Below are 132,121 nucleotides of genomic sequence, written 5' to 3'. Positions count from 1 at the left end.
GACAGCCGGAAGCGAGGCGAGAAGCAGAGAGGAGCGAGCACGGCGCCGCCGAGTCGCAGGCGCCATCTATCGGCCGCTCGTCGAGGCTCGCCTCCCCTCCCCCGCCCGCGCAACCTGTTGAGCGCGGTACACGGCAGCTCAGGCCGTTTTGTTCTGCCTAAGCCTGTCCACGAACGGGAGCAGCGTTCTCAGAGCACCGACGCCGCGGTCGAGGTCGAGGGCCTGCACTCAATTCTCACCGGGAAAATGTCGCTCGCGGGTTTTGATAAGCGCGGAAGTGCTTTCTACTGGTCGCGCCGGCGCTACTCCGCGCCGGCGGCCGCGACCAAGAGTAGCGCCGGCGATACCCCGTGCCGACAGACAGCGTCGCGGACCACGGCCGGCAGGGCGTCTCGCCAGTTCGTTAGTGTCCACGTGCAAAACGACGTCATGACGCACGCCGGTGGCGAACGGACGCTGTCGGCGTCGCATTCACGCAGCAGTCAACCCAAGGCGAAAGTGGCGTCCAAGCGAATCGAATCCAAAAGTCAAGTTTGTCGGAGGGGAGGGGGGGGGGGCTCGTCCTCGTCTAAGGCGGGGTCGCGGAGTCGCAAAAAGGGACACAATTTGCAGCCCCAGCCACTACTCGGGTAGTCCTGTCCGCGGCCCGACCGGACTAGAGCCGGACGTGCTGGAGTTCGGTCGGTGCCAGGGACGCGGCAGGGACGCGGCAGGGACGCGGCAGAGACGTGGCAGGGCCGCCAAATTGACGGCCAGAGGGGGTAAAACACGCTGCTGGCCGCGGGGCGATAAAAAGGCACACAAGGCACGACCGCGCTGGGCCTCGGGCCGGCCTCGGGCTGGGCTGTCCGGATAGCGCCAGCCGCACAAATGGGGCGGACTATCTCCGTGGCGCAGTCCACGGCCACGGCCGGCGCGAGGCGCGGCCAGCGACGCCAAGCACAGAGGCACTTAGTGGCCGCGGGGGATTTGGATTTCACACCCCCGTGGACACGACGACGAGGCGACGCGACGCGACGCGCCCTGCCCTTTCTACTATACCGATTCGCGCTCGCGGCGTAGCGGCCACCGGGAGCGCTACCCCCTCCAGTGGCACCCGCCGCACCCGCCGCCCTCAGCCCGCTCGCAAACAACGACAACTGTTTGCGCGAGGGGATCTACAGATTTCGATGATGCAATAACCGATGTATTCTATTTTTATTTCTTTTCAGTGTGCGCCGCGGCGAAACGCACCCCCGGCCACCGGCAGCCAGGCCGGGCCTCTCAGCGGGGCTGCGAGGACAGGGAGAGCGTGGAGACCGTGGACCCCGTGGACGCCGAGGACGCACGCAGGGCCAAATTTGATTCCAACAAGAACCTAACCAAGCGTGAGCACAAAGCGGATGCCGCGCCAAGAAGTGGGACAGGGAGGATGGACGAGAAGAACCAGGCTCGGCCCAGCCCGGCCCGCACCGGCCCGCACAGCGCGTAGCGCGCGTAGCATTCCGCTGCTTGGAATATCACAGCTTTGTTGCGCTTTCCTTTCCTCTCCTCAAGGACTCCCAGTGCCTCCACTCCGTCGGCTCACTTCCTCTGAAAGGATTATTGGTGCCCCGGCCCGCCGCGGCCCCGTCCCCCTTTTCGGAGATTGAAATGCCGCCCGGAGCCGCGGCCAAATCCGGTGGATGGAAATAATCCCTTTTCTATTTTAATATCGAACGCGGCGACAGCGGCGATGGAGACGGCGGCGGCCTCCACGCCACGGCGGCGGCCTTTACGCAGCGCTTGGCCTCGGCCTCAGTGAGCCTCGGCTTCGGCCGCGACGCCGCGACCCGCAAACGGGAAGGAAGGGTAAGGCGGCGGCGAGGCCCGGACCCACAGATTCACAGATTCGCAGATTACGCACGTCTACGACGGCAGGACGTCTGTTTGCCCAGTCCATGCTTTCCGATTCAGGACAGGCGAGGCACGTGGCCGAGGCCCTGCGAGGCCTGCGAGCCGGTCCCCGGGGTCTTGCGCTCGAGGCCGTGGCGCGCCGTTGCGGTGGCGGGCTGTGGCAGAGACCCGCGACCCCTTTCTTGCGGCGGCTGTGTCCGCCCTGACGGTGATGAAGCAAGTGGCGTCGGGTCCGCACACCGGCCGCAACCGCAACCACCCCCGATATTGAAAATGTATGGCACCATTCCGAGAGGCAGCCCCGCCAGCCCCACCCCGGCGCGCGACAAGAAAGGTGGAGCGGGGGCGGCACCTCGGGGAGGTCACAGAGTCGGCGGTGGCACCGTGGTCGCGGCCGGCTTGGAGGCGCCGGGAGCGCCCTGGCCGGGAGCGCCCGCTGGCCGCCTGGCCCGTGGCCTGGCCCGTGGCCTGGCGCATGGCCTCGCCCGCCCTGGCCGCCATCCCCCTCTTTTTACTCGCCCTGTCGTCCCCCGGCTGGTCCGTCTGGCCACGTCAGGTTTGCATCGCTGGCTCCGGATGGAACTTCCGTCCCGGCTAAGCCCCACCCCCGCCCGACGGCCCCGCGACGGCCCTAGGAAGGGCGGGGGATTAGGAGATGAGCCCTGCGCGTTATCTGGCCGGCAGGGAGGGAAAGAAAACTTGGTCACATAAAACTTTCGCCTGCCCGTTCTACAAATGGGGCGGATCAGGCAGGCCGGCCGGCCGACCGACCGGTGACCCTGCCGCCGCCAACGCCCCCACGCCCGTGCACGCCACGCCGCGGCGCCGCGCCCGTCAAAATCAACGCCCCTTCGGACCTTCGACCGCCGCCACGTGCGCCCCCGTGAGCCAAACAAGGTCTGTCTGTGGGAACGACAGAACGACACCGGACTCGCCCTCGCCGCGCCGTCCTGCGCCCGGCCTCATTCCGTTTGCCCCGGAGACTCGGAGGCTCGGCCGCAGCGCGCGCGGCCTGACGGCCTGACCGGGCCGGGCCGGCCTCGGTCGTCGCATTATCCGTGTGGCGGTACGGGCCGTACGGCCTGCCGCTGCCATGGCAACCGCCTCAATGGCGACGTCCTGCCCCCTCCCCCTCCCCCGCCTGCGCCCCTTTTTCCATCCCTCGTGTGCCCCGCGACGCCCCGCGACGCCCCGGCCCCGGCCGGCCCCGGCACGCCCCTGCGACTGTCGCACGGCGGCCCCGCGCGGCCTCGTGGCGGGGTGGAGGGAGGGAGGGAGGGTGGCGCGATGCTTCGCAAACTTTTTCCCGCTGCACTTGTACGCCCGGATGCGCCGCGCCGCCAACCAGATCGTCTTCGTCTTCGTCGTCATCGTTGTGTCGTGATGCTCCTCCTCGGACCGTCGCTTGTGACTGCCGCCAACGCGGTCCACGTCTAAACCGTATGCCCGAGAGAGACACTGTCACTGCGCTGTGTGCGCTGCGCCGTACTCCGTCCGAGTGCGATGGGCAGCCTACCTGCCGGGGGGCTGGCGCTCCCGAGATAAGACACACCGCACCGCCGGCGGGCCAGTGAGGTGGGCAAGGTGGGCGGGGTCTCTTTCATTAACCCGCGATACAATGGATAGCCCACCCCCTGGCTGGCCCCCGGCTGGCCAGAGCAAAGGCTGGCATGTGAAGGGGCTGCGGAGTGGAGGCGGCGCCTCGCCCTGTCTGCCGAGAGAAGGGCCAGAGGCAGCCAGTTTCCCAACAATGTGACACCCTTCCGCCATCACCGTCGGCCCCGTCGGCGCAGCGCATTGCAACGCGGTGCCAACCAAAAACCCAAAAACCCAATACCTCCTGCCAATACTGTAGGCGCGCTGCTCGGCTCTCGGAATGAGGCAGTCCGCCCGGGGCCCCAGGGCGGGGGCGGGGCGATTGAATACTCGCTGGATAATTTCCGCATGCAATCAGGAAGGGCGAGTAATTGATCGGCGATTGGACTCGTGCTGCCGGATGCCTGGAGATCTAGGCCGGGGTGCGGCGCTGGAGCCAGCGGCCGGGCTGGAGGGCGGCGACACCGAGGCGACACCGAGGCGACACCGAGGCGACACCGAGGCGACATCGAGGCGACACCGAGGCGACACCGAGGCGACACCGAGGCGACACCGAGGCGACACCGAGGCGACACCGAGGCGAGACCGAGGCGACACCGAGGCGACACCGAGGCGACACCGAGGCGACACCGAGGCGACACCGTGCACGGAGTGGGCTGGAGAAACGAGAGGAGCTGGGCGAAGACGCGACGAACGCAATGACGCCAGCTTTGAAAAACGATCCCGGTAAGGAGAAAGGAGGGGCGTGGCGGCGTGGCAGCGGTAGTGCGGGCACTGCGGCGCCGTAAAGAAAGGCGAGATTTGGCGTTTCGACCTCGCCTGGCCGCCTGGCTCACGTCCAGGCAGAGGTGCTATGGAGGCTGGCGGGGCTGGCGGGGCTGGCGGGGCTCGCTGCGGAGGACAGCCGTGTTGAGCCTGATGAATATCGCGGACGCACGCACGGGCAAGAAGGCCGTGCTTCGGGACCGCGGCGTGCGGGGCGTGGCGGGGCGGGGCGGGGCAGAGCGGGGCGCGCTACCACCGCAGTCAAGTCAAGGGGTTTCGCTTTTTGTCCCCTGCTGATTGCCTCCCTCTGCCACGGCGAACCATTCCCCACCCCGCCACACCCCGCCACACCCCGCCACACCCCGCCACACCACACCTAAGACCCACGCGCTGCTCCGCGCCCCTTTCACAGAGCAGAAGCCATCAGCAGGCTCGCGTCGTCGCCTCGCCAGGCCCCGCCAAACTGGCGAGAAGACTATTGTAAGGCGAGCCCCTTCAAAGCACCAGCAAGGCGCCAGCAGCACACTGTAAAAAGCAGAGCCGGCAGGGCCCGGGGCGATGGGTGCACGACGCTGCAGCAGGCCGTCCACTGTGTCGCCGTGACGTCATCGCCGGCGACCCGGCGTCATTTGTGAGAACTCCCCGAGGCCCCGAGGGTGGAGTTAGGGCTCGGGCGGATTAGCCAATTCCCTTATGAACATACCACTAGCTGATGACAAACAAGGGGGCGGCCGGGCGGTTGGGGCGGCCCACCCACATCGCGTGTGCCCCTAACCCCTTCGACGTCATCGCGGCCGTCAGCCAGGCCAGCCCAAAGCGTGTGGCCAAATTGGACATGTGAGCAGCAGGGAGGGTCCCGCAGGAAGAAAGTGGGGCGAGGACGCGCAGGATAGCCTTCGGGACCTTCGGGGCGCCATGGCCAGAGCCGCAGCGCCACACGCGGCGCCACAGCCTTGGCGGCAGTAGCCGTGCCGGCGGGGAATCAACAAGGCCGGAACCGGAAACTACAAGGACGTCTCTTTCCGGAAACACTTGGCCCGCCAACTTCTTCCCCACAGGGCTGCCTCGCTGCTTCCCGGTGCGCGGTGGCTTCCTGCCGGTCCGTCCGTCCGTCCGCCCGCCCGTCTGTTCGCCCATCACACATAGTGCCTGTTTGCCGTGCTGTCATGTCGTTGCGCGAGTTACAGGAGGCCGTTCCACTGGAACTGCCCCTTTTACTACGTGCTCTTGCCGGCAATCATCCGCCGGTCCCACGGCCTACAGGGAGGCCCACGGGGTGGCCCACGGGGTGGCCCACGGGGTGGCCCACGGGGTGGCCCACGGGGTGGCCCACGGGGAGGCCCCAGCGAGCTCACCGGGTTGCACACTCAACCTGGCGATCAAGACGCAAAATAGCCGTGGCGTCCGCGAAACCCCGGTAGCGACTGTACATTAACGACTCTTGATTCGCGTCGCAGGGACACCGGCACCACCAGTGGTCCACCACCACTCCCTGGCCACAGCGCGCCGCGCGCACCCGTCACGAACACAGGCCGGTGACTCACTCAGGGCAATCGACGACAGAAAAGAAAAGAATGAAGATATGATTGAGGGTGACAGCGCGTCGTGGCCCGCCAGCCCGCTGTGCTTGGCAAGCTAATCCCCAATCCCCAAGTTGGCCCAGATCAGAATATGGGCGAGTTAGAAGTTGGCGGTGCGGGTCAGAGTCGAGCTCAATGGCCAATGGCGGGGAAAAGGGGAGGGGAAGGGAGGGGCGGTTTGAGGGGGCGACCGCAAATCGTTGGAGCCGACTACCGCCTCACGTCTGCCGCCTCTTCCGCGAGTTTGTCGCACTGTCACACACTATCTCGCCCGAGTCCCCGAGACGCACCCAGCACCGCAGCACCAGATGGAGAACCGAGGGTCCAGGCTCGACGTGCCGCGGCGTGCCGAGGCTTCATTTGGCCCGGAGACAAGCTCACGCATATCAAGAACCCGAACTCAGAACCGGGCAAGCTAAGCGAACCGAACCGGGTCACATGAGCACTGTGTGTGTGTGTTATTATTGTAGGACCAGGCCCCCGCCGCGCTAGCGGCCCGCGCCCCGTCAGACCTCTCCCGCCCGCTCCCGCCTCAAGCCAGCTCGAACCAGAGGAGTTTGTTTGAACTAACGCACTGCCTAATTTACGAGGCTGCTGTGCATGAGCAGTATTAATTCCCACCCTCCCCTCTTCTCTTCTCTTCCGGCTCGCGCGCAGTGGTAGTTAGTTGTGCGTTCACCCGATCCGGCTCTCGCCGCGTCGCTCGCCCAGCGCCACCCGAAACCGCGCCCCGCGCCCCGCGCCACACAGATCCTCCTCGTGGCCGCGCCACCCGAGCCACCCGAGCCACCCTGCGGGCCAGCGGGCCGGCCGGACCCGGACCGGGCCCCTCCCCGCGGCGCGTCGCCCCGCTGGCGCTGGCCCGCTGGCTCGCTCGGCCGGACAACTTGAGCAGATAATCAGTTCGCCCCGTCGACCCGTCGGCCCGGCCCGGCCGGCCAAAAGCGAAAACAGGACAGACTCGTTGACTCGTTACTCTCGGCGAGTGCGGGCCGGGCGGGCTTTGCGTCGCTTTGCGTCGCTTTGCGTCGCTTTGCGTCGCTTTGCGTCGCTTTGCGTCGCTTTGCGTCGCTTTGCGTCGCTTTGCGTCGCTTTGCGTCGCTTTGCGTCGCTTTGCGTCGCTTTGCGTCGCTTTGCGTCGCTTTGCGTCGCTTTGCGTCGCTTTGCGTCGCTTTGCGTCGCTTTGCGTCGCTTTGCGTCGCTTTGCGTCGCTTTGCGTCGCTTTGCGTCGCTTTGCGTCGCTTTGCGTCGCTTTGCGTCGCTTTGCGTCGCTTTGCGTCGCTTTGCGTCGCTTTGCGTCGCTTCGCGTCGCTTTGCGTTCCATCCGACAGTGTAGGGGCCCTCGCTGGGTTCTAATGGAGACCTCTTCATCCCGACCGCTAACAGATTCCTGCGGGAACCCCTGCCCTGCACCGCCAATGCTCCGCACAGCGCCGCACTGCTCCGCTCCCCACAGAGTTGGACTGCTGAAGGGCAGTGCTGGAAGGCTGCCGAAACCGAGGCGGAGCCGAGGCGGAGCGGCATACCGTAACTCTCCAGTCGGAGTTAGGCCGCTAGAGGCTCGCTGAGAGCCCCCGGGAAGCCCCCTGGAAGCCCTGGAAGCCGGGCCATCGGTTCGAGGAGGGTACAGGGCGCGCTGAGGGCCAGGGGCGGCCGGGCAGCCAGGGGGTAGTCTGCAGCGGAGCGGTCTGCCCAAAGACAATCAAGCCTGCCTGCCTGCCCACCCCTTCCCCGGGTCCACGGACCGTCCACAACGCGGCGCGGCGCCGCCAGCAAGAGCCCCTTTCCTTTCTTATGAAACCAAGGCTGTGCAAACGCTCGCCTTCCCCGCCGTGCTCCACGAGGTGACCCGCAGCCTGATGCCCAGCGCCTTCGTCGTTTCATCTCTCTCGCACCCTACGGCACGCCGCGGCACGCCCATGGGGGAGATAGAGACAGAGCGACGAAGGGCTGTTGGGATTCGGCGTGCTGCCCCCGGCGGCCGCGCCGCTGACCCACAGCCAGCGGGCTCGGCGACGTCCGCTCCTCGCTCGCCCGGAAATCCGATTGCAGACCGAAGACGGATTCTCCGGGGAAGGCAGGGAGGGCGTACAACGCACGGGCGGCACGGCACGGCACGGCACGGCACGGCTGGCGGCAGCGCGGCGCCGTCAGCGATTTGGCCCCTCGATCCGCGGGGCCGCGGGGGAGCGGGGGAGCGGGCGGAGCGAAGCCCCGCCTACATCGAGTGAAGCGCCGGGCCGGACGCTATCTCCGAGGGAATTACAGGCACAAGTGACACGGAGGCGCCGCGCCGTCCTGCCACTCCGTCCCGTCCCACAGTGGGCCACAAGACCGGTGGAGGCAGTCAAAACTCTGGACGCGTTTTGAGATCCAGAGTCGCTAGACAGGACTCGAATCGAACGTGTGACCCCACCAATGGATTGCTCTCCGAACGAGGAATCCATCGGTGGGGTCACACGTTCGGTTCGAGTCTCCTTTCTTGGAGTAATACTGATAGGGAGTCCTAACTAGAGCTGCACCTTTCTGTTTGCCAACGCCCTGAAGGCTTGATTTTCAACTTAGAGACTTTCCCAATAGCTCATCTTGTCACAAAAAGAGTGGGGATTTACGGGATGCAAACAGATTGGGGCTAACCCATACCGTTCCGGAGTTCAGGGCGTTTCTGTGTGTGGCACTAGGTGTCCGGCGAATCGTAGAGAGAGAAAGAGATAGTTTCCGAACTTTGCCACCATATAGCTCCTGACTGGGGCAACTTAGAAGGTTCTGGTTTTGAAAAATGGATTTAGAAGGCGAAGAAGATGGACGGGATGTAATCACCATCGATGAATTCGGTCGGTTTCATGGGGTGCATTTCCGACCGGGTGGTTTTCTCTCTAGCATTCGTCAGGACAGCTCGGCCCACCGCCGCGCCAGTTAGGACTCCCCACTGTATTACTCCAAGCTCCTTTAGCGACTCTGTAGCTCAAAACGCGTCTAGAATTCTGGCCGCCTCCACCGGTCCTCTGGCCTGGCCGGGCCTGGCCGGGCCTGGCCCACCGTGCCTTCCGCCCAGGCCACACAGGCCACGCCGTCAGGTCTCGCCCGGGCCGCCTCGGCCACGGCCACGGCGATGCAGGCGTCTTATCGGGGACCTCGTCATCGCGGTGCGCGGTGCGGGCACGTCGGGCACGACGACGGGCACCACGCCACGCCAGGTGGAATGTGATAAGCGCCACGCGGCGCACCGAAAAGCCGATGTGTCAGAGTGACGCCACAGCGTTACAAGAGCGAGCGAGAGAGAGAGGGGGGGGAGGGGCGAAAACAGAAAACAGAACGGCTGTCCCTGTCCCGGACAGGACTGCCACGTCGTTGTCGTTTTCGACTGACTGCTGGCCTGCTGGCTGCTGGCACAGCGTGTCGCCGCACTCTCCTTTTTTCGCAGCTGCGCTTCTCGCTTGGACATTTTCAACAAATACGAGCCGTATCCCCCCCTGCACTCAAACAGCAAGGGCCCGCATGAGAGCCAACAGGATAACAGGAGGCGCCGGGCCCGGCCGGGCCGCGGCCCGACAGCTACATGAACGCACTCTCCTCTCCGTGTTGTTAGTACTCCGGGCCCGATAACCTCCAACAACTTATTGGCTTCCAACTTGGCCGGTGCCCTGCCACAGGGAGAAAAGGAACATAAAACAAAAGAAAAGACGACTTTACAAAATCTTGGACGTCCCACATTCTTGTTTAACCAAAAGATTTCATTTCAGCGCGAAATGTTTGCAGTCAGTGATCAAATGTCGGCAGTTTGGGACCAAATTTTGGCTCTATGGGAGCAAATGTCTTTTTCTTTTCTCTTCTTTTCTTTTCTTTTCTTTTCTTTTCTTTTCTTTTCTTTTCTTTTCTTTTCTTTTCTTTTCTTTTCTTTTCTTTTCTTTTCTTTTCTTTTCTCTTCTCTTCTCTTCTCTTCCATTCTTTTCCATTCTTTTCCTTTCTTTTCCTTTCTTTTCTTTTCTTTTCCTTTCTTTTCTTTTCTTTTCTTTTCTTTTCTTTTCTTTTCTTTTCTTTTCTTTTCTTTTTTCTTTTTCTTTTTTCTTTTTTCTTTTATTTTTCTTTTTTCTTTTCTTTTTCTTTTTTTTAGCCGGCGCAGCCTGAATATACAGTGTACCGGGGGCACGAGAGAAACGAACGAACAGCCCAGCGGAAACAGATCGGTGTGCCAGAGGAGAAACGGCACGTCATTGAGGTCGTTAGAGCGCGCAAGGTAGAGAGGGAGGCGGTATTGGCGTAAACAAATACAGCAACCCCCGGCGGCGCGGCGGTGCGCGGCGCGGGCGTGCCTTTGCCGCCAACGGCCTTCTCGACACACGCTCCCGTCTGACGGCCAAGCGGTATGCGGCTACGCTTGGCTATGCGCGCCGAAATGCAGGAATGCCACTCTGACGTCCGACTCGTGTTTCAACTCGTGTTTCAACTCGGGCCGATCCGACAACAAACTTTGGCGAATCTGCCAAAGCAGGGCCAAGCAGGGCCAAGCAGGGCCAGAGCCGCAACCGACTCGCAGCAAATATCCGCCGCCACCAGGCCGCCAGGCCGCCACCGCTGCGCCCGATGTGCCCTATCGCAACTATTTGTGCGCGACGGGACGGGGCGGGGACGGGGCGGCACAGACGCGACGCCCAAAAGCCAAAAGCGGCTTTGGCGTGGCGACCTTCAAAGTCCCTCTCGGGGCGGGCCGGGCGGGCCGGGCGGGCCGGGCGGGCCAGCCAGCGGCACGGGGTGCTTCGAGTCGCGCAGCACGCGGCAGCTCGCCGCCCTCGACCCGACGCCGTGACAGTGACGAGCCAACGACGCCTGAGTGACAGAAAGACGCTCGACGCGGCCCGCTCCTCCCGCCTCCAGCGCCTCCAGCGCCTCCAGCAGGCAAACGAGCCCTTGTTATTCATTGTCAGAGCCAGCAGCCTGCAGACTGATTCCGAGAGTCGCTCCCGTCGCTCTGTCTCGCTCGCACCTTTACGGGAGGACGCATGAGGGCGAGCGAGACAGAGCGACGAAAAGGACTCCCAGTCTGCAGCCTGCAGGGTTCTTGCTCTCGCCCAGAACGCGGGCAGCCGAATTAATTTGCAGCGGCATTTGTCGAGAGCCGAGACCGACGTCGAGAGCCGAGAGCGAGAGCCGAGCGAGCGCGGCGGCCGGCCCGCGGCACGGTCAGCCCCCTTCAAGACGGGGCTAGGCAACCCGCCCGCTGCGCGTGTCTCGCTGCTCGACGCCTGCCTACCTCGCCGGCGCTCCGCCCCGCTGGCCGAGCCGACAACGTTCTCGCCTTGCCTCGAGAGGCGCGGGTTCGAACCACGACCGCGGCCAAAACGACAGCCTAGCTCGGTCCCTTCGTATTCCGCGCACGCGCCTGCATCTGCATACGCGGGCTGTGTTGGCGGTGTGGGCACGCCGCACGCCGGAGCGGCTGGGGGCCCCGCGCAGGCTGTTAGTGGCAGGGCGCCCCTCCAGCCTCCCGCGCCGCTAATGGCAGCACGGCGCCGACACAAACCGACACAGCCCCCCGCCGGCTCAGACTCCCTCTCCGTCGCGCTCGTGGGGGGGCTCGGAGTCTCGGAGGGGTGCGAAGCAGTGCGGAGGAGACAGAGCGATGAACCACTGTTTTGGAATGGGCTGCCGGCGCTGCCTCGCGGCCTGGCGCGGACCGCACTGGGCGCGGCGCACGGCGCACAGCGCGGCGGCCGAGGCGGCACACTGCTAATATGATGGGATCCGCTCCCCGGGGAGTGCGTGGAGGGGCGGAGGGGCTGTGCGACACCCCGCCTCGAGTCGCCTCGGTTACCGCCCCGCCCGCCCCGCCCGCCCCGCCCGCCCCGCGCCGTGTCAGTCGCGCGATCGAGAGCACGCACGCACACACGTGCGCGCGCACACACACACACTAAGCCTCCGGCGCCATAATGGATGGATATCCGTTGGCGCGGTCACACAAGTAACGGCCGCGCCCCGAGCCAGCCGCGCACCACGACCCCCGACCACCACCAGAGGCAAAAGTTTTCCCGATTTCGCCATGGACGGAAGCGGCAAGCGGCGCGACACTGTGAAATGAAAGAGCGAGCCCACCACTCAGCCTCTGGTGGCGCTGATTGCAGCTGCACTCGAATTAAAATTAATGGCAAGTCCTCGTACAAAAGAGGCTGCGGCGCGGCAGGGCTGCGCAGAGTAGAACCGCCAGCCCACCAGCACGCCGTCATACTTCATGACGGACAGCAACGCGGCATGGCGGTGTAAATGCAAATATGGAGCTCGCCCTCATCAATTTCGCCATCCGTCCATCAATTACGGTGTCCAGCCGTCTGATTCCGAAGGACCGTTACGTCTCTCTGTCTCTCTCGCACTCACGGGGCCCGCACGGGGCGCTCCATGAGTGCGAGAGAGACAGAGCGACGCCCTCGGACCTGCGGCACCAGCGCTGCGGCGCTGCGCCACTCGAACGCACACAGAAAGAAGCAGCACAAAAAAGAATTCCCAGGACAGCTTAATCAAAACGAGTCGCCATTGTCAGAGGGTGGACGCAGTGAGCTCTGACGTCATCGGCATATTGCGCTGTGGCAGGCATGGATTGAAAATTAATCAATCTTCATTTATACAGGAGAACGCCGTAGTTTCGTTGGGCGTGCTTCGCCAAAACCGTTGGTTTGTGCGCGCGTGTTTGGGCCGGCCGGACCAAGACCGCTTGGCTACCCCGTCGTCAAATCAAAGTCCCTGCTAGAACGCCACCCACGACCCGCAATGATCCTGGGGCGGGGCGGGGCGGGGCGGGGCGGGGCGGGCGGGGCGCGCCGCTTGCGGCGTACCTGTGCCATGGGCCGTGGCTGCCGAGGCAGGCGCGCCTGGCTCTGGAGCGGCTCTAGCCAAGGCCTGGGGGTACTTGGGGGACTCTACTCGCTTTACCGGCGCTGGCGCGGCGCGCGCGGCTGCTGCTAGGCTGGCTCAAAGGCTATAGCGGTGCTCGGCTGACAGCGCGTCGCCCGGCCCAGCCGTTAACTTTTATAGTGGCCGCGGTGCTCTACGGGGTGTCCTGCCGTCTTGCTACCACGGCGCGGTCCTGGACCGGGTCGCTGCTAGGGTAACCCCGTCCTATCTAGCTAGCGGCCACGTCCGGGACTATATATACGCCCGCGGACGGCGGGGCGGGGCGGGGCGGCCGGACGGTGGGCGGGAACGGGAACCAATCAGCCCCTTGATCCCACGGGGAGACGGACCCTAAGGCCCTGACTGACGTCATACGAGCCGCCGGACGAAAGCGGTCCAAAGGGCGGGCGGGGGGCGTGGCGGGAAGACTCCGCCGCGGAGTGTCATCTCGAAACATGCTTCCGCCACTGTTCCCGGTTCCCGCTGGAGGCGAAGCAGGCCAAGCAGGCGAAGGCAAACCTCCAACTCCGGGCTCTTCTTGTTCGCCTCTGCATTGTCAGATTCGCGCCGCACGTGACGGGAATGGCGGGCGGGCCGAGGGCCGTGGCGGCGAACGAGGGCCCCAGTCTGGTCAGCGGCCAAGCCCAGGCTAGCCCAGGGCCCAGGCTAGCCCAGGGCCCAGGCTAGCCCAGGGCCCAGGCTAGCCCAGGCAAGCTCAGGGAGCCGAGCGCTGACATGCGCCGCGTGGCGCCGCGGCGGCACGCTCATTCCGAGACGGAAGTCTCTCTCTGTCTCTCTCGTGCTCACGGAGCATCCCGTTTGGGGGCGGCTAGGGGCGCTAATGCAAGGGTTGCGCTGCCACTGCTGCTGCCCTGTTGCTGTGGCTGATGCTCCAAGCCGCCGACTTGGCCCCGCCCGCTACACTGCAAAGGCCACCAGCGCGACAGACTTGGCCCCGGAGTCTTGGCATTTCCACACATGCACACTTTCATCGCAGGTCGCGCGATTGCCAAATTTGTCATGCTCCGGTCTCTTTGAAACTAACTTCAACTTGCTGCGCAGACGCGCCAACTTTAGATGGAAGCAGCACGGGAATGGCGCGGCCCTTTGCGACACGTCGACTCGTCCCAGGACGGCAGGCACCACCGGACTCATTCCGAGAGTCGTTTTCGTTGCTCTGTCTCTCTCGCACCTATAAAGGACGCCCCATGAGTGTGAGGGAGACAGAGCGACGAAAACGACTCTCGGAATCGTTCTGCAGGCACGAACAGATCGCAAAAAGCAAGTTTGTTGCGGCGTGTGGGCGTGGGCGTGTGCCGTGGCGTGTACCGCGGGCTGCGTTCGCGCACCGCGCAACGGCCCCGGTCGCGTCGCCTGCACTTCATTTTCGAGCATGTGGCTTCCGCCATGCTTGCGCCATGCTTGCGCGCTTGCAGCTTCGTCGTCTCGACCGGTCTCGACCCGCACCTCGGGCCGCCGCCAAGCCACATCCCACAAACTTAGCCTGTTGTCTCGGCTCCGAAAAAAGGGGCTAGATAAACCCAACCCGGCGCCGCCAGGTTGCAGTAGCAGCAGCCCGATAACCACAACACGGCCCATTTGACTGGCTCGGCCCACCGCAAGGCTACGCAAGGCAAGGTGAGGGCCATCGAGTAATCCGCCACCTGCCATCCTCGCTCTGTCTCTGTCGCACCCCTACCGAACACCTCGTGAGTGCGAGAGAGACAGAGCGCAGGCTGCCGCGCGGCGTGGCGCGAGGGAGAGCCCAACGCCGTGCTTGGGTTTGCCGCGGCGAGGAGTTTGGCGGGGGAAGGAAAGGGAATGCCAGGCAGGCCAAAGGCAGGCAGCCCCAGCAGCGCCGGCACTTGTGGCTCACCGTCACGCCGCGGGCCCCAGGGGTGGCGGCACGGCACAGCACGGCGCAGGGAGGACAAACATCCGTGACACTGATGGAGCAGCGGCATGATTGCTCCCCAGGGCCCGGGGGCTGGGCGGCGCACTGCTCCAGGCCCAGTGCTCCAGGCCCAGGCCGTCACCACCGTGACCCGGTGGCCTTGTCTCTCTCTGTCTGGCGCGGTGGCGGCGAAGTGAATGCTGACGTACCTGCGCGAGGCGCTGCTGCGCGCTGCTGGGCACTCAGACGGCGGCGTCCCAGGGCCCTCCCGTTGACGGTCAACACCTATCAACACCTATCGACACGCGGCGTCCGAACGCGAAGCGCGACAGCGCGACTCGAGGGGGGCAGGAGGGCCCAACCGCGACACCGCGCCGGCACGTCGCTTCGCGGCTTGGCGGCTTGGCGCGGCTTGGCGGCTTGGCGGCGGCGGTTCCAAGGACTGCGGCGCCGGCGACGCGACGAGCACTCAACACCAACTGGCGGGGCGCGGTGGCCGGGCGAGGGGCGAGGCGAAGGCGAGTCGCGCGGGGCCCGGGCCGATCGGGACGGGACGGGACCGCCCGGGACGGGACCGCCACGAGGGCCACGAGGCGAGCGCAGCCGAGGCCAGGGAAGGGGGCCGAGCCGAGCCGCCCCATTCACGCAACAAACGTGTTTCCTCACGGCAATTTTTGTGCCGCCTGCCTGCTAGATAGTGCGCAGTGAATGCACTAGCGAATGTGATTAAAATGTTGCAGCCTTCACTGAATTGAAGATGAAGCCAGCTGTGTCTGTGTGAACTATTGGGGCTTCTTTGACAAATTTCGGTGCTCCAGTTTGGGGTGTTCAAAAAGAAGAGCACAGTTTCATGTAATAAATCCATTTCAATCCATCATTTATTTTGCTCTGTTTCTTGTACAATATATCCGAGCCATCAACGTATCTGCTGTCATCACTAATTTGTGGAAAGACATTTGACTTAGCATTTTGTCTAGCAAATTTTTAGTTAAACAGAAGTAAAATGTAATTGGAAATAATTTGAAAGCAGGAAGCCCTTCAAGCTAGCTAATACACAAAAATGTCTCTTGCATAACAAGAAAGGAAAAGAAGGGTTCCTGCATGGTAACATTTCTGAGTTTCACACAGCATTGCCCCATGAACATGCACTAAGCACATGCAGACATCCCTCAGAATCAAGAAATAGTCTCTCTCTCTTTTGAATGTGAACTGATATTTACTAATATCTTTTGTATCATGTCTAACACATACCTTTTAAAGGAAAAGAACATGCACAAGAGAGAAATTTGAACATGTAGAACCAAACCATTTACACAATAAACAACAAAAAATTTAACAGAATGATATGCTCAGTCAAACCTTACACAATTATTTAAAAGAAAAACAAATTTGCAACAAGAAACAAATGACATGACCTGAACTGATCTATACTAACTTATTGAGCTTTAACATATCGCAGCAAATACAGGTCATGTGCTTGCTGCTCACATGTACGGAAACACACTCACACTCATTCATAAGGCAAGAAAAAATCCGTAACATTGCAGAATTAATTCATGTCCAAAGCAAATATGCCTTGTCATCACACTTACCCTGGACTTATTCATGCATTTATTAACTTACGTTTACAATGTACCATTTATTTTTTTTATACATTTTGTTTCGCAGACATCAGGAAAGCAGAAATTATTGAACAAAAAAAAAAGCATTTATTTAACAGTAATAATAATTATAATAGTAATAATAATAATTAATAGCAAATGATGATAAGTGGTAATTTATATATGATCAACTTCATGCACAGGTACAGGCAAAAGTTTCCTGGAGAACAGCGAGTGTTGCTGCAACACAAACAGGACTCTTTTACCTGTCTCTGAACCAGCCTTGGTCAATGATCCATAGCAGTTGTCTGTTATTAAGTTTCCGGCCCGGGACACAACCATTGCCGATTGAAGCCTTGTATTTTTATTTGTTTTTGTATTTTTTTTTCATATATATCATATACCATATATTTAGAGAGATTTTCTCACCCCTTCTAAATGTCATTTAAGGGAACATAAATCACTTCAAACAATCAGGAGAAGATATGTAAGGCTTAATGCTTTTAAAGCAAAGTTGCTATTACGTACCTTCCTAATAAGATTAAAAAAAAGAAAAAAAAAACCACAAGTCCACAACCAAGTTAAATTGACAATGCTGTAGTACGCTTTATCCACAACTTCCATTCATTCATTCTTTTGGCAATCATGGCAGCAGACTCCAAATATTGAAAGGGAAGTCAGATGTGTGGAGCCATCACAGTCACAGTCCCTGGAATTACAATGTAACAGTCACAATGCGCAATTGCAGTACAGTGCGGGGCATTAGTACATGAAAATGGAGGAAGCACTAACTGGATTGGACACATGTCTCACTAAACCAGAGCATAACAGACTAGAGTTCACTTCATCAAAAGGGAGACAGGGAAAAGTTCAAAACATTTCAAAATTTACACTTTTAGCAACATAATAAATCCTTAAAAAAACTGTCAACACGAACGCCTTTCAATAAACTAAGAATTATGCCAAGAGGAGGAAAGACACCAAATTCACCATTTACCATTAAAACTGGTAAGTATTACCGATTTGCTGTGAGCTAATCATCAGTACTTTATCACAACCTTAGTAAGCAACTAGAAATATAAGGGGGAGCTCAAAGAGAATGAAACCGCTTGGGACAAAGGCTCCAAGATCAAAATTTCTTTCAAGGGGAATAAAAACATTAAGCAGTGATGAACAATCCTAAAGGTCAAAATTGGATAACAAAATATTTGTGATGCTTGTTGCACAATTGCACTTCAAAAATTTCAAATATAAACAAAATGTCACAATCCAAAGGGGAAATATTTTTTAAAAATTTGCAAAACGGAATGTGGAAACTACTAATTACATAAATATTGCTACAAAATGTTTTTAAAGGAGTGGCCAACAAAAGGAACGTCTAAAAAATAACAACAAAACAATCAATTTTGTCAATGGGGTGAGTATGTTCATTCTTCTCATCTTAGATTACTTATAGCTTCCTGGGGGCATTAAGTACCATGTACTTAGAGTATTTAGGAAGTACGACAGCAGTCTCAAGTGGAGTCTTCAATGAGCCCTAATTAGTACCATCATTGGAGGTCATAGTCTTTGAGCCTACCAGATTGCAGACAACTGCTAATGCTTGAATTAGAAGGATTTTTGAAAGTCAGTTTTGATTCTTTTCCTAACAAGAGACATCAGATACTACAAAAATTTGAGGATTTAATTACTGCTAGGCTTTGCTAAAAGCTACCAATTTTATTTTATGCCCCTACAACTTTCCCAACAAAATACTGTAATATTTCTTGGTCAATATCTTATGACCCAGCATACGCTTATACAGGTATTGGAAGTGCAGGTCGTTGCCAGCAGCCTTGAAATTAAACTATGTCGTAAAGACTAGGCCCTTAAAAAAATATACGTGACAATAATTAGCTGCCATATATATGTATATATATTAACAGCTACTGATCCCTTTTTTTAACTTTTTGCTTGAGATTCTCAAGATATGGCCAGCCAAGCACACCACAGGTGTTACAACCAATACTTACAGCAACCTGATCAGTCATTTACATCCAGTTTTAGAAATGTTTAATACAACAAAATTATCATCAAACCAAAGACAGAAACCCAGCATACTTCATCTACTTATGCACAGATGATCTGTTGCAAAAAAACAATCACAATCTGCATAAATAGGCTTCATTGGTATGAAAAATACTTATAAAATGATCTTTTTTCTTTTCCTAATCTTTACAGTCAAGTGCTTTCCCTAGTTTTTAATATTGTATATATATGGAGTCTGGACATAAGGCGCTTTGTGGGAAGGGTTTCATAGAAGACTATGATGCCCACCAATGCATTGGAAGACAGTGCAGCACCCCACACACAAAGAAAACCTAAAATACTGACCAGAAAAATAAAGAAGAGGCATCCTGTTCAAAATGATTGACATCATAAAAGACCTGAGCATACTAGTAACATCCAAGGCACACTGCAAATTTTATGTAATTTAAAACCTTTTCAAAGTCAGCTAATTTGACCGTCAATTTGGCACAAATACTGTTGTGATCTGGCTTGTAACTCATATTGATGCAGAGTATATAAATCCTGAGCAAACACCACACACAAACAGACAACAGAAAGGAATGCCATTCATACATTGCAAGGATTCAAGTTAACAATAACAACAACAACAATATTGGTCCACATCTATGACCAAGAACTTCATCACTATGAAGAGCTCCAAATAATCACATGACTTTTAAATTAGTCATTTGAATGCTGCAGCTCTTCAAACATTCTGAATCCTTCAAAAACAAACTAACAAGTGATAGCTCCAAATGATTTATATACATGAGTGCCAAACAAAACAGAGTCAGATATAAATATTAGAGATGAGTGCATTTCTATACTATCAGAATAAAAGGAGCATGGTGCAGCGTACAATTACTTACAATTTGGGCGTCCAGCAAAACATATAGAGCACTGTCTGTAATTCGTTTAGACAATATTTGGATAAGATATAGAAACACTTTTTTTTTGGTCCTCTGCAATTAGTATTTGCATGTATTCCATAAGAGCGATTTGGGCCATCAAGATTGAGAACTGCACCAGCAACATTGCCAAGCAAAGAGTACAGCTGCCATTAAATGTTCTGAAAAGAATAAATTACATTGTGCCACTAATATATAAAAGAATTTGCAAATACAAATCAGTCAAATTTACGTAAGTATCAGAAATGGGACAATGCAAACAGTTTTCCTCGCAGTCTTTCATTACTTTAAGTACCTACAGACTATCCTGAGATAACACACAATGCTGGATTTTCTAGATGGAAAATTCCTTCAATTACATGGAAAAGCTAATGTGAACACAAACATAAACATACAGAAAAATTTGAGTTATAAGCCCTAAATCAATCATCACGCACACACACACACAATTAGCAACTGTATATGAAACTGATAAAGTATGTGTTTATGGCAAAGTTAACTAACTGAATGTTCGTAGGGCATACGAAGCTATCACATATGATTGATATTTGAGGATGCATGCGCACAGCCCCAAACCTGAAAACTCGATTTGTTCATTATGCATTGAGCAGGCAAAGTAACCAGATTCTTTACAATCAAAGAATTAAATGACTGAAAACTGTTGGTGAATACTACATGAGAAAGCACAACTTTATACTGAACATATTGTGAGGATGATATTTATTATTTTCGAATGGAGCTACAAAACAATAAAATAAAAGAGTTTAAGAGTTCAAAGATTATTACTGCCAAACAGTTAATTTCAATTGATCACTGAGAAATAAATAAGAAACAAGAGAGATGAAATTGCTTACGAAACACAGACATTTCAGATTCAAATAATGAAATAAATACCTTAATGAAACCATCACCGAAATAAAAATTTGATAATGCTTCGTGTCATGAAGTTAAAACGCAATGTCACACAAAATTCACCCTCAGAACATGTTATTCTTTAAAAACGCTGGTTTCATAAGCAATCTAATAAAATTTTGCCCTTCTTAACTTTCAAATATTCTGAGGTAAATAGTTAAAAACATCTGCAATTCATCCTCACAATAATGGATTGACATTGGTTTGGCATTTTCCTTAAAGACATAAGCAAAGCGCGGCTGCATGGGTTTACATTTCATTGCTCAAAGGGAGCTAAGTTTCAGTACATATCGCCAAAAGAAATCACACAGGACGACTGTCCATATATATAGCAGAAGATTAGTCATGGAATTGAACTTTACAAAATGCACTAGCCTCCCATAACAAATTTTATCACAACATGATCAGTATTAAGTATACTCTAAACAAAACATTTCCTAAATTAAAAGGATCTAGATTCCACCACTTTTGAATTCCACCAAGACTGTGGCCAGAAGAGAAAATCTTAAAATTACTGATGGTTCAAATCATAACAATAATAAAGTCTAGCTTCTGTACCTTACTTAGTAATGGCACAGAAAATGCAGCAGGGTTTCATACATAATAGAAATAGAGAAGTTTACAAAGACAGAATTTTCACATGAAACTATTAAAAATATCTACGTAACAGACTACTTAAAGAGGAAGATGATGAAATGTTTGTATAAACTCTGAGCATCAGCAATATCAATAATTCAGATAAATAGGCAAACAAGATACTGAAAGAGGAACCACAACATGCACTAAAGTTGACAATAATATTTAAGTTAATATGATAGAGACAGAAGTTCAATTTGTTATGAGGTATTACATTTTAATAATAGAAATTCACTAGTCAGAGGGAATACAAAAGTGGTAAGCTGGTAGTAGCACAGTTAAAGATCCAACAAGTCAGTCACACGTCAGTTGGTCAGAAATGATGGCAGATGTATCAATAATTATGAACTAGGCGGGAGCACTGATGGCAGGTGTATCATGGGTATTACTGGCCAGGCACCGCATCAAAATCATTCCACTGGTGACAGCAGGTTGTGCGCAAACATATACAGTCGTTTCCAAGCAATAACAGATTGTACTCAAAAATCACTTTGACTTGCAATTCTATTTATGGCTTTTACCCTTTACAGAATCCTGAAACTTAAGAAGTAAATACACTGATTCTCTGGAATTGAAAGAGCCACACTATAGGTCATTGTGCCCAATGTCAGCTGTCAGCATTTCCCTTGTGAATCGATGTATCATACTCTTGCACTAGCTTCTTGATATGGGATAACTTCTCATGCAAATACTGAAACCGTATCTTGCTTTTGTTCAGTTTTGCATCTTTTTTGTTGGCAAAATATTCCTGAACAATTTGATCCTTGATCCTCTGAAAATGTTTCAAACAATGTGGCAATTAGACAACTGGACCATCAAGCGAGGAGAAGAAAAATTGAATTATTATTACCTTATAAGCTTCACTTCCTTCTTTTTCTTGACGAAGTCTTTTTTCTAACTGTTCAAAGTGTTGCGATACTCTTTCTACCATCTGATGAAGTGTCTGATACTCTCGATAATCTTTGTTGAAGTCTGCTTTGTACTGCCGCCTTTGCTCACCACTTTCTATTTTTGTGTATTCTCTGTAAATGAAGCAAATAAAACATTAAGCAATTGTCTTCAAGCACAAAATACAATTGAGTATAAGATAGAGAGAAAGAAAACTCACTTAAGGAACTCTGGATATGTGTTATGGCTAGCATTACTTTGCCGGTCCTGTCCAGCACTCAATCTTGGGTGGGCAGAAGACTGACTAGTATCTAAACTGTCATGGTGGGCAATTTGAGCCCGGCTGGTAGACATCTGGCTCAGAACACGGTCCCTGCTCTCTCTTCCATCATGATTCTCTTCTCCAGAACGACGAGGTATTGATGAATTTCGTGTATCACCACTTGAAGGCTGCTTGCTATTTGTTCTTGAGTCGACAGAAGAATCTGAGCCAGTGAAACCATCCCTTGCCACATTCCTTGGGCGAGGCAATGGTGACAGTCTGTCTTTAGAAGAAAGCATAGATGAAGCAGATAGGCGGTCCCTGTCTGATGAATTGTTTGCGCTGCGACTCCGATCAGATGCAGAGGTCAGCCCATTCACTTTAGAATCACCCATTCGCAGTGAACTGTCAGAGTTAACAGACTCACTTTTCTGAGCAAATAATTTTTCTTTTGCACTATTATCACTAATCCTTTTGTCTGTCTTGTATTGAAATTGAATATTCTCCTGATCACAAGAATCATAAGGTCTCCTTTCTCTGTTATAATCTGATCTTTCATTCCAGTCTTTTCGTTCATTTCTGTCAAATCTCTCCGGTCGATCCGAGCGATATCCTCGATCATTTCTTTCAGTACGGTCGCCTCGATCGTTCCAGTCATTTCTTTCACTCCAATCAATTTGATTAGGTCGATCTGATCTATCACCTTGGTCTCTTTCTTGTCTGTCTAACCTATCAGACCAATCAGGGCGATCTGGCCAATCCGTCCGGTCTGGCCTTGGCACTCGCTCAGCACGAGATGGAGAGTTAGAAGACCTAGTGGGGCAGTCGGAATCCAAATCCAGATTGGGTAAGCCTGAACTAAATAGACTCGATGAATCTGCAAAGAAGTAAAGGATTAATGACAAAAATAGTGAGGTTTAAAGCCAGATAGTAGAATAGATGGGAAGTCAATGTTCATGTTAAGGGGATTAATACTTACTGCCTTGAGGGGGTTCGGACGGTTTAACATAATGGGAGATTCGCTGCCGTTTTGTTTGGAAACCATCAGCAGTTTCATAATAGCCAGGACGTTTGTTACTCATGCCCGAAATCATGGAGGGAGGAGAACCTGGGTGAGTAGATGTAGGGGATTGGCCGCTGCTCACGGAGCTGCCACCATCACTGTTCCCAGGAGGAGTAAGATTTTGAGGTTTCTTCCTGCAAAATCATTTGAAAAATTTGTGAATTTTGATCAAAATGGAACCATCAAACTACGTAATGATTCACTTGATTTATGAGCTATGTGGAACAAACCTCTTCAAGAGAGTGCGGTCTTGCTCAGAATAGAACGGCCACTCCTCCTGCACATCTGCCCACATTTCTCGTTTAAGTTGATACGTATTTGTCTTAAATGTTGCCACAGAATTGACTGTCATCCAAAATTGTGGGCTGTTATTTCCTTTGTAGCCCTCTACAATAACATTTGAAATATTAATACAAACAATTTTTCTATTTAACAGCTAAAGGGGTGTAGATAGCAAAATAATGTATACCTCTGACAGCACGGTCATATAACTCTGGCTTCTTATATGGCCGTAAGGCAAGCATATGAATCAGTTTTTCCCTTTAAAAAATTTAATAAACAACAATTAAAACATAGCCCACACAACGTCAAACCACTTGACTTGAGAGAAATGTGCACTTATTCTACTAACTTGAGCGGTCGTTTTGCAATATCAGGGTTGACTTGGGGTTTATTGTGGAGGCTGCTGCGCTGGTAGCTGTTGTTCGGTGAAGATGATTTGGATAGTCCTAGTAAGTTGTTTTCACGCGGGACAGACGCGGGCGGCCGAGTGCGTGAGTACTCTCGACGCCCGCCAGGTCCATTCTGGGCAGCATTCTGGGCTGCTGCTATTCGTTCATTGCGATGCTCTTCCCATTTCGTTGATCGCTTTATCTTCTTTCCAAGATCTGACTGCTTAATAACTTGAGTGCTAAAATTTAAAAAAAAAAAGCAATGATTTACAAAAATAGTGGGTACAAGACTACGAATAATATAGGGATCAGGCGGACTAACCAATTTTTCTTTGATTGCTCCTCGGCTGCCGCTACCCTGTGCCTCGTTGCTTCATACACATCGTCCTTTGCCTGAATACGCATTGTACATGCGAGAGCTCCGAGTGCTGCCAAGGACCTGCCAACATTTGAGTACACACACGTTAAGAGCATATTCGAGTGAGCTTTAGGTTATTTCAACAAAAACATTCACTGATCAATCTGCTAATCAAACTCCAACAAACTCACCGTTGTCCGGTCGTCTTGACGCACTCGAAGCTCCCCTGTGTGTCTTCATTGCTGGAGAGGCTGAAGTTAAACCTAGCTTGACCTCCGGGGAGTTCATTGGATGGAATAGTCAGATGCTGAAACAGACAAGCAGACACATTCGTTAATTCACTCGACACACGGGTAGAAGCACGAAGCATCGTCACCCACTTAGGACGGCCAGGCTAATCACAGCTTTCAGTTCAATTCATTGGGGCGCAAAGGAGGCCCTGTCACGCTAGGGGAGGGCGAGGGGGAGAGGGATCTAGCCCCGCGCTTGCGCGACGCGACGCCTGAATGGCAGCCGGCAGCCGTCTTCCGACGCAGCCGACGACGACGACGGCGGCGCGCAGCAAGTGCACCCGGCCCGGCACGGCCCGGCACGGGGCGTTAGAAAGGTACCCGCCGTGGCGCTGCCTGCGCCTGCACGGTGCGGTGCGGCGCGGTGCGGTGCGCGGTTCGCGCTCAAGGCCAGCCCAGGCATAACAATACGACCAAGGAAATCCCCGCCAAGCGCGTCCCGCCAAGCGCGTCACGACACGGGCCGTCGAGGCAAAGGGGGCCAGGCGGCCAGGCCCAACTCCATGGAGCATTGCCGTGCCGTCGTCCTGGCCCTCCCTGGAGTACGCTGGAGTGTCCGGCCGGCCGGCCGAACGGATGGAAGTAAGAACCCCGCGCTCAGCGGGCTGGGTGGACGTTCAAGCGCGAGGGAGGCAGGGCAGGTCAGCCAGCCGCGATGAAGGAAATAAAGAACCAATCCGCGACCATCACCCCGCGCGCCCCGCCGACGCCCCCCGCCGCGCCCCGCGAGGGACAGAGAGACACCGACAGAGACGGAGTGACAGCCAGAGCCCGTGTTGCCAGATCGCCGGCGCGCTGCCCCCCTCCCCCCCCCCCTCGCGGCCCCTCCACGCCCCTTTCTCCCCCTGTCTCCTCTCTTTCGGATTGGAGCCTGTCCATGTCCCACACGGTCCCACACCGACCAGCCAACAACACCTGCCGAGCCGAGCCGAGCCGAGCAGTGCTACGCTGCTACGCTGCTGCGTGCGCCAAGCAAGGCGAAGCAAGGCGCCGTCGTTCCGCGGCTCCGCGGCGCAGAGTTCCGTGAGCGCCGCAGTGGCCCAGATTACCGCGACGAGCGCCGCGACGTGCTGGCGGCTCTTTACGCCCAGCCCCGCACCCAGCGGCACGGCACGGCACGGCACGGCATTGCACCCAAACGGCCCCGCTTGTCCGAGGCCGCGGGCGCGCGGGGGAGAGGGACTTCCCTACCGAGGCTGGGCTTGCTGCGCTCGCTGCGCTTGCGCCCTTTGGAAGTGCGTGCCGCGTCTGACCGAGGAGACGGAGAGGGAGGGGGAAGGGAGGGGGTGGCGCGCCGCGGTACCGCGACGCCGCTACCGCCGTCGACGACGTCGGCGTCGTCGAGGCTCGAGGCGCAGTGCCAAGGGCGAAAGCGATCGGCTCGACGTCGGCGGCGTCGCAGAGCGTGCGCGCCACGGCGCAACACCGTCCAAAAGCCGCAAGGCCGGCAAGGCTACCTGCACGGCGGCCGGCGAGGGCGCGGGGCGGCGCGGGGCGGCGCGGGGCCGGGAGGGGGAAGCGGGCACCCGCCGCCATTATAATGCTTCAGGATCGCAATGAAAAAGGGGGCGGGGCGGGGCGCGGCGGGCACCCTCCCCGTCGGCCGGTCGGCGGCGCACTCGCCCCGCGGCCAGTAATGCCTAATGCGACGCGCGACTGTCCGTCGACTGCCCCGGCTCCACCCACCCATTAACATTAACGCGCGGCGTCGCGGCGACGCGGTCGTCGATCGATCCGTCGATAGGATAAGGCTGGCAGGGGTGAGCGAGAAAACGACTCGGTAAACTTTCCATTTCGATGCAACTTGACGACAAGACAAGGGGCCGTGCCTGGCGGCCTGGCGGCCAGGCCCCACAGCCCGGCCGTCACGCCCGGCCCGGCCCCGCGATACATCTAACCAGGAACAAGGCATACCGCAAGAGAAAGTCACTTCACACGGCAACTCGGCCTCCACCGGCCGGGCCATGGGCCGGGCCATGGGCCGGGCCTCTACCCGGCTTGGCTTGGCTCCGCCACTGCTCTGCGCCGCTCTGCGCCGCTCTGCGCCGGCCGGTCGGGCCGGACCGTGAGCCGGACAAGCCCGTGACGTAACACGTGCACGGAGTGTCCACCCGCGGGCCGCACGGGGCCGCACGGGGCCGCACGGGGCCGCAGCATCCCCTCGGCCAGGCCTCCGCGTTTCTCTCGGCCTATCGGCGATACGGTTCCATGTAGGCGCGCGGCACGCCAAGCCGCCCACTCCCCCTCCCCCCTCCACCGCTATTTCTAGCCACCCCGCCACCCGCCCGCCCGCAGGGTCGCCCGCACCTCGTCCCTTCCCTTACACCGCGGCCAGTGTCACAGCGACACCCAGCGACACGCCGCCGCGGCGTTGGCCCGCCGGCCCGGCGCTCCGGTTCCTCTCAAACAAGAGAGCGCGCCAGTGTGAGTGAGTGAGTGTGTGACTGTGTGTGACCCGTTTAGACGGCGTGAATCACACCGCAGCGCAGCGCGACGCAGCGCGGCCGGCTAGACCAAGCAGGCGAGGCAGTCGCAGTGTCCTCAAGGGGCACGGCCGGCACGGGCACGGCGCGCCTCTCCCACCGCGCGCACAGGGCCGAGGCGCCGAAGCGCCGGCTTGGGTTCGAACGGCCCAGTAGGCTGATTCCGAGAGTCGCTTTCGTCGCTGCCTCCTTCCCAACTACACGGAGTGCGAGACAGCGACACACACGACTCTTGGAATCAGTCTGTAGGGCCCAGCCCGGCCCAGCCCCCCAATTCCCAGCGACCGCACCACGCGGAGCGTCACCGCCGCGGCCAACCAACCCCAGGGCGCCGTCAGTGAGCCTCAGGCCACCGCCGCCACCACCTAAGACCGCGGCGACAAGTCATTTGTGGACGCGCCCCGGCTGCACGTCGGCGGGCGGGGCGGCGGGCGGGGCGGCGGGCGGGGCGGCGGGCGGGGCGGCGGGCGGGGCGGCGGGCGGGGCGGCGGGCGGGGCGGTCGGCCGAGTCCCACGTAACGGATCCACCCATTAGCGCCCCGCCCGCCGCCCCGCCACAGATGTTTCCCCTTCGCCGCACTGGGCCACCCTCAGTGCCTGCGGCCTGCGGCGGCGGCAGTGCGGCAGGCCCTCGGGCCCTGGGGGGCACGGCGACAATGCCACCGCCCTCCGCCCTCGCCGCCTCGCCTCGCGGTGCCGCCGACGCCGTCGACCCACCGGCCGGCCATTACCAGGCGAGCAGCGGGGAGCTGCCGCCCCGGTCGCGCAGTCCGCGCAGCGCAGCGCAGCGCGACAGTCAATAGAATCGCCAACATTGTTCCCCAGCTGGTGGCTGGCTGCCGGTCTGCCTGCCCCGAGGCCTGCCCCAGGCTCACCAGGCTGGCAGCGGCGTCGGCTGTGGCGTCGGCGGGGTGGTGCTGTGCTCGCTGCGCTGCAGCACGCAGGCAGGCAGGCAAGCAGCACGCCGCCCCTTTTTGCCTCGCATTCGCACCGTCCCGCGCCGGAATGCGCATCCCCCCCCCCTCCTCGGCCTCGGCACGCTCTCACGGGATTTCCAGCACGCGGCGCAGCCCGAAAAAAATACGCAAGAAATCGGTCAGCAGAGGCAAGGAGGCCGTGACGCAATGACGTCACTCAGACAAGGGAACGGACGACGACGGCAGTGCCACACTGACCCCGACAATGCTCGATTGAGACGCGAGGCACGTCGCGCAAATGACGAGTACTACTCCTTCCAGGGTCGCCTCGCCTCCTCCCCGCCCGAGTGACCCTGCCCCCCCCCCCCCCCCCCCCAAGCGCGTCGTCACCTTCCCCGCGCCGCCGCGATACGGTATGCGCACCCACCCGGGCCTACCGTCGGCCCGGCGCCGCCGTTTCGGGCTCCGCCGACGGCGGCCTCGCGCGCAACGCAGCGGGCGAGAACGCGCCCAACGGGCAACAAGTGTGCGAGAGACAGAGAGAGATTCTTCGGAATCGCTCTGCAGGACGCCGATATAGACGCCGAGCTGGCCGCCGATCTGGACGCCGAGCTGGACGCCGAGCTGGACGCCGAGCTGGACGCCGAGCTGGACGCCGAGCTGGACGCCGAGCTGGACGCCGAGCTGGACGCCGAGCTGGACGCCGAGCTGGACGCCAAGCTGGACGCCGAGCTGGACGCCGTCCCGGCCATCATCCAATTGACGGGCGGGACGCGGCGACATCCTGCGGCACCCAATCGCAACGCAGCGACGCCGACGAGCAAATCAAGACCGACTTCCTGCCGAGAGCCGCGACACTGGCCGTCGGCTTGCCCCGCCCCGCCGGCCCGCCGCGACGCACCAGCCTCAGTCTCACACGCACCGATCCGGGCCGCGCCCCGCCGCGCCCCGCCTGACGCAACGCCGACTAGGAACCGCGTGCAGCCCGAGCGGGGCTCGACTCGCGGCCACACAAAGCAAGGCAGGCGGCGGCTCGGCGTACACCTTCCAAAACGCCCCGATTAAGCTGGACGATCTGCAGCCAGCCTGTCCGGCCCGACCCACGCACGCCCCGCCCCGCCCCGCCACTCCAAGCGACACTAGGCAGTTTCGCCACTCGAAAAGACACTCCAGCAGTGTAACGACGCCAAGCCCCAGGCGTCGAGGCGGACGGACGGGGCGGCACGGCGCGCCTGCTCCCATTCCAGCGCTTGCTGAGCCTGGCTGAGCACCGCGCCGAGACGAGCCGAGCCGGGCGGCGCCGAGCCGGGCGGCGCCGAGCCGGGACTGGCTGTGATGCAAACAGTCGGAAGCAGCCCTTGTGCAACGCGAGTAGAACCACGCACCGAGCCAGACAGCCGTGGCCCAGGCCCAGGCAGTGCGCCAACACCTCTCAGACTCCAGGAAAAAGGCCTGCAAACTGCCGTGCAAGCTCATTCCGAACGGCACTCTGTCCCACTCGGACCCCCGCGGTCAAGCCTGCGGTGCACCCTAAAAGCGCGGACGCGAGGGAGAGAGACAGAGCGACGAAACTGTTCGGAATCAGTCCGCTGCACCGGCCCGACCGAGCCACCGCCCCGGGCGGCGAGGCCCGAATCCTGCAACGGCTGCAACGGGCAGGACCCGTCCGGATCAGTCGGAAAAACGCAGCAGGAAGGGAGGGGGACGGTCTGGATCGCGCAGGCAGGCGCTGCACTGCAGCAGCAGGTGGCAGCCAAAGCAGGCGCGCCGCTGCCGGGCCTGGAGCGCCGCGGCGGCAGGCAACCCTCGCGCGCGGCTGCGGGCTGGTTGCCTACCCGCCGGGCTGTCTTGACCTGTCGCGGCCTAGGCAAGCAGCGTGGCTGCGAAGCGTTGAGGCACTGCGCCGCCGTGGAGCCTCGGCCTACACAGAGCGACCGCGACATGGCACGGCGACCACGGGGAGCAGTCAAAGCCATGGGGGCAGCCTCGCCGCACCTCGCCGCGCCGCGCCTCGCCGGCCGCGTTTTCCGGGAGCAACAAACCCGCTGGCCGGCAGCCTGAGCGGCCACGCCCTGCGGCCCGGAGCAAGGACGTCCGTGGCAAAGCGCGGCTCGAAGCGCGGTGCGGCGCCGCGGCCAGCCGACCCGCACCAGCAGGCCAAGCGGACCCCAAACGAAAACGGCGAGGCGCGCAGCACGACGCGCTGGAGGAGAAATGAGCGACTAACAAGGAGCGCCAGAGAGAAAGAGAGCGAAGAGCGTAAACACACGGCTAGCCAGCCGGGCCGCGCCGGCCTGCCGCACCGCTTACTTGGCTACCGTCCAATTTGGCAGCGGAGTAAAAATACAATGGGCCTGGCTTGAGGAATAATATCGAAAGAGTTCGGGTACCATTTGCGGCGAGGCGAGACTGGCCGGCCGGGCACCAGATCTGCCGCGGCAGCAGCGCGCGACGCGCCGCGGCCAAGTCGGCCACGACTCGGAATGAATGAAGGAGCGGGCCGGCGGACGGAGGGGAGGCAGGCAGGGTTGTTAACGTTAATTTAACGATTAACGGCGTTACGGTAACGGCGTTAATCGTTAATTAACGTTAACGTTAACTCGTTAAAATATGTCTGGGCCATTAACGTTAACGCGTTAAGTTAATGGACTCTCTTAACGCGTAACGCCGTTAATGCGTTAACGTAGGGATTAATGCACGATCGGTCCAGGTAAATTTCCGAAAAAATATATGTGCTAGAGACAGCAAAAGCTGTTTTACGTAGTTTAATATTTGTGTTATGGTTTCTTTAATTCTTTTATGGGTGATGAACGTTTGTTTCAACGTTTTGGTGGCGTTATCTCAACCCTCTCTGGTTGGGTTTTAAAGTTTTTTTAACGATAACGGCGTTACTTGCGTTAATTTAACGTTAACGCGTTAAATTCTCAAATTCGAGTTAACGTTAACGCGTTAAGTTAATGCACCCGGACTAACGCATTAACGTTAACGCGTTAAATCTGAAATTAACGTTAACAACCCTGGAGGCAGGGATGCAGGGACGCGGCGGCCCGGTCCTCGCCGACGATGCACGATGCACTCTACAAATGGCATCAAGCGATAGCCACGGTCCGTGGCCGCGCACAGCGGCGCAGAGCCGAGAAAGCAAACAAGGTGAACGGAGCGGCCCAGGAGCGGAGTGGCAAGGCGGCAAGGGCCGGCCGGGCCGATATACAATGCCAAGAAGCTAACGAGAAGTTTGCCGCGGCGGGGAGGGGAAGGGGGGTGGGCGCCGAGTGAAGTGGGGCAGAAGCGTGCTAAATGGAGACACCGCAGAGTGACACACCACACCGCACCGGATCTATCTCGGACCGGCCGGGGCACATCCATGGGCACGGCGTCATGGGCACGCCGCGGGCCGCGGGCTGGGGCCCCTACTGTACTCCAGGACGGCGGCGAGGCGACACACTTCTACAGGCTGCCGCTCGGCGCGCTGCTCGGCGCGCTGCCCGACTCGGCCATGCCAAACCAGGCACCAGGCCCGGCCGCGGACAGTTCCCGGAATCCAAGGGTGGCCGCGCCGGGCGCGGGGCTCGCGCGGGGGCGGGAGGGCGCCGCTCAGTCCCACGTGCCCCCGCGCCCCGCCACCCCGCGCCCCGGCAGGCCGAGGCAGGCCGAGCGGCAGGCAGCGCCGTCTGGAGTGAAAGTGAAGTGCGGCGGCCAGCCTAAGGCCCAGCCGCAGCAGCGCCCGGCAGCGCCCGGCAGCGCCCGGCCAGGGTCAAATCCAGGCATATCCAGGCGGTGCGCGGCGCGCGGTTCACGCCGAGGCGCGCAAGGTCCCGACGCGTGCAGCCTCGCCGCCGTCTTGGCGTGCACCGCGCCGCCACCACAGCGCGCCGCTGGAGTAGGCCAGCAGGCTATGTGGGTCGTTCCGATATTTCGGCCACCGAAGCTTCTTCAGGCGGCACGCGGCCCTAGCAGATAGCGGCGCACCGACCTGCCAAGCCGCACACACGCACGGCAGGGGCCCTCTGCCAGAACAAGGCGAGGGGCCGTGAGGGGCGCAGGGCAACCATTTCATCAAACGACATTACATCTTGAGCTGGGTACAGTACAGCAGTACAGCTAACCCGGGGCCCGCCGCGCCGCACCTCGCAAAGGTCACAGGACCGCCCCCTCCCCTCTCCCCTCCGCTCTCCTCGCCCCGATCGGACTGGGCTTGGGCCGTAGCCGCCACCGCGCCTCGCCCCCACCCCGCGTGCACTGCACTGCGGTACACCTGCCCGCCGCGCCCCGCCGCGCCCCGCCCCGTGAGGCAAGGTAAGACAAAGCGTGACTCGATCGAGTGGCGCGGCGGGACGCGGTGTGCCCAGAGCGTACCGCGTCACGCTCGGCGTCACGCCTGGCTGCGACCAAGGTTTGCCCGGCCCTGCCCGGCCAGCCCCACCAGCCCCACCACTAGGCCCACGACCGCCTACCGGCTCGATTCGAGGCTCTCATTTTCACTTGACTGAGCACGATAGAGAGCGCAGTGCAGCGCACAGTGCGGCCGATCCCGAAAAACGCGGACATAAACGACTTTTTCAATTTTGAGCTACAATTGTTTCCATAGTGGAATTCGAAACTAGGATGATTCTTACGTCTAAAAACAGTTTACTCATATTTTTGCACACCCGAGAACGTCTTCTGTAGCCCTTCAAAGATACGTGTTTTGGCGCCAACGAAAGGGGCAACATAACCTATACATGTTTCCAAAGCTTTTATCCAGTTCCTTGAGCCACCGAAGCAGGCCGCGAAAATGCCCCAGGTACAGCTCGATCCCTCGTCTTTCACGAGCAATAAGGAACTTTACCAATATTTGCAAAATAAGTATTCTAAATTAACTTTTTCCTGGGAGCCCGCGCGTCTTCAAATTCATATAGTTTCGATTGAGATATAAAATGATTCCCGGGGATTCCCGTCGTTTGGCGCACATCAAATTAAAGCTTGATACTTCCTTGATCGATTCCAACAAAGATTGGGCCCAGCACGCTCCAGCCGCAGCTGTGCTGAGCAAGTATGTTCCTTGATTTCTGCACTTGTCGCCATATTTTCACCTTAGTGGACGGGTCGGTATCGATACAACAATCACAGCAGGGACAGTCAAATTGAGTCTCCTCAAGTTTGGAAGGTCGGTGAATCCATCCGTGACCGCATTTTTGACTAAACAGGGGCGGAACCAGGAACAAAAAGGGGGGTAAATTTTGAAATTTGACCAAATTGTTTAAAATTTTGTATTGGGGAGTTTTAAGGGTATCTAAATCTATTTTTGGCAATTTTGTTGACCTATCAAGTAAAATAGAACTTTCCCCCCTTTTAACTCCCTGATCCGCCCCTGCTATAGCAAAATTAAGTTTTGAAATGGATTTAGAGACCCTGAAAACCCTCGGATGCAAAATTTCAGTCTGTTTGAAATACTTTTAAAATTTACCCCCTTTCATATTTCTGGTTCCGCCCCTGCTGTATCAAAATTGAGGTAAGAAATAGAAACAGAGACCCCGCAAACGTATCTGAGCGAAAACTCGTCGGCCTACGTTTGCTAGGAACAGTTTTTTTGAAATATGTCCGTCTTTTTCGAGATCGGCCGCACTGTGCAGCGCCGAGCAGCGCGCGGGGCCGCGGCCGCGGGTTACGTCCTGGCCGGGCCGGGCCGGGCCAGGACGCCAGGCCGCGCTGCCGCAGGCTGGACTAAACTGCGCAGGGCAGCAAGCGGCGGCAAGGAGATGACGGCGACGTGCATCCTCCACACGCGCACGCACGCCAGCAAATAAAGGCTGCGCACGCGCGCTCATTTCTCCGCCTTGGCGGCGTCACGGCGTCGCGGCCGGCCTGGCCAACGACGGCGTCCTCAGCCAATTAATGGGCAGCCGTTCATGAGCGGTGCCGCCACTCCGCCACCATTTCCCCACAGTTCCGCTTTGACGTCGTCACGCCACGGCGGCACGGCGGCACGGCGGGGCCGTCCGGCAGCGGGGACCGGCCGCCGCCACCGTCACTGCCGGACCGGCGGACGGCCGGGCCTTTAGGCCGCGCCTTTAGGCCGGGCCGCTCAATTAGGTGTCCAAAGCAAGCAGCGCGATTCGGCCATTCGACAGCCTGCGGCACGCTGCGGCAGCGGCAGCAACATCGCAATCCTCGCGGCCGCATAGCGCGCCGTCAGGCCGTCAGGCCGTCAGCGCGAACCGGACCAGCCGGACCGGCAGGGAAACAACACTTTCGACGGTGTTCGACGGCCGGCACCGAGCCCAGACAATACGAACAAACAGATAAAAAGTCATGGAGGAGCCGGCACTGCTAGTGTAGCGGGGCCGCGCGCACCGCGTGCTGCACGGCCGCGCTGGCGGGCTGGCGGGGCCACAGGGCAGGAGGCTCCGTGATTTCGGAGTTAGATCATAGCCGTGCGGGAGAGAGCAGCACAGGTCCAGGTTATGACGAGGCCCCGTTCACTGCGCCGCGGCGGCATGGCCTGGCGACCCGCTGCCGTGGCGGGGCGTCGAGGCAAGTCGAGTCGACGCGCTGCCATGGCGGGGCGGTGGCGGGGCTGACGGGGCGGCGTGCCATGGCGGGGCGGCCCGGGCCGGTCCGCCGAGCGAGCCACGGAAGGTCAGCCAGTCTACCCGCCCCTGCCGCGCCCCCCGCCCCTACTGCCTCCAGCTCCAGTCCAGGCCGCGAGCCTTCTGCTGGAACGTACGAGGGCGACGGTCCAGAGCAAACGGAGCAAGCGGCGGGGGAGGTACCGCGGCAAGCCGAACCGCGGTCCAAATCGGTCCACGCCGCCGCAGGCCCGCAGGCGCTGTTACACTAAAACCGCGAGCACGCACACGCACATGGAGCGCGCCGGGCAAGAATAGCCAGGTCGGCCCGGCCGGCTCGACAGGCAAGCAGGCGTCGGCAGGTTCAAGTGCCGCGCGATGCGATACAGGCCTAATTAAACTGGGAAAGTCCCCCTCCCCTCCCCCTTTAGAGTTATTACACGGTCCAGGCCATCGCGGAGAGAGAAGCACGGCCAAACTGGCTAGGCCGCTACGCCCCGCTCGGCCGAGCTCCCATTCAAACCAAGACGCCAAGGGGCAGCTCATCGTGGCCCCCGCGACCGGGACTCGTCACTGCACTGCACGGCCCGCACGGCCCGCACGGCCTGCACGCAGCGCGGGGAGCGGGGAAGTTCAGCCAGCCGCGATAACAGGCGACCCCCGTTCAGGCCGCGTGTTTCGCCATGCCGCGGACGGGACGGGCGTCGCTTGGCCAGGCCAGCCAGTCCTGCTAAAGATTACTGTACGCGTCAAAATCCGCTAAGGCGCGAGCGCGCGACTGTTGTGTGCTCGGAGGACTCGGCAGGGCAGCGCCATCAGGCGGCTGGAAGACCGCCTTACTTCCGGGACTCGTGCCGCGCCGCGCCACACCGCGGAGCTCGCGGAGCCTCGCCGCGGCCAGCAGCACACAGCAATCACGAAGCCAGCCTCAGCGCCAGCCTCAGCGCCAGCCTCAGCGCCAGCCCGGACGCCTCTCCTCTCCAGTCTCTAGAGGCAGCAGCCAGCCATAGTGCCGCGCGGCAGCGTAGCCAGCGTAGCACGCGGAGCAGCGCGGAGCCCAGCGGCACAACCGCCTGCCTGCCTGCCGGGAAATCCCCGGGCGAGCGCAGCGCGCAGCGGCCGCGACAAGCCCGCACGCACACCGCGCGCACCGCCACCGCCCCGCCGCGGGGGCCGCGGGCCTGGGGCCTCGGGCCTGGGGCCTCCAGCAGCACGCCGTCAACCATCCCGACGGGCGCCGGGAGTGTCCTTGAAAAAGGACGCCGAGTCGGCGCGCTAATCTGATATCGAGTATCACACGGCGGCCGAGAGGCACGGCGGGGCGGGGCGGGGCGTGCCGAGGGCGTGCCGAGGGCGTGCCGAGGGCGTGCCGAAGGCCCGTTTACAGCGTCCGGCGGGGAGGCCCGCGGCACCGCGACGCCGCGGCACGCGCGTGGACGCCGCGGCCCTTTTCCCGCACGCCCAGCACACTCTGAAACGGGGCCTCTCCCTCGCACTCGCGGGCCGTGGTGCGCGCCGCCTGTGGGTGCGAGAGAGACAGGCCGCCCCCCCTCACCCTCTTAGAGCCAGCCTGCAGGCCGCCGCGGCGGAGGAGCGAGCAGGCAGGCGAGCAGGCAGGCGAGCAGGCAGCGCGACAAACAGCGAGAGGAGAGGTCAGCCAAACCAGTTTGGAATCAGGCCGGCATGGGCAGCATCAGGCTGGGCCGGCCTGGGCAGCCAGCGGCAGCCAGGGCCCCGCCAGCCACCGCTGCAGCCGCGGCTCCGCAGCGTCACGGCGGCAAGCCTCGGCCGAACAGCGACAGCCAGAAAAGCGCCCCGAAAAGGGCCAAAAACTGAAGGCCCTCCCCGCCAGCCAGTCGGCCACGCACTTTTCGCGGAGGAGGACGATGCGGACGCGCAACGCCAGTGGGCCAGTGGCGTGGAGCGCAGCGCGCGGAGCGCCAGGAGGAATGCCAGTGACAAATTGCAACACGGCAAAACCTCTAGGCCTCGCCGGCCCAGCCAGGCAGTGCAGGCAGTGCAGGCAGCCAGCCGCGGCCTGGCGCTCTGGAATATCGTTGCGTGCGCGGTGCGCGTGCAGCGCGTGCTGTGCTGGCGTCATCTGCCAATACGCCAGCAAAAATGCGGCGCGCTCGGCACACTCACCGCGCAAACTGGGGCACCCGCGGCGCGGCGTGGCGCGAGGCGGACAAATCATTTAAAGAGGGACGCCAAAGTCAGCAGCGCGCCGACCGGGGCGGACCGGGGTACCGGGGCAAAGGGGAGTGCGTGCGCGGCAGACACGTCGTCGCGCGACCCGCGTCGTCGTCGGCCGCTCCGATTTCGCTGTGCTTCGCGCTTCGCTCGCGTCGAAGCGAATGTCATCACGCCGCGCATTGTCTGGGGCCGGGCCGGGCCAGCCGGGCCAGCCGGGCCGGCATCAGCACAACCCGAGCGCCGGCGCGCCGCAGCTGACGCGGCGCGCAAAAAAAGAATATCCAGACATCGAGACGGGGAGCACGGCACGGCGGCACGGCCAAGGGGCAGGCAAAGGCAAGCCTGGCGTAGGGCGCACTATCGGTGTCGCCGTGATAACCAGCGGTGGGGGAATCACCAGAGTGTGAAAACAAAGACCACAGGTCAAGAAGGGAAGTGCGAAGAAGGCGTGCTCGCCGCGCTACTCGGGTCCAGGTCCGGCCGTTATCCTTCATTCATTTCTGCACGCGTTTCTCCCTCTCTCTTTCCCTCTTGTCCTCTCTCTCGCTCAGTCAGTGGCCATGTCACAGTTGTCAAGACTGACGAGGCGTCTTATAAATTATTATAAAGAGAAGCAGGAAAATTTCACAAGTCTTAGGCCAGTATCTCGTCCTGTGCGCTGTTCTCTGCTTATTTTCCATTCACCCCCCCCCCTTCCCACACCGCGTCAACACCTTCACAGTGGAAGCAAACAACTACAACCACACACTTCACAGTGCGCTCACTCACCCCTTCATTGCCTAGGAACTGGATGGACGGCGAGACGCTGGACTTGGCCTGCAACAGAGCGACATGCAAATCAACCCTCCGCCCGCATAGCATACACACCGCCCTGCAACAATCGAGTGACAACACACCGAGGACCGAGGGGGTATGCACTCGCGTAATAGTCGGTTCACTCTATCTGTCATAGCTTGCGTAATAATACGCGTAATAGTCGCGTAATAGCCGAAATTGTCAAAATTATCAATTTTGTGTTTTTAGGCCGTTTTTAGCTAAATTCCGATTAATTTGTGGCGTAATAGAGCGTAATAGCGTAATAGTCGGTACACAGGTTCAGAGAGCGCATACCCCCTCGCCGAGGACGTGTCGTCATGTGGCATTCTGGCATTGTTATCAGGGCCGACCGTGCACTCCGTGATGCAAACACAGCTTGCGTCGGCGGCCACGGCCCGCGCGTCCGCTTACAAGAAGCCGAATCCGCTTCCATACAATTACATATGAAAACACGTCACGGGCAAATGAACGCACAGCACCCAGCCAAGCCACACAGGTGCGGAACACGAATCGTAAATTAAAAAGTATACAATGCAATCTTAAATCTAAGCATACAACAGAGCCAGATAAAAAGTAAAAACAAACAATGAAGGTTACCTCAGACTGCGCATCTCTAGATCGTTTTAGATTCTCTCATATCAATCCGCCTCCTCACCGCAGCCTGAGTGTTCCCATCCCACTCTAGGCGGGGTTAGAGGATGACGCTGTCCCTTCCACTCGCTTGCAAACACTCGAAACCTTGCCGACCGTTTATCTCGGCAAGGACTGCCGGACATTGGCCTACTCATTCCACAATATTGTGCTGGCCTGGCCTGGGCGAGGGCCTGGGCGAGCCGGTGGCGGGGGAGGGGGGAGGGGAGGGGGGAGGGGGGTCTTGGGCCTTGCTGTGGGCGCTGCAGATGCACTAGGATTTCGCCTCGGCAGCAGCGGAAGCAGGCGGCGAGGCCGGCGAGGCCGACGCAGCGCAAATCCAGCCAAATCAGCGCGCCCAACCGGGAGGGGGGCTGCCGAGTGGTTCAGAGGGGAGGTTTGTCGCTCGCTCTCGCCCTGACGGAAGCCCCGTCGAGCCCCGTGAGCGCGACGGAGACGGCCATCGGCAAGCGCAGCACTGCGCAGCGCTCGCCCTAATTGCTGGTTGCTGCAGGTGCCGCCGGCAGTGTACTGTACGCGCGGCGCATCGAACTCGCACCGAGGACCGCTCGGCTCACCTGCACGGCGGCACGGCGATAGCGCTACGCTGGGCGATACGGCAAGTGGCGGCCCTGGCGGTCACCGCGGTCCATCAGGGCGATAGGCCCGTCCGCCGGGCCGCGGACGGGGACGACGCGACGACGCGACCGCCGCGCCGCCGCCACGTGCGCCCGCCGCGCGTGCGGCGCCACCCCCGCGCACTGCAGCACGTGCAGCGCGGACCCTGCGGGGTGGGCCGGCCGGATGCGTCACGGTGACGCAAAGCGAGGAAGTGCGCCACGCCGCCCCGCCCCGCCTCGCCGCGGCCCCTACGCGCTCCAATCGGCCTGCGGCTGACGCTGCGCGGCGCTGTCACACAAGTCGGTCAACATGGGGGTCCGCGGCCCCGCCCGGCCCCGCCCGGCCCCGCCCCATTTCGAGTCCTGCGCGCTGCCGACGCGCTGCCGACGCGCTGCCGACGCGCTGCCCATCCAAGACTCCATGAAGCGAGCCAATCACGCGCGGCGACGCGATGCGGCCATTCGGTTCCCTTTACGACTCATCCCGCGAGCCGCGACGCGCCGCCAGTGCCGCGCTGCAGCCCGAGGCCAGTCCTACGGCCAGCCCTACGGCCAGCCCTACGGCCAGCCCTACGGCCAGTCCTACGGCCAGCCCTACGGCCAGCCCTACGGCCAGTCCTACGGCCAGCCCTACGGCCAGCCCTACGGCCAGCCCTACGGCCAGCCCTACGGCCAGTCCTACGGCCAGCCCTACGGCCAGCCCTACGGCCAGCCCTACGGCCAGTCCTACGGCCAGCCCTACGGCCAGCCCTACGGCCAGTCCTACGGCCAGCCCTACGGCCCGGCCGGCTTCCTGGTGACCCAACCGGGAACGCCCCAGGCAACCCAATGCCCTAGTTCGGCCGGCCGCCAGGTCCCCCCTGCCCGGCCGGCCGCCGACAAGGTCGCCCTGAGGGAGGCCGACGAGGGTCACGACCAGGTCCGCGTCCGCACGGTGCGCACCCCCTGGCAACGGCCGCAGGGCCGCACAAAGCGGTCGCCCCTCGCTTCACACGTCCCCAGACGCAGCACGGCGCGCAGCACGGCGCGCAGCACGGCCGGGTCTGCAGCCAAACCCGCGGCAAGCGCGACAAGCGGCAACGGTCCCACCCATCCTGAGGGGCTACACTGCCAACGAGTCAGCGCGCCCGCGCTCGGCGCAGTGCCTCACGGCTTAGCTTATTTGCGAGGGAAATCCGCCTGCATCGGCGTGGGCCCCGGTGGGCCCGGTTAGTGCGCACGAGGGAAAACTAAGACACAGGCGGGCCGAGAACCCGGGCCAGCGGCGGCCAGCCAGCCAGCCACACACAGACTCGCGCCGATCACGCCATCGGACACCAAGCAGATGGCCATCCTGGCAAGCCGCGGGAGAAAGCAAGCAAAGAATACGGTTCTGCAACAAGGACACTGCGACGCCAAATCAAATGACGGTGCACAAAGTCACGTAACGCCGCGAAAGGGCCGCGGAAGGCCCGCGGCGGGGCGAGGGGGCCCACTGGGCAGCGGGGCATTCCAGCCAATCAGCTTTACGGACGCCGTGTTTACAAGCAAGCCCCCTATAAACGCCGCGGTGGGCACGGCGGCCGCGGCGGCCGGCACCCCTTCCCTGCCTCTCCGAGAATGTAGGTGCGCAGCGCACAGAGGGGGGCGAGGAGCCAGCCAGCGCGCTGCGGCGGTGGCGGCGGGGCGGCGGTGTGGGCCAACGGGACTGGCTGCAACCCGCTAACACCATCACCTTCGCTTTCCGCGTACGTACCGCGCACCGCGCCCGGACAATCAAACCCAAAGGAGCCTGCGCGGGCCGCAGGGGCCTGGCCGACCTGGCCAATATGGGGGGCTAACGCGGCTAACGGCAACAAGCAGACCACATCTCAACAAATTACGCCGCGCAGACAAGCGCGCTCGGGCAACACACACACACACACACACACTCTTGCGCGCCTGGGGACGACCTGTGCCAACAAGATCCCTTACTGGCCGCCCGCACACCCACAAAAGACGGCTTAGCACCTGCCCCCCCCTCTCCTCCCAGGGGCGTCTTTTCTTACGCTTTGGGCGAATAGAGGCCCCTTGTCGCGTGGGGCCCGTGGGGCCCGTGGGGCCGGTGGGCCAGGCCGTGCCCTGGCCGCCGTAGGCCGCCGTGCCGATGCGACGCGTTTTAGCGGATAGCAACCGACATGGCAACACCGCGAGCGGGGCCCCGCCGCCACGCCCCGCCACGCCCCGCCCCGCCACGCCACGCCCCGCGCTCCGGGCCGCCATTCATCCCATCAGTTAGGCCCTTACACCCCAACAGGTGGCAGCTTATCGGGTCCATCCGGCAGCCAAGTCTTTTCCAGGCGGCGATTACCCGCACGGAAAGCACGCGGCGCCCTCTAGCCGCGGCCAGCGCGGCCGGCCCGCCCAGGCCCGCCCAGCGATAAGCGAGCCGACGAGCCGCTCCCCCAAACACGCACAAAACTTCCCCCGCGCGCACCGCGCCACCGCGCCCCGCCGGCGAGCGGAGCAGCGGCGGCAGCGACAGCGTGCCCGAAAACCCGGCCGAGGTCGCCGTCTCGAGCCGCTAGCTGCAATCGCCGCCTAGACCGCCATCGCCCAGAGTCGCGTCTCGTTTCGTTTCGCAAACATGGATGCACAGTCGGCCGTTCAACTGAGGCGCCGCACAGCCGCGCGCCGCGCCGCCCTCCTCGGCCAGCTCAATGAATGGGCGGCCGAGGCGCTGTTTGGGCACCAGGTTGGCACAGCGCAGCCACAGCCAGCGCAGCCCGACCTTGCCTGCGGTGCCTGCAGCCTTATCTAGCCGTGACAGCAGCGCCGGCCCAGAGGCCACCGCGGTGCACTGGCTCACTGACCCAAGACGGCTTGCTGTTGTCAGCTGTTTTTCTCCGAGGCAATCTACCTCTTTTTCTGGCCGCGGCAACAACGGGTCACCTTCGCCTAAGACTCCAGCGGCAAGCCTATCGTCACAGCTGGCCACATTCCGGGGAAGTTCCCGGGTGGCTGCGTCGCCCCGCGTCGCGCGCTAGCTACGCCACTGCGCCACCCGACCGTGCGACAAGCCTTCACTTCCGCGTGGATCCGCGGCTCTTTGGGCTCCGCTGGGTTACGCTAGCACGGCTAGCACCGAACCGAGCACGGGCCTTCGGCTCCTTCGGCTCCGGCCAAGCCTCGCTTCTTATCGGCCGGGACGACCGCGGCGTAGCTAACATCGCTAGCGCAGCTACGCCAGTGCGTGTCCTAGCTGCTACGCCGTGCTACGCCGTGCTACGCCGCGCAACGCCGTGCTACGCCGCGCACGCGCAACGCCCAGCTACGCCCAGCTACGCCCAGCTACGCCCAGCTACGCCCAGCTACGCCCAGCTACCCCAGGCAATCTACCCTTTCGCCGGGCACACGGTACGCCCAGCTACGCCCAGCGGCAAGCTACGTCCAGTGGCCACTTCCGGCAGCTACCCCAGCTCGCGCGCCGTGCCCGGGGCCGTGTCGGGGCCGCGCAGTACGCCACCGCCCAGGCGCCCCAGTTCATCCGGTGGATCCGCGGTTGGGCCCCGGGCCTGGGCCTCGGCAGGCGCACCGCCGGCTAGGGCCGCGTAGCGAACGCTCGACGCCTTCAGGAGGCCCGTCGACGGCCGGGCCGGCCGGCGGGGTCCAAGATCGCTATCCATTACCAGGGCCCTTTGTCGAGCAGTTTTGCTACGCGTCTCGCCGGATGCGAGCCGCGAGGTGATCCCGCCTCGAGCGAAACGCCCGCAGCCGGCAGGGCCGGCAGCACGCCCACAATGGCGCCCCGCCCCGCCCGGCCCCCACCCACGCGACGCGGCCCCTTTAAATTAACATTTTGATTGTCCAGGCCGTCGCTACGCCCGGGCCGCCCAGCCGGTCCAGCTACCCGCTGCCAGGCCGCCTGCAACTATTCGGGCCGCGGGTAGTAGGCACCCCAGGTCGTCCCGTAGTTCATCCTGCTACACTGTCATTGCAGGGCGGTTCGGGAAGGCCACGTGGCCGCTGCCTTAGCTTGTAGCGCCGAGGCGCCCTCGGGATGAGCCGCCTAAGGGCCCATCCGGGGGCCTAAGGGAGTCGAGACCATTACCAGGCCGTTGGCCCGGCCCTCTTGTTCCTCCCGAATGCAGACAAGGTGATGTGTCCAACCCCTCGAGATACATTGCAGCGAAGGGCAGGGCAGCACAGTCCGCACGCACAAGGGCGCACCCCAACCCCGCCGGCAACAGCGGCGGCCCAAAGTTAACTCGATATTGCCGGCCTCGGGGCCCTGGCCCCCCTTTTAGGCGCCCATGGCGATCCCCCAAAGGCGCTGCAAACCTAATGCAGGCTTTAAACAAACGCCAACCGGAACGTCCGCTGAATGACAGTGTAGGACACGGCGCACGCCTCGGCGCACGCCTCGGCGCACGCCGGCGGAGAATTCGGCGAAACGGGTCGCTCATCGCCGCGCCCCGCCACCCGGCGGAAAATTTTCGCCAAATTCCCAACGGCAAAGAGACATTGGCAAGACCCCGCGGCCCTGGCAAAACAAACCCTTGCTTCTGACGGTACTTCGGGCGCAAAGGTCTCCGAAAAGAGGGGGGAGGGGAGGGAGGGGGCCAAGATAAAACTATCCCCGTCTACGCCGCTGAATCCGCAACGTAGTGCTACACCTAGTGCCCCCTGCTAGTACTAGGCAACGTGCCAGGCGGCACGGCAGGCGCGGCACGGCAGGCGCGGCACGCCTGCCAAAACTTTTACCTCGTCTTAGCCTGCCAGGCCAGCGAGATGTCTTGGTTCGCATTTCACCTTTTAGCGTCATCCGCCACCCTGGCAGACATCGTTTCCGCGTTTCGTTTCGGCTACGGGGCCGGGCCCGGGGCCGGGCCCAGGGCCGGGCCCAGGGCGCACCCTGCCCCGATAACGAGGGTGGCCGTGGCCCCGCCCCGCCTCGCCCCGCCCCCCGCAACGACTCTTGTAAGCCCCACGGCCCCGAGGGTTCTCGTCCCGACCGACCCTGGGACACATCTGTTGAGGACCACTCCTCTACGATTGGGGCGCGACTTGTGACTAAAAGTGCACAGCAAGGCTGAGGCAGACCTACGAACGCTTTGGTACCTCTAATCTGTCTGTTCCCCAACATTCTGATACGGCGGCACTAACTCTGTTCGAGCGCTTTCGTAAAGAGCTAATGACAAAGAAATAGGTCCAGGTTGTCAACATAGAACAACACAGGGAAATATTTTATGTCATATTGCAGGGACTGTGCGTTTGAGTCTTGCCAACAGACTTCTATGTCCTTGAAAATAAAGCCAAATTATCAACCATGAAATCCATGGAGATATTTTAAGAAAATGGGCCATTAAATAAACGTTATTAGGGAACCAATTTTAAAACTAGCAGCGAGCTTTCTGTTAAATTGAATTAAAGTCAACACACCCAGACTGAGAGCAAGGCTGGCATGAGAAGGGGAGAGATCTAAAGCCAGTCAGAGAGCACAGAGCAAAGAAAACTTACTACCTGAGAGCAACTTCTTCATACATGCATACATCTTGGTGTAAAGATTCCTGTTGATCTGTTTCGATGAGTTATCCATTTTAGTCTTGAAGATAATCCTGACAAGGTATCCAGAACGTTAAATTCACTTTTTCTTCTTTTTTCACATTTTCACTTAACACTATTTCACTTTAAACCAGTATTATTTAATCTTTTAATACTGTTTATCACTATCACTTTTTCACTTTGGCACATTCTTCACTTAGCACATTCACTTCACATTCGAGAGGAGATGATGAAGCGGTATCCAAGGTTAAAGCTCCAGGATGAATTATCCATAGAACCCAGGTTAAGTGTTGGTGATGAAACACATTGGTAGAACAAAAACAACTGTGTTGCAACGCATGAAGATCTTGACACCATTACTTATGTCCACAACAAGCAAAACTCAATAAAAATGTTGTACTGCTTCACAAAGGTGATGGCACAACCACTCTTTGGCCCACTTGTTTGTTTCTCGTTGAAACAAACAACTCAAATCAAACTTAGGTCCTGAACAGCCATGTTATGAATAGTACGAAGTACACAGTTAAAAAGGGAAGGAAATTTAAGAGATAGTACATTTTTTTAGTTGGCTTCCGAGTAGTACATTATCAGTCCAGATCACATCCAATCTAACATACGAACTCAATATTAAAATTAAGTATTGAAGGAAACTACTGTATAATTAAAGGTGAGCGCAGTACATATGATATTAAAGGTGTTACCACCCAGTTACAAGAAACATATAGTTAACCTAGTTATGACATGACAGCGTCATGACGCTTACAAAATCCTCAACATGATTTACTTGACACCCAAAGAGAGAAACATTGAAATATGTACAACACAAAGCATTATTATGAAATGGTCACATGAGGAAAGATACAAAATAGATAGATACACAGTTGACTTTGAGTTAAAGATTAAGGTAGCCAGGTCACATTGAGTATACAATTTGGGAGAAGGAGAACTTTTTCAAAAATGTCAATACCCCTATACACATTAGAGAGGAGGTAACATGAATATGCAGTAATATTACAGGAACAGTTAAAATGTTTTGATAAAATACAGTGACAGATTGAATCTTTTGACTTACAAAGATATAATAAAACATGACAATGCTATGTGAATGAAAAACTACAGAACTGATTCAAGATGCGACACAAAAGAAACAATCGACAGAATTATAATCAAATTTGCCCTCCAGATGTAACGACGGTCGAAATGTAACGGCAAAATGCGAGACTTCGAAAAAATCAACCTCAAATTCTGTAAAGGGTCGGGACAGGATGGCACAACTTGACGTTTCACTTCGTGCAAGACGTATTTATCGAGGGGAAAAATATCTAGCTTGAAGGCTGATATAGCTTACATTTTATCTTTGATAAATCAAATTAAATTAACTGAATTTTAATGAGGATCAATCACGCGAACGTAATTTCTGATCGGCCTGTTGACGTGGCGAGCTATATTATTTGCAATATCTCCTAGAATTTCATCGTTATTGTACTTTTTCATTCATCGACATACTGAATCCAGATTAGCTTACAATAGAAAATAAGTTAAAACACGTTTTTACTGACTAGAATGACTTGATAAATGTAAAATATGGCGACATTAAAATAAACGTTGGAGCACTACTCCGCAACAATGATTGTTTACGGGCACAAAATCCACTCCTCTGAAGTACTTACCGCATTTTTAAGATGCTCTTCTATTGCTTTAAATGCTGAGTCTGTGAGTTTAACAAAAATTAAAGATTTATCCTGATAACTAGGTTCTTGAGATGACAACCCATACTTTACACCTGCCACCAGCGCAGCCATTTCGGTCTAACTTGACGCTTGGACTCGGAGAACAGCTGACGTCTGGGATATTATCAGATCAGCAACTAACAAATCCTCCTGCGACGTTATAAAGCGTGTCCTTTTAGAACCATTTTAAAGTCTTATTAATTTTTGTACGCTGTTCCAACGCAACTGAATGCTCTCAGATAAATAAAAGTAATGCATTCGAAAAGATTAGAATAAGGCCTTCTTCTGACTACTACTTCGTTTCGGCGGGATCTTTCAAATGCACTTCGGTGACCTTCACGGCACACAACAATCAAAGCTTGTTGAAACTTTAAACAACTCCCCATGATGCTAGAAATGACGAATGATTTTCAGGTGTATGTAAAATTGATTTGGCACTTGAAAACACGATTACGGAACTGAAATGGAGTGACCCCCTTAAGAGTGACTAGAAGAAGAAGGAGAGGAAGAAGTCCTTTCGCACAGAACGTGTCATAGAAAAGGCGCAAACGGAAATGACACAGAAATATTTACAATGGAAGGCCCCAAGGCAGAAACGGTATTGTTAACAATAAAATTTATTACTTTATTTATCTGCATTGCGTTGTGTTGTAAAAATTATTCAGTCTGGAGTAAATAGAGCGCTTAGTGTCTTGTTTTTTTCGGTCTTATGTGGCTGCCAATTCTTTTAAGTTGAGTTTTTCTGCAAAACAAGACCGGCTGCTTGAACCCTTTATGAAAACTTGAGCATCAATGGAGCGTTTATTCCGTTCCGTATTAGTACCCAGTCGAAAAATGTTGAGCATGGAAGAAAGACGCTTACTGGTGTCACTTTCTCGTCCTCAACGTATTGTTCTTGAGATATTTCTATAATTTGGGAGGGATGACCTAACCTCATATATCTTGCCAGGAAGCATTATTTATTTTTAGAGAATCTCAGAAACACATAAATTTGTTCTTTACAGGTGATAAAACTTAAGGAGAAGGGCAATGCATGTGTACGAGAGGAAAAATATGAAGAGGCTATATTTCACTACTCACATGCTTTAAAATTGGACCCTCTTAATTATTCCATTTATAGTAATCGTTCTCTTGCATTTTTAAAAATGCAACAGTATTATTTGTCAATGGCTGATGCACTGCAGACAATAAAAATTGCCCCAGAATGGGCTAAGGTAAGAGCGAAGCCACATTAATTTGACATCATGTTGATCCAACACTAGTACAATTCTAAACAAATATTGTATTCTCAGGGATATTTTCGGAAAGGTGAAGTGGAATTTGCTACATTTCATTTCTCTGAAGCATTATCCTCTTATGGTAAGGCATTGGCGAGACAAAGAGATGACCCTAACATCCGTCATGCCTTAACCAAAACCACCCAGGGATGGTTGACAGATCGCAGAGGTGATTATTTATTTATTACTTTTCCACTTTCACCCGCATTTAACTTTGTTTTCTAATTTTAAAGTTCAATTATATTTTGCCTAAGTGTTCATGCAATTGTTACTTTTCCTTAGCTGATGAACAAATCCCATGGCTTGGTGCTGGAGTTGGAATTATCATTGGTGTGGTAATAGTTATTTCTGACCAGACTATTGCTCCTAAACCTACATTAACAGTAAGTACCTGATGTTATTATAAAATTTGCAAACAATTTCATCTAATTCATTTTCCCTTAATTTGCAGCATCCTATTATCATGGCTCTTCTCACAATATCAATAGCACTTATCGGTTACGCTATTTCTAAGGGCATACGGTACTATGTAAAGTGCCAAAGAAAGTCTCTATTAGAACCCCCTCTTGATCTGCTACCAGGTTAGTGTGACTCATATCTGTGCTTCCAAATTGAATGTTTGCCCTTTCACCATGTGCCATGTTCTAATGTGTATGTGATTTCTTCTCATCTTAGAAGAGTCCAAACCGGCCCAGTCAGAGGATGGTGATGATGAGGAGGAGGGAGCTGGCCATCACAAGTCACCACGTTTCACAAAGGCTCAAGCAAGGCAACGATTTAAAAAGGGTAAAAGTTAAATTAGAAAATTGAATTGTTAACGGAGTTCTGAAGGAAAAAGAGGTGTGTGATAAGGAAGTAAAGTAATCAATTACCCCAGACTGTGGTGTAGTTCGGCAGAAGACCTGCTTATGTCACTTCAGTCACTTTGATATATTTTCCAGGGTCCCCACGGTAGCTCTGTTCCATTTTTCATATGATCTTATTATAAATATAATGTGCAAGACTATTGCCTCAATGTACTTATGTAATTGTTTGTGTTTTGAGCTCCTTCACATGATTATCATGCCAAGAAGATGAACAGGGTGTTTAACAAACTTTATTGTGTTGAATGAGGCTTGTGAAACAGCCTGTTTAATTTCCTTGGACTAATGTTTTCAGCTGTGCATAAATCTTATGCTTGAGTACCAATCATACTTATGTTTGACACTTAGATTAAAACTTTTCTTCAATTTTTCTTGTTAAGTGCTTTTGTAAGGTTTTGCTTTTTGTAAATTTTTCAATTATATACTTAGCCTAGTAATTTTCCTTGAGTCTCTCAATGAATCATATCTCTCCCTCCTACTCATCCTTTAGAAATGTGACTTATATTCTGCTATAGTATTGTTTCCTTGTGTTTGTAATTTCTGTTTTTTTTTTGTTTTGTTTTGGTTGACTCTAAACTCTTGTTTTTGTGTGTGATTAGAGTAGGGGATTAAATGTGATAGACCATATGTTTCAGTTGAGAATGCTACATGGTCTCTTTGTCTACATCTGTATCTAAACACAATAATTGCTGCAGAAAAGTATAGCTGTACAGCTTCTCTCTGAAAGTTGTTTTTATGTGGTGGAGGATTAGGTTTCAACAGAAAGAAGAATCTTCATCTGGATAGATAGCATAGAAAGTTAAGAGAGTGTGTTAAAACAAGTAACTGTGATTTTATAAAAACAAAAAATTAACGGTAGTAGTTTTTTAAACTTTGTAATACTGTATCCAACCCATTGCCTTATTATCAACTTTCCTTGCCTCCTTAACCTTCTTTTTCTTCCTGTGCCAGTTAATATATTATTGTGTTGAATTTTCTATTCTGTTCCCTTTACTTATTCTTTTGTTTTTCTGGTACCTGGTTATAAGAAGTGACCTGTCTCTACAGGGTGGCCTTCATATATTTTGCACTATCCTGTACCATATTATTTTTTTTGGTGCCTACATGGCTGCATGATTATTGTACTGAGCCACCCTGTGATATCTGCCTCAGATTGTTTTTGAATGATAGGAGCTACACTGAAACAGTCAAGCTACCTTGAGACCCTTCAAATATAAGACATGATGGCATTTTTTATGCCGGAGTTGTTCCTTTGCAACTTTTTTCACATTACTGCCCTTTACTCTTTTACAAAGTATGCATAAGTTTCTAAACTGCAAAGTACTTAAGAGGCAATAGCATAAGTTGAATTGTACTCCTTTGTGTCATTACCATCAAAGCCGTCCAATTTTTAAAAACACAATGTTTTTGATTTTTTTTTTCGTTGATTTTTTTAAAAATATTGGATAGTTTACAGAGTTTCATAGTTGGATAATAGTTGGACTTGACTCATACCACCATTCAAGGTGTTCAAAAATATTTTTCTAATGTCAAAAAAATCAGAAGAGGGATCAAACATGTCTTTATGAGCTGTTAAAGTATCTGGATCAAGCAATATTTTTTGTGAAGGGTTTTATGTACTCCATAGTTGTATATTTACGAAGTTCAATGATTCTTCTGAAGTAGAGCTCTGTGAAGGTTGCTGTGTGGAGGCTCAATTTCTGCTGTAAGTTGTTGTTAGCTCTGAAATTTGTGCTTTTTAGAAGGATGCTAAGTTTAGATCAATTATATCAACGTTGAAACTACAACAAATGTTTTCATTTTACCTCATTCCTAAAGATATTGACTTGACTTGCCAGGCTCGAGCAGTGAGCTGCAGATTTTCTATTTGAGGACCAGCTGCCCATCCACCTCACCAAGTAGTAGTGTGAGACTCATGCTTGACAGAGCCGCTGTTGAAAGTCATTCTTGAAGCAAGAACCTTCATATGAGCTATGTGCTTGTGGGACGGTAGCAATAAGTAAGGCAATCTTATCCTGGTATTCATTATTTTATTCATTTTTTTTATAAAAAAAAAATTAATTTAGAGATCAATAGCCAGGACACCACAGCTTGTCATTTAGTTAATAATGACAACCACAACACTGAATGGGCTTCTGTATGTCATAAGCCACAAGTCGACACTCAATTTTTTTACAGACACATGGAACTAAGTTAAAAATATCTCTCACTAGAGTGATGGCAGCAATGCCTTCAACACTACCCAACACAATAAATTACATAATCCATCTCATTGTGCACACTTGCTGCATGTTTTCATAACACAAAATATTCTATAGACCATAGACTACACCACTTCACATACAGACAGATTAAGAAACCTAGGAATATATACAACATATGTACAAATTACAAGCTAGAATGTTTTGGCAGGAAACACATGTTTTTGTTTTCTACCTGAGCTGGAACGTTTTCCAGTGCACCACATGCTCTAATGTGACAATGCAGGTAAGCTAATTTTCTATACAGCAGCATATAAATACAAAAACATGAAACTAAGTAATTAATACAGTCATGAGCACATAACATTTTGACAAAGTACCGAGTCTTCTTGAAGAAATGTTAATAAAATAAACCACCATCGAACCTACTTTTTTTTTCCTGTAAATGACACAGAATTGGTTCTGCAGCTACATATCTAGGGTCTGAAAGTAATTACAAAAAGCTGCTTATCACCAAAACCCATAATGAAGAACGCCTAATTCAATGAAATCACAATTTTTCAACCGACATATTTCCAAGTTCGTAAAGAACTGCAAATTTCAGCCATAGTTTATGAATACACTAGGTCTACACAAATAGCAAAGACTCTTCAAATGAAATAAATCTAGTATGAACACTGACAAAGCATACATTGCACATTGGATAGGGGAGGAAGTGTGTACTTTATTTCTCTAACACTCACATAATAATGTAATTTACTAAGAAAGTGGTTTTGACATACACATATGTCCTTGACTTTCACTCATTCAATTCATTGGAATGGAAAGGTTCATTACAAAATTGCTATGACAAACCTCCTACATTCATCACAAGCTATCAATAGTGTGACAAAAGTTATTTCTAAAGAACAATTGTTACAAATACAGTACAGTAATTACAAATGTGGAATGAGGTAGTTACAATTGTAGCAGACAAAATAGAAAAAGGATAACATTGAACACATTCCAAGAACTGAAATTGGAAGCCTATACCATTATATTGGTTTATAGGGCCTGTGTAGAAGACAACCAATGTCACTAAACAGAACACAGCATTTTACTACTACTGTAGATGAATAAGTCAGTACATAAAACAAAGGTTGTTGTAGTCACATTTGAACACAGCATCAAAGTACGGCAGGGTAATTCGGTCCAGTAGGAATGACTATTGTGCCCCTTTATCTATTTGATCCTGTGAGGGAGCCAAAAGTGTCCATGTGTGTCTAGTTCCTAGTTCTAGCACCCCATTTCGTTAATGAAATAATAACAGTCTCACAATTACAATTTGATCGGCTACTAGAGGAATTCTGCCTTGATGGTTGGAGGGCATTACTTGTCAAAAAAAAAAAAAAATGCAGAATGCATCAGATTCTGTTCATTCCTTTGCTGTCTGTTTCAAAACTATTACCACAAATCTTAAGTAAGTTCTTAAATTTATGTTTGAAATGCACCAGATTAGTACACTTACAACTTTAACTGGGGTTATGAGCAACAAAACAGTTGTGTTACAGGCCTCAAAACAGCCCAAACCAATTGTAAAACGTTTGGCAGGATAAAGACACATACTGTACTATGTTATAAATACCACACTTGAAATATTAGAATACAAAGCTTCAGGTTAAAATGGTATTTAAACACATTCACATTAAAAGTTCTGCAGATATACTACATATTATTTAAGACAGTAATCCATTCTACAAAAGGCAATGACCATATTTGTCATGCATAATGGCAGTGACATCAACATATTGGTTCATTTCAAGGCCAGGTAAAAAGATAAACAACTACTAGGAATTCTTAACAAAGAATCAAAACCCATTACATGCAAAAGAATTTCTAAAATTTTTGGTGAAAATTTCAAGAACAGTCCAGTAAATTGAAGTTATTTGAATATTTCCTAAAACCCTAGATAAGACCTTCAAAAGACGCTAAGAGTATAAAGTAAATCAAAACCACACACACTTTTGGAGGTTTGAATACTTTTGACAGATAAGGAATAAAACATTCAATGAATTTGTTCACTCATAGCTAGACAAAAACCAAGACAGATTGAGTAAAACTGACAGTTTTGTTTAAAACATTGACAAAGATTTAAAATTGGAGAATGACTATAATTAGTAAGAACAATAACTTTAAAAAAGTAATTTAACTTTAAAAAAGTAATTTAGCCAATGGGTGTTTTGTAAATATGAATAAATGACTTTAAACTGACAAGGGAGCTGCAAAATAGGTACTGCATCCCTATTTTCCAAGTATCCAAACAATAGAAATGAACTGTAAAAGGAAAGGTACTTCCAATGAATTGGACTAATTCCTTCTCTCAAAATTTAGCTAACTTGAACCCTCACTGAATCTTTCTAGAAGGTTTACTGACACAAACACACTTATATGTACAAATCATTTTCACAAATAAACATTCACTCAACTCATACACTTATGACTTGATGTGTTACTTTATAGTACATGAGATCCATAACAAAATACCCTAGAGCTTAAAGTTCATATAAGAAAAAGAAACCACATGCTCTAGAATTTAGAATAATATTAGATATTTGATGAAATTAGTTGCAAACAAGAGCCAGAATGGTATGTCATTGACACAATAAAGATACTACCAACTACAAGACACACTGCATGTCTTCTTTCATAGACGCACCCTCTCTTTTCCTTCAATACATAAAGTGCCAACTTTGATACCTCAAACCACACCAATATACACAAATCTAATAGGTCATGTGAATATGCGTGAGTAATAAATAATAAACCAAGCAGCATAACAACTCTGGGAGGAGAAGTTACTTATTCTTCTGTTAAAATTCTTTTTCACAAGATGAAAGAATGCCAACTGCGGTTGCCGAGTTGCAACAGAAATAGATGCATGTCAAAAACTGACTGCCTCAGCAGCTGCGTCTGGCAATCTGTTGGCCTGGCAAAGACAACATACCTTATGTTTAAAGTCTAAAATGGGGGAGGGAAAAAAGCTCACAATATACATTTGGTCCATTTTTTGAAGCAGAATTGAGCTCTTTCCCAGGAGAGTAAAGGCCTACAAGTTATATAGGCAGGCATCTATATATGTCCACACCAAATACCAAAAATGTATTTTTTTTCCAGATTTTGAAATATTTTGTAAGAGGCAGTAGTGATGAGCACATAAACTGATTTTCCATAATAGTACAGTATATCACTAATTTCAATACAACCTCAAATCAGGTTAAAAGAAAACAAACCTATGATGTATATGGGTTGGCACTTAAGCATGTTTCAAAGACGAAACATAACAAGATCGAACCGAAATACGTGTAGCTACTTTTTTCATTTATGAACATTACAAGAGAGGCAATTTCAAATATTAACAAAACTCAATGGGAACTATTACAAAGTTGCAGAGAGATTGTTGGTATAGTGTTTGAAACATCCTTAAGCGCCAGCTCATCCACACAAATGAATTAAGTCATTATTCTGGCCCCTTCGTCACAATAGCAAAAATTCTTTATCTCCAAAACCGTTTTAGAATATTTAAAAGCATTAAACGCCTCATGCATGTATGGTTCCTCTCTCGATAAAATGATATAATCACAATATGTTGGTAAAGTGTAGTTACATTTCTATTTACAATAAAAAGAGGAACTGAATCAAACCAAACTGTAAAACAAAGCAACAATAACTTGTTTAAATAAAAACCATTTAAAAGTAGTATTTTATGTTAAAATTTTAAGACCCATTCAAGAACAATTTAAATGTTTCAGCAAAACAATGAAAACAGACAACCCAACAAATAAAATACAATATACTATTGAACTGTCCAAGGCAATGATAGCTTCAAACCACGCATTTTTATTTTTATTTTCTGTTTTCAGCATCAATTATTTGACTCAACACTCACACCTGGGTGAATATGAAAACAACCTCACAATTTCGCACACTGGATACATCTTATCCAAGACCATTATTTCCAAGACTCATTTCCTCTATGCATTCAACGAGGAATGCAACTTTAACAATATTATACACATCTCAGTGCCGTCTCAAAGTAAAACACACTAGGGAATTTCAACCCTAAAATTGTGGTCAATACCTGTGAGACAAGGATGATAACTACATTCAACTATGTACAGAATTGGCAATGTCGCTAGCTCATTCTGACAGCTCAGAAAGATCAAATAAAAACTAAAAACGTAAAAAAAAATCCTAAAAAATCAAATTACAGTTAATAATTGAAAGACAAGTTACGCGCTAAAATTAAGGCTAGCTGACACTGCACACAACAGTCAGTTCGGTTCAGTTCAGTGTGTGCTGCACGTTTTAGCGCCAGCCGGCCGTGCTGGCCGTCCCTCGCACCAGGACCCTCCCCAGCGCGGCCCGCCTGAGGCGAGGCGAGGCGAGGCGCCCGAGGCGAGGCGGCCCTCGGGCCCTTGGGGACGTCCTCGCGCCTCGCGCCTCGCGCCTCGCGCCTCGCGCCTCGCGGGTGAGGCGGGGTGCGAGCTCAAGCTGTGGCGTGGCGCGGAGCACGCCGAGGGGCACGCCGAGGGGCACGCCGAGGGGCTCGCGGGGAGGGCCGGCGAAAGGGCCAAGGGGGCTACGGCCAGGCTATGGCCACAGGCTAAGCCCACGGGGGCGTTCCGGAAGCGACGTGGTGCGGCCTGCATCGCCCAGCCCGGCGAGGAGCGAGGAGCGAGGAGGCAGGCCGGCCGTGGTAGGGCGAGCTGGGACCAGGCAGGCCCTACACTTGGCGCACACGCAGGCCACCGGGGGCCCTTTGTCATTCCCACTGCTGGGGAGAGGGCGGCAGCTCGGCAGGGTGCGCGACAGATGAACTGCAAACCAAACAGAAGGGGAGACCGAATGTTACAACTATGGCCAAAATACAGCTACAATAAAATAAAACCAAATAAGATAAGGATTTCAAACAGGGGCCAGTGAGGAATTAGAGGATAGGATTAGACAAAGGCCACTGTACTACAAAAGGCAGGCAGAGAAAAGAAAAAAAAAGACCTAATGGCAATGGAGATAAAGATGCCATGGGGGAAAAAAATCTTACAGGAGTTATTGAAGCAAGCAGAGGAGCGTTTCCAGCAGGGATCACACTGATCTCATGGCAAAATGTTAAGTCAAGGAAAAGCAGGGTCAATTAACTGCAGCAAATTTATAGCAACAGGGATGATTGTTATCACAATGCCAGCAAATCCAAGCAACGCGGAAGGCCAGAAATGGTTTCTACAGAAAAGTTACTTAGCGCAAAGTTCAATGAAAGATCAAATTCTACTGTTGTCGAGCAAAATATTTCTTATTATCAAATACTAGGTTCTTGTACCATGCAAATTAATCATTCATGCACATGCAAATTATCATGAAATTATCATGAAATTATCATTATCATGAAAGCTCATTCAGTAAAAATGGCAACACACTCAAGCCAAAATCCTAGCTAAAATCAACCCCAATGCAGTCACAAAAAAAACAAAAAAAAAAACATTTTTCTATCATTATTTAACCCAGGGAGTGACAGACCATTTCATCCTTCCGCTTGGCTACCACCGCTCCGCACACTACCGTAAGGGGCAAAAACTCAAGCAATTGATGGGATGCTCATATTTGACCATGCTCATTGTTCAAAGTCTTTTGCAGAAATTTTAAAATTTTGGTTATTTTGTAATAGCTATGTAGTTTATGCCTTAGTGATAATTTCCAAATTTGAAGCCTGAAGTGTCCAAGAAGCCTGTGATGCTGCCCTGCCTGATGCACCATTAAGATTTTCAATATTCAATCAAAGCATGAGAGTAAGTGCGCATGAACAACAATGTATGAGTTGTTTATGGCTTTCCTTTTTCAAGTGCAGTGGAAGAATATGGCCCCCTTTTATTTACATTATTCACAAACATTCAAACATTGACATGCTTCCATAAATTCCAAGACATTCAAAGCACAATGCAGATGAACTCCCATTCTTCCTTTAAGTGCCATTTTTTCCCCCTATAAATTAAAAAAGTTAAAAGAAAATTGACATTTTATCTGATAAAGTGATCAATTATATATATGTATAAAAAAAAGAGACGCAAGAAAAAAATTCATGATGGACTGGAAGTTTTTGGAGTATGTTAAAAAAGAAATTAAAAATTCACTGGAAAAATAAAATTGAGACCAATGCCCCACAACTAAGAGAGATTGAATTAATTCTGTACAAAAAGCCATCCTGAAAGAAATTTGTATGAGAAAATTTCTAAAAAGAGGAAACAGAGCTATTAATACAGGACACTGAAAGCAATTTGGCTAACAGGCAGGAGCCACAAGACCACTAATGATGAAAAGGAAACACAAAGTCAACAGATGCAGCTGCAATCTGTTCATTTGCATGAGGGAGGAAGAGAGAGTTCGGCTGTGGCCATTCATCACAAGCCAATAGTGGTGGTAACATCGAAAGCGACAAGAGTATGTAAACATATGTATAAACACATATATAGGAGGTAGTAGTAGAAGTAGTGGGAGTAGTAGTAGTAGTAATAGTAATAGAAGTAGAAACAGAAAGATTATAGATCAATACGAAATATAAACTGTACCCAAATTTGCTGAAGACGAAATCTCCACTTGTGAGTATTGAACGACAAAGAAGGTAGTAAGGGATGGTCGTGGACGTTGCGGCTTGCGGTTACGTGGCGGTGGTAGTGTGGCTCTGGGCACGGCGCACGGCGGCGTGGATGAGTGGCCATCACGGCCCTGGGCTCTAGGGCCTGGGCTGGCTTGGGCTCTGGGCTTGGCTGCAGGCTGGATCACCCCGCGCGGCCCAGCCAAGGCCCAGCCAAGGCCCAAGGCCCACTGGCACTGGCCGCAGTCCAGACGGCCCCTTACCGCCTTACCTTGCAAAACTCTTGAACGCAGCAGATTGAGGGTTAATGCACAAGGGCACCCTGTTCGTATTGAGCTGCTCTGCGATGAACTTGTGCATCTCCTCTGCAGCGGCGGCAACCGGAAAACAAGGAACAAACACGCGAGGGACGACGAGATGAGAATCGGCTCGGTTGCACGGTAAGACTCGCACCAGCGCAGCTGCGCAGCGCGTCGCTACCCACCTTTGACCTGCTGCACAGACGACAACTTCCTCTCCCAGACGTCGTCGAAGGAGCTGCTGGCGACCGGCTCGAAGTCCGTCGTGTACTGGCGCATGCCGTCGCGCGTCGTGAAGCAGCACTTGCACATGCACGAGTGGTACCGCAGGCGGCCCTCGTCCAGGTACGGGTGCGCCAACGCGTCCATCACGGTGATCCTCTTGTCCTGCAAACAGCGTCCATCAGGCCTGCCTCTCCCGACACCAACGTCCGACAGTCCGACACCACGCCGTGACGGCCGTGGCCCAACGCGACGACTTACCGGATCGAAGACGAGCATCTGGCACAGCAGGTGCACGGCCTCGTGCGTGGCCTGCGAGGACAGCATGTAGAGCGCCGACAGCGAGGGCGGCTTGTGGGGCCGCCGCAGCATGTGGGAGCGGGCGCCGTCGCACGCGTAGCGCATGTCCTCCAGCGACGGCGTGCCCAGCAGCTCCGTGATGAGCTCCAGCTGCAGGGGGCACAGCGATTAGTGGGTGCGTCTTGGAATTTTGGTTTCCACGACATTGCCATGACCTGCGGCCGAGCCTGTGGCGGTCTTTGGTCCTTCCTGTGTCGCGCGCTCGCGCTGCTCACCTGTTGGACGGGGTTCTGCGCCTGGAAGAGGATCCGGCGGCCCAGCAGCTCGCCGAATATGCAGCCCACGCTCCACACGTCCACGGCGGACGAGTAGTGCCGCGCGCCCATCAGGATTTCCGGCGCCCGGTAGTACTGCGTCACCACCTCCTGCGTCATGTGCTTCATCTGGTCGGGCTCCTCCACGCGCGCCAGGCCGAAGTCGCAGATCTGGAGAAACATGGTCAGTTTCCGTATCAATAAAGCGTTTCCAGAGCGAGGACAGGGTCGCCACTTTCTATTTCACTCTACCTTCAGCACACAATTGCTGTTGACCAGAAGATTGCCGGGCTTGATATCACGGTGCAAAATGCGTGCTGAACTCAAATACTTCAGACCTGAGCGGACAGAAAAAGAACAAAATTAGATTCTGACCGAAGGAGGCACAGCGTGGACAAACAGAGATAAGATAAGCAGGATGACGCACCTCTTAAAATTTGATACAGGAATACTTTGATGTGGTCAGCAGATAGGTGCTGGGGTGACACGATGATTTTGTGCAAGTCGCTCTGCAGCAGTTCCGTGATGACATAGCTGCAGCAAGAGAGTTAAGGAAAAAAATCGCCCAACTTGGAAAATAAAAAACATAACAAATAAAAAACAAGGAGGGAAAAAGCAACCAAAAAAAAGTTGAATCCGTGGGCGCCAATCCCCGGTGCGCCAGCGCGACATCGATCGCCCCTCGTGCGAGGGAGGGAGGGAGAGAGACAGAGAGAAAGAGAGAGGGACGGCGAATTCACGACGCCGCGCCAAATCATTACTCGCAGCTTCAGATGAAAACAAGCAGCGCAGGCGAGCAGGCTGGGGGATGAAAACGGAACTGAACTGGGCGGGAGGGTGGGCGGCGGGCAGGGAGGGAGGGAGAGGTCAACCGAGAGAGACGGCGAGCAACGTGGGGGCAACACCCTTCCAGCGGGGCGAGCCCGGCCAGCCCGGCGAGCGCGACGCCGGTGAAGGGCGGCGGGGAGGGCGGGGTGCTTTACATCACAATGCGTCTCGCGGCACAGGCCACGTGCTACCCCCGCCCCTGCCCCTCTTCCCTCTTGGAACCACTTTTCTCTCCGCGGTCCACGCGACTCGTAGTGGCCGACTGCAACCGACGAGCCAGCCAGCCAGCCGGCCTTTCATCGCGGCGCCGGACCAACCCCACCGCGCACCGGCCGCACCGGCCGCACCGGCCACGCGCCGGGGCAGCAGGACGAGGCCTCGCTCGAGGCCCGCGGGCAGATGTGCTGGAGAGGGGCAGCCGCGGCAGCGTCGCGCTGCTGGAGGGCCTGGAGGGAGAGAACGGGCAAACGATCGGCCGCGCAGCCGCGCACCGGCAGGTGAAGACGAGGCAGACAGAAACGAGAAAAAAGGAAAAGGGAACCATGCAAAAGGCCTCTACGCCGAGCCAGAGCGGCAGTGCGCGCCGTGCGCGGCATGGCATACGGTGCGGAGGGCGATGAACTCATTCCGAGCTGACCCGGCCGGCCGGCCTGCGAGGGGCGGCTGGGCTGGCGGCTCGGCTCGCCGGCGGCACGCCACGGGAGCACCACGACGGCGACGGCGGACCCAAAGAGTTATTGGAGGGAACGGCCACCACGGCCAGCATTCCCGGAAAGACGGCAAGGGCAGGCAGGCCGGCCGGACTGGACTACGTGCCGGCTCGGCCGCTGCCCTGGCCACCGTGCCTGTGGCACAGGCTGTGCCCGTCTGTGCCCCCAGTTCGCAGTGCCCTGGCCGCCCTGGCCGGGCGGGGCAGGGTCGCTTCTGCCGGGCAGAATACACCCATGCGGGCCGGCGGCGGCATGCCCAGACGCTTTATGACTCACGCTGGCCGACGAGGCCGCCGACACGCCGACGGAGGACGCAAACGAGACGAGTTTCTGCGAGACCAACGTACCCAGCACCAGCGAGCAGAACGCTGCAGTCAGCGACATTCCGCCCAACTGCACGAAGCCTGCACGAAGCACGCACGACCCGAGGCGGACTTCCCTCGAAGGACGCCCCGCCCGCGCAGCCAGCCAGGCAGCCAGCCAGCCAGGCAGACAGCCACGCCCCGGGCCAGTCAGCCACAGCCTGGGCCGGACTGGGCAGGGCACACCGGACGGACGGCGTCCACGTCCACGACGCCGGCAGGTGCCAATCCGGAGCCAATCATGCCTATTACCAGTGTACGGGTTGTACGGGCCCGAGGCCCGAGCGAGCGCGCTGGCCGGCAAGGTCGACGCGAAGCGCCAAGGGCTGCGCTGGGCCGCTGGGCCGCGCTGCTTCCACCCATCAGCCAATGCCATTTACTGCCAACTTCCTCCAAGGCCCGGCCCGCCGCCCGCCGGCCCGGCCCGTCGTAACCGACGCCTCCAGTTTTTTGCGCCATCCGCTTCATATTTCTTTCTTTTTGCACACCGCGGCGGCGGCGTGTCCCGCGCTGCGCTGCGCTCTGTTCCCACACGGCCAGCTCACGCCATCACGCCGCCGTCGAGCGCCGCGCGCCGCGTCCAGCCGCGTCCGCTACTGACTCACGCCCGCCCCGCCGCCCGCCTCGCTCGCAGCTTCGCCTGCCGACTGATTCCGCGCAGTGCTTTCGTTGCGCTCGCTCACTCTGTCTCTCTCGCACTCAAAGGGAGAGTCTCTGCAGGAGGCGCCCTATGAGACCGAGAGGGACGGCGACGAAAGCAGTGTTCGGAATCAGTCTGCTGCAACGCCTGGCTCCAGCCTGGCTCCAGCCTGGCTCCAGCCTGGCTCCAGCCTGGCTCCAGCCTGGCTCCAGCCTGGCTCCAGCCTGGCTCCAGCCTGGCTCCAGCCTGGCTCCAGGGGCTGCGGGATCCATTTCCTTCTAACGGCCGCGAGCGGCGCGGCGCGCAGCCATGGCGCAGCCTGGGTCCTGGGTGCAGCGGGCGCGGCGCACACGTGTTTTGCAATCACACGTGACCTCCACGCCGCGCAGCGCGCAGCCCGGCGCAGCCGCGCACGACAATGCAGGCGCACCGACTGCAGTCGGACTGCATGCACGGCTGCAGGGCCGTGGCACTGGCACCGCAGCAGCAGCGAGCTAGCAAGCCTGCCAGGGTGAGCGGCGCCACGATCGGCTCCCTCCTCGCTCCCCTCGCCAAGATGACGCTGCGGCTCCATGGCGCTACGGCAAAGTGCTATGCAAAGTGGCGGCCCGGCCGCAACATTTGGTTTGCGTGTCGAGAACAGGGCAGGCGCTAGCTTCTCGCTCCCTCCCGCGCGGGATCCTCGCTCGGTCTTTGTCCGACGCGCTGCCCCCCTCCACCACGTCCGTGCGCGAGGGGGGCGGGGGGTGGGCTGCAGATGCTGGAGTCGGCCGCCGAGCGGTGCGGCGGATAGTGCATGCAGCTGGACCCATTGGCCTTCACGCAACCCGATGGTGTAGGGGTAGCGCAGCGGGTCCTCACGCTGCTGGTGCAGGTTCATAACACCCCCTCCGAAATTTTTTTTGGTCACGTTAGGCCGTAACTGTCACGTGCCGATGGGTCTGTCAACCGCCCTACGATCTGCCGCGAGTAGAGAAAGATCTGTCGCGAGTAGAGTAAGATCTGTCGCGAGTAGAGAACGATCTGTCGCGAGTAGAGAACGATCTGTCGCGAGTAGAGAAAGATCTGTCGCGAGTAGAGAAAGATCTGTCGCGAGTAGAGTAAGATCTGCCGTGAGTAGAGAAAGATCTGTCGCGAGTAGAGAAAGATCTGTCGCGAGTAGCGTAAGATCTGCCGCGAGTAGCGTAAGATCTGTCGCGAGCCCGTTAGGTTAGGTTAGGATGGGTTGGAACCAATTAGTTATGGGATGGAGCCGAACTTGCAGGGTGGAGCGCGGGGCCTGCGGAGGAGGCGGAGAGGGCGCGTGGACGTGGTGGAGGGGGCAGCGCGTCGGACGAAGACCGAGCGAGGATCCCGCGCGGGAGGGAGCGAGAAGCTAGCGCCTGCCCTGTTCTCGACACGCAAACCAAAAGGTGCGGCCCGGCCGAGCCTCCAGGGACTAATACGCCGCCCAGTTGATAACGCGGGGGTGGCTGGGCGCAGCGGCGCAGCGGCGCAGCGAGCCCGAACGCGGAGCGCGGACGGGGATGCGGAAAGGGATCCCCGCAGCCCGCGCCTCTCCCCGCACTGCACCAATTAGGCCACACCAGTGGCCCCACACAAGTGGCCCCACACCAGTGGACCCACACCAGTGGCCCCACACCAGTGGACCCACACCAGTGGACCCACACCAGTGGACCCACAGTGTGGACCGACTCCTGGCACACAAAGGCCTGGCCTCCCCGACGAGGGCCTCCATTTCCACTGGCCCGCCCGGCCCCGGCCCGTGAGACGCGACGACGGCGGCGGCTTTCGCAAAAAGGCGCGGACTCGACCGCCACGACGACGTCGACCCCGCGGCGCGCACGAGTCTTGGCGGTTCTCGGCCACCATCGGCCAGGCGATCCCGTCTCCAGGGGGAGAAATCCCCGCCAGAGGGAGGACGGCGTCGACGTCGGCGTGTTGGCGTTACGTCAGGACGGCCCGGCCCTCGGCCCGGCCCTCGGCCCGGCCCGGCCGCCTGCACGCCGCGCTCCACTTCACAGCGGCGGAGCTAAGCGGGGCAGCCAGCCAGCGCCCGCCCGCTTTCACGTTCACGGCGACGCAGACAGCACCACGGTAAAAACAACCACCGGCGCGGCGCGACGCGAGTGCCAACCCTCACCCATTCAACCGGCTGGTCTCCAAGTCCGCTGCCACGACGATAGCACACGGGCATCGTCGGCCAGCAGGCTCCGGGGCGAACGAGTGTGTGCGCCCGCGCCATATCGCGAAAGGAGCCTCCAGCAATGCACCTGTCCTGGACAAGGCAGGGCGGCACGCGGCACGGCGCAGGGCGCAAAACAGGACAGCGGCGCTGGGGGCGGGGCGGGGCGGGGCGAGGCGAACCGGGCCGGACGTTTCGGTTCGCACCTGTCCCCGCACACCTGCACGACCTGCACCCGGGTGCACCTGTCGGTCCAGCAGCACGCGCTCGCCCCGCCTGCCCCGCCCCGCCAGCAGCACCCACTCCAGCAGATGGCCTGACCCACTTCCCGGCGTGCCCGGGGCGTGCCCCCAGTCTGGAGGCTCCAGAGATGACAGCATCGGACAGCGCCGCGCAGCGCCGGGCGGGAAGGAACTCCAAGACACCGCCGCTATCTGCATCCAATCGTGCGCCCCAGAAGTGCAGCGTCTGTAGCGGCCGCCGCGGCCCGACCCGCCCCGGCCTCATCTCACTCCAATTCGCACAAATCTAATCAGAGCCGCGAGATGGCCACATTGTTTCCTCTCATTTCGGGCCCAGCGGCCTCAGCGGCCAGGCGAGTACAAAAGGATACATTTCTTGGAAGAAGTCGAGGTGTGGCGGCTGCAGGATGTCCAGGGCGGAAAGGACCTGGAACAAAACGACACGGTGAACAAACCAACCCACAAACGCAACGCGGCAAACACACGTTAGCGGCACTCCAATACTTACATTCTCGTGCTTGAAGAAACAGAGCATCTTGAGCTCCCGGAAGACCCTCTTCGACGAGACCAGGGAATGGAAGACATTGGGCAGCTTCTTGAGGGCGACCCGGCGGCCGTCACGGGGATCCGTCACAGCCCTGCAACACGACAAGAGGCCGATTCAAGACGAGCAGCGAGTACACTGCGCTAAGCAGACGCCTTCTCTTTTCCCCCGGACAGTAAGTACCCTCCGCGGCGGCGGGTCGGCCCTGCGGCCACCGGCCAGCGCCCTGCAGGGCATGCCTGCCGGTGGAGGTGCACTGTACTACTACCGGAGAGCCGCTCCGGAAATCAGCGCCACCATACTCCATTCCGTTGCCGCCTTGGCGCATACCGATAATACAGTGCAGTGCCGGCCCGGCGGGCCTGCCGCGCCAGCCCGGCCAATCAGTGGAGGGCATTCCACACGCCGCGGCGGAAGCGCCTCCCATTCCTCGGCCTGGCCGGCCCGGCCTGCCCGCCGTCTCTCTCGCACCTCTCCGGGCCGGTGCACGAGTGCGAGAGAGACGGGGCAACACTCGGAACCGAGCTGCTGCGGACCTGCGGGCCTGCGGTCGGTCAGCCCCGTCTGCATCGCGTCCCACGCGCGCAGGGGCAGGCACGCAAACCGCCACCCATCCCAGCAGCGGGACGGCGGCGCGGGGCGGCGCGGGGCGGCGCGGCCCGAGCCGACAATACTCCACAAATCAAGGCGGAAGGGGAGGGAGGGGCAGGAAATGCCGCGCGGCAGACGCGGCGCGTCGTCGTGAGGCCGCACCGCCGCGGGCATCTTTATGTCCTCGCGGGCGCGACGCGACGCCGACACCGTCGGTGAGGGAGGCTGAGAGGGAAGTACCCGCCGCGGCGCGACTTGCAGCTCGCCGAGGCAGGCCGCCCAGGGCCGCGACGCGACGCCGACGCCGTCGGTGAGGGAGGCTGAGAGGGAAGTACCCGCCGCGGCGCGACTTGCAGCTCGCCGAGGCAGGCCGCCCAGGGCCGCGACGCGACGCCGACGCCGTCGGTGAGGGAGGCTGAGAGGGAAGTACCCGCCGCGGCGCGACTTGCAGCTCGCCGAGGCAGGCCGCCCAGGGCCGCGACGCGACGCCGACGCCGTCGGTGAGGGAGGCTGAGAGGGAAGTACCCGCCGCGGCGCGACTTGCAGCTCGCCGAGGCAGGCCGCCCAGGGCCGCGACGCGACGCCGACGCCGTCGGTGAGGGAGGCTGAGAGGGAAGTACCCGCCGCGGCGCGACTTGCAGCTCGCCGAGGCAGGCCGCCCAGGGCCGCGACGCGACGCCGACGCCGTCGGTGAGGGAGGCTGAGAGGGAAGTACCCGCCGCGGCGCGACTTGCAGCTCGCCGAGGCAGGCCGCCCAGGGCCGCGACGCGACGCCGACGCCGTCGGTGAGGGAGGCTGAGAGGGAAGTACCCGCCGCGGCGCGACTTGCAGCTCGCCGAGGCAGGCCGCCCAGGGCCGCGACGCGACGCCGACGCCGTCGGTGAGGGAGGCTGAGAGGGAAGTACCCGCCGCGGCGCGACTTGCAGCTCGCCGAGGCAGGCCGCCCAGGGCCGCGACGCGACGCCGACGCCGTCGGTGAGGGAGGCTGAGAGGGAAGTACCCGCCGCGGCGCGACTTGCAGCTCGCCGAGGCAGGCCGCCCAGGGCCGCGACGCGACGCCGACACCGTCGGTGAGGGAGGCTGAGAGGGAAGTACCCGCCGCGGCGCGACTTGCAGCTCGCCGAGGCAGGCCGCCCAGGGCCGCGACGCGACGCCGACACCGTCGGTGAGGGAGGCTGAGAGGGAAGTACCCGCCGCGGCGCGACTTGCAGCTCGCCGAGGCAGGCCGCCCAGGGCCGCGACGGCCACGCCACCTTGGCAGCGAATCATAACCACCGGCCGGCGGCTGGCGGCGCAGGGGTTGGGGTCACGACCAGGGACCTGTACCAGGGACGGCGGACGGCACGGCCGCTCCAATCAGAGAGCCGCCGGCCGCCGGCCGCCCCGCCCCGCCCCGCCCCGCCCCGGTGCGTAAATCGCGGTTACGCCAATAACCCATTGGGCCCGGCGTGCCGTCCGTGCCGTCCGTGCCGTCGGCCCGCTCATACGCTCACACATTCCATTCATTTCCGGAGGCGAGCGGTACTCCGCCTCGACAAAGAGAGGGAGGGGAGGGGGCATCGGTACACCGACCGCGCCGCGCCGCGCCGTCGGGCCGCCGAGACGGGCCTAAACAGCGCGCACGCCGTCGCATGATTCATAACGAGTCACACACGTGCGCGCCGCCCCGGGTGACTCAGACCGCACGCGCGGCACGGTGCGTGCAGTGCGCGCAGTGCGGGCTGCCTACCCGCGTCGACGAGCCAGGAACTCCGCACCGCCCCGAAGTAGGCCGCGCCGCGGATCCCCAAATAAAGTGGGTTAGTTTCCGCCAGACGCCAGGCCACACCAAGCCCCTCCCGCAGATAGTGACATTTTGGGCGCGAGGAACAAAGCAGGCGCGGATTGCACGTCGTGCGACGGGCCTCGCTTCGCCGCGCGGCCCGCGACACACGGCCAATACCAGCACACGCAAGCGCGCGCGAGTGGCCAGACTGGCGAATCGGCTGCACGCATCGTTGTTCCACGAGGTGGCCGGCCAACGGCAGGTGCGAGGCGGCGCCGCGCCACGGCACGCCCGCCTGCTCGCCCGCCTGCTCGCCCGCGGCCCGGATAAGAAGAGGCCTGGCCAAATTCGAGCAGGGGCCGCCGACACCACCACGACGACAAGCGCCGCGCCGGCAGAGGCCAGGGCACACCCTCCTCGTCGCCGTATGTATGAGGGGCCTAAACATAGACTTGATGAAGTGCGGAAGGACGCACACAAAGGCGCCACACCGCTGCGCGAATGTGTGCGCGCGCGCGTGTGTGTGTGTGTGTGGCGGTGCGTGCGTGTTTGGTTGGGGGTCGTCGGCGCCACGCCATGGGATGCATCCCAGAGCAGCCGCACTGTGTTTGCGCTGCAAGTATTTTGGGTGCGGGAAGCGCGCGTCGTCGCGACCGCGGATCGCGGAGCTCGTGGAGCTCGTGGAGCGGCGGGTGCTTCAGCTTGCCTTCAGCTTGCCTTCAGCTTGCCTTCAGCTTGCCTTCAGCTTGCCTTCAGCTTGCCTTCAGCTTGCCTTCAGCTTGCCTTCAGCTTGCCTTCAGCTTGCCTTCAGCTTGCCTTCAGCTTGCCTTCAGCTTGCCTTCAGCTTGCCTTCAGCACGTGGCGCGGCTCGGTTCCGCGGTCACTGGCCGACGCCGCCACAACGCCGCTGGGCGGGCGCCTCGCCCGTCCCAGCAAGCACACTGCGGAGCAAGGGAAGGCCGTCCCCGAGGACCCCGCCGAGGACCTCGCCGAGGACTGGGCGCCCCGCGAACGACGCCCCGACCCGACAAATGGTGTCCGCATCGGAAAGCAAGGCGGGGATGGACGCGCGTCGGACGCGCGGCCCCCCAGCGGACCAGTATCGGACTTCCCTGCCGCCCCAACCACCGAACGAGGAGGGGGGAGGGGGCACGCCGAGGCACGCGGGGACGGAGAGGCGAGTCGCCAAGTGACCCTCCGCTGCGGCCACGCCGCACTGCAGTCACGTGATCCGGGACGGGATCCAGGGCGACATGGCTTCGCCCGCTTCGCCGCCACCGCAGGAGCTCCACGCCCCGCAGCATCCAGAAACGTGCCAAGCCAACACAGGGCGCGGAGCGCGGAACGCGGCGCGTACAGGCAGAACGGGACGAACGGGGCCGCCCCAAAAATACACCACGCCTCCGCCACGACGCACTTGGCCGAGAGCAACACCGCGACGCACTGCACCCTCGCCTCCAGGCTCCACTAGACCCTCCCATGCGAGATGAGGCGAGGCGAGGCCCAGAGAAAAATCGACGCCCATCACCTGCTTACGAATGAGGCATGGCAGCAGAGGCCTAAAGGCAGCAGGTAGTAATGCCCTCCGGGCCACCCGCCAGCCGGGCCGGCCGGGCCAGCGCGCCAGCGCGCCAGCCAGCCAATGCCACCTATGACGGCCGCCGTCTGGACCGTCTGGACCGACCGGCCGGGAATGCCCCGAGGGCGCATCCCTAAGCGGGCCCGCGACACACGCTAAGACAAATTAACGCACAGAATGGACACGATCGCGGCGACACCGGCCGATAGGCCGACACGACTCGATAACAATACGCCACGCCCCGCCACGCCTCGACACAATGCCTCACCACAGTAATGGGACGAGGCTGACGCGGGAGGCCGGGCGAGGCGGCGGGAGGAAAAATAAGAAATAGAAACTTCAACTAATCATAATAAAAAGGTGCGCCGAGGAGGACCCGTCGTCCAGATACAGGGGCCCTGATAACCTCTTGATCACCGGCAACCCACAAACCATTTCGTCTCTTTACCCTTTTCTCGCTTGCTCTCTCTCCCGCTCGCTCTTCGAGTGCTCTAGCTGCTCGCCCGGTCACCAATGTCCCAGGCAGAGCGTGGCGGTAGGCACTAGAGGAGCTGTAGTGAGGCGACCGTCTAGCCTACTCGAAAAATGATAATCATCAAGTTAACGCTGATTAACATTCGACTCACAACACTCCATGGCGAGAAGAGAAACGGGAAAAGGGGGAGCGAGAGAGAGAGGGAGAGAGAGAGAGAGAGAGGGAGAGAGAGGGAAATGAGCATGGGGGAAGGGGGTCCAATCTCCCACAGACGCGCTAACTGATACACAGCCCGACACACGCGGGCCGCGCTCCGACACACATCCTTCTGGGAAACAAACCACACCGCACGGGATAGGATGCACCGGGATGAACCGGTGGCTTCGGCCGGATGCTCGCTGCATCGCCGCTCCAACGCATATCGCGGGCCAATGAAAGGGGACATCCAGCCAGCGACCAGCGTACGGGAAGGCGGGCAGGGCGGGCGCGGCCACAAAACGACCTCCCTCTTCCACGTCAAACTATCAAGCCCATCCCGGCCAAACGCGTCCAGAGATAATGAACAAATGCCAGGACGCAACGCGGCCAAAGGGCCGGGCCGAAACACAGTGTCGGGGCGCAGCGGCCCACCGCGCAAACGATGACAAACGCCTCCCCGCCCCGCGGTCGCGGCGTTCGCGGTGTTGGCGTCCTCCAGCCGCGGCGGGGCGGGGCGGGGGCCGCGACAACCACAGGACAGGCAGTAGTTGTAGTGCTGCTGCATGTTTTTCGAGCACGGTGCGGTCGGTCGGCCGGTCGCGCCGCCCCACCCAACCCCCGCTCCCATTTGTCATGAAGCCCTCCATGGGGCGCGGTGCTGCCCTCCCCCCCCCCTCCCTCCTCCTCCACGGCCAACAAAAGGGCGACGATGCGCCTTGCGCGCTGTGCTGCGCGGCACGCCTGGGCTGGGCAGGCCCGCCGTCTCGTCACCGTGGCCCGGGGCCGTCCGGGATGGCCCGTGCTGATGGCTTCTTGATGAAACGTCACACAAACCCCTTGGCCGGGATGGCCGTGGCTCCTCCAACCAGGCCATGAAGTGCCAACTCCATTCAATCAGGCGGGGCGGGGCGACGCACACGGCGAGGCGGCGACAACGGAGAAACAGTTGACTTCGTTATTATTCGGGGCGCACAGGCAGGCCAGGCAGGCCGGCCGGCAGGCGAGCGCACGCAAACAAGACGGCCATAACGACCAGCATGACGACGCCGAGCGCGCCGAGCGCGCCGAGCGTCCACAAGACCAAGGAGAGGAAGGCGAGCAGCAGCAGGACGAGGAGGAGGATGAGAAAGAGGGCCTGCGCTCCGACCGCTCCGACAGCCGGCCAAGGTTACAAGGAAGGCGCGACGGGGCAGCGCCGAGTGAGGTACCCCTCCAAAAGCCGTCCCGTCCAGTGACTTGCAGTCCGCGGCCCTTCCCTCGTAGTCCCTCGCCTACTCCAAGCCAGCCGCGTGCAGCTGGCGGTGCCGGTTCACCAACAGTGCACCAGGGCCGTGCACCAGGGCCGTGCACTAGGGCCGTGCACCAGGGCCGTGCACTAGGGCCGTGCACTAGGGCCGTGCCTCACCCCGCCCCAAGCAGCGCCCCGGCGTGGTGTGCGGTCCCGGTAACTACGGCCAAACAAACAAACGGCGGGTTCAACTCCGCGCCGCGTCGCCGCGTCGCCGCGTCGCCAACGGACGAACGGCGCGGCCACGCCCCAGAATAATTGCCGCGCCGGGTTTTCGGTTCGCCGAATCGCGGAATCGGGTCGCAGCATAACAAGCCAAACAAATCCGGAAACCAAATACTTTCCGAAACGAGACACTCCCGGGGCACAACAAGGCCTCGCCCTCAGCGCTCGCGCGCTTGCGCTGTGCTGGGTCGCCAGCCCGCCCCGGGTCGCTCGAGGAGGAGGAGGAGGAGGAGGAGGAGGAGGAGGAGGTAGCAGCAGCAGAGCCCCCGGCTGCGTGGAGCCCCCCGGCGGGCCGGCTGCTGCGTTGCGTTGCGACCGACCCGTTTGCCCTTCCTATCCCACGAGGAGCCCAGCCGCCCAGCCCAGCCCGGCCGTACTTGTTGACACAGCGAAATTATTTCCGTTCGCAGCCAAAACGTACACAAAGCCACCCAGTCACCAGCAGCACTCACACACACTCACTGGTCCAGGGTGAGCGTCGGCCTGCGTGGCCCCAAACCGAGCCAAACTGTCCCGCCCCGCCGCACAGCGCGAGAGCCCCGAGCGGGTCGAGGCACGGCGACGGAGCGGAGCGGGGCGGGGCGGGGCGCAAGTCTACGCATAAAACACGGCGTAATAAAAGGCCATTTTACGAGCAAAGATGGACGTGCGGCCGGCCGACTCAAGCCAGTGCCGACCGGCGGCCCGGCCCGGCCCCGTCTCACTCGCAATCCGCAGTCCGCCGTCCGCACCGCCTCCAGTGTTGCACGTTGCGCGCCGACGGGGGAAAACTTTCCAAGTACGTACGCCCCGCCGCCCGGTGCAGAACAGCACAGCGCGCCCACTGCGCCGTGGCGCCAGAAGGGGCGACGCGGCTCGCCGTGCTGGAGGCGCTGCAGGCCGAGCAGATTCCGAAAAACGGCAGGCGCCGCACACGGCGGCGGCGTTCGGGACCAGCAGGCTCATTCCGAAGAGCGCTTTCGTCTGTCTCTCTCGCACGTGCCGAAGAAGAGCGACGAACACTGCGCGGAATCGCTCTGCTGGCCAGACGACGGCGACGGTGATTCACCCACCCGGCCACTTCACTTCATTTCCATAAATTGAAGCCTTCAAGTGCGATGCGCCTCGCCCCGCCCCGCCAAGCCGACAGCGCCAACGACCGCGCCGTCACGGCCACCACCCCGCCGTGTTTCATCTCTTCATTTGGCGCGCGCTCGGCGCCGTACGCACTTCGCGCTCGCTTCGCGCTCGCTTCGCGCCCCAGGCCCGGCCGGGCCGAGCGAACCGCCTCGCGAAGCATAAGCGCGCGAAGCGGCCGAACGAACCGACGTCGACAGCGAGTCGAAGACCATCGGGCGCCCCCTTGCCCCGCCGGCGACGGCCGCAGTAGACTGGGAGAAGTTTTCGTCGCTCTGTCTCTCTCGCACCAACACGCGAGGCCCCATGAGTGCGAGAGAGACAGCGACGAAGGAGACTCTCGGTCTGCAGGTGCCGCGCCGCGTCGCCGTCGCCCCTTGCGCCGCGCGGTTCCTAATTCGGGCCCAAGGGCGCGGCCAGCGCGGCGTCCTCGCGTCAGCTGATGGCCGCTTCCGAAACAGCCGCTGCGGCGCTCTGTCTCTCTCTGCACTCGGAGGTGTCCCGTGAGGGTGCGAGAGAGACAGCGACGAACGGACTCCTCGGCATCGGTCGGCCGATGGCCTGACGGCGCCTGACGGCCACGCGTGCCCGCCGCCGGCACGCGTCACGAGCGATGTTCGTCACTGCCGAAGGTATCGGTCGCAACGTCGCGGCGCGTCGCGGCCAGCGCTTGGTGAGCGCCGCGCCGGCAGTCGCCTTCGCCGCGGCGGCGGCGAGTCGGTGACGCCACGACTCAGCCTGCTCATCATCATCACCCCCGCGCGCGCTGCCGCCAAACTCATTATGGGGACGCCGCGACCAAACTCGTACTACATCAGGACGCCATCATGGGGCACGGAGGGTCGCGTCACGTCGCGTCGTCGTCGCGGACTCGCGGAGATGTCGCGCGTCGCCGGCTGGCCAGTCTTCAAATAGCTCCGCGGCGCGGCAGCAGAGAGTCGCTTCCATCGCACTGTCTCTCTCGCACCTATACGGGACGCCCCACCAGCGAGAGAGACAGAGCGACCAACACGACTCTGGGAATCGGTCTGCTGGCGGCAGCACGCACTCGCGCCGCGACGACGTCCTCGCCTTTCGTTGCTTTCTACGCGCCGCGATAAGAAGTCTCCACTCCACTCACTGCCAGGCGATGAACCCGCGGCGCGCGTCGCGAGAGAGCGCGTCACCGCGCAGCCTTATCAAAGCGCCTCCCCCCCCCCTCTCTCCTTCTCTCTCGCTCGCTACGGCCGCGACGACGGCCAGCAACGCATGCCGCGGCGCCCGGGACGGCCGGGCCTGGACGGCAGCGCGCGGCAGCGGCACGCGGCACCAGACTGGACCGCCCGAAAGAGGTAGGTCAAGGTCGGCGAGCCGAGGGCCCGATGCCTCGATGCCGCCGCGCCGCCGCCCCGTCGCGGCTTCCGATGGCGCGACCGACGCGACCGCGCCAGTGAAAGTGTCGCCGTGCGCCGCCAACAAAGAACCAAGGTGGGGCCGATGCGCGGCGGCGGACGCGGGCACCACGGCACAGAGGGCCAGAAGACCGTTGGAGGCGGTCAAAACTCCAGGCGCGTTTTGAGCTCGTTCGAAGGGCAATCCATTGGTGGGGTCACACGTTCGGTTCGAGTCCCATTTAGCGACTCTGGAGCTCAAAATGCGTTTAGAGTTTTGGCCGTCTCCTCCGAATTGTGCACTGCTAGACGGCTCTCCGCGAGAGAAGAGTAGCACTTGGGTCACCGCGTCGCGCGAGGCGGCGCGCCAGCCGGCCAGTCACCCGACGGCGGCGGCGTGACGGCGAGGGCCGCGACGGCCATGTGAGCGGCGCGGGCAGCCCAGCCGGCACGTGACGAGGCTTCGATCGCCAGCACAGCCAGCACCGCCACCAGCAGCATCCTCCGCGCCGCCAAGGGAAGGGACCGAAGGACGCAAGGACGAGCAAGGGCGCGTGGACAATGAACCGCGCGCTGACGCCAGAGCCGCCGCCAGGCTGTCCGCCAGGCTGTCCGCCAGGCCGCCACCACCGTCAGCGCGCGCGGACTGATTCCGAGGGTCGTTATCGTCGCTCTGCCTCTCTCGCACTCGTGGGGCGTCCCGTGTGGGTGCCATGGGGGCAGAGCGACGGGGCTGGGGCCGGGGCCGGGGCGTCGCGACGCCGGCGTGCGGTTGCGGCAAGGAAGGTGGCGCGGGGCGCGGTGTGGGACGAGGCAGCCTCTGGAAGGGCGGCGGCGGTCGCGGGGGCAGCGAGAGCCAGCGAGGGCAAGGGCCAAGGCGGCGGTGGAGGTGGCGGCGGCGCGGCGACGCCGACAGCCCTGGAGGGTGATGGATGGAGGAGGCCGAGGCCGGCGTCGCGACGCGTCGAGGCGAGCTGCACAGCCCAGCGCGTGGAGCGAACAGCAACACTGGCGCCAAGAGGCTTGCCAGGCGCATTTCACTTGAACTTGACCCATGAAGCGGGAGAAGGGCATGACCAGGGCACGACTCAAGTTCAATCATTTATCAGGAGTCGGAAGGTCATAAAAGCACCCTCGCGCTAAGGGAGTGCGATTTGCTCTAAACGTTCAGACGCAATGGCAGCCCAAAGTCAACCCAACACACAATTTCCAGGCATTCCCTTCTCCCGCTTCCTGGAGCATTTGGCGATTGGCGCGGCGTTCGCCGGGGCGTGGGCGTGACGTGGGCCGGTACGCCGCGGAGTCGACGCGGGGCTGATTGAAGGGCGAAGGGCGGACGGTGTGGAGAAAGAGCCAGAGGGGCGCGCCGACCTGCCACGAGCCAGCTAGTCCGGCGGGCGGCTGCTGTACAGCGTGGCGCCGGCGCACAGCGCGCACAGCACGCCACGGCCTTGGCCACGGCGGCCACACACCCACGGCCGCGCGCGCCAAGCGCACCCCACCGACGAAGACAGGAAGACGACAAACCCGCGCAGACTTCCTCCGCAATTCCGGAAGAGTGAATCCGTCGTCGCGACGCGCGGCGTCCCAGAATAGCGACGCCAAGCGGAGGCGGCCGCGACTGCGGTCCGCCTGTTCCGACCGCGTCCGCCGCGCGCGACTTGCCGGCCTCCTCGCGGGCCTCGCGGGCCTCGCGGGCCTCGCGGGCCTCGCGGGCCACGCGGTCGCCGGCCCACGTGCGCGCGCCGCGCCGCCTTCCAGGGGGGCACGTTGGCCGAGACAGTCCAGGGTGCGCAACGGGTAATGTACACTGTGAAAGCCGCGTCGAGCAACGGCGACGGGTACGCCAGCGGTAGCAGAACCGGCAGCAAATTCGGTCGATATGGTACGGGCAGACGGGGAGGCCACGGGGAGTCGAGAGACTGCCGTAACGCCGGCCAGGCTCCGGGCCTACCGGGCCTGCCAGGCTGCTGGCCTGGCCAGGGCGGCCAGGGCGGCGGGGGCCCTACGCCCGTAGGCCCGTAGGCCTGGCGGGGAATCGGCGGGGAGAGGCAGGGCAAGGGCGCTGCGCCGCGCTGCGCGCTCACAGCGCTGTGGCGGCTCGCCGGAGCCATGGCGGAGCCCATCGACCCGCCACCCCCGCCGCGCCATCCGTAGGCCTACCACCCCCGCCAGCCGCCGAGCCCAGAGCCACGCCTCGGTGCCACGCCCCGCCCCGCCTGCGGTCCAAAGTGCGTGCGTGTCTGCGTGCGTGCGGCGTGCGCACGTGCGTGACAGTCTATAACACGCCAACTTTGGCGAGCACCATCAAGACCGCGTCCAGCCTCATCCCGTCGGCGCGAACATTACTCCGGGCGAGCGGGGGAGGGGGGGGGAGTCCTCGCAGCGACTGCGTCATCCGAGGAGAGTGGTTGGGTAACCCGCTAAACTACCCACGACTTCCACGGGCTTCGCTGCGGGCCCACAGCGTGGAAACCTGCATGCCTAGATCCCCGCACACGATTTGCCCGTTCTGTGCAAACGCAGGCCACGTGGTGGCGGTGGTCACCTCGCTGTCCGGCAGCTGGTGGCGTGCCGCCGAGTCGAAGCAAATTCGCAAAACAGACAAAAACCGCCCCTTCCTGCGGCCGGGCGACAGGCGACACCGCCGTCGCGTCCTTTGGACCCAGGCGGCGCGGGCGGCACACCCAAACAAAGGCACACACACGACACCGCAAAAATAAAGGAGCCAAACCAAAACACGGCCGGTCACCCGCGCGACCTGGGCCCCACGCCCCACGCCGCGCCCCGCCGCGCCCCGCCGCGCCCCGCATGCCAGCGACCTATGCAAACCTTATCTGTGGGCCGCTTGGGCTTTGGGGCGTGCGCGGCTGGCTGCGCGGGGCGTCGGCCGTCGGCGGCGCGCTCGGGGGACGAGGACGGCGTCGACCTTGCGGCGACCCGTCGCCAGGTTCACCAACACGACGACGGCGCGCCGCGGCGCATCGTAGTGCGCGGCTCTTGACCTGAACGGCGGGGAGTGGGGCGGGGCGGGGCGGGGCGGGGCGGGGTGGAGCGCGCCGAGGCGCGGGGGGCGAGGTGTGGCGCGGCCGAGCGGCCAGCCACCTGCCCATGGGATGGATGCTACACGGCGGCGTCCTTGGGAGAGTCGTGCCGAGCCGAGTCGCCGCGCGGCCGAGCCCAGGCGGGGCAGCGCCGGCAGCGGCCAGTGAGGAGCCGGAGCAAGCCAAGATCACTGCCCTGGCCGACGACGACGGCGACGACGCGGGTGCGCGGAGCCCAGGCCAGGCCAGCCGTTGTGAGATTGTAGACACTAGTACAGCCCGCGGCACCAACAGCCAATGAGAACCTGTCTCGCTTTCGCAGTGTCGTCTCTGGTGCCCCCTCCCCACGAGGGGCCCTCGGCGGGCCTCCAGTCCAGTCCGACCCTCGCTCAGGCATGCGCCTCTGCACCGCACTCCGCACTGCACATGCCACGCAAGTCCTGCAGGAGAGCCCCAAGCAGCCGCAGGCAGCCGTAGCCACGACACGCCAGCCGTCCGGGAGTGGAGTGGGATCCCTGAGCACGCCACTACGCCGCGCGCCCCGAAGACCACCACCACGACGACGAGGCCACCGCGCCGCGACCGCGCCGCGACCGCGCCACCCAGCAGACCGGCACAGGTATGCTGTACATGCTGCAGGGGCTGCTGGCCGCTCCGCCTACCTCGCCGCACCGCGTGCCTAGCGGAGTTCTCATACTTGGCGACGACACTCCGCCACGCCGCGCGAAACTCACCTGCAACACACAAAAAAACAGTACGTTACGAACAGATACAAACAAACAAACTAGTCAAGGAAACGAGGGCGGGCGCCGGCCCAGCCCTTCCGCCCCCAGGCCAGTTGGAGCGGCCGCGACGAGGAGTGACATGGCCAACACGGCGGACACGGCCGCGACCGCCGCGACCGGGAGCGGGCGTCGTCCCACGCAGTGCCACGCAGTGCCACGCAGTGCCACGCAGTGCCACACACCCACTGGCCTGTCCAAGCCCACGGCACGGCGCGGACAACCCCGCCACCCCGCCCTCGGCCCCGGCTTCGGCGACACACTTTCCAGCGCCAATATTCCATTCCTCGCCGCCTGGCAGTGTAGCCTCGCAGTGTAGCATGGCCGGTGCGATGCACTCCCAGTGCACTCGCCTCGCGTAATTTCATGCTCGTCCGGCCGCCACGCCAGCGAGCAGCCCCGCCCCGCCCCGCCCCCCGCCCCACTGCATCGTGCGCGGAACTGACCGCCACCACCGACGCCGCGCCGCGCCGCCCCGCCCCGCCGCACCCAAACAGACTGCATTGCTCTGCAGCCAGACCGACCAGTCCCTCCAGTCGTCCGTCGGCGGAGAGAATACCCACGAGACTATGAGAAATTCCGCGCCAGCTATTGAACCGTCCGTCGGCCAGGCCAGCCCGGCCGGCCGCCCGGAGCGTCTCCTCCCTGATGACGGCGTGCTGTGGCGTGCCGGGGGTCGGCCGGTCGGCCCCAGGCCGCGCCAGGCCGCGCCAGCCCAGCCGCCCGGATGATTGCAGCTAATGCAGCGCGGCACAGAGCGCTACAGAGCAAACAAGAAACCCTCCCGAAGCGCTCCCCGGGACACCGCCAGGCGCGGATCAGAATCAGCATAGCGAAAAGCGCGCCGGACGGGAAAACGGCGAAACTTCCGACACGGAGAAAATGAAAACCCAAGAAAAGCCAGCAGGCGCGGCCCGGCGCGGCCCGAGAGGAAGTCGGCGAGGACGAGGGAAAGGCGAAGACGGCGCCCGCCACATCCGCCCACGCCTGCAATACACTCATTCCGCGGGGTCGTCGCGTCGCTCCGTCCTTGTCGCACTCGTGGGGCGTCCCGAACGGTCCCGAGTGGGTGCGAGAGAGACAGGGCGACGAAACGACTCTCCGGAAACACTCGCCCGGCGCACTGGGGTGGGGTGGATAAAGTAATCATCGAGTAATTGGATCGCAAACTAACACGCTCCCGACCGCCTCCACCACCGCGCACTGCGAGTGCTTCGTGCGGCCACCGACGCGCCGAGCCCCTGCGAGGTAGGCAGCCGCTGCAAGCTCCACACGCGCCCGCCGACCGGGTTGCCTACTCTGGCTTCGCGCGGCGCTACCTTCAAGTGGCACCAAATAGACTGGACGAGTCGTATCCCTCCGCAGATAGTCCCAGGACAAGGCTCCCATATGATAGCATGGAGAAGCACGCTGACAGCATAAAATACAGAATTCTTAGCAATTAAATGTTTTGAAATGGAAAGAACAGCTGTTTTAAATACGATTCAGCTCGATAAAACAAAAATTGTATTGCCTACTTCTATAATAATGTGATATAAAGACGGCCGACGAGCTATCCTCACGGTGAATTTCTCATACCCCGTAGCCGGGCCGCGCGCCAAAGCAGGCCATTCTGCTAGCATTCTGTTTTCTTTGTACACTTGAAAGTAAACTGTGCTTTGCATTTGGATGAAATCACAGATATAACCAATCTAATTTTAGGTTGAAAATGTTTTCTGGCGATTCAAGACTGTTTGTGGGAAGAAAAAGACTACCACAGAACCCAGCAGACAGGGCCATCATATCAACAACAAACCGAGGGTATGAGGAATTCACCGTAAGCTTTTAGCTCCGTCTGCAGGTTTTACGAAAATCCTTTCCTAAACAGTATTAAGACGCCAAAACTCGTCCAGAGTCGTTAAAAAATACCGCCATCACAAAAATGCACTTGCATTGCTTAAGAAATGTCTAATAAGTTTACAATGGGCACTCCGAAAATCAGTCCCATAAGATTAACATGGTAACATAGTCCCTCTGGTCCTGGCGGATGAACACAACCCCAGACCTCACTCGTCCGGCCTATGCAGTAACGCACCCCGCACCCGGGACGCGGGGTGGAGGGGGAGGGCGCGGCCCCTCTCGGCCCCTCTCGCGGCCTGCGCGGCGCACGCGACGCACGCGGACTCCATCTCGGCCACCTGCCCCTTCCGTGCGCCAGGCTGGGTGCCAGGCTGGGTGCCAGGCTGGGTGCCAGGCCAGACCACCCCTGAGTCCGGCCGCCTAGTTATTGCCTGAGAAGACGCACGCGGGCGCACCGCTCGCCGAGGCCGACGCCCTGGCCGAGGCCGGCGCCCGTTACACCGCGGCACTGCCTCGGCAGCGCCTCGGCCGCCGCCTAGAGAGGCTCCGCCTCGGCCGCCGCGACGGCTAATTATTTCTGGTTGGTCGGGCGAAACGGGCGCGGGGCGGAGCGGGCGGGCGGGCCGGTGGGCGGGCGGCGCGGCGCGTCCGGGGCGGTGCGGCACAACAACGAGACCGGTCTGGAGGAGGCGGCGGACGGCGCGGCGGGGCGTGCCGAGCCAGCGACCGCCGGGGGCACGTCCGCTGTAAAACCGCAGGCCGTGCTGCCAAAGTGTAGCAGTGACACTAGCTGCACAGTCCTACAGTGTACAGCCCCCGCGCCGCGCGCGGCCACCACCGACAGGCCGGCAGGCCAGCGGGGCCCCTTGGGCTCGGTCGCCAGGCCGCCACCACAGGGCCGCACCGGGGGTCGCGCGCTGCTATTGCGCCGCTATGCGCTGCTGCACCCTTTTTCCGACTCCCGACCGATTGCAACCGATGTCACTGATAGCGGACGGAAAGGGGGCCAAACGCTTGGCGTCCGTCCGCGCGTGCGTCCGTCCGTCCATCCGATTGTCTGTCCCCGGCCTGTTTGATCTAGGTAACAGAATGCCGCGCCGGGACGCACGCGACCGGGGCGACCAGGCCGACCAGGCCACAACGGCACGTAAACCGCGCCACATGTTGCGCGACGGGCCTTCCAATCACAGTGTATGTGTGTGTGAGTGTGAGTGCGATGCAGCGTACCCTCGGCGGCGAGGCGACGCGGCACTTGGGCGACTGACTCTTTGCACAGGTGCGCGCGACTGCGCGGCCGGCGGCGCATCATTCACCATTCACTCTCGCTTTCATTATCGCCCGTACGCGAGAATCCCCCCCCCCCTCACCTTCACCTCAACGGCTGGAGCACCAGCCGGCCAAAGACAAACACAGAACGGAGGGTCCAATCTCCGAGCAGGCACGTGCAAGCGCGGATCCGGAGGGGGATGGAACGATTGCCCCCCCCCCTAAATAACCACCTGAAAGGCAGGCAAAAGGAACGCCTTCACCCTGCAAGTAGGCAAAAACAGCTAGGTACTTTGCCCTTTGCCCCTCCCCTAGGGCCGACTCTGGATCCGCCACTGGGTACGCGTCTGCCTGTCTGTCTGTCTGTCTGTCTGTCTGTCTGCCTGCCTGTCTGCCTGCCTGCCTGTCTGTCTGCCTGTCTGCCTGTCTGCCTGTCTGCCTGTCTGCCTGCCTGTCTGTCTGTCTGTCTGTCTGTCTGTCTGCCTGTCTGCCTGTCTGCCTGTCTGCCTGTCTGCCTGTCTGTCTGTCTGTACCTCAAAAAGTACAAAGTGATTGATGAACACCAATATGCGTATCAGAAGGGAAAGAGTACCATTGATCTGTTACAAAATTTCTCTGACATAGTAAATGAGTCCTTGGATAAAGGTATGCATGTTGTTGTAATGTTTGTGGATTTGTCTAAGGCTTTTGATTCCATTAGTCATGAAAAATTATTGAAAAGCTTAGAAAATATTGGGGTGAGAGGAGAAGCGTACAAACTGTTTAAAAGTTATCTGGAAAACAGAATGTGTAAGGTAAGTGTGGCAGGAGTTGACAGCTGCTGTGTAAAACTTAAGTATGGTGTACCACAAGGCAGTTTTCTTGGTCCCCTGCTGTACTTGATTTATATAAACGATCTAAAAAGGTGTTTTAAAAAATGTAAATATTTTGTGTATGCAGATGATACTGTGATAATTTCTGTACACAAAAACTTAGATATAGCTGAGGCAAGACTGCAGGAGGAGTTTACTGAGTACCAAAAATGGTGTCATGATAAGAATCTCATAATGAATGGAACAAAGACTAAAGTAATGCATATATCCACTCCTTATATTGCAAGAAGAGATCTTAACCTAAGATTTCATTCTATTGAGTGTATACACTGTAATATTGCAAATTGCACCTGCAAAATGAATATTGAAATGGTGGAGTCAGTGAAGTATTTAGGGTTGATAGTTGATAAACACCTAAACTGGAAAAGCCATGTTAAAATGCTAAGAGGGAAGTTGAGGTGTTGCCTGTATAAATTATCACAATTAAGTAACTGCTCCCCACATAACATAGTAAACATGGCTTATACAGCCCTCTTTGAATCAGTCATGAGTTATGGGCTTGAAGTGTGGGGATCTGCCTCGGATACAAACTTGCTCCCCATTAAATCATTACAGCAGAGAGCTGTAAAGATTGTGAAGAAAAAGCAAAGAGTTCCATTACCAAATACTATTTTAACATTAGAGAATTTGTACAAATTAAAAGTTTTAAAAAGAAATTATTTTAAGAAAGAGTTTAGAAATATAGTACAACATAGATATGTAGAGATTTGACGGTTTAAAAGGAGCTAAACAAGTGTCAGTCAGTATTTTTATTTCTTGTCTTCTTCCCCTCTCTGGCCCTACAATACTCCTCTTGCTGAACTCACCCACCAAGCAAGGTGTCACTGTTGCCCAGACTATAAATTGGATCGCGCCTCAGCGCCGGTCAACAGTCTGTAGCCTGGTCTCGGTCTGTGCGAACCTCTCTAATAAACCTGTGAATCCCTACTCTCTCTCGTCACTTATCCGTTCCTCATCACTATTAGTGCCCTACACTACAAGTGGTGACAGCGGTTAAACTGGCGATATTGCGTGGGTTTTCCCTACGTTTTTGAAGGAGGACGAGAGTGTGACGAGCGATTTGTGTGATTGAGTAGTCTATAGGAGGTGTAAGGAGGTATTGCCTGGCTGGATAGTCGTGCTGCTTCCTTGAGGAGCGTAAGCCACTACCAGTCTGTGCAGTCCTACACTTCTCTGAGCAATTGGGTTGACTGGTCGTAAGCCTAGTATTTGTGCTGATCAGTTGACAGTTTGAAAGGGTTAGACGAACGTAAGCCTGGAGCTGTTTGAAACGTAACCACTCAGGAGTGCGCTGTTTCAGACGTAAGCACAAGAGCTGTTCGGATAACTTGAAAGAGGTGGATTAACGAAAGCAGTTTGTAAAAACGTGCTGTTAAGACACGGAGTGAGTGGACGGAACTGAAAGCAGAGCTTGCTCGCGCTAGTTACCGTCGTTAGGTCAAGGGAATTTTAGGGGAAGTACACGGAAAAAGAAAACACAAGTTCACAAGACATCGCTGTATTATGCAGCCTTTCAGACAACCAGCACGTGACTTCTTCGATCCACGCGTAGGACCTTTGCCGCATCCGATGGACGAAGACCAACCAGGCCCTGCTGGTCCTGCTCAAAACGAGCCGCCGCAGCAACCCGACGCGGTAGTTCGAATAGTCCCGCCTCGCGCAGGCCGACCCGGATTGCCCGGATTTGAAGGGTTTGATGTTCAAGAGGTACAGCCTGCAGGAGAACCCGAAGCACCAGAAGCCGGCCGAGGGCGTGGCCGAGGAAGGGGACGTGGCAGAGGCAGAGGCCGCGGTAGAGGCAGAGGCAGAGGTCGCGGAGCTGCTCAAGGACAAGCAAGAGAGTTACGACAGCGTCACGTCGATGAAGCAGACGACGACGACGATGAAGACGAGGAGGCAAGCGAGCACGGCGACGACTTGGGTCATGGATTCCAGCAAGGACTACAAGCAATGCAGCCCCTCTTTAATGTCCTAACTCAGATATTGAACACGCAGCAGCAGCAGTTACAACAACATCAACAACAGCAACAACAAAATCAGGGTGTACAACAACAGCGCCCAGCACCCGCTACAGAGAGTACTAGAATCCCAGAATATGATGGAGAACATTGCTATACGCTGTGGAGGTCACAGTTCAACAAGATTACAAAGAACATGACAGAGGAAGAAAAGAGTCAGAAGCTCGTGACAGCTCTACGAGGAAAAGCTTTGATGGTCTTGCCAATGCTAGACCAGCAAGGAAAAGAAGCAACGTTTCAAGAACTGGATGCTCTTTTGGCAAAAACATTCAGTGCTGTAACATCGCTTTGGCAAAGAAAGCGAGACTTTGAAACATTGAAGCAAGGGCCAGATCAGAAACTAGAAGATTTCGCTCTACAAGTCGAGCATGTGGGAAGAAAATACATGGTCACACACAATGAAGAAGACCTACAAGAAGCATTAGTGACAGCTTTCGTCAAAGGCTTAGCAGATAGCCACATGGCGGAAAGACTGGCATTTGCACAGAGTGACACGTTGGCAGATGCTGTAAAGAACCTAAATAGAGGATTACTGCTGTATGGAGAGCGACCAGCCAAAAAGGTCCGTTTGGCTGAGATCGAGTCCACATCAAAGGATACAAGTGAAGTTGAAGTAAACCAAGCTGAGGGTGAACAGAGTACTTCTGGTACTGGAACTCAGACGGTTCAACGAGGACGAGGCCGTGGACGTCCTAGAGGGTCTGGAAGAGGCCGTGGACGAGGCGGTCGAGGATATGCTGGAAATGTACAAAATGGCACATGTCACAATTGCAAGCAGCCAGGACATTTCGCAGCAAACTGCCCGAATGGCTCAAACAGCCGAGGCAGAGGATACTTCAATAATGGCAATAATGGAGGAGCACGTACCTGTAGCTACTGCCACATGCCAAATCATGTCTACAGAGACTGCAGAAATCGCCTTCGAGACGAGGCCATGTCACGAGGCCGAGGGCGTGGAAGAGGATACTTCAGTTTCCCACCAGACGCTTTGCGCACAGCCTTGGCATATTACCAGTTCCAAGATGCTGGTAATCAGCGCAGCATTGGATGGCCGGACATGAACCAACTTCGGTCCATTCAAGGCCCCAGAAACAACGGTAACCAGTCTCAGCAAGGTTACCAAGGGCAGCGTCAGAATCAAGGGAACCAAGGCCAGCAGCGCATGCCTTACGTTCCCAGGAATGATAATCAAGACGACCAGGGAAACTAGAGCTGGTACCCTTCCAATCGGAGGGAAGTCGGGTGCCAGAGGAGCAAAAAGTGCTTCAGGTTAAACCAGAAGCTACTCCGACTGTAAAGAAAGAAGACAAACCAGAAGTGAGAAAACCAGTAAAAAGGAAGACAGATGAAAATGCAATGGTGAAAAAGCCTAAGCAGTGCAAACAGAGTAGAGAAACTGATTGCATGAAAAAGGCGTTGCAAGACTGTACCAGTAAAATCCTCAATGAAGAGCAACATCCAGATTGTGATGTGTGTACTTCTTGCAAAGATGTACCAAAGTTGCGGAATGCTCCTTACATAAAATGTGAAATTCTGGGAACACAAACAGAAGCACTGTTAGATACAGGAGCACAAATCACAGTACTTAAAAGAACAAGAAAAGACTTACCTCAGGCTAAACTCAGATTGAAGAGTGCTACTGCACACAGAGCTCCACTATATGGACCAACCTGGACGGACTTCCAAATAAAAGGGAAAACTTATTCCTTCCAAGTCTATGAAGCTGACATTAGCGAAAATCTAATTGGATATGATTTCATGGAGCATTTTGATGTAAGAGTCCATGCCAAAGGACGGTTTGCTAAGTTTGGCTCCAAGGTGAGAGTCCCGTTCAGAGTCAGAAAGTCACCAACAAAAGGAAAGTTTGATGACGGAACATTGTACTATGTGGTCAGAGCCAACCAAAGGACTCTGTTAAGACCGTTTGTGACGAAAAAGTTGGAGACAAAGCTGGATGCAGATTTGGAGGCTGATGAGCTGGGAGAAGCCAGCGCATGGGTGAGACAGGGAGACGTAGTGGCCATGGAGCAGGATGAGGTGGAGGTGCTGTCCACACCAACACAATGTTCTGAGCCTTCGGTCACTTCGCCTCTTGCTGGTCTCAACATGAACCTGAAAGAGAAAGAGAATAATGGAACTGAGAAAGAGAACAAAGACAAAGTGAAAAGTGAGAAAGTCGACACAAAGCAAAAGCGAAGTATGAGAATCCAGCCAGAGGAGGTTTTGAACCTCGAGTCTAGTACAATCAGAACGGGTCTCTTTACCAATAATAAATTTGCAGAAAATAAAGTCTCAAAATTACCTGCAACAGTTTTGGTCCAGTCCGGGATGGTTCCATGTGTAAGTGCACCGATTACTGTGACAATGGAAAATTTGGGAGCAAAGTGCATTGAGATCCCGAAATACACTATCATTGGAGAAGTATTCCTAGTTCATCCATTGAAGTACAGCGGCCTAACTGAAGATGACGACGATGATCTCAACCCCAATTTCTTAGGCGATATGGAGCCTGATGAGGACCCTGTCCTTGTTGAGGGGGACGAGGAGGCAGAAGATACAGAAGAAATTGTGGAGTTATGTCACCTTTGTGGAGTGGCTTGGACAGAACACGAAGTAGCCCCACATTATGGCGCAGAAATTAATACAACTCCAAGAGAGCCACCGTTGGAAAAGTTGCCAGAAGATTTGCAAACACTCTTGGAAAAGAGCAGTAAAAACCTAACACCAGAACAGAAGGAAGTGTTAGAAAACATACTTAAGACTCATCATGATGTATTTGCAAAGGACAACTATACCTTTGGTACATGTCCATGGCTTAGATTCCGGATTGACACAGGAGATCATCCACCAATAAAGCAAAATGCAAGACCAGTCCCATTGCATTATAGAAAAGAAGTCAGAGAAACCTTCTTAAAATATCTCAAGATGGGAGCCATAAAACCCAGTCAGTCTGCATGGGCATCGCCCATCCTCTGTGTACCAAAGAAAACTGGTGAAGTAAGAGTTTGCGTTGACTACAGAGCACTAAATGCCATAACCAGGGTGCCGGCAGCGCCAATACCTAGAACACAAGAGTTATTGCAACATTTAGCGGGCAAAAAGTACTATCATTGTGCGGATTTGGCACATGGATACCACAACTTGGTAGTACATCCAGATGACCAGCCAAAAACTGCAATAATTTTACCTGATGATTTGGCATTGCCAAGCAGGCAATATGAATACACCCGAATGGGATTTGGATTGTCAGCAGCACCTGGTGCGTTCCAGTATGTCACAGACAGATTGGTAACTCCAGCCACAGTGAAAACCCCAGAAAATGACCTTGGAGACACAGTAGCAGTCTACATCGATGATGTCTGCATTGCCGGAGATAAAGTTGACCAAATGATGACAAGGTTGATAGCCTTCTTTAACAGAGTGAGGGCAGGAGGATTTTTGCTTAAAGCCAAGAAGTGCGAACTCTTCCAAACAGAGGTTTCATTTCTGGGCCATGTCCTGTCGGAAAAAGGCATAAGAGTTGATAACAAGAAGATACACCAAATCACTCACTGGCCTTCACCAAAAGATGTAAAAGAAGTAAGGTCTTGGTTGGGACTTGTACAATATTACGCCAAATATGTGCCTCACTTGGCAACCATAGCCACACCCATATTTGCATTGATGAAGCAAGGCGTACCATTCGATTGGTCTAAAGAGTGTGAAAAAGCTTTTGCAGAAATTAAACAAAAGCTGGTGTCACCACCCATATTGGGAACACCGGATGTGGATAAAGGCCAATTTACGGTGACATGCGACGCAAGCCTAACTGGGCTAGGAGCAGTCTTGACTCAAGAACAAGACGGCAAGGATGTGACCATATCCTTCTGGTCTAAACTGCTCAACAAAGCACAAAGGAACTATTGTGCTACACACCGAGAATTACTTGCTCTAGTAGAAGCAATAAAAGCTTTCAACCATTACCTGGCAGGAGCACCGTTCATTGTAAAGTCTGACCATGCGGCTTTACAGTGGCTAAGAAACTTCAAAAATCCAACTGGACGCCTAGCTCGATGGCTTGAAAGGCTGGCGCCATACAAATTTGAAGTTGTCCACGAGAAAGGAATCAACATTGGGCATGCTGATGCATTGAGCAGACGGCCTGCTAGACCATGCACGGCCAACTGCAAGAAAAGTGCAAGATTAGAAGAGCGAGACGCGGCATCCTTGAACTACATAGACATGGATAAACTTTTAGAGCTCGATACACTACCTTCGTCCAAAAACTATAGAGCTCTTATAATTTTCTTTAAAAGAAGGAGTGGAGTAATAACTTTAAAAGGAGGAGAAGTGATAACTTTAAAAGGAGGAGAAGTGATAACTTTAAAAGGAGGAGAAGTGATAACTTTAAAAGGAGGAGAAGTGATAACTTTGAAGGAAAGGAAGCAATTTGAGAAAATTCTTTTAAAGGGGGAGTGGTGTAGAGATTTGACGGTTTAAAAGGAGCTAAACAAGTGTCAGTCAGTATTTTTATTTCTTGTCTTCTTCCCCTCTCTGGCCCTACAATACTCCTCTTGCTGAACTCACCCACCAAGCAAGGTGTCACTGTTGCCCAGACTATAAATTGGATCGCGCCTCAGCGCCGGTCAACAGTCTGTAGCCTGGTCTCGGTCTGTGCGAACCTCTCTAATAAACCTGTGAATCCCTACTCTCTCTCGTCACTTATCCGTTCCTCATCACTATTAGTGCCCTACACTACAGATACTTAACAAGAAATGAGAGTTTCCAATATAAGATAGGTATGAATAAGTATGGTGATAGACTGACAGAGGTGGTCGTGCCAAAAATACTAAATAAGATGCCAATAGATTTAAGGAATATAAATAGTCAAAGTGCCATGAAAACAAAATTAAAACAATATTTTTTAAGTACAAACAATTGAAAAATCTAAATAACAAAAAGAAAGGTGGAGTTTAAATTGTAAAAGATTTTTTTGTTTGTAAAAGATTTTTGTTTGTTTGTTTTTATTGTTTGTTATGACAGAAAGACAGTAAATCCACCCCTGACAAGCAGTCATGCTTAGGGGTTGTCTTTTTCTATTTTTAGGCAGTTTATTACTATGTTAATGTTTCTATCTGTAAGTGCCTTGTTTAAGTTTTTCTTAATAAATACGAATTGAATTGAATTGAATTGTCTGTCTGTCTGTCTGTCTGTCTGTCTGTCTGTCTGTCTGTCTGTCTGTCTGTCTGCCTGCCTGCCTGCCTGCCTGCTTGCCAGCCCGCGAGGGCAAGTCACAGTGTCACAGTCACACCGCGCGCACCCGTCGTGCTCTTCCCGGTTCTCTCCGGCAGGCGCAGCCAGGCGCCACTCACTTCCTGTTGCACGCACGCCCCGCTCCGCCCGCTCCGCCCGCTCGGTTCCCCGACGCCGCCACGTCGCCCTGCTCCAAAAACTGGGCGGCCGGCGGCGACGTCAGCGACACCCGAGGGCACCGCCCCGCCCGCCAGAGCCGTCGGTGTGAGTTACTGTGGGAAAGGCCCCCGCCGGGCCGCCGGCGGCAGCATGCAGCATCCCGCGGGCGGCGCGATGTCACAGATACACTCTCGGACACACTCCTATCGCAGCCGAGCGAGCAAAAGCCGGTGACACCGGTGTCGGCCGTCACGTACGCGACCAACAAAATAAATCATCCGGTCCGGGCTGCACTCGTCCTCTTGCGCCCCGAGTGCCCACAAAGACGAACAAGAGAGTGTGTAAGCCGCGCTCCTATCGCAGCGGCACGGCGGCGAGGAGAGCAGCCAGGGGCAGCCAGCCACCCCCGCGGCCGCAGAGCGCGCTTCTCCGCCGCCGTGGGCTGCGGGGCTGCGGGGCGCCGGGGCTGCGGACGCGAGGCGTGGGGCGCAAAGCAACGCCCGGCCCGGCAGCCAGCCCAGCCAGCCCGGCCCCGCGACCTGTTGCTGGCGGGGCGCCGCGGGCAAGGAGCAGCTCCCCTTCGCCACAGTGCCGCGGAGCAGAAGGCTCGCTCGAGAGGCCCGTCTTGGGCGACGACGGTAAAAGTGAGGAACAGCGACCGACGGGAAACGGCGGTCAATTTGAAAGGCCGGAGGGGAGGGGCAGCGGGGGAGCACTTTTCACTCAGTCACGGCCAGTCCCGCACCGCCACGCCTCGCCGTCGACGGCCAAGCCCCCCAAGAAGCCAACGCCACAGCACAGCCAGCTCAGAATTCCCAAATCCACGTTTTCCTCGTGCCCCCACACCGCGAGGGCGGCGCCGCATACCTTATTCATTGCCGGCGTCGTGGTCGCCGTCGTCGCCGCCATTGAGCGCGAGGCCGAGGAGGCCGAAGGCGCCGAAGGCAGAGGCGACACGTGCGGCGCACACGTGCTGCCTGCAGTCGCGATAAGGCCCGGCCAAGGGCCCCAGGGCCACGATGCAACCACACTGTCTGCACGCCGACCCGCGACCCGCCGATGACACTACGTTCGTCAGGTCTGCAGACCGATTTGGAGAGTCGTTTTCGTCGATCTTGTCTCTCTCGCACGTGTGCGAGGTGCCCATCAGTGCGAGAGAGACAGTGCGAGAGAGACAGAGCGACGAGAACGATTCTCTAAATCAGTCTAAAAGGTCCACTTTGTTCGGCGCCGGCAATTAGAGCGGGGGTCTCGGACAGTCTAGTCGGGCCGGGGCCCGCTGCGTGTCTCATGCATTATAGGTACGCGACGCGCGTCGCCGTCGCTCGGTCCCCGCCCGCTCCACCGTCACGCCGCCGTCACCGCCCCCTGAGAGCGGGGCGCCCGCCAAGGCCGCGAGGGCCGCGAGGCGAGCCGTCGAGCGGGCGGAGCGGCAGGGCGCGCTGCGCCACGCGCCAGACCGGGCCGCTCAAAACCAGGAAGGGGAGGGCGCTGAGAGCCTGACAGCCCTCTCCCCGTGCCGCGCCGTGTCCGGCGTGTCACCGCCACGGGGCCGACGGGGCCGACGAGGCCCGAAAAAAGAAACCGCTCGACGCTGGCGGCGTTGAATTACGCGCGAGCGTTCGCCCCGGGCCTCGCGGCCGAGCGCGTCGCGTTGCGTCCGTTGCACCCACCGCGGCGGCCTCGCCTCGCGCGGTCACGGCGAGAGCGAGGGAGATGCACGCCACGCCACGCCACGCCACGCCACGCCGCACTTTGTCACACACGTGCAAGACGGCCGCGGCTCGGGCGGCTCGGGCACGTAGGCCGCCCCTCCGCCGTCGCTCGCTTGGTGCGATACTCGGCGCGCGGACCCCAGAGCCTTCGGCGGTCACCCAGCCAGCGACAACGCCAGCGCCGTGTGTACTCGGTTCCGCGCCGCCGGGCAGGCGGGCAGGCGCCAAACTTGACGTTGCGAGGCGACCGACCAGGGCGACGGCGACGGGGCGCGACCACCAAATCGTAGCCAGCACTGTCTACAGCAGTGGCGTGGCCGCGCCTTGCCAAGGCAGCGCCAAGGCCCGCCGCCACTCCGCGCTTTCCGGGTGCCAATCGAACGGGTAACAGGTGCAGCGGCCGTCCAGGGCCGCGACCGAGCAAGACCGAGCCAGCGCTAAGGTCGTCCAGTCTGCCCAGGCCAGGCACGCGGCACAGTCAGTCCAGCCCAGCCAGAGCCCAGCCCAGCCCAGCCGCGAGCCGGCCTGGTGATGGCCTGCCTAGGCCTGCCTAGGCCTGCCCGGTCTGCCGTATGCATTCCGGCTGGAGCAGCGCAGAGGCTGGAGAAAGAGTCGAGTGTGCAGCTTCTCCGGCTGGAACAGCCAAGGCGACCAAGGCTGCCTGCGCCATGCAGCACATCACCGCAGCGCAGCCCCGGCGGCCCCGGCCCCGGCCTCCCCGGCCCACCGCACTTCACCACGCCAGCTGCAGCACCTGACGCTGTCCAGGCTGCAGGCTGCAGGCCGCAGGGCGCAAGGCGCGGGGCGGAGAGGGGAGCCCCGCCCCGCCACGCCCCGCCACGCCCCCGCCACGCCCCGCCACGCCCCCGCCACGGCTCAGCCTCGCTTTGTTTTCGAAACGTGGCAACGCTGGAGGAGGGTTGCTCGGAGCTCTCGGAGCTCGTCGTGCTCTCCGTCCGTGTTCCCAGCCAGCAGAGCCAGGCAGAGCCAGGCAGAGCCAGGCAGAGCCTGCAGCAAGCGACGCGTCCGAGGCGCGTCTGCGGCGTCTGCCCCCACCCACTCCCCCATTCGGCCCATTCGGCCCATTCGGCCCATTCCCATTGCAGCGCGCGGCGAGCGTGGCGCGGTGCAAGCTTCACAATCTTCACAGTGCCTGTGCACGCCTCTGCTACACAAAGCGCATTCTAAGACCTGTTACAGGCCTTGCCGAGCCTTGCAGGCCCACACGGCGCGAGGGCAGAGTGAGCCGTCCTCGCCTTCGCACAGTGGCGGTGCTAGAACGCGCATCTTACCCTCAAAAGCGGCGGCAGGGCGGAGAGAAGCCCGCAGCGATTCGCGAGAAAAATAAACACACACACAAACGCACCGCGGCACAAGACCCACAAGACCACACTCCAGACTGGCTGTCTCCGTTTAGCAGTCTGCAGCAGTCAGGGGGGCGGCCCCAGCCGCTGCCGGGGCGTTGCGCGTCCGCGCGGCAGCAGACTGACTCACAGAGTCGTTTCCGTCGCTGTCTCTCTCGCACCTACAGGGATGCCCCATCAAAGCGAGAGACAGAGCGACGAATACGACTCTCGGAATCAGTCTGCAGACGGGCATGCCTGTCTAGCGTTATCTAGCAGACAGGGCGAACACAGTGGAGTGGAGGGGGCGAAACGGCAAGGGCTCCAGGCAGGTCAGGGCGGCCAGCACAGCCGAATGGGGCCCAGGCGGGCCCGTCCAGGCCCTTCAGGCCCTCATGGCCCTCAGCCGCCCTCGGCCCAGGGCTAGAGACGAGTCTATTTATAAGCAGGCGGACGGGCCGACGGCCACGCAGGCCAGCATGGCCACCACGGCAAGGCCTGTCAGGCCGCCACGCTCAGGCCGCGCCGGCAGGGCACAGGTAGGGGGACTCGTACATCTGGAGCGCCATGGACCGCATCTCGCATACCAAACCGCCAGGCCGCCAGGCCGGCAGCGTGACGCACGCACACGGCACCGTCACACGCGTCACGCAACGTGACACGCACGTGTCTCGACACACGTGACCCGGCCGACGTCCGACATAAAACCCGGTGCGCTGCGCGCCCCGCATCCGTGGAGATAACGATACGACGTGTAACGCCGTGCGTGACAAACGCGTCACGCGTAACGCAGGGACATGCGACGTGACGCGAAAACAGCGACGGGACAAAACCGCGGCACGACGCGGCGCGACGCGGCACGCAAAGCGATCCTGACGGTGCAGCGCTTGCACCGCCACTTGCCCGCTAAATATACCTCGAGGAAATGCCCGCTCGCTTCCTCCCCACCCCGCCCCACGCAGAGTTGTGCATCAAGCCCGCGCGGCGACGAGCACGGCGACGACGACCGAAGGATGCACACACAGACAGCCGGCTCCACCCGACCGCCTTGAAGCAGGGCATCACGCACAGCGGGTTCCGTAAGCAGCAATTAGATCCCCGGCCACGCCGCGCTCGCTGTGCTCGCCGCCAGCATGTGCCCGGCGCGCCGGCGAGCCCCACGAGGGCCTCACCGCCCCGCCCCGCCCCGCCCCGGGCCCCGGTGGCGACAGGGCGGGACAGTACCTTTGTTCCCCGCCTCGCAGCTGCCTCTGATAAAACAACCATCGCCAAGAAACCGGACCAGACGGCCGGGCCGGGGCCTCGGCCAGGGCGGCACAGTGCGGCCACGCCAGCATGCACTGGAGGCAGGCAGGCTGGCTGGCTGTCTGCGTAGGTGGTGAAGCAGCGAGCCAAGCAGGCTGCTGCAACCGGCCCTGCCCGGGCCCTGCCGCGGCACCAGCCTCCGCGCCGCGACTCCCTCCCCGGCCCTTCCAACTTCGCTGCCAGCCAGCATGCGCTGCGAGCCGCGAGCCCTGTCTGCTGCCCAGCTGCCACTCGGGCGTCGCCCGCCCCGAGTGTACACACATGCACACACGCACCTCGGAGCCGAGGCTGCCAAGGCCGGGAAGGGAAATGATAAACGCCGCGACTGCCGCGTCATGTCTGGGGGCGGCAGTGCTGCGGCAGTGCTGCGGCAGTGCTGCTGCTGACCTGGCGAGACGCGACACCAGCGAGAGGCGACACCCCACCCCGACACCCGCCGACGGTGGCTGTGGGAGCGGCAGCGAGGCAGCGAGGCAGCGAGGCACCGCGTGTGTGCAACGGGGCAGCCTGGCGCGTCCGGACGCCCACGCCGCGCGCCAAGGACGTCGCCGTCACCGCCTCCACCCTCGCGCCTCGCGACGCCCGAGTCAGCCGGTGACATCACGGCGGCGCGCTGGTGCACTTACGGTTCCGGGAAGCCGCTATGCCGTCAGGACTGTCGGGACGCACCACACTGCAAAGGTCTAGGTCGGGCCGCGGAGGGCCGCGGTGCCGCCAGCGGCGGTGCGATACCACCACAGCACGGCGGCGGCGGCCTTCAGGTGGCTCCACCCGCCACCAGCCGGGGCGCCAGGGCGCGGCCACGCAGCTGCATCCCAACCAAAGTGGGCGCCACGCCCCGCCACGCCCCGCCACGCCCCGCCACGCCCCGCCACGCCCCGCCATGTAGCGTTGCGATGACGCACTTTGTTTTCTCAGGCCGAACAATGAGGCACGGCACGGCACGGACTGTACCGCCGCACCGCAAACCGGCAAGCAAGAGCACGGCGGAAAATAAAAAGAGACTCGACGCCCACGGCCCCGGCGGCCCCGGCGGCCCCGGCGGCCCCGGCGGCCCCGCGACCGCAACTCTGTGTGCAGACTGTACGCATGTGGGGGCCCCGGGCCCCGGGCTGGGCCGGGCCCCGCCGGGGCGCAGGGTCGCGGCGCAACGAGCGGCGCAAACAAGAAAGAAGCGCGCGGGGAAAGAAATGGAGCAGGCAGGGACGAGACGAGACGCCTTGTCGGCCGGGACATCGACGACGACGACGACATCGACGGGCCGAGTGACAGAGCCAAGTGAAAGCCGCGGCGGCCACTGCACGGCCAAGCTGTGCCTCCCGAGGCGTCGGCGTGTCGCGTGCGGGGCCTCGTGGAGGAGGCCCTGCAGGGCAGCGACGCGATGCACCACGACGGCGGCCTCGGCCAAACTCCGGGCGCCGAGAAAAGGGCCGTCGGCGTCGTGAGTCGCGTCCGCGTCGCGTCGAGAGGCGCCGTGAAAGCCTCGCCGCTGCTGCCTTGCTGCTGCCCGCCTACAAGAGCACTCTGCGGCATGACAACGACAACGGCGGGCCGGCAGAAGCAGAGGCAGCACAGTGGTAGGCTGATTCCGAGAGACGCTTTCGTCGCTCTCTCTCTTGCACCCAAAACGCAACGCCCTTTGAGAATGAGGGAGACAGAGCCATGAACACGACTCTCGGAAGTCTGCTGGCAGCATGGCAGCAGCCGAGAAAGTCCGTCACCAAAACGGCGGCGGCCAATCTGGGCACCGCCACCAGTGTGCCACCACGCTCCCACGACGGCGAGGCGACGGCGCCCAGCTCCAGCCGCCCGTCCAAACTCGACATTTCGCTGTGCTCCTGCAACGACCACCACCGCAGGGCGCGGGCCCACGGCCTGGCCCACGGCCGCATTCGGAAAAGCCTTTGGTGGGCTTCGCTGCTCCGCTGCTTCGCCGCTCCACCGCGTTGGGGGAAGTCCGCCCGCCCCGCCAAGTCCCACAAGAAAGGCCACCGTCACGAGCCGCGACCGCCAAGGGCCCGAAGGGCCGCAAGCAAAGCCAAGGGCCGCAAAGCCAAGGGCCGCCGCCCTGCAGGCTGCCTGCAGCCCCACAATGCCCCTCGCCCTCCTCGCCGTTCTGCGGGCCCTTCGCCACTGGACCGCGGCGGCGGCGTGGCCGCGTGGCGTGGCGCCCTTACAAATTCTCTCGACAAACCAGGCGCGCGCCTCCGCCTGCTCCGCCCTGCTTCCGCCCTCCGCGGGAGGCTCTGGCCAGCACTTTGACCCCAGCAGCGCGCCACGCCGCGCCACGGCCTGTGTGCATATAGACTTGACCCACTGAGGCGGCCCAGCCAAGCCAAGCCGTCCGGCCGCGCCGCGCCGGCCAGCGATTTGGACTGGACCTCGCCAACGCCTCGCAGCGCGCTGAATATTCAGGCCGTGGTGGATCTAGGCGAGAGAGAGAGGGAGGGGCAAGCCAGACCAAGCGGCAGGCAGCGGGCCGCTCCCGCCGTCCCCAGGGAGCTCGCCTTTCCTCCCCGTGCAGCCATGGCGAGGACGACGACGAGGAGTACAAGATGATGGCAGTGTACCCAGCACCCAACGGGCGCACACACACGCACTCACACACGGCGCGAGCGGCACGATGCGTCCGCCCTTCCCATTGGCGCGCGGCCCGTTCAGGCCGGTGCCGCACCACACCGCACCACGCCGCACCACGCCGCACCAGCTGGCGGACATGTCACGCAGGCCAGCTGATCGCCTCGGCCGCCCCGTCGCGCCGACCCGCGCCGCCAGCCGCGGCCCTTCGCGGCCCTTGGAGTGGAGGCACCGCCAGGGCACCGCGCCCTCCGCTCCCCTCCCCTCCGTCGGCGGTGCTGCACCGGGCCCGGGGCGGCGCGACGCGGCGCGACGCGACCGACTGCATGGCGGCGGCGTTGCCATGACGACGCCCGCGCCGCGACGCCGCCCGGCCCGGCCAGGGCCCGGCCCGCGCAGGGGAGGGGAGGGGAGGGCGCCAGCCAAGATGAGACGGCGTGGCGGAGGCGCGGGCGGCGTTCCACGCGCCGTTCCACGCAGTGCTGCCAACAATGACGATGGATCGTCTGATGCCGGCGCCCTCCACAGCCGACGACGTCGCCGTACGGGCCAAACTCTTCCCCAAAACCAGACCCACCGGGTTCACTCAGGCAGCAGCCACACAACCGACACCTGCGTCCAATCCAATCCGATCCCCGCATCCCAGCCCGCTCAGGACCAGGGCTGCCGTCGTAGCTCACCTCGCCGCCCGGAATCGATGGCACGACGGGCGAGATGACGACGGCATGGGTGGGAGAGGCATCGCATGGCGTGCTCGAGGAGCAACAACGCCCACCGACACGCCAAGCGCGAAGCACGCCAAGCCGTTGCGCACATCGCACGCCGCGGCACGCCGGCCGCAGCGGGGCGGGGTCATCCTCATCCTCCTCGTCCAGGCCGGACGGGCCGGCGACCCGGCGCCTCGCCTGCAGGCGGCAGCGCTTTCATCGCTTCGTCTCTCTCGTGCCTGCACGGGAGGCGCCAAGAGTGCGACAGAGGCAGAGGCACGATAACGCCGTCCGGAATCAGCCGGCTGGCGTGCGCCCTGCCGCCCCGCCGCCCCGCCACGGCCCGTAAATCAGAGGGCCCCGCCACGCCCCACCCGCCCCGCCACGCCCCGCCACAGCACGGCCGGCCGGCCAGCCAGGCCAGCCCCGTAAAAGGCTCGCGGGTAATCTCGCGAATGTCAGGCAACTGCACTAAAGGAACGGCCACCCCGCCACGCGGCGCCCCAGATAGAGAGGGCACGGCCAGCGCGGCGTCACGCTAGGTCCGCCGCAAGTCCCTACCCTTCCAGCCGGCCGTGTAACCACCGGCAACGCCCGGAACGCAGGACATACGGGCCGATGATGAGGACGAGGACGAGGACGACGACGTGGTGGGGGTAGAGAGACAACGGCAACCAACGGACAGCTGTCAGCTGATCACATAGATCGAGTCTGCAGGTCTGCAGCCACCCATATCGATCTCGTTGGCATCAACCAAAGCAGAAGCAGCGGCAACCGACGCCACCCCTCCGCCGTCAACCCGGCTGCACCCCGGCCGGCGCGGTGGCGGTGGTGAATGACCCCACCCCACCCCCCGCGACCTGCGCGTCGCGTCGCCGCGTCATCGCCAGCACGTGGTGGTCGTCGGTTGGCAGTGTATGGAGAGGAAGAGAGAGAGGGAGAATCTCTCCTCCCTCAAGCCGGCCCGCGCAAGCCCGACGACGGCAAGACCGCATTTAAATGCCCGCCGGGGCGCGGCTGGCGCGGGGATGAAGGAGAGAGGGAGGAAGTGGCGACGACGCGCCGCCCCTGCCGCAGCGAACGCGGCGAACGCCCACCGGTGTCAAACGCCACGGAATACCGAATGAAAGGAGGCTGCGCCTGATTGGTGGCGAGTTGAAAGGACCCGGAGGGGAAAGGGGCGAAAGGGGGGCAGAAATAAAACGAATCCAGCAACGACCACCACACGCCGCTGCTCCTTCATTTCGGCTTTTACGAGGCAGGAAGCACGCGTTTTCGAAAAGCATAAAGGCGTGGCACGTCGGCGTCGTCCTCCGCCCCGCCAGCGCCGCGGCAAGGTGACGGCGAGCTTGTCCTCCACGAGGCCAGGCGAGGCCAGGCCAGGCCGGCCAGCCCCCAGTGTAGCAGCAGCACGCGCAGAGGACAGTGGCGCGGTAATGAGCACAGCAAGGGCCAGGGGGCCAAGGGGCTCCAAGCGACTCCAATCCCCATTCATTGGCTGGCGGGGAACTCATTTCCCCGGGCCCTTCCCTTCCCTTCCCCTCCCCCCCGGATCTGGGTTAGGTGGCTTCCGGACGAAGCAAAGCAATAGCGACCCGACGCCCGGGGCAGCACAACGTTGGAAAAAGGGGGAGTTGGAAAAAGGGGGAGGGTGGGGGTCTTTCTTTCACTCAAATCCCCTTTCACCCTCCGTTCTGCTCCCTTTTTGATTCGAAGCGAGCGACCGAGCACCCGGCCAGCAGCCCTTGTTGTCTACCTTCTCGATAGCAGCAGACTGATGCCGAGAGTCGTTTTCGTCGCTCTGACTCTCTCGGACCTGTAGGTGACGCCCCATGAGTGTGAGGGAGACAGAGCGAGGAAAACGACTCTCGAAATCAGTACCAACGCAACGCCCTTGTGCGACGCACACACCGCCAGCAGCGACCAGCGGGGACCCTGCCGCCGCCACCCGCCCCGAAATTACACAGACACCGCCACACTCGTTTCTTTTGCCCTCATTTTTCCGTTCCGAGAAAAACGGCGCCGCCAGCCGTCGTCGTACAGCAGGTCCACACTCCGCTCGGAAACGGCAGGCCGGCCGGTCGGCCCCAACGGCCCCAGCCAAGGCCCCAGCGTTGGCAGTGTGGTGGTCCGCGCGCTTGCTTATAGCTGTGCTGGTTCCGCCCCGCGTGATTTACAACCCGGTTTGACACGACGCGCTGCGCTACGCTCGCTACGCTCGGCGTCGCCTTCCCCACGCTCTCCTTACGCCCAAACCAGCCGATTCCGGCCGGCAGCAGACTGAGAGTCGTTCTCGTCGCTCTGCCTCTCTCCCACCTACACGGGACGCCCCTTGCGTGCGAGAGAGACAGAGCGACGAAACAGACTCTCGAAATGAGTCCGCAGCCGGCGGCACCCTTGCTCGGGGAGTCGCGGCTAACCGCTGCAGCGCATATTTGCCGCTTCCAGGCCTTCCAGGCCGGCCTCAATGGGCACGACGGGCAGGGCGTGGGAACCCGACCAATGAATGGGCCAAACACACACACACATGCACTCACGCGCGCGCGTCCGCGAGCGGCAGAGGGCGGAAACTCCACTCCACTGCAGACTGAGTGGCGGGGCGGGGCGGGGCGGGGCGGGGCGGGGCCGAGCCGAGCCAAGCCGGGCAGCGCGACCCGAACAATGGCGGACCTGCACGACGGTATCAGCTATCAGCTGACGAGACGGCCCGGGCCGCAGCCAGCCTCGCTCGGCGTCGCTCGGCGTGGACCGTGCAGCCCGTGCAGCCAGCGGCGTAGCTAGCGTAGCCACCGCCGCACTGTAAAAAATCAGTGGTAAATTTGTCTTCCCATTCCGGAGTAAATTTCTCCTCGTGGTCAGGGTATACGCTTCCGCCGATACATGTATGGAGACAAAGTGTTTACGTGTCCATCCGGGAAATTTGCATTGCCATTGAATAAGTAAATTTACTCTGTGGATAGGTAAGTTCTTATTCACGTTCATGATAGTAAAATCACTCATTCCATTACGCTGTGAATATCTGCGTTTGGATGTGCGAAACATCTTCCTCGATCCAAGGGGGTAAATTTACGCACGCGTGGACGCGGTGAATATCTGCGTTTGGATGTGTGAAATATCTTTCTCGATCCAGGGGGGTAAATTTACGCTCGTGTGGACGCGGTGAATTTCTGCGTTTGGATGAGTGAAACATCTTCCTCGATCCAAGGGGGCACGCGCGGACCAGGTTGGATAGGCTGGCGGCGGGCCGGTCTAGTACCGCGCCTCTCCCGACCTTCGCAGGCAAGCGTCGCGGCGCAATGAGATGCGGTGCGGAGTCCGGAGCGAGAGGATCATGGTTCGAGACGCGGGCCCATCACTTCAGACTAAATGGATTTCATCACGTGGGATGTACTCTGAGGTACAGTTGTTCTCTCCCATCACTCTCATGCATACCCTTGGCCTCGTGATCGTGTAAAATTTCAATTTTGCCCCCCGCGAACCCACCTAACATATTTTTCACACCAAAAGGACAAATTTACCCCCGTGGATCGAGAAAACATAATTTACACATCAAAAGGACAAATTAACCCCCGTGGATCGGCAAAGTCACATTTTCAAGTCATGTATGCGCGAATTTGCTCTTACACAGTTTAGCATTTTTTCCCCAGTCATGTAGGGTTACTTTTACCCTCTAATGAGATGCGTGAATTCGCCAAGCCATGGACCGTTGACAAGCGTTGCGCGGTCCAGATTTGTAAATTTACCCTCGAAATTTTTTACAGTGCGGGCCAACGCTCGGACTGCAGGTTGGGTTGGTTAGAGAGCAGCAACGACGCGAGGCCGCCGCAATCTCGCCGAGAAAACCGATTCCGATATTACATAGCTTCGTCTCTCTCGCACTGACGGGACGCTCCGTGTAGGTGCGAGAGGGACAGAGCGACGAAAACGGCTCTCGGAATCAGTCTACAGGGCGGGCATTGCAAGGGTTTCGCGGCCAAGGGGCCCAACTCAGCGCGGCGGCGAATCTGGCGCACGCACCGTCCCGTCTCTCTTGCACCCTGACGGACAGCCCCGCGAGTGCGAGAGAGACAGGGCGACGAAGCCACCGTTCGAAACGGGCCCGGTGGCTGGCCGCCTGTGGGCGTCTCGGATGACGAGGCGGCACTCTATGGCACTGTATGCACGCCACGCCGGCAGCCCCGCAGCCCCGCGCCACGCGACAGGATATCCTTGCGCCTCTAGCACCGCACCGGTACTCTCCGTACGACAGGGGCCGACAGGCCAGGAAACATTTTGCCAGTTTTATAAAGAGAACACCGTTCAGACGCGCGCGGCGCGGTAACCAAGGTGGGGCCCTAGGGTTCTCCAGGCTCACCTGCGCTGCGCGCTGCGCGGCGGACCCGAATCATCAAACGGCAGTGACACTCACCTGCAAACAAAGACAGAGGCGTTAGAGGACCGAGGAGAACCCACACAACATCAAGGCCATGGATCAAGCCCTTCAGCAGGCTCCAGCCAAATACGAGCTCCGCGCGCAGTTCCCGGTGGTGGGTCGCGAAAACCGCGCTCGCGTGCGTGTGGGAGTGCGTGAGGGAGAGAGGGAGGGAGAGAACGGTTGTCGCTGCAGGGTGTGTAACTTTGCCGCTCCGCCCGACACGGCAGCTGGCTGGTGCGGCCACGCGGCTACAACGCAGGGGACGCGAGCCAAGTCCGCGCGGGCAGTGCACTGCCACCCGATGATGTGTGCTCGTGCACGACCAAGTGCACGACGGCGACGTCGCCCCGGTGCCGCGCTCGCTGCGACGCCAAGGGTCTGTACGTATGTACAGCCACACGGCAGCGGACGACGGACGACGGCCACCTCGTCGACGAGAGGCTGCCGCGGGGTCCACAGGTCGGCGACGGAGGCCCCCGTCCACCGCGTCACAATCGATTGGGACTCCCCGACGCCCCTCCCCGGCCGAGGCGCGGCGGCGACGCGGCGGGCAGGGAGGCCTGCAGGGAGGCCTGCAGGGCCGAGCCTCACCGATGGACCACCCCAACCCCCAGCCGACCCCAACCCGGCCCCGGTAGGCAGTCACGCAGGCAGATCGCAGTCTCTCAACGAGAAACAACAAACGGGGCGACATTTATTTACCAGCAGAGAGTCCGTTTCGTCTCGCTGCAATTTCCAATTGATTTTCCCTGCAGCCTATGAGGCTGTCTGCTGTGCACCGCCGCCCGCGTCCACCCTGCCCGGCCCGCCGCACTCCCAAATCAACCCTCCCAAAAGGGGAGTTGATAGTGGCGGGGTGGGGGTGGCGCAGCGACGGCGTGGCGAGGCGGGGCGTGGCGGGGCGTGGCGGGGCGTGGCGGGGCGTGGCGGGGCGTGGCGCGGCGGTGCATGGGGGGCGGGCAGACGGGGTCAACATCCTGCCCGGCCCCTGCCCCCTCCCCCCTCTATTCCTCGTACAGAGCGCGACGGACGAACGGGGAGGGGGGCAATGGGGCTCGCCTGGGGTGCGCTGTGTGAGCCGCACCTCCAACACACACTCACACACACGCACACCCATACGTGCAAACACGAGGATTAAATCACTTAGAAACGAGTCGTCGCGCTCCTCCTCGACGCAGTCAACCTGTGCCGGTGCCTCGACTCGCGAAGCACGCAAAGCGCGAGCCATGGTGTGCGATCACCCATTAATCCAATTTGACAGCAATAAGGCGGGGCGGGGCGGGGCGGGGCGGGGCGGGGCGGGGCGGGGCGGGGCGGGGCGGGGCGGGGCGGGGCGGGGCGGGGCGACGCCGCGGAGCGTGGCATCCGGTCTGGTCTCCAGAGCACCATAAACTTCCAGGCCGCGGCGTGTCGCGGAAGAGCAGGCGGGCCGGGCGCACCGGCAGACGGCCGGGCGTGCGGCGGCGCGGCGGCGGCGGCGTTCGGCGACCTCCAAATCCACGACTTGACTCGGCCGGCGTCGAACCCGCGTCCCGCCAGGCCCCGCCAGGCCCCGCCACTCCAATCAGAGCGGCGGGTCGGCCAAAGTGGACGTGCCTCATCACCGCGGGACACTCCAAGCGCTCCAAGCGCCTAGGGCGCGGGATTCAAAGAGCCGCACGAACGCGTCCGGACGGCCCCTTCCGAGGCCCCGACCGCGGCTGCGCGGCGCCGCCACGACGCTCGGCCAGACGGACGTCACCCCGGCCGACGCCCCGACGGCCTGACGCACGGCGGGGCCTAGGCCTACGCCAGCACAGGCTGTCCGCCTGGCTGCCCCTGAGCCTCCACCGAGGCCTCCACGGCCCAGCACTGCACAGCACCGCACAGCAGCGCACAGCACATGGCTCCGGTCGTCGACTCGACTTGACTCGAGAGCGACCGCCGCCACTTGTTTTGCGTTTTCGCGTCGCCAAATTAATGCACCGAGCAGCGAGGCTGGGCTGGCAGGCTCTTCAGCGCGCTTCGGCACCGGGCGAGGCACCGGGGCCACCGCGTGTGCTGCGAGTTTGCGAGCTCATTGACAGCGACTCGCGCCGCCGCGTATTGCCATCACATCACGCCCCGCCCCCTGCCCCCAACGGAGGCTCTTCGATTTTACCCCCAGGGGAGGGGCGGGCAAGTGCCCCCGTCGAAAGGGCTGGCTGCTGGCTCCCCCCGCGGCGCGCCCCGCCCCGCCCCGCCCCGCCCCGCCCCGCGCTGGACCGTCGCGTCGCGGCCCGTCCTTCTGAAGGGCACAGCGCCCCCCTCCCTCGCGCCGCGCCACCGGGCTGCCACTGACCTCCGCGCGAAACAGCGCGGCGGGGCCCGCGCGCGGTCCGGGGCGTGGCCAAGGCGGGCCTCACATCGTACAGCCCGCCGCCGTGCTGCCGCGCCGCCGTGCGGGTTGACATGTTTCATTCAAACGCCACATCACGCCAGCAAGCCGAGCATGGCCGGGCGTGGCGGCCGTGCCACCGTGACCCTGTCGCCAGGCGAGCCCCGCGCCCTCTCACTTCACGACCAGGAATACGTCAATGAGAAAACGAGGCCAAATGCTGATCAAGGTCCCGAAAGCCCGTGTCGCCGACGAGGCCGCTGCGGCCGCGGGCCGAGGACACGCGGGGTGGCGGCCGACGGCGGGCCGACGGCGTCCTCCGCGGCGGTCGTCGTCTACCGGGCGACAAAGAACGCGCGGGGCGCCGCGGGCTCGCGGCCGCGCGAGTCGCACGTCGCCGGCCAGCGCGCGGCACGGCCGGGCACGGCGATACACAAACAAAGACAATCCCGCCAACGGCAAGGCGAGGCAGGCGAGGCAGGCAAGGCCGCGGCAGCGGCAAAACAAAAGCGGAGCCGCCAAGCCGCGGTGCAGTCCATCTCATCGATTAGGTTTGCAGACGAGACGCACCGCGCAGCACCGCGCCGTCCGTCCACGCGCCTTTGTGCTGCGCTATGACGTCACGCCACTCGAAGCGACGCAGGCAGGCAGGCGGCGGGTATCAGATTGGAACAGAGAAAATACGTTCTGAACGCGGCGCCGCATTCGTTCCTCGTTGGCGCACTCCAACCTGGATTTCATTTTCGTTCCCGCGAGGTGAAATCCATTACCGCGCGACACGGCGGATTGCGGATTGCAGCGAGCAGCCCGGCGGACTCATTATGGGCGCCCACGCCCAGGTCTCTGCGATCCGCGGCCCGCGGGGCTGCGGCGGGTGCGTTGGGGAGAGGGGGGGGGGGGGGCCTCTCGCGCGCTGTCTGTACTGTTAAGTGCCCGCACCCCATTGTGCGCCAAGTGCGCGAAACCGCGCCGAGGCACCGCGTATGCACTGTTTGCAGGCACTCCAGGCACGCCCCCTCCCCATCGCCCGTCCACTTCCTGCGAGCCCTGCGCTGCGCTGCGACGCGCTGCGACGCGGTGGAGTGGCGGCGGGGAAGGCAGCCTGGCTGGCCGGGCTCGGCACACCTGACCGCACAGCGCCACAGCGGCGCAGGAATAAAATAAAATAATACAAAACTGAAAAATGGTTGGCGACGACGACAATGATGATGATGCACCGAGAGGAAGAAAGCGGTTAGCTGCACGCCATGGCTGCGCCGCTGTGGCTACGCCACCGACTCGCCCCGACATCGGCAGGGAGGCGGAACAGCGGGACCGAGTGGCCGAGGCGACGAAATGGCTCAACGGACCGATACCCACAGCGTGCCAGGGCAGCCAGGGCAGCCAGGGAGGGCATGCCATGCCATGCCATGCCACCACAGCCAGGCTCCACTTTTACAAAGCGGACACCTCCCTTCCCCCTCCCTCGCTCTCAACGCACATTACGCGATGAGCTTCCAAGCCGAGAATCGAGCAAGGTTCGATCCCGGTCCGCCCCCGCAGCCCTGCGACCAGCCTGCACCGCCCCCTCTCTTCAAAACCTCCTCACAGTGCGGCGCGGCCCGCGGGGCGTCCGGGGCGTCAGTGCCCTGAGGTTGGCGGCCCCCTCTTTCCATGCCGAGGGGGCCTGCCCGGCGCGGCCCGGCGCGGCCCGGCCGTCGGACCCGCGTCCCGAGCCGCGGCGGGGCGCGGGCCGGGGCCGAGGCCGGGGCCGGGGCCGGGGCGGCCTTCACAGCCCGACGCAGCGTGGCGCAGCCCAGCGGAGAACTCCAAGCCACTGACCCCTCGCTTGCTACCCGCAGAGAGCGGCAAGCAGGCGGCAACGAACGGCAGCACCGCGACTCCAGCCAGCCATCCAGCCCCGCCGGCCCCGCCAAGCCGCCAGCCAACGGGGGCCGTACGGACACACGGCTGCGCGCTGCGCGTGGGCGGCGGGCGGGCGGCCCCGACGAGACCGAGACCCCACCCCAGCCCGTCTGGGGCCCCCGGCCGCCCCCGGCGCCTCGCTCCCGGGCTGGCTGCGAATGAATGGACAGCGCGCCTTTCATTCGTCGCGTGACTCCATCTCTCTCGCACGACGGCGTGCCACGGCGTGGCCGAGGCGCCGAGGCGTGGCCGCACCCCTCTGGAGACAGGCCGGCTGGTCGCCGCACCTGAGACAAGGCGAGTCATAAGCCGAGTACGTTGCGTCATCGCGACGGTGGCGTCCGGGCCCCGGCAGGGCCGGCAGGGCCGAGCCGAGGGTTGGCAGGGCGAAGGGCCGAAGCTGGGCCGAATCGAGACTTGTGCCACAGTGTGCCACAGTGTTCCACAGGCCGGCCGCCAGCGCGCCGTATGGAACAGCAATCAATGAATCACCAGTGTGACGCGTCGCCGTCCGCGGTCGCCGTCGTCGTGAGTCAGACGGGCGCCGTCGGCCACCCCGCCGCCGCACCGCGACAGCTCCTCAAATGCAACTCGTGCTAAAAATCGAACGGCCCGTGCGCTCGTCCGGCTCGTCCCTCCCAGGGCTTGTCCCAGGGCTTGTCCCAGGGCTTGTCCCAGGGCCCGGGCGGGCCGCAGTTCCGCAACACAGTTTGGCCTTCGACGACGCCAACAACCTCTGGCAGGGAAGCAAGTGGCAAGCAAGCAGTCGCTGGCGTCTTCCTTGCGGCGTCGTCGCGTCGTCACACCCGCCGCGCCCCGCCCCGCCCCGCCCCGCCGCGAGGGGCAAGGCAGCATTCCAAAACAAGCGAATCTCGACGGCGGAGACAGGTTCCAGCGCGGCTCGGCCGCACACACACACATGCAGCGTGCGTGTGTGTCGCTGAGTTATCTTGCCATCCTCGCCAGCCTCCTGCACTGCGGACTTGAACTCGTACTGCGGCCACTGCCGGCCGCTGCCAGCCATTCAGGCAAAATCCCTTTGCCGAGGGCCCTGCTGCCTGCTGCGCCAGTGCCACCGCTGCGCGCGCTGCGCCCCGCGAGCCACAGCGGGCCGCCCCGACCGAGCAGCCAGCCGGCAGACGAACAAAGGCTCGTAGTCGTCTGGGCCGTCTACTCGACGGGCGCAGGGGCCAGGGGGGGCCAGGGGGGCCAGGGCGGGCCAGGGCGGGCCAGGGCGGGCCAGGGCGGGCCAGGGCGGGCCAGGGCGGGCCAGGGCGGGCCAGGGCGGGCCAGGGCGGGCCAGGGCGGGCCAGGGCGGGCCAGGGCGGGCCAGGGCGGGCCAGGGCGGGCCAGGGCGGGCCAGGGCGGGCCAGGGCGGGCCAGGGCGGGCCAGGGCGGGCCAGGGCGGGCCAGGGCGGGCCAGGGCGCCCAGGGGGCTGGCTGCCTTACCTGCCCGCCAGGTGGCTGGCCAGCCCAATGGTCCTGATGGCGAGACGAAGGCGAGACGCGAGAAATAGTTAGGAGGTTAAGCGCCATAAATGTGCAAAACATAATCGAAGCGATTTTTTTGCGGGAATCGGTATATTTTGACCTCCTCTTTCATATGAGTCGAGGGGTCACACTGGGAAATCGCGGGAACACCCCGAAAATGGGGGTTGCATATCTGCACGGGGCACTGCCACATTTGGCATTAAAATAGGTTATAAATCGGAAACTATTTGACGCAGCGTCGTGGTAAAAGCTGCGAGGCGTTCAGAAAACACAGGAGATTGATCCGTATCAGTTTGAGCCCTCTGTTGTACAATTTGTGACTTACAGGGCTGATAAAGTAATTTAACATCGCCGTTCAAAACATGAAAAATGCGATTTACTCGAAATTTTCCAAGTTAAATGTATGGATTGATAAGCACCAATAGATGCGCGCTTTCATTTGGGTTAAGATCAGCGTTTGAAATTTGGGGGTCGTCGCTTTGGATTTCGAACGGCAACGCTTTGAACGCCGCCAGGCGGGGTGCGCGCGGCTGCGCGCGGCACCCGGCGGCCAGTACTGCGGGGTGCCTACCCGGTGTCCCCGTAAGGCGCCATGTTAAATTCATCCCTTTATAACTTTTTCCCTAATGCATAAAAAAGTTCCTCATCGGGTCACAAGCCTGTTTTGGGGGCTCAACTATGCATGTGCGAAGGGAAATCGCGTTCGGAAGTTTTGCCGTACGGAACATGTTGGCTGGCCGTGCCCGCGGAGGGTCCGGTGTTAAGTGAAGTCAATGTTCAAATCTTCCAAATACGATTCCACTCGGCACATGCATAGTTGAGCCCCCAAAACAGGCTTGTGACCCGATGAGGAACTTTTTTATGCATTAGGGAAAAAGTTATAAAGGGATGAATTTAACATGGCGCCTTACGGGGACACCGGGTAGGCACCCCGCAGTACTGGCCGCCGGGTGCCGCGCGCAGCCGCGCGCACCCCGCCTGGCGGCGTTCAAAGCGTTGCCGTTCGAAATCCAAAGCGACGACCCCCAAATTTCAAACGCTGATCTTAACCCAAATGAAAGCGCGCATCTATTGGTGCTTATCAATCCATACATTTAACTTGGAAAATTTCGAGTAAATCGCATTTTTCATGTTTTGAACGGCGATGTTAAATTACTTTATCAGCCCTGTAAGTCACAAATTGTACAACAGAGGGCTCAAACTGATACGGATCAATCTCCTGTGTTTTCTGAACGCCTCGCAGCTTTTACCACGACGCTGCGTCAAATAGTTTCCGATTTATAACCTATTTTAATGCCAAATGTGGCAGTGCCCCGTGCAGATATGCAACCCCCATTTTCGGGGTGTTCCCGCGATTTCCCAGTGTGACCCCTCGACTCATATGAAAGAGGAGGTCAAAATCTACCGATTCCCGCAAAAAAATCGCTTCGATTATGTTTTGCACATTTAGCCTTTTTTCTGGCGCTTAACCTCCTAACTAAAAGGGCACGAGGGGCGAGGGCAGCAGGTAGCTGCGGCTGCTGCGGCCCTTCAACCCTTCAGACTGAATCCCAGAGAGGTTCCCGTCGCTCATGGGGCGTTCCGTGAAGGTGCGGGAAACACAGGGCGACGAAAACGACTCTCGGAATCAATCTGCTGCCGGCGCGGCGGGACTCAAACCCAGGGTCTGCAGCAGCCGTTGCAGCGTTACAGGCGTTGCAGTGCAGGCCCTCCTGGCGACGCTGGCGACGATGCAGCCGAGCCGCGACCTTGCCATTCGCGCGTCTTGTGAAAGAAAAAGAAAAACGAGCCACCGACTCTCCTCCAATCCGCCTGCGCCTTCGCCAGCCTCCGCCAGCCTCCGCCAGCCTCCACCAGCCTCCACCAGCTCGCTTGCAACGCCGCCGCCTCCACGGCGCCTCCGCGGCAGGCGGGCAGGCGACAGCTCGCCGCGGGGAATGCCATCGCCATCGCGCAGACCGTTTTCGAGAAAGGTTTTCGTCGCTCTGTCTCTCTCGCACTCATAGACGCCCCGTACAGTATAGGTGCGAGGGAGACAGAGCGACGAAAACGACTCTCAGGATCACAGACTGCCGACTGCAGGAGGGCGGGGGCAGGCGGGGGCAGGCGGGGCGCAGTGCGTCCATACATATGTAGGCTAGGGAGTGGGCGACGCCGCCGCTAGACGCCGCCGCCAGCCCCGCCCCGCCCCGCCCCGCCCCGCCCCGCCGCAAGGCGCAGTGACCACGTAGCGTCGTCGGCGACGGAACGGGACGTGTGTGCACTGTGCACTGCAGTGTACTGCCTACATTGCTGTGCATGCCCGTGCAGTGGCAGTGCCCTGGCCGTGCCCTGGCCGTGCCCTGGCCGTGCCCTGGCCGTGCCCTGGCCGTGCCCTGGCCGTGCCCGCGGACACCAAGGACGCCCGTTCGGCCGTTCGCCCGTTCGGCGTGCTGCCGTTCAGCCAATCGAGACTGCGCGCCGAGTGTCGTTCGAGCACTTCGTGCACTTCGTGACGCCACCGCGACGCCTTGCGCACGATACCCATACCATCCGGGGCGCGAGCTAGAGCGAGCATGGCTCGAGCTAGCAGCCAGCGCGCTGCGCGCTCATGACATGACGCCCATGACGCCCGTGCCGTTGCCGTTCGTCTCGAGCTACACTGTGCACGGCTGCACCACGGCTGCACGGCGCACAGAGTCGTGCCGAGCCGAGCGAGCAGCCAGCAGAGCCCGGCCGGGGCCAGCAGGCTTACAGCAGGCGGCGGGCGGAGCCGAGCCGAGCCCAGCTGGTTGCGTAAGCAGTGATGGATATCCCATACGACGCCATGTGAGCCATGTGCGCTGAGCGCTGTGCGCCATGAGGCGGCAGGCGGGCAGGCGCCGTTCGCGTCGGCCCACACGCAGTGCATGCAGTGCACGCAGTGCAGTGGCCTAACCTAGCCTAGCACCACCGCGACCCCAATGGGAGAGACAAAGACAGTGGCAGGGCGCAGCAGAACCATTTCGAGAGCCGTTCCCGTCGCTCTCTCTTTCGCACTCCTCCGGCGTCCATAACGGAGCGGCAGAGACAGAGCGACGAAAACGACTCTCGGAATCAGTCTTCTAGCTGTCACTGAGGATGCTCTCTGTTCTCTGATGCGCGGGGCCGTTCTACGGTCCCCACGGCCACCAGGAGACTGACAGGCATGGTACACATGAATTAGATAAGGGGAAAAACAAAGTTCAATCTTCTGTTCTAAGGCGTACAGAACGTTTAAACATGGCACAGCACGCCTACATAGAAACTCTATTGAATCACAGAAGACTCCCAAATTGAAAGATTGCAAACAAGTACACCAGCCTGTTGTCAGTACGATAACAGGTGCTTCTCACAATAATGCATCAACAAAAGCAACAGAATCCATCTCTAACGAGATCTTTTGCGACACACAGCTGTTGCCTCCACAAGGTGGAATGACCGATGGTTGGAATTCCCTCCGGCAAAATGCCACACCCAATTAACCAGACGACCACTCGACAAACCAAACCCACACAATATGCAACACACAGTGAGTCCGGATTGGACAGGGAAGTGAAGCGCATGCTTACCATACTACTCCGAAGGCTCCATATCCAATGGGCCTGTCCGGCTGGACATCCTGCGTGTGAGCAGCAGGGGTGGCTGGCTGGTGGGACGAAGGCTGAGGATGGTAGAAGGGCTGGGCCGCCGCCAGGATAGCCTGTTGGTGTTGGGCACCACCCCCGCCCCCTTGCATCATAGACACCGACATGGAGTGCCGAGTGTGGCGCGAGGGCCCGACCACCGCCATCAAACGGCCGCGGACGCAGACGACGCGACGCACTGGCACTGGCTGGCTTCTTGTTGGTTCTGCCACCGGTCACATTCACACAGATTGGGGTGCAGCGGCCTCCGCACTCCGCGCCCACACCATCGGCAATCAGCACTTGGACGCACACTCGCACAGCATCGAGAAGGGTACCCTAACCACACTGGCACGCACTTAAGTTGCAAACAAAACAAAAAAAAAATACTTAAAAAATTTAAAAAAATATATTTAAAATTCGCGAGTGTAGCCACATTTGTTGAGATGTATTTCACTCGCTCTTAACGAGTCCGAGGGCAGATAAATCCAATGTTGATGCTGCAGTTGGTTGTGCCAATCATGATGGGGTTAGGTCTGCCCCAAATACACGTCGCGTTGATCTTCACGGGCAGTCCACGGCACAGTTAAATGTAGAAATAAAAACTGTCCACAAGATGGTCAGAGTTACAGGATCTGAGGGAGTGCCACAGACCCAGTCCAGGGAGTATTTGTGGTCAAGTTATCAAGCGAGCACTGGGAACGACGCGGTGTCGTCCCCAGCCGATGGCTTTCAGCCGAACACTGAGGATCTCTCTCTCGCCTCGCTCTCGCTCGCTCCGAGCGAGCAGAGCAGAAAGAAACTTGGAGCGCAGCGGAGAGGGGAGGGGGGAGGGGGGAGGGGCGAAGGGGCGCTGCTGGCGCCACCGGTGGTGGAGTGGGGAAACAACGCTACCCAGAAGGCCAAAGAAACGGTCGTGCATCCAGAATATATAGGATAGTCTATATCCGAGTCACCTGTACCAACTTGCATAAGGTGAATTTATTTGCTAGGCGTCGTTCATAGTTTTGTAATTCTGCACAAATGCTTCTTTGTGTTATCGTGTTGTGCTGTGTTGAATCCTTTATTTCATTTCTCGTCTCTTCTTTTCTCAAAACGCTCTCGGAACATGGAAGTTAGGTGTAGTGGACTGACCAGGGAAGTGGCAGAGCGCGCCAACTAAGAAACCGCGACCGAGCCCGTGATTCCCTGGATGACACTTGTGCTATTTCATTCTCGGCGATACCCCTTGATCATTGTGTATTCCTCATTCATGTACTTCACACATACCCACTCCCAACATGTCCTTCCAGTAATAAATGTCGGTAACTTTTGAAAATGTGTTGGGGAGCAGGTTGGTCAGCTAACATGTCTCAAGGTAAAGAAGGAGATAGTTTTATTTCCACATTTATTGTCGAATCTCAAATTTACTGACTAGACAGGTTTTTTCTTCCACTGTGCAAAGACAACTACAACACCACAATAACACATGCAGTGTTTAGTGTCCACAACCTAAACAGCATTGCTACAGACATTTTCTGCAGATTATTCAGTTAACCACATGAAAAAGCTTCTCATGAGGCATGCTTTAATTGTGGAAAGTTTCCATAGGAAACCAGCAAATTAAAAAATAATGGCATGGGTTCTAGGTCTTCAAAGAACAAGCAAGATTACAGATCTATTTTTAATTTAGCTTTATACAGCAAATAAAATCCAGATGATTGCATTGAAAGCACATATGAAGTACGGGTTGGTATTACCAATCTAGCGACTAGTCCTTTACACGTGCATTCCAAACATTTTAGAATTGATTGACATGGATAAGAAAAGTGAATAAAAGTTTAGTCCTTGGACTGCATGTACTTGATGAGGTCCACAACACGGTTGGAGTAGCCGTACTCATTGTCGTACCTGTATTAACAGAAACAAATGAAATTTAAGAACAAGCTTTACAGAGTACCTAAGTAAAAAGTATTTAAGAACCACCCATAATTACCATGAGATAAGCTTGACAAAGTTGTTGTTTAGGGAAATGCCAGCAGCAGCATCGAAGATGGAGGAGTGGGTGTCACCAATGAAGTCAGAGGACACAACCTCTTCCTCAGTGTAACCAAGGATGCCCTTCAGGGGTCCATTGGCAGCCTCCTTAACCTTGGCCTTGATGTCATCATAGCTGGCACCCTTGCCCAACCTAAATTTAACAAAAAAAGACCCATTAAGCACCAACAAGGAAACAGTTAAAATTACATTTCACTCTTTAACAGATGGATTGGAAGCAGGACTCACCTCACGGTGAGGTCAACAACGGACACATTGGCTACAGGCACACGGAAGGCCATACCGGTCAGCTTTCCGTTCAGGGCTGGAATGACCTTGCCGACAGCCTTGGCAGCGCCAGTGGCAGCAGGAATGATGTTCTGGGCAGCGCCACGGCCATCACGCCACAGCTGATGCAATGGAAACGAAGTCATGTAAGCTTTGGTCTTGATCAGTGAAAATTTAAAAATACGAACAGCACAAATATGTTACCTTGCCAGAGGGTCCGTCAACGGTCTTCTGGGTGGCAGTGGTGGCATGGACAGTGGTCATGAGACCCTCAACAATGTCAAAGTTGTCGTTGACAACCTTGGCAAGGGGAGCCAGGCAGTTGGTGGTGCAGGAGGCGTTGGAGACAACCTTCATGGATGGCTGGTAGGCCTCAAGGTTGACACCGCAGACGAACATGGGGGCATCAGCAGAGGGGGCAGAGATGATGACCTTCTTGGCACCACCCTCCAAGTGAGCCTAGAATTTACAAAGATACTGGTTAGCCACTATACACACTGACAGGTGTGGAAATCAGAGCCTGAAAGTCTACTTACGGAGGCCTTCTCAATGGTGGTGAAGACACCGGTGGACTCAACAACGTACTCAGCACCAGCCTTGCTCCATGGGATGGCCTTGGGGTCACGCTCCTGGAAGACCTGGATCTTGTTGCCTGTGATATCAAATCCAGAAGAGTTAGTGCAAAGAACTGTCATGTTTATCGGCATGAAGACACCAACAAAGACTCTCAAATACCTACCGTTTACAACAAGGCAGTTGCCTTCAGCCTTCACCTCACCCTTGAAGCGACCGTGGGTGGAGTCATACTTGAAGAGGTAGACCATGTAGTCTACGCCGATGAAAGGGTCATTGACAGCAACGACCTAGCAAAATAGATAGTAATTAAAAACGTAGCATAACTTCATTCATGTGACATCCAGGACTTCAATCAATGAATGAAAATCTCCAACAATAAGAATCTTACCTGGGCACCCTTCTCAATGGAAGCCCTGAGGACCAGGCGGCCAATACGGCCAAATCCGTTGATTCCGATCTTGGACATGGTGATTTAGTTGTCTGAAAGCAGTAAAATGTCAGTGTTAACAATCAATCGGATTGCATCATTAAAAGATTGCTCAGATCTAACGCATACGCTGACCTAGCTCAACGTTCGTTACGACCCTAGAAAATTCCAATGTCAAGGACAACTTATCAGATGAGAATCCTCTGGCAAAGGTTAGGGAATGCGGACCTTGACGTGACATGTGGCACTGACACGCTAATTGCGTCAGCCTGTCTATACGAATCGAGGCAGGCCTTCGAGACCAGAAAGTAAGGCCGAGTAACCCTTTAACGCGTCCCAGTTTTCATTTGCCCGCTGGCACCAGCCAGCACAGAACCGTCCGAGTACAGTGTCAGACGGAAGGACGATCCAAGGTCACGTAGGAACGAGGCTTACGACACGGCGCGTGGGCTGGTGAAACCCACTAAACTCACTTCCAGACGCACCGAAACGTTGTTTCACTACTAGTCTCTGTCACAATCGACTCGACACTCAAGATTCCTACCCTTGGACAGAGCGATATCGACCGGTAACACCCTCGCCACACCGGTCGAAAGCGACAAGGAGCGATCACGAGAATGCCCCACGGATACGGCGAGTGACAACCCTCACTCGGGCGTCACATCGACACAGCGGTGAAGGGCGGCGTCAAAAAGGGGGCCAATGCTAACTATTTCAAAGTCAATATCGAAACGGGTTGACACGGAACGGGACGTGACCACTCACCTCGGGTGGGTGTCGGCTGAGTAGTAGGAAGGACGAGCCGTGCTGTGACCGCTGAGTGCTGGCTGGCTGGCACCTCGCTGCTGCTGCTCTGCCAGGGAAGGGTAGCAGTGGTGGGGGAAGTCACGTGACCGCGAGGCGAGAGATGTGCCCGATCGATGCAGGGCCCGGCTGGCCCTGGCCCACAGGGCCCCACCACCGTGGCCCCGCCCCGCCCCTTGGCTACGGCCCACGCCCTCATCTTGCGACCCTCGAACAACACCGAACTCGTGGCCGTGAAACGGAACGGCGAATTAGAAGGGCATCGCGCATTCCAAACTCGATATACAATCACTGCAATCTACGACCTTAGCTTGGCAGTGCTTCCCTCGTCCCCGGTTGCCGTGGGGAAAACCCGGGAAAAAATAACTGAACAGAGTTCACTATAAAGGCAAAAATTTCAAGATCTAACGTGCCAGTAGTGGGTTAATTCCCTAAAAAAAACCTGAGGAGTTACCTAACTTAACATTAGAACGAGCATCTTTTCCTGTCTTTCATAGTTTACGCGCTCTTGGAAACAGTGCAGACAAATCATTACCAACATAGTCATTCAAAAAATGATCGGACCCCAAAGCATATGTAACGCGAGTCTTACATCTCACCTTCTCCAAGTTCAAACAAAAATGCATTTCGTAGGTTTTTGTCTATTTTTGACAAATACAATCACACAATATGAATGTTTATGATGTTCGATCAGCTGTTAATCTTTCGATAAACTTCTCATACCTCCATCCTAGTGGTTGTACCACCCTCGTTGTTGTTTACATCTGAACTCGAAAACGACTTTATTTTAATGTGACAAGGGACAGAACCATCAAATGTGTAATTGTTAGTTTTTGGTGATCCTTGAATTTAGTTGAATTTGAGAGCAAAGCAGCAACATGTTTGGTGCTGTGACAACCTTTATCATGCTAATGCAGGTTATGTTTATAATGAATCTAATCAAATAATCCTGACATACTAGTATTTAACATGGAGTATGATCGAAAAAGACGGCGATCCAAAGAAGCAAAAAAGCACTCCTCCTCTCCTGAATATGTGTCATCACATTCAAGACACTCTCACAATGAAAGGAAACATAGGCATTACGATGATCATGACAGACGGTATAGTAATCACTCGCCACGGTCCAGAAATTTAGACGAGAGAGAACGTGATCAGAGGCCATCATCATCCAGGTTGTATTATGAGAGAAAAAGCCCTTCTTCAAGAGATGCTTATCAGTTGTCAAAGTATCAAGACTCTCAACAGAGGCACAGCAGGAAGAAAAGTCCAACGAGGAACGAAGATCAAATAGATCTTTCTGAATTCTCTTTCCTTGACCACCGTAGGGAACTAACGAAAATATTTTCCAGTGACTCATCTGTAACATCAGATGTAGATGACCTTTGGAAATTTGTGGCTAAGTATGAGGCTCTGCAAAAGAAAAAGTCAGAGCCGATTTTGAGCACAAACCTTGAAGGTAAAATTCTATCTTTATCTTTTGAAAAATTTTCCTCTATAATTCTTGTTGTTAAAATCATTGCATTCTTTAACTTTTTGTTTTCTGTAGGGAGCGATGAAGTCAATGAACTTGGCTTGCCACTGGTCTTCAATAAGCACAATTTAACAAGCATTGATCTTTCTTCGAGCAATAGGGAATTGTCTGCGCGCTTGCCACCATATGACCCTGACTTAGGTTCTGATCAGCTTTCCATGGTTCACATAGTTGAGTTCCGAAAGATCTATCGACTTTACCTAGGGTTCAAGCAGAAGGAAAATTTTCAGAAACTTCAGAAACTTCGTGAGTCACAAGCTAATCTACCCGTAGCTCAACATAGGTGATTAATTTTAAAAAACTAATGTTCCTGCCATTTGTGGAGAGAAACAAGAATTTCATGGAGATTTTTCTTTCAGGGATGAAATTGTTCAAGCAGTGAAGAACGAACAGGTTGTAATTATTGCAGGTGACACAGGTTGTGGGAAATCAACACAGGTACCACAATACTTAATGAAAGCTGGTTTTAGTAAAATTGGTAAGTTGAAAATACTTTAAGAAATGCAATTTTCTTTGCTGGCAATTTTCTTATCATATCTACAAAATAATATACCTCCTCAATTAGCTTGCACACAACCTCGAAGAATTGCATGCATTTCACTTTCCAAAAGAGTTGCTTTTGAAACTCTGAATGAGTATGCATCTGAAGTTGGATATCAAATTCGATTTGAACGTCGCAAGAACCAACACACTCGAATACTTTTCATAACTGAAGGTTTACTTCTACGACAGGTATGTACATAATCCTAAATCAGTTCAGTGGTTTTTGTAGAATTTCAAGAAACTTTTACCTTAAACTTACAGATGTCAAGTGATAATTCCCTTTCAAGTTACGACGTACTAGTACTCGATGAGGTTCATGAGAGACATCTTCATGGAGACTTTTTGCTTGGAGTTGTGAAATGTTTATTATTTCAAAGAAAAGACTTAAAGCTGGTTTTGATGTCAGCCACCATTAACATAAAATTGTTCAGTGATTACTTTGGTGATACTGCTCGTGTGATACAGGTTTCTATTTTTCTTCAAATATTCACCTTGCGTTTTAAATGAAGAAATGTTTTACTAAATATGAATTTACAGGTGCCAGGGAGGCTACATCCAATCAAACTCAATTATTTTCCGTTGTCAGTAGAAGATAGAGCATCCAAGACTGAACGCTTCAATGCAATGCCATATATTCGTATTTTGCAACTTATAGATTCTAAGTATCCAAGTAAGGTTAAACTTTCTTTTTGTCAGTTTTTGTTCTTATTAAATATTTAGCTGTCTGGTTCATCATAGGTACCATTACAACCAGGCAATAATTAACTATAAAAATCAATTAATGCTTTTTGTACTCCGCTAGGTGATGAAAGAGGGGATCTTCTCATTTTCCTAAGTGGCATGTCTGAAATTCAAGCAGTTGTTGATGCAGCAAAAGAATATAATCTTAAGAAAAAAACTTGGATTGTATTGTCTCTCCACAGCACTTTGTCCCTCGCAGAACAAGATAAAGTAAGTATGGAAATAGTTTCCAAGTTCAATTATCTGATCCAGATTGGTCATAACTTCCAAAAAATTACTATTAATTGTCTACAGGTTTTTGACTATGCTCCAGAGGGTGTAAGAAAATGTATTGTATCAACTAATATTGCTGAGACATCAATCACCATTGATGGTATACGCTTTGTGGCAGATTCTGGGAAAGTTAAGGAAATGAGTTATGATGCTGTCAGCAAAATGCAAAGACTGAAGGAATTTTGGATAAGCAAAGCTAGTGCAGAACAAAGAAAAGGAAGAGCAGGCCGCACAGGACCTGGGGTCTGTTACAGACTTTACTCTGAAGAGGAGTACCAAGCTCTTGAGAAGTACTCAACCCCAGAACTTCAAAGAGTCCCATTAGATTCTCTGTTGTTACAAATGGTTTCCATGGGACTCCCTGATTCGAGAAAATTTCCATTCATAGAACCTCCTGCCATGGAAAATATTGAAAATTCAATCTTATCTTTAAAACAACAGGTAAGGAATTTTTGTTAGACTTTTACAGTGCCAGATCATGGCCAAAAGCTAAGAATAACAGATATCAGTTTTAAAACTAATTTGTTTGTAAATAATACAGGGTGCGCTAACAACATGTGAGAAGTTAACAAGCATGGGCAAAATGCTTGCCCGTCTGCCGGTTGATATTCCTCTTGGGAAAATGTTAATTATGGGATCACTTTTTCACCAAGCTCAGCCTGTTCTATCTCTTGCTGCTGCCCTCTCTGTTCAAACACCATTCACTAATCGTGCTTATCGTGACCCTGAATGTGAGGTAAAGATGCACATTTATTTTGTGAGAAATTTGTAGTACACATTTATGCATACAATCAAACTAAAGTGACTAATAGGAAAATACATCTTTATTATGTTCCTTTTAGAATGCTAGGAAATCACTTGAATCTGACCATGGTGATCCAATTACACTTCTAAATGCCTTCAGGGAGTGGTTAGAAGAGAAAAACCATAGTAGAGGTACCGACAGGTCTGGGACACGGGTCTGGTGTCGGAGACGAGGTTTAGAAGAGCAAAGATTTTATGAAATGACAAAACTCAGGACACAATTCAAAGATCTGCTCCAGGTGAGTAAGTTTTTCACTGGTATTTTGTTTCACCTTGTCAGTATCTTCATTTTTATTTTGCTTTTTCACCCTAGGATTGTGGTTTACTCAAAGACTTAGAACAGCCTAATGATAAAATGACTAGCAGTGAGCGAGCTGTAAGGCATGGGGAACTAAAACTGTTGCGTTCAATGAAGCGAGAATTCCAAAATGCAGCCCCTCGCAAGCGTACTTTGCTGAAAGCAGATCCATTTGACATTGGTGGGGAAGGAGAAGAAGACAATAAAGGAGTTGATATAAAAGATGTTGAATTTCGAATGCGAAATGATTCAAATCAAGTACAGGTAACATTTCTAAGCTTGTCCTTCATGAAACCTGATCAATTTAAAACTTTGTTCTCCCTCACCTTATATTTTAAATGACAGAATCTTCTCACTGGAACATCTGCCTGCAGCTACAAAGACCTGACCATGTTGAAAGTTATTCTGTGCAGTGGATTGTACCCACAGTTTGCCATAGCTGATGAATTTAACTACTGCAAGGTAATTCTTTTCTTCTTTGCTTTGGCATTTTAAGACAATTGTGAGAGTTCTCTATTATTCGAAAATTAATTTATCACCTTTAGTCTTCTAGTGAGCAGCTGTTCCACACTCAAAAGAAGCCTTATGTTGCTCTCCACCCAATGAGTGTCTTTGGAAATAACTCTAAGATCCTCCAACTAGAAGACTCAGAAATTGTACATATTGAGGGTGTAAAAAGCAAGCAACCGTTTTCTTCCAGGCATCAGCTAATGTCTTACATGTGAGTAGGAGCTTGAGAATCAAAATTTTGTGGATGTTGCAGCACTAGAAATAAAAACTGTATCTTTTTAGGACCTTGCTGGAAACCACTAAACCTTATTTGGTAAACACTATGCGCATGCCTGCTGCTCAAACACTCCTTCTCTTCTGTCAGGATTTACACACCAACTACAACTGCTCAAGGTTTGTTGATTTCGAAATTGACCTTCCAAGGCTATGTGACTCTGGCCTCATCTCATGTTTCTATTCAGGGCACTTTTTTTTACTTCATTGTTAATTTACAGAATAGTTTGTGACTCTTGGCTTCAACTTAATTTTCCGTTGGCACTTGCTGCAGAAACTTTAATGTTGAAAGTAGCACATATTCATTTTCTTTGGGAAAGTTTGCTGAAATTGCGCCTGGAAGGTATCTAAAAGTTCATTGTATAATCCCTATATTTCCATAATTCTTGCTCCCTGTACTGAATTTTTTTTCTGTTTTCTAGAAAAAGAAACTGTGCTATTGGAAAGAGACCTAACAGAGCAGATCATTCTTTTTATGCGCTCTGATGTTGTTTACTCTATTAAAAGATTATTAGCAGCAGATTTAAAAGTTCTTTATGTTGGGCAAGGTTACAATGAAGAACCCATAGCTCCAAACCCTTTCCAAGCAGACTTTGAAGCTCACCCAAACTGTTCACTTGGAGGAATGCAAGTCTCACCTCGAATAACTTACAACTGGTAGTAATTTATTAAACTAATTCTTTTCAACTATTTTGCTGAAAATGTGTTTGTGATCGTATATTTTAGTGAAAAGTAGTGCTAAGCAAGTTTTCTGTTTGTCAGTCTTTTAGAAATTTCATCAGATGTTAAAGAAATAGATGAGAACCCCACTTGGCAATGTGATCGCTGCAATTTAGCAGTCCCAAACACTACAATTGCCAGACTGCAACACCGCCAAGAGTGTGAAAAGGGCAATACAAAAGGTAAGCTGATTTAATTGAATTACTAAATTGGAAATAACCTACTGACCTACATGTATTGCATTGTTTGCTTTCAGGAGATGATCCCCAGAGTTCAGAAGAGAATATCTCCCATTCGCCGAGAAAGCCAAACTCCAAAGCTTTTGAATGTGCAGAATGTGGTCGCACATTTTTCCTCACACCTGTGGAAATACTGAAACATAAGAAACAACATGCTTCTGGGTGATCCAATTAAAGTACACAAACTTATCCAAAATTGTGAATGAAAGGTAATCCTGTGTTAGAATTGCATGATACTTCATGAAATAAACCATAGTTTAGAACAAACTTTTGTATTTCGTGAGTGTAAAGCCTAAGCTAGTAAAATGAATTGACATGACTAAAAGTACAAGAATAGGTCAGGGTCATTTGACACCATTCACACACACATCATCTCATTCCCAATTGGCATGCTTAAAGAAAGAGAAAAAGATTAATGACAATGTGCTTTTTTTAAAAAAATCTTTGCCCCCATTTTCTTCTTTCTTCCTTTATATTTAAAACTAATGTAATTCACCAACATCCCCACAACCCCCTATAAATTCTCTGAAAAATCTTAATACAAATAGAACAGTAACAATTGTTAAACATTATAGTGAGAGGAACAACACTTTCCAATGGGTCTCAACAAAGCAGCAGCATCTTTCAAACTGATATAGTTCAAACAATGTTTCTCCCTTTTCTATGACAGCTCCTACAGTGAAAGTTAAATGTACTGTCATACACAAAAAATTAAATTCTTATTAGTAGGACAGACTTTTTGCATTATTGCATATTTTAAGAAAACTAGCGCTTCAATCAAAATCAGCTTTAAACGCAAAACATAACTCTTGACCAAAAATGCATTGCTTTAAATGTCAAACCCAACTTCATTCCTCTAAACCAAAGGTGTTTCAAAAATCTACCACTAACTTATCACAAATTACAGAAACTCTATGCTACATTAACATTGTCAACAGTGCTATCCATAACAAAAGTGGGGGATAAGCAACTTCTGGCATTTTATTATAATCTTATGCTCCATTAGTAAGTAAAAATTTTAAGTCGGAAGAAAATCTCAGTGCCTCTACAGCAACTTGAAACTAATGCAGGAATCAATTCCCAAGTATATCAAACTTTGCACAAATTAAAATTATCACGAAGCAATGTGCATGCATTATAACAGTCTCAAAAATATTGGGCCAAGTTGCACTGCTCTTACACAAGCACATTTAAGCTCAATTCATCATTAAAAATAACCACTGTTGATGTACAAGACAAATTATGCTCACTAGAAAAGTGCATTGTTTGAACTTGCTCTCAGTCGCAATGAATGTGAGAATTTTCCACATAAAATATTTACTCCTTGCCTTGTGCAGTTTTTCTTCTTCATAGTCAAAACAAAATAAAAGCTCAACAATAAAGACAGCTTCCAAATCAAAGAAAGAAACAAGACAGACTAGATATTTGAAAGGCTGCCCTACATCTATTGATTGTTACAGGCAGCATGAAAAAATTCTGAATGGAAAAGAAGTTACACTATACTTGACTATGTCTGTTCCCTTATCTTCTAAATTGCTCAAATGCGGCCATGTGATAATTTGTACATTCGTCTTACTTAACCTTGATAGACATAGAAACAAATGATGAAGAGTGAGCTCAAGATACCACAGTACATTTAAGTGAGTCTAATGGAAATTATATGCAAATATTGAGATGTGAAGTACTACAGAAACTGAATATGATTGTAATTTATTAACAATAAGGGCATTCACAACTACCGCAAATGTACATTCATGCTTAAACTAAATTGTACAGGAATTTCTTAAGGATTTGCCGTTTGCAATGTCTGAGCAATTAATTACACTTGTTGATCACAAGTTCATTCCGGTGAAAAAGGTAGGAGAAAAACGTGCACCAGCCTACATTAGAGAAAAGAGGCACAAAAATAATTGTCAAGGGCCTAAATTATTCCTTTAGTGAACAGCATGACAAAGTCTGATTCAATTCGACTACAATTGAAGCTATGAAGAACAACTTGTAAGTGAACCCCTTACATTTAACAATCTTTGAAGTACTTGGGCGAAAATGATGCATGAAACATGATCAGATTTTGGAGCCAAACCCTGAAATGAGAAAAAAACCTAAACAAATTCCCTTATTTCACATTGTTGACGCTGAACAATGTGCACACCCCACTTCCAGACTTATTTTATTGAGCTTAATATCCAGCTCAGAAATAGCACCATACAGAGAGGCAAATGAAGGACATTGAAATACATTTTTTTTTAGTGTGCAGCAATGTGTAACACAAACACTGAAAACAATGCATTTTATGTGATACTAAGTGTTTGGATGGCAGACACAATGAGAAGTGAGTTTGTAATGGAAACAATTGCCTTCTAAATTTTTTGACAAAAGCAACTGCATGAAAATGGGACAACAATATGGTGCCATTAGTGAGGGATGAGTGAGGAACATTCACTAGCCACCAATTATGATCCTAAAAGTCCATATGATGTCCGAAAACAATGTTTCCTTTCTGTCCTCTTAAAGCACTAAACCTAAGCAAAGATTTTTTTGAAATTTCTTTGTTTTTGTAGCTTTTTGTTGTTACCCATGGTGGGCCAAAATCAGAATTTGTATCTGCTCCTATACACCCTGTAGATAACCACCACTACATTGAAAAGTAGTCTCATTAAAAATACTTTTTTTTTTCCTTGGCAGTTAATTTTAATGAAAGGTCTGATCACAAAGAAATTAACATTCTAAATTTAACAACTTCCCAAAGCTGCAAAAATAAGAGACTAAATAGGGATCTCTAAAATTATACAAAAGCAGGCAACAGATATACACGCCCTAAAGATTGTTCCGATTTCCATCAGCCCCAAAGCCACCCACAAATGGCAAACTAATCAAGTTTTTTCAAGAAAGCAAATTTTATGAAATGACTCATGCAATAAACCTTTGCCAACCATTCAACAAAAGTAATCCAAGGATGGTAAGAAACATCTAGAATATAAGTCTTTCAAAGAACACGAACAAAGAAAAAAAAAAAAAAAAAAAAAAAAGGACAAGTACAGCGAGATTGAAAAGCATTTAGGTAACACAATTTAGTGAACATTACAAGGAAGAAGCAGATTTCAAACATTATTCTGTTGAATAAATGGTAAACAGAAAGAAATGTTTGTTTCCGTTTCTTACTTCTGTAGTCTGATCATGACTCACATCCTACACTAACCCAACAATACATCAACAAAGCCTCACAAAATGACTACATCAAATAGTAAAGCAATTTATGAATGTACTTTTTTTTACCCTTTTTCCTGAAACACTTTACTTGATCATAAGGGTGTCCTCTAAAGTAATGGCACAGGTGACTTAGAACCAATTAATATTAAAATTGGAACAGTCTACGACATGTAAGGAAAAAATCACATAAAAATACAAATTAAAAAAACCTACATACACTTGAAGTAAGGAATGGAGTGGAAGGAAGAAGATCATGACGCAATCACATAAAAATTACAAATTTGATACTAATCTTTGAAAAAAAAGGGAAATTTAGATTTATAGCATTGAACATCTTCGGTAAAAAAAGCTGCTGCTAGAGCAGCAGGCAAGCTCGGGTCATTGACCAAACAATGCCTCGAATGAATTGTGAATTTGATCAATCATATCTGTAACAAGCATACTACGCCCATGTATACTAAATGCTCGCCTGTTGCATTCTTTCGTGAGCCTGCAAGCGCCATACGCAGCAACTACCATTCGCTGTGAAGTGATTTCAGGGAAAATTTTACACTCCACATCTCTGCCAGCAACAAGTGCCCAACACAGGAAGGTACCAAGACTACCTGAGAGCAGATCACCCTGGCCACCGCACCTTCTGCCAGAGCCAGCCCCAGATGCAGGCAGAATATGATGAGGACTTGCAACAAGGTCTTGAGAACCTTTGAGAACTATGACTGTTCTAGGACCCAGACAGCTTGCAAGAGCCATAAGATTGTCAGCTTTAGATTCTGGTGCTGGTGACCATGACTCTCGGAGTATTGAACTAGCCAGTCGAGTAAATTCCACTGCATTTGGTGTGAGGACCAAGCCTCCTGGGTAGTCTACCACAAGATCAGGTTGTTCAGTTATTAGGTGAAGCCCATCAGCATCAATCACTAGTGGTTTCTTCTGATCTACAGTATTGTGACGACAATGGTCTATGATGCAGGCCACAGTGTGTAGCACCTTGGGATCTCTTCCCAGCCCTGGTCCAATTACCAGCACATGAAGGCGAGATAAAACAGGTTTTATGTAAGAAATAGCATTATCCAGGTCTAACACAGGATGAACTATTAGCTCAGGGCTGTAAGATTTGATAACGGGCCCTGCCTCTTTACAACAAAATACATGAGACAGGTCACAACCAACACGGAGTGCACTAATTGCTGCAAAATAGGGGGCACCAGAATATTCCATGGAGCCACCAATGACACCAATTCTACCAGCTTGTCCTTTATGGCGATCCTCAGTTAGGTTTGGCACCATAATACATGCTTCATTTAGTAGTTTGGCTTCAACCCTTGAAGAACCACCAGGCGATCCTGGTGTTGAGTCCATGATTGAAGTTAAGGTTCGGATGACTTTTGTTTTGAAGTTTGGTAGACAGTCAGTCCCGTTTGCGGGGGGATGTAGGACTGGCTTGCACCATCCTAGCACTTTCTGAAAGTTTATAGCCTGCAATAGAACAAAATAAGCCGATATTAGACATGGTTTGGTTACTGTGACCTCTGACCTCAGAGTGACTTGCATGTTGACATATTCAGTAGTATTCAAAGAGAAGTAACACATAAAAAGTCAAAAAACTAATGTTTTCAAAATACACTACTACTGTGTAAAAAAGAAATACAATTTAAGCTTCAAATTGCTTCCAAATTTTTCTGTTTATGAAGTTCTAACAAGTCTTTTAATGTCAACCACATCTTCTGAATATTTGTACCAGTGCCTTCAGCTTGTAAATTTTGTTACCCAAAGAGTGCAGCAAAATAAAAAACTAAACTAAACTAGGCTACTCGTTGGCAATTCAAAGTTAATGGGCATTATCTACATTATTCACAATTAAGTTCTGGCGCGATAAACATACAAAACAACAATTTTATTTTATAGAGAACACAACCACAAAAGTTCTCCAGGAATGATAGGGTGAGTGAAATTAGGATATGCTTCCCAATAAGTCAACAAGGACAGAAAAACAGTTTAGAAAATGACACATAACCTATGACTCTTGTGAGGTCAGTGATAATACATTGGAATAAAACTATAACGGCGCAGCTGAACCATGTTCTCACCAGCTCTATTTAAGACGGCGACCTTAATCGAAGAAATTTTCTCTTGTCGCGTGACAAAAGAATCATCAGTGCTGAAAATCTAAGTAAGGACTAAAATTGAAAAAGCAGAAGACTATATATTTTTGACTTTGGTTGCTGGAATCAATGTTACCAACCTGCGAACAAGTCCCGTTTACTGTTTGGGGGTTCAAAACGATGCGAACGGTTCCATATTTGCTGTAAAAAGACACACGTTTAATTGAAATAATGCTCCAAAGAGCTCAAAAAGTTAAATCAATTCCTTCGAATGAAAAAGTGAAACTCTCAATACTATTTTGTTGGCACCGTTTTGTGGGTGGAGAAGTGGGAGGAGTGAGAAAAGGGTTTTCTTGTCCCTTAACGTCTTTGATCGACCAAAAACGTTTCAGTGAACTTTTCATTGAAAATTCTTATCCATTCAATGGATGCGCTGTATAAAACAGGATCATAAATGAATGGAGGAGTATGCTGAACCAGTTTTAACCAGTTTTCCTCGTGATTTATCATATCTTTCCAGAAGCGTTTCTCTGAATTTTTCTTACATTGGAATCTGAATACAGCTTTTTCAAGGGAATTTCTTGGCGCGAAGTACAAATGCGAGAACTCAATGCTACCGACGAAACCCTCTTCCCGGCACTCACTTCAAGTTTGCCGCGTCTGCGCAGAGGTGTTTCATTGAAGCTGGAGGCTAAATGAACAAAATAAACAAAAGTGTTGGGAAGGTGGAACTAGAAGAAACGCAATAATCGGTTCTGCTGTCTCGGTCTAGTTTGCCAGACGTCTTTTCAAGTTATTTCCTAATCTTAACGGGGAAATATACCAATAAACTGTAGAGGCTGTGCTGCCCTGCCAAAGCTGTTTAAAAAGCTTTCTTTCGAGCGGGGCGGTGACGTGTATGCCGAGCTATTATTGGCACCTCACGGCATCTCAATTTCCCCCAAACTTTTATAATCAAAATGTTGTCATCGAGCCAAGCACGGCCCTCCCCCTCCCCCTCCACTCTTTCACCCGTTGATTCAGCCCCTCCCCTCCTCCATCCTTTCAAACTGCTTGGTATTCATGGAGGGCGTTTTGGCGGAGGACTTCTTTCGTGAAGTGCAAAGGACCTTCGGGTGAGGAGAGCGAGCGGGCCGGGCGGGCCGAGCCGCGGCGTGGAGCCGCGGAGTTTGTGTGAATCATGTGGAGGGCCCTACTTGCCAGCCCGCCACCCGCCAGCCCACCAGCCGCCCCTAGGGGCCCCCGTCCCGATGCCAGCTGCTCCCGGCGGAAGGCGCAGCTAGGCGCGGCTAGCGCGGCTAGGCTCGGCCGAGGGCGAGGTGGGGGACTGCGATTTTGGCTGGGCGGTTTACGTAGTTGGCGGCCGCGGCCGGGGAATGCCACTTGCTCTACTCGTGGAGCTCGTTGGGGATCGGCCCGCCACTGCCGACTCTGCGGACCGATTCCGAGAGCCGTTTGCGTCGCTCTGTCTCTCTCGCACTCATGGGGCGTTTCTCACAGGTGCGAGAGAGACAGAGCGACGAAAACGACTCTCTCTCGGAATCAGTCTGCTGCCGGGCCGGATTAGGGCTGCCGGCCCCGGCCGCCCCCCCGCACACCGATTCCGCGCCGCCTACAAACAGTGGTCCCCGGAGGTCCGCCGCCGCTGACCCCATCGTGCCGCCACCCTCTGGGGCTGTGGGGCTGTGGGGCTCCTGACCGCTGGGCCTCTGACCGCTGGGCCGCTGGGCCGCTGGGTCCCTAGCTGGGCGGCAGCGTGTAGAACGACCGCAACACTTAGCTCCACGCTTAGCGCACCAGGCCGACCAAGCCACTTGCCGTGTTGGCGCCACGGCCTGCCTGCACGGCCTGCACTCCCCGACCGGGCTTAGGCAAAGTCGCAGCGAGGCACTAAAGTGCGAGTTACGGTCTTTCCGTCATCGTGCTGCTTCGCGCTGCTTCTCGCCGGGCCCCACGTTGCTGCGTTCTCCTCCAAAGCTTTATTGCCCGGTCCGCTTGGCTGCGCAGTATTTCCTGTTTACGCACCGCACTGCCTCCAGCCACTGCCTCCAGCCACTGCCTCCAGCCACTGCCTCCAGCCACTGCCTCCAGCCACTGCCTCCAGCCACTGCCTCCAGCCACTGCCTCCAGCCACTGCCTCCAGCCACTGCCTCCAGCCACTGCCTCCAGCCACTGCCTCCAGCCACTGCCTCCAGCCACTGCCTCCAGCCACTGCCTCCAGCCACTGCCTCCAGCCACTGCCTCCAGCCACTGCCTCCAGCCACTGCCTCCAGCCACTGCCTCCAGCCACTGCCTCCAGCCACTGCCTCCAGCCACTGCCTCCAGCCACTGCCTCCAGCCACTGCCTCCAGCCACTGCCTCCAGCCACTGCCTCCAGCCACTGCCTCCAGCCACTGCCTCCAGCCACTGCCTCCAGCCACTGCCTCCAGCCACTGCCTCCAGCCACTGCCTCCAGCCACTGCCTCCAGCCACTGCCTCCAGCCACTGCCTCCAGCCACTGCCTCCAGCCACTGCCTCAGCCACTGCCTCCAGCACTGCCTCCAGCCACTGCCTCCAGCCACTGCCTCCAGCCACTGCCTCCAGCCACTGCCTCCAGCCACTGCCTCCAGCCACTGCCTCCAGCCACTGCCTCCAGCCACTGCCTCCAGCCACTGCCTCCAGCCACTGCCTCCAGCCACTGCCTCCAGCCACTGCCTCCAGCCACTGCCTCCAGCCACTGCCTCCAGCCACTGCCTCCAGCCACTGCCTCCAGCCACTGCCTCCAGCCACTGCCTCCAGCCACTGCCTCCAGACTGCCTACCACTGCCTCCAGCCACTGCCTCCAGCCACTGCCTCCAGCCACTGCCTCCAGCCACTGCCTCCAGCCACTGCCTCCAGCCACTGCCTCCAGCCCTGCCTCCAGCCACTGCCTCCAGCCACTGCCTCCAGCCACTGCCTCCAGCCACTGCCTCCAGCCACTGCCTCCAGCCACTGCCTCCAGCCACTGCCTCCAGCCACTGCCTCCAGCCACTGCCTCCAGCCACTGCCTCCAGCCATGCCTCCAGCCACGCCTCCAGCCACTGCCTCCAGCCACTGCTCCAGCCACTGCCTCCAGCCACTGCCTCCAGCCACTGCCTCCAGCCACTGCCTCCAGCCACTGCCTCCAGCCACTGCCTCCAGCCACTGCCTCCAGCCCGCCTCCAGCCTGCCTCCAGCCACTGCCTCCAGCCACTGCCTCCAGCCACTGCCTCCAGCCACTGCCTCCAGCCACTGCCTCCAGCCACTGCCTCCAGCCACTGCCTCCAGCCACTGCCTCCAGCCACTGCCTCCAGCCACTGCCTCCAGCCACTGCCTCCAGCCACTCCTCCAGCCACTGCCTCCAGCCACTGCCTCCAGCCACTGCCTCCAGCCACTGCCTCCAGCCACTGCCTCCAGCCACTGCCTCCAGCCACTGCCTCCAGCCACTGCCTCCAGCCACTGCCTCCAGCCACTGCCTCCAGCCACTGCCTCCAGCCACTGCCTCCAGCCACTGCCTCCAGCCACTGCCTCCAGCCACTGCCTCCAGCCACTGCCTCCAGCCACTGCCTCCAGCCACTGCCTCCAGCCACTGCCTCCAGCCACTGCCTCCAGCCACTGCCTCCAGCCACTGCCTCCAGCCACTGCCTCCAGCCACTGCCTCCAGCCACTGCCTCCAGCCACTGCCTCCAGCCACTGCCTCCAGCCACTGCCTCCAGCCACTGCCTCCAGCCACTGCCTCCAGCCACTGCCTCCAGCCACTGCCTCCAGCCACTGCCTCCAGCCACTGCCTCCAGCCACTGCCTCCAGCCCGCCCCGCCCCTGCCTCCAGCCACTGCCTCCAGCCACTGCCTCCAGCCACTGCCTCCAGCCACTGCCTCCAGCCACTGCCTCCAGCCACTGCCTCCAGCCACTGCCTCCAGCCACTGCCTCCAGCCACTGCCTCCAGCCACTGCCTCCAGCCACTGCCTCCAGCCACTGCCTCCAGCCACTGCCTCCAGCCACTGCCTCCAGCCACTGCCTCCAGCCACTGCCTCCAGCCACTGCCTCCAGCCACTGCCTCCAGCCACTGCCTCCAGCCACTGCCTCCAGCCACTGCCTCCAGCCACTGCCTCCAGCCACTGCCTCCAGCCACTGCCTCCAGCCACTGCCTCCAGCCACTGCCTCCAGCCACTGCCTCCAGCCACTGCCTCCAGCCACTGCCTCAGCCACTGCCTCCAGCCACTGCCTCCAGCCACTGCCTCCAGCCACTGCCTCCAGCCACTGCCTCCAGCCACTGCCTCCAGCCACTGCCTCCAGCCACTGCCTTCAGCCACTGCTCCAGCCACTGCCTCCAGCCACCGCCTCCAGCAACTGCTGCTGTTGATGCTGCCTCTAATTTTTGTCCTTCTGCCTCCTTTTACCCCTTCCAGTACACGCTCCAGAGGAAAACACAACACAATAAAAAAACGACAATCAAGTGCAAACGGGATTTCAAACCACCCTCCCTGTTATAACATCCTGCAAATGTGGGACTGGAAAAGGCGAAATTAATTAAATGCCTGTAACCTCGTCGCAACAAAAATTCATGTACACTGCCGCGCCATATCACGTCGGGACCGCAAAAAAAGAAGTAAAAACAAGAAAAATCTCCGTGTTGGTTTTTTTGTCTGTACGGGGGGAAGGTCGACTCAGGCTACAGTGCGATGAACGCGAACGAGCGCCTGCGCAGTGCCGGGTAGGCAACACGAACGCACCCAAGCGGTCGGATTGCCTACTCAGTATTACCATTACAGTGCGCCACCGTGGGCGGGAGAAAAATCTCAGAAATTAAATCGGGCTGGTTGCGTATTTGGTATTTTCTGGCGCGCCCTGATTGGTCGCTGCACCGTTTTTCTCGTCGCTTTCCCGCCGTGAATGACTTTTGCCGGGACTCGCTGTGCTGCGCGCCGCGCGCCTCGCGGCCTTGTAATATGATTGTCCCCACAAACACCCTCCGCCTCACCCCGCCCCGCCCGCCCCGCCCCGCCCCGCCCCGCCCCACCACGCCCCACCGCACCCCCTTCCGCGGTGATTTACTGCGCCACGCTCGGCGCTCCGGTGAGGCGGGGTGGGGCGGCGGCTACCCCTTCGGCCATCGCAACAGGGTCGCGGCGAAAGAAATGGAGACGAGGAAATTTAGTCGGAAGGTTGTCGCTCACGCGCTCACGCTCTGACGGACCACTCGGTGCGATGCTGCGCATGCTGCGATTGTTTCGTGTTCGTCATCCGGCCCTCGCCGTCGTTCATCCTCCTTCCTCCTCCGGGTGTCGCTGTCTCTCTCGCACGCACGGGGCGCCCCGAAGGGCCCGTAGGGGTGTGAGAGAGACAGCGCGACCAGGCGACCGCGGCCACAAAGGGCTGGCGGCCCTAATGCTGCATATAAATCTGCGCGGCGATGGCACGCAGAAAGGCAGGGAAAGGGAAAGGCCTTGTCCAGCCTCGGCTGTCCTTGGCGGCCCTGTGCGGCCCTTCCGCAGAAATGTATCGCAGCGCGTCCCTTCCCGTCCCTGCACCCCAGACCGGCAGCCCCGGCAGCCCCGGCCGCATGGATTTCCTGTCGCTTGGCCGCTTGGCCGCCAAGACTTTTGCCTCTCGGACCCTTCCTCTCCCTATCCTTCCTCTGGCCGCGCCGCCGTCATCCCTTTTCCCCAGATTACAAGCAGCGAACAGCGGAGGCAGCGGGGGCAGCGGACCTCCCCGCGCATCGCCGAGTATTGCCGCGCGCTGAACAGAGAGCGCCCCGCGCCGTCCGCTCCCCCTGCCCGCGCCGCCCGTGCCGCCCGCGCCGTCCGCTCCCCCTGCCCGCGCCGCCCGCTCCCCCCGCCCGCGCCGTCCGCTCCCCCTGCCCGCGCCGCCCGCTCCCCCGCCCGCGCCGTCCGCTCCCCCTGCCCGCGCCGCCCGCTCCCCCGCCCGCGCCGTCCGCTCCCCCTGCCCGCGCCGCCCGCTCCCCCCGCCCGCGCCGTCCGCTCCCCCTGCCCGCGCCGCCCGCTCCCCCTGCCCGCGCCGCCCGTGCCGCCCGCGCCGCCCGCGCGACAGAGACGGAGGCACTGAGAGCTAGAGCCCGACCCGCGCGGTGTGCTAAGCAAAATGAAGGGCCGATAAATGAAATGCAGACCGAAATGCAGACAAAAACCTGCTAGGCAATAAGGCCGTGGGGCAAAGGCTGCCAAAGGCCCCGGCCTCGCTGCAGCGCCTTACTTTTCTCCCACGGAGAAAGGAGGCTCGCAGTGGCCTTGGTTTGGCTCAGCCTTGACGACGCAGGCTGTGGCGAAGCGTCGCCGCGCCGTCAAAGTAGTGCTTGGTAGCGCCAGAGGCCTCGGTTCATATCCGGGTTACAATCACATTGGATTTTTATTTTTATTTTTGCAGATTTATGCTGAATTTATAATGCTTCCCCGCACATCCATTGTACGAACGCGGTGGTCGACAACGGCCGCGATTCCTCCGGATTTTTCGGATTGGAAATACGAGTTTGCGGCGCGGCCAGCCTGCCTCGGCCGCGGGGCCGTGCGGCGTGCAGGGAGAGGGTGCGCGAAACAATGCGAGGCCGCGCCTTTGAATCAGGGGTTGTGACTAATTTCGCGCGGCTGGACGTGAAGGATAAAAATTGGATTAACTCCTCTCTGCCCCCTCCCCTCTCATTTCTCTTCCATCCCTGCATCTTTTGTGAGCACGTGGCCGACCAGGCGGGCCGAGGCGGGCCGAGGCGGGCCGGGACCACCCCCGCGGCTGCCCGCGTCACTTTCTTTCCCATTCAGGGCGGGGAGCCTCGCCCGGCCTCGCCTCCCTCGAGGTGATGAAGGATTAGCAGAAACGCGCCCAAGCCCCGGACCGAGAGACCAGCCTAAGTACGTTGAAGCATGTGGCCGAGAGCGAGGTTTTCCGGGGTAGGAGAAAAATACGGTTTGGAAAGTGTTGTACTACACTAGTGTCCTGTGGTGATGTGTGTGATCCCATTTCCGAGGCAGCTATCTCTGCGGCGTGCCAATAGTCGCCTCGCGGCAAATAACTTGACCGCGTGCCACTGTTCAACATGAATGCATGCAGGCCATTAAAACGGCGCCAGCGCGCCAGCCATCGAACTGCGGTCTACGCGGCCAGAAATCCGGACGGGGACGCGCAATCAGTCGCCGCTCCCGCCGGTTGGCGAGTCCGTGAGACCGGTGTCGCGGCTTGGCTCCGAGAGCAGACGAGGCCCTCGACGCGCCTGGAGCAGCTCCTGGAGGCCCTGGAGGCCCTGGAGGCCCTGGAGGCCCTGGAGGCCCTGGAGGCCCTGGAGGCCCTGGAGGCCCTGGAGGCCCTGGAGGCCCTGGAGGCCCTGGAGGCCCTGGAGGCCCTGGAGGCCCTGGAGGCCCTGGAGGCCCTGGAGGCCCTGGAGGCCCTGGAGGCCCTGGAGGCCCTGGAGGCCCTGGAAGCCCTGGAGGCCCTGGAGGCCCTGGAGGCCCGAGGCCCTGGAGGCCCTGGAGGCCCTGGAGGCCCTGGAGGCCCTGGAGGCCCTGGAGGCCCTGGAGGCCCTGGAGGCCCTGGAAGCCCTGGAAGCCCTGGAGGCCCTGGAGGCCCTGGAGGCCCTGGAGGCCCTGGAGGCCCTGGAGGCCCTGGAGGCCCTGGAGGCCCTGGAGGCCCTGGAGGCCCTGGAGGCCCTGGAGGCCCTGGAGGCCCTGGAGGCCCTGGAGGCCCTGGAGGCCCTGGAGGCCCTGGAGGCCCTGGAAGCCCTGGAGGCCCTGGAGGCCCTGGAGGCCCTGGAGGCCCTGGAGGCCCTGGAGGCCCTGGAGGCCCTGGAGGCCCTGGAGGCCCTGGAGGCCCTGGAGGCCCTGGAGGCCCTGGAGGCCCTGGAGGCCCTGGAGGCCCTGGAGGCCCTGGAGGCCCTGGAGGCCCTGGAGGCCCTGGAGGCCCTGGAGGCCCTGGAAGCCCTGGAAGCCCTGGAGGCCCTGGAGGCCCTGGAGGCCCTGGAGGCCCTGGAGGCCCTGGAGGCCCTGGAGGCCCTGGAGGCCCTGGAGGCCCTGGAGGCCCTGGAGGCCCTGGAGGCCCTGGAGGCCCTGGAGGCCCTGGAGGCCCTGGAGGCCCTGGAGGCCCTGGAGGCCCTGGAGGCCCTGGAGGCCCTGGAGGCCCTGGAGGCCCTGGAGGCCCTGGAGGCCCTGGAGGCCCTGGAGGCCCTGGAGGCCCTGGAGGCCCTGGAGGCCCTGGAGGCCCT

At 57.0% G+C, this 132,121-nt stretch overlaps 6 protein-coding genes across 8 annotated transcripts; 2 read left to right on the top strand and 4 right to left on the bottom strand.

Moving 5' to 3' along the window:
• Window positions 1–15,438: 15,438 nt before the first annotated feature.
• Window positions 15,439–45,765, bottom strand: LOC117639076 (RNA polymerase II elongation factor Ell). The gene is made up of 11 exons (XM_034374464.1): window positions 45,634–45,765; window positions 37,143–37,190; window positions 24,132–24,247; window positions 23,905–24,021; window positions 23,543–23,821; window positions 23,381–23,451; window positions 23,142–23,298; window positions 22,828–23,045; window positions 21,807–22,725; window positions 21,549–21,720; window positions 15,439–21,470 (listed from the first exon to the last, which is right to left on the bottom strand). Exons 1-11 carry the CDS (start codon window positions 45,763–45,765, stop codon window positions 21,306–21,308), a joined length of 2,394 nt encoding a protein of 797 aa, XP_034230355.1. The 3' UTR covers window positions 15,439–21,305.
• A 375-nt stretch (window positions 45,766–46,140) lies between these two features.
• On the top strand, window positions 46,141–49,624 carry LOC117639077 (protein STIP1 homolog). The gene is made up of 6 exons (XM_034374465.1): window positions 46,141–46,291; window positions 46,698–46,907; window positions 46,986–47,139; window positions 47,253–47,353; window positions 47,422–47,551; window positions 47,646–49,624. The coding sequence occupies exons 1-6, from the start codon at window positions 46,268–46,270 to the stop codon at window positions 47,765–47,767; spliced, it is 741 nt and encodes a 246-aa protein (XP_034230356.1). The 5' UTR covers window positions 46,141–46,267; the 3' UTR covers window positions 47,768–49,624.
• Window positions 49,625–54,621: 4,997 nt separating this feature from the next.
• Window positions 54,622–109,329, bottom strand: LOC117650908 (serine/threonine-protein kinase NLK). Of its 2 annotated transcripts, none has more exons than XR_004588071.1 (10): window positions 108,504–109,328; window positions 63,267–63,396; window positions 63,130–63,185; window positions 58,219–58,325; window positions 58,044–58,129; window positions 57,753–57,962; window positions 57,439–57,627; window positions 57,141–57,342; window positions 56,631–57,021; window positions 54,622–54,890 (listed from the first exon to the last, which is right to left on the bottom strand). XR_004588071.1 is itself a non-coding variant. In XM_034394553.1 (10 exons), exons 1-10 carry the CDS (start codon window positions 108,722–108,724, stop codon window positions 54,836–54,838), a joined length of 1,350 nt encoding a protein of 449 aa, XP_034250444.1. In that variant the 5' UTR covers window positions 108,725–109,329; the 3' UTR covers window positions 54,622–54,835. The 2 variants fall into 2 exon arrangements, 1 of the variants encoding a protein (XP_034250444.1); XM_034394553.1 differs by having other exon boundaries at window positions 56,928–57,021; window positions 108,504–109,329.
• An 877-nt stretch (window positions 109,330–110,206) lies between these two features.
• LOC117639079 (glyceraldehyde-3-phosphate dehydrogenase 2) lies at window positions 110,207–112,780 on the bottom strand. Of its 2 annotated transcripts, none has more exons than XM_034374467.1 (8): window positions 112,630–112,780; window positions 111,826–111,917; window positions 111,601–111,724; window positions 111,398–111,513; window positions 111,066–111,320; window positions 110,823–110,983; window positions 110,533–110,727; window positions 110,207–110,447 (listed from the first exon to the last, which is right to left on the bottom strand). In XM_034374467.1, exons 2-8 carry the CDS (start codon window positions 111,901–111,903, stop codon window positions 110,378–110,380), a joined length of 999 nt encoding a protein of 332 aa, XP_034230358.1. In that variant the 5' UTR covers window positions 111,904–111,917; window positions 112,630–112,780; the 3' UTR covers window positions 110,207–110,377. The 2 variants fall into 2 exon arrangements, with proteins under 2 accessions (XP_034230358.1, XP_034230359.1); XM_034374468.1 differs by lacking the exon at window positions 112,630–112,780 and adding an exon at window positions 112,409–112,433.
• Window positions 112,781–113,369: 589 nt separating this feature from the next.
• Window positions 113,370–118,870, top strand: LOC117639078 (probable ATP-dependent RNA helicase DHX34). The gene is made up of 18 exons (XM_034374466.1): window positions 113,370–114,127; window positions 114,218–114,485; window positions 114,562–114,680; window positions 114,768–114,934; window positions 115,007–115,210; window positions 115,283–115,415; window positions 115,548–115,696; window positions 115,781–116,200; window positions 116,301–116,495; window positions 116,602–116,802; window positions 116,877–117,125; window positions 117,207–117,323; window positions 117,407–117,582; window positions 117,654–117,764; window positions 117,866–117,987; window positions 118,067–118,301; window positions 118,407–118,546; window positions 118,621–118,870. The coding sequence occupies exons 1-18, from the start codon at window positions 113,638–113,640 to the stop codon at window positions 118,767–118,769; spliced, it is 3,645 nt and encodes a 1,214-aa protein (XP_034230357.1). The 5' UTR covers window positions 113,370–113,637; the 3' UTR covers window positions 118,770–118,870.
• LOC117639080 (ATP-dependent (S)-NAD(P)H-hydrate dehydratase) lies at window positions 118,860–124,040 on the bottom strand. Its single transcript, XM_034374469.1, has 2 exons — window positions 123,901–124,040; window positions 118,860–123,289 (listed from the first exon to the last, which is right to left on the bottom strand). The coding sequence occupies exon 2, from the start codon at window positions 123,170–123,172 to the stop codon at window positions 122,192–122,194; it is 981 nt and encodes a 326-aa protein (XP_034230360.1). The 5' UTR covers window positions 123,173–123,289; window positions 123,901–124,040; the 3' UTR covers window positions 118,860–122,191.
• Window positions 124,041–132,121: the final 8,081 nt, after the last annotated feature.

This window comes from Thrips palmi, unplaced genomic scaffold (genome assembly GCF_012932325.1).
Source record: "Thrips palmi isolate BJ-2018 unplaced genomic scaffold, TpBJ-2018v1 HiC_scaffold_10, whole genome shotgun sequence".
Lineage (NCBI taxonomy): Eukaryota > Metazoa > Arthropoda > Insecta > Thysanoptera > Thripidae > Thrips > Thrips palmi.
Note: the sequence above shows the minus strand (reverse complement) of the source record. Positions and strands in the feature narration are given on the sequence as shown.

What these genes read in the sequence shown, in the direction of transcription:
- LOC117639077 (XM_034374465.1), top strand. Translation starts at nt 46,268, where the DNA reads ATGGAAGGCCCCAAGGCAGAAACG. An exon ending in ATGGTTGACAGATCGCAGAG is followed by an intron (nt 47,140 to 47,252) that starts GTGATTATTTAT and finishes ACTTTTCCTTAG; the next exon opens with CTGATGAACAAATCCCATGG. An exon ending in CCCTCTTGATCTGCTACCAG is followed by an intron (nt 47,552 to 47,645) that starts GTTAGTGTGACT and finishes TTCTCATCTTAG; the next exon opens with AAGAGTCCAAACCGGCCCAG.
- LOC117650908 (XM_034394553.1), bottom strand. Translation starts at nt 108,724, where the DNA reads ATGGCGGTGGTCGGGCCCTCGCGCCACACTCGGCACTCCATGTCGGTG. An exon ending in GGAGCCTTCGGAGTAGTATG is followed by an intron (nt 63,397 to 108,503) that starts GTAAGCATGCGC and finishes GTCGTGTTGCAG; the next exon opens with GGCTGTGACGGATCCCCGTG. An exon ending in ACAGCAATTGTGTGCTGAAG is followed by an intron (nt 57,963 to 58,043) that starts GTAGAGTGAAAT and finishes ATGTTTCTCCAG; the next exon opens with ATCTGCGACTTCGGCCTGGC.
- LOC117639078 (XM_034374466.1), top strand. Translation starts at nt 113,638, where the DNA reads ATGGAGTATGATCGAAAAAGACGGCGATCCAAAGAAGCAAAAAAGCAC. An exon ending in CCCTCGCAGAACAAGATAAA is followed by an intron (nt 115,697 to 115,780) that starts GTAAGTATGGAA and finishes AATTGTCTACAG; the next exon opens with GTTTTTGACTATGCTCCAGA. An exon ending in ATGATTCAAATCAAGTACAG is followed by an intron (nt 117,126 to 117,206) that starts GTAACATTTCTA and finishes TTTAAATGACAG; the next exon opens with AATCTTCTCACTGGAACATC.
- LOC117639079 (XM_034374467.1), bottom strand. Translation starts at nt 111,903, where the DNA reads ATGTCCAAGATCGGAATCAACGGATTTGGCCGTATTGGCCGCCTGGTC. An exon ending in GTTGTTGACCTCACCGTGAG is followed by an intron (nt 110,728 to 110,822) that starts GTGAGTCCTGCT and finishes TGTTAAATTTAG; the next exon opens with GTTGGGCAAGGGTGCCAGCT. An exon ending in TTTGTCAAGCTTATCTCATG is followed by an intron (nt 110,448 to 110,532) that starts GTAATTATGGGT and finishes CTGTTAATACAG; the next exon opens with GTACGACAATGAGTACGGCT.
- LOC117639076 (XM_034374464.1), bottom strand. Translation starts at nt 45,765, where the DNA reads ATGGCTGCGCTGGTGGCAGGTGTAAAGTATGGGTTGTCATCTCAAGAA. An exon ending in ATTGCAAAACGACCGCTCAA is followed by an intron (nt 23,452 to 23,542) that starts GTTAGTAGAATA and finishes AATTTTTTAAAG; the next exon opens with GGAAAAACTGATTCATATGC. An exon ending in GTCCGAACCCCCTCAAGGCA is followed by an intron (nt 22,726 to 22,827) that starts GTAAGTATTAAT and finishes ACTTCTTTGCAG; the next exon opens with ATTCATCGAGTCTATTTAGT.
- LOC117639080 (XM_034374469.1), bottom strand. Translation starts at nt 123,172, where the DNA reads ATGGACTCAACACCAGGATCGCCTGGTGGTTCTTCAAGGGTTGAAGCC.